The sequence below is a fragment of the Cebidichthys violaceus genome, unplaced genomic scaffold (genome assembly GCF_023349555.1).
Source record: "Cebidichthys violaceus isolate CVI_PGR_0920_01 unplaced genomic scaffold, fCebVio1.0.p SCAF_8, whole genome shotgun sequence".
NCBI classification, from domain to species: Eukaryota; Metazoa; Chordata; class Actinopteri; order Perciformes; family Stichaeidae; genus Cebidichthys; species Cebidichthys violaceus.
Genome location: NW_027176964.1, coordinates 3,926,653 through 4,070,831, shown reverse-complemented (window position 1 = coordinate 4,070,831; position 144,179 = coordinate 3,926,653). Strand labels below are relative to the sequence as shown.

General features: G+C 39.5%; 1 protein-coding gene across 1 annotated transcript; it reads right to left on the bottom strand.

Moving 5' to 3' along the window:
• Positions 1–46,520: 46,520 nt before the first annotated feature.
• LOC137865996 (cadherin-12-like) lies at positions 46,521–116,610 on the bottom strand. Its single transcript, XM_068701613.1, has 12 exons — positions 116,263–116,610; positions 106,428–106,552; positions 104,040–104,209; positions 97,151–97,270; positions 91,175–91,342; positions 90,491–90,678; positions 81,246–81,499; positions 78,886–79,022; positions 67,480–67,601; positions 66,956–67,070; positions 57,374–57,625; positions 46,521–47,924 (listed from the first exon to the last, which is right to left on the bottom strand). The coding sequence occupies exons 1-12, from the start codon at positions 116,569–116,571 to the stop codon at positions 47,338–47,340; spliced, it is 2,547 nt and encodes an 848-aa protein (XP_068557714.1). The 5' UTR covers positions 116,572–116,610; the 3' UTR covers positions 46,521–47,337.
• Positions 116,611–144,179: the final 27,569 nt, after the last annotated feature.

The following is a 144,179-nucleotide window of genomic DNA, read 5'->3' as shown; positions in this document are numbered from 1 at the left end:
TGGGATGAAAATACCTCAAAGTTTCCCAGTAGGAGCAAGATCATTTGAGTAAACAATTTGTGCCAAGTTCGCTCTCAAAATGGCAGGAAAAAAATGCACAGCAAAACGAAAATATGAAGATGAACACAGGACGTTTTTAACAGAGTGGGAGAGTTTATATTTTTTTGTTGAACGTAATGGCAAGCCATTCTGCCTTATATGTCAGGCGTCATTAGCGCATTTCAAAGCTTCAAATCTTCAGATTCTTTGAATCTTTATTGTTGGAATGCTGATTCAGCATTCCAAGTATTGTTCTTCAAATCTTTATTGTTGGAATGCTGATTCAGCATTCCAAGTATTGTTATTCAAATCTTTATTGTAGGAATGCTGATTCAGCATTCCAAGTATTGTTCTTTGAATCTTTATTGTTGGAATGCTGATTCAGCGTTCCAAGTATTGTTCTTCGAATATTTATTCAGTGTGGCTTTGTGGCACAAGGCAGTAATACTGCCTGTGCCAAAGCACACTGATTGTAATCCTGCGGGCTTATTGTTGGAATGCTGATTCAGCATCTTTATTCTTCAACTATTTCTTCCGTACGTATTTTGGCACTTAATAACTTCCACATTTCTTAAGCTACAGAAACCGTTCAACTATGTAAATGTTCAGCTTTTTTAGGAGAGGGGTGCTATTTATCATAATATTTCTAATCTTTCAACTTTTTGAATTAAGCTTTTTGCAATTTTTTTTTGAATGGGATGTCTATGGAGAAACTTTTCAAATCCTCTTAAACTTTTTCAACTTTCAGATCCTTCTACTTCCTCATACTTTCAGCTACAGACACCATTTGAACTTTCAAATGTTGAGAAAACCCTGATCAATGATTGTATGTTATAATCATTTTGATATCTGTGTTCGTGCTTGAGCTAATTACTGATGTTTATAAACACACAGACTCACAGACACAAGCCTCACTCTATCTCTCTGTGTGTGTCTCTCTCTCTCTGTGTGTGTATCTATTATACAGTCATTCAGGTATTAGAGACTTTTAGAGGACCCCCCCACACACACACACGCACACACTATTTTAAAGTACAAGCCCCACCGAATGAATTCCAACTGAAATGCTTTTGATGAAGCCTGTCATTTAATAACCTGTTTGTGTTTATCTAACATTATGATTCAGTCTCCTCTCCTCCTGTCTAACCCACCCAGCCCCACCCTTTCAAAATAAAAGCCCCATGGATTAACTGTATTTAAACATTAAGCTCAAAATGAGGCTTTTTTGTTGAAATAATTAATGCTCTTACTAATACTACGACAACTACTACTACTGCTGCTAATATTTCTAGTACTACTACTACTGCTACTAATACTACTACTACTACTTCTACTACAACTTTTGCTGTTGCGACTATTACCACTACTACTACTGCTATTATTACTACCACTACTGCTATTATTACTACCACTACTGCTAATACGACCAGTACTACTATCACTTATACTACAACTGCTACTACTACTGCTGCTATTCATGCTACTACCAGTACTAATACTACTAAAGCTATTAGTATGAATGCTACTAGTATTTCTACTACTGCTATTACTGCTACTTCAAATACTGCCATTACTATTACTAATACTGCTACTTCTTCTACTACTACTACTGTTATATTAAATACAACAACCACTGCTACAGCTATTACTACGACTACTTCTACTACTTCTTCTAATTACTAATACTTCTACTACTAATAATACTTCTACTACAGCTACAACTTCTACTACTACTATAAATATCTCTAATGCTACTAATACTTCTACTTCAAACAATACTTCTACTACAACTTCTACTACTACTACTACAAATATCACTACTGCTGACATTTTTTAAGCCACAGAAACTATTCGAATATCAAAATGTTCAGCTCTTTCAGGAGAGGATGATATGACTTTTCATATTTATAATCTTTACATTTTTAAATTATTAAGCTTTTTGCAATTTGTTTTGAATAAGATATCTATGGAGAAAATCTTCAAATCCTGTTTAACTTCTTCAATTTTCAAAGCCTTCTTCTTTCTCATACTTTCAGCTACAGACACCATAGTTAGACGTTTCAACTAGAAGGGTTTTCAGCAGTGCAGTTTAAATGCTTTCGGGCTTCAACATTTTTCAGACAGGTAGTCTCTCATTTCTGTATTTTCAGCAATGTTTTTGCAATTCATTTCAGCTTTCAGCATTCCAACGCATTTTCAGCAGGAAATGCATTTTCTAGTTGTTGGAATGCTGATTCAGCAAGTATTGTTCTTCGAATCTTTATTCAACTATTTCTTCCGTACGTATTTTAACACTTAATAACTTCCACATTTTTTCAGCTACAGAAACCGTTTGAATATGAAAATGTTCAGCTTTTTCAGGAGAAGGGTGTTATTTCTCATATTTCTAATCTTTCAACTTTTTGAATTAAGCTTTTTGCAACTTATTTTTTGAATGGGATGTCTATGGAGAATATTTTTAAATCCTCTTAAACTTGTTAAACTTTCAAATCCTTCTACTTCCTCATACTTTCAGCTACAGACACCATTTAAACTTTCAAATTTTCTAGTTATGACTTACTGACTGAGGGCAGGGCGTAGCAAAGCCATGGTGGAGAGACAGTGAATCAGGCGAAGTAGATAATGTATGAGTTAACGACAACTACGCTCGTCACTCTAACTAAAATACAACCGTTTTCAAGTAAACGCCTATGAGAGGAGGCAAACAGCCGTTCAACAACATGTAGAAAAGCAATATTTTCCACTATTTTGACTGCAGTCTCACGACATATTTTACTCAACTAGTGCGCTGCTTAAGCTAGCAGAAAATCGTTGTAAAATACCATAAAGCTGATTGTATTTAGCCTACCTGTTCAGCATAGAGTTTGTAACATAGTTTATATTAAAACTAGTGCTGGGCAACGATAACAATTTTTAATCGCAAGATTTTCTGTGAATAATCGCATTGTTACGCTCAAAATTCAATAATGAATTCAAAAGTAGTGTATTGCGCACTTTTATTTTAAAAGTACTGCTATATGAACAAAAGTGCAATAACATTTGGTTTGCAAACACTTTAAACAAATAAGGTGCTTTTTAACAGCAGTATTCCCTTTACACAGTAACAGTAATATTTCTTGCACTATCTGTGCTAAGTGTGCTGACTTTATTTGAAACGTTTCACTGCTGTGCAGCAGGAATACAATTTTCCATGTACGTTTCAACAAAATGTCTGTCTTCTGTTTTCATTACAGTCAGAGCATGTGAAATCAGCTCCCACTGTTCATCCATATAATGCACTGTAACTCCAAGGTGATTATGGTTACCCAGCGATGTCCATTAGTCTCCAGTGAGAGCAACAGTTGATGCACGTTGTAATGCCGTCGCTTTTGTAGTCCTCTCCTTTCCATACTATAAAGGTGGTTAACCTCACCTCTCAGGAGGCCGCGGACCTCACGCTCTATCGTTGTTTGTTTACTTTCAAAAGTCCATTATCAGCTTTGTGATTGGCTGAAATCCGATTGTCTCCTACTGTCCTCTGACAATGCTCTCCATTGGTCTAAGTGATCCGGATAATGTCTGAATAGTGTCCGCTGGTCCGACCTGTCCTCCTGGTAAAACTGCATGTACCCGATCCCCACGCTTTCGTAGGGCTTTATTCATCAACATCTCTGCTTGATCAATACATTTCCTTCCCCCACTGTTAACGCCTCACATTCCTAAAGTCGGCTCACCCAACTCATCTCATTACCATACAGTTGTTTTCGGATCTGAAAAGCCTGTCTCAAAGGTCTCTCTCTTTCCCTCAAAACATTCAGTAACTGTATTTTATAGTTTGATACATAGAATGATTATACTTTTATGATTTAACACTTCTTCAAATAAACATGTTATAACATTTTATCCACCACTAGGTGTGCTTATTTAACACACTAACATTGCTTTTTAACTTTAAATTCTTCACAGCACTCACAAGCATCTCAGAAAAGAAATGCTCTGAAGACAATGAGAAAAATAGAAATAGGATGGATGAATTATGATGATGAAAAAGAGACTTTCAAGCAAGTGAGAGCCAGACGAGCCAGTTTCAAAGGATGCTCAGAAAAGGGATTTGATTCAGGAAGCAATTGGCCTGTTATTTCCAGACAGGAGAAATAGTTTGGGGCCCTTAACAGATTTTGAGTTAGATCTCAAAGATTATCAAGAGCTGACAGTTGACAATGTAATTACAGTTGGACAATTGTACACTGACACAAAACTCCCTCTTCTTTGGTTTTATTTGACCACACAGAACAAAACTATGGACACTCCACTCAGTCCTCCACTTCTTTTGTCAGTGTTGCTACAGCCCCACCATCTGCTACATTTGAAACAGTCAACCCTGATGTAATATTTCTTAAAAGTACTACAAGCAATGACAATTTTGACTTTGCACTATATTCCACACAGGGTGGGAGTGAGTATGTTTTTGAGAGTAGCAATATTGATTTTGTAGAAGACCTTTCTGAAAATTAGCAACAGAATTTGGATGATACACTCCCTGTTTCATCACAAACCATGCCATCCAGTGAGAGTGAAGATAATATTGGTTGTTCACAGAGGGCAGGTACTGCCAGAGCTCATGGCATGTAAAAAAAGTGCCTTTTCTAAGACTTGCTTTTGGGCAGCAGTGGGAGAGTTTAGGTTGAATAATTGTTTTTGGCTGGGCGAGGGAGAAATAAATTCCTGTGAAGATCGCGCCTGGCATATTAGAGCAAGCTGCCTTTGGATATGTGAAGAGCAATGTAGTAATACATGCCTGAGTCTGAGCGTACAGTGTTTGAATCATGGATATCAGATTTTAACAGTGTTGACCAAAAATAATGAATTAAGATCCTAGATAATCTCAGCTGCAGAAGGATACCACCAGCCAGGAGCTTGCCCACTAAAGGCTTGTCCAAGAGCCTGCCTGCCTGTGTGCGTTTGCCCTGAAGGTGATTGGTGCCTGTTGAATCCTCCATAACATATGTGTGGCAGCAGGTGACATCCTGGAGGAGGATGAGGAAGGCCCAGGCCCAGATGACATCAAGGATGACACGGACAATACTGATGACAGGGACCTGTCTGGGAACGGGATCCGAGGAAGGCTTGCTGCTCAGATTTCTGCTCCTGAAGGACTGCCTACATTTCTGGGTGAACATGACTACATGTAGACAGAAAACCTTTTTGCAATGTTCTGGCTAATTCAAATATAACTGCATGACTGTAAATAACTGTAACTGTGATAATCAGGACTTTGTAATTGTTTTTTGTTGTAAATATACACAATTGCTTTCAGAAAAGAATATCCTGGGTAGAATTTCAAACATAACATTTATTTACAATTTATCTACTCATTTTTCAGACGGGTAACATTCAGCTCTTTCTGTGGCAGCCCTGTCTCTCCCCTTCTCTCGCCATTGCCGCTCTTTTCCTCTCCTCGTCCCTCTCTGCCTGCTCTTTCAAAAAGTCCAGGAGACCCTCTCTGTCCCTGGTCCTCTTCCTGTTTGGCTGGCTGGCACCCCTTGCTTCTTCAGCAGAAGGGGCAGAGGCCGGAGCACTGACTGTGCCACCTGTAGCGGCAGTCAAGTTCGCTGCAACGACCAGGGGCGGACTAATTGAATGCTGCCCCTGGAGTGCAGCATCCATGACTGGGTACCACCCAGAGGAAAATTTTACTGCTCAAAGCTTGCTCTTCTATAGCTCAGGAGACAAATTTGAGATTCTCATCTCAGCCTCATTTTAGTTTCTATTTTGTCTAAAATGTTTCTCATATGTTTCTCCTAAAATTCACTCGGAGCAATAGGTGAGACAGAGTAATTAGAGGGAGTCATACTTGAGACTTAAGGGAGATACCTTGCTAATCTCAATTCAGTGTTTTTAATGGCTCCTTTATTTCTCCTTGGAGAAGAAAATGAGCCATACTGGAGCTAATATGGAGCTAATATGGAGCAATATGGCGCACGCACACGCACGCACACACACACACCTTACAAATACTGCAGCAATTAAACATTTTGAGCCACTTATAATAATATCATATATATATATGTTCCTGACACCACCTACACACACACACACACACACACACACTGTATATATACATATCAACAGCCATCAGGCTTTATAATTCTATAACAAATGAGCTGACAGACAAATTGATTTCCCTTTTGGAATGAATAAAGTAATCTGAATCTTTATTCAAATTTAAAACAGCAGGACTCAATTGTTAAGTACAATGACTGAGTATTTTGAGTATTTCAAGTAGCTGTTATAACGTTAACAACAACAATAATGTTTACAATTAAGTTAACATTGAAAGACAGCAAAAGCTATTCTCACATTGTCATTATAAAACATGAACTATAAATGTGTCTCTTTTCAGTAAAACTATGTTTTTAAAACAGTAACAAGGTCTCCAACAGTGTTTTGAGCAGCATCAGCACAACTTTACAACAGTGCACATTGCACAACATTTAACAACTTTAGAGTCTTTGAACATGGTCATTTCAACAAATGTCTATCAGTATGCCACATGCAATACTTTACAGCGTGGCCCTGATGCGGCATTTGTTTATGAAGGCTTTTTTGACCTTACTCTTCTCCGCCGGTATCCATCCATGTACTACAGCGCATGATGTAAGCTGCAAGAAGAAAAAAACAGAGAAAAGAAAGCACAAATTACAAATTTCATAATGTAACAGCAGTTACAATGACAGTATTGAGAGCTTTTTTTATCCCGATGTCACAAAATTCACATTGAAATATCTCTATGTTTCACACGAGGAAATTCAGTAAAACTGTGAGGTCACTGAAACAATCAAAACATTAAATGTAGCAATGTGATGATACTGGCAGGACTTTGGTTGACGCGGCCATGCATTTCTGTTACCATCATACACTGCGTGCACAAGTTAGATGATATTTCTGCGTCGACCAACAGCGTAGCAAGATCATGTTGCCAGGCATTATGCCTCAAATGTTTTGAGTTTACTCCAATACAATCATAAATGTAAGCCTGTTAAGATCATTAAGAAAATTAAAGCTGCAAGCAGCATTGATCGGGCCCTCGCAACGTCACACACGTCGAGGGTACTGGCAGGACTCTGGTTGATGCGGCAATGCATTTCTGTGACCATCATACACTGCATGCACAAGTTAGATGATATTTCCTGCGTCGACCAGCAGCATAGCAAGACCATGTTGCCAGGTCTTAAGCCTCAAATGTTTTGAGTGTACCTCCGATACAATCATAAATGTAAGCCTGTTAAGATCATTAAGAAAATGAACGTTTGAATGTGCTTCAGTATTTGTAACGTCAGGTTACTGGGATGGAGTTCAACTCCCTGCAGTGTCCTACTGATTGTATTTGGACTTACATGAAAGTTAACAGAACAGCAGTGTCATTTGTTTTTACTTGAACACTTTAATTTGACACTGTTTTCATTTTAAGCTCTTCTGTAACTTTAGATTGTAGTGTGAAGCATTCATTGTAACATTTAACCTGATTCTCATGTAGAAGCTCTAGACAGATCATTTATACTAATGCCCACTGACATGGTTTGAAAAACACTGTTGATTAACTTTTGTTCTCCAAGCATCTTAGTTTGCACATATTTAGATCAGAGAAGTCTTTTTCTCATGGTGTGCCCACAAACCCTGTTTGGGCCGCTGTTATTATAGAATTCTGTTTACGTCCGTGGTTGCCAGTAGGTGGCGCTATGACTATGAGTTAATATTGGCATGCAGAAGTCCTAAAATCACGACAGCAATCAAGCATGTCAAGTTTGGGGCAGTTTTGACAAAGTAAGGTTGAGTTACAAAAGCTTGATGGATGATGGCGAATCATGTAAAATTGCCGCGACACCAAGTCCATGTTATCCGATGAAACATCAAGCTTTTAGTAACTTTTAATCGTTAAGGTCTTTAGGTTGTTCTGACCAAATTCTAAGATGATCGGATTATTTCCCTAGGAGGAGTTCGTAGTGCAGCACCTGGAAAAGGAAATAAAACCACAAGAAATTCATACAAAATTCAAATTGGCTGACTTCCGGTTGGGTTTAGAGCATGGACCCTTAAGACTTTTTTTTAAGTCTACATGTGATACACCTGCTTACTTAATTTCATACATCTAGGTGAAACGTACTGCGAGGGCTGCATCGTCGAAATATTGTAGGGGGCGCTATCGAGCCGAGTTGCCACTCTGAAGCATTAAAATCACATCAGATAACTACATTCAGGATTTTAAATGTGTGTGACAAGTTTGATTTTGTTTTGAGTATTTTTAGCCCCTCAAAAACACCTTTGTTTTTCATGGCGAGGAATGCATCGCCACGGCAACGGCATTTCACGAAACAACAAGCTTTGAGTAACTTTTAATCACAAAGGTCTTTAGATTGTTCTGACCAAATTCTAAGTTGATCTGATTAGTTCCCTGGGAGGAGTTCGTTAAAGTAGAGCGCCTGGAAATTGAAAAAACGACACTAGAAATTCAGACTAAATTCAAAATGGCTGACTTCCGGTTGGGTTTAGGACATGGCCCCAAGAGACTTTTATTTAAGTTCACATGTGATACATGTGCCTACCAAATTTTGTTAATCTATGTGAAACGTACTGCGAGGGCTGCTTCGTCGAAATTTTGTAGGGGGCGCTATTGAGCCGATTTAACACTCTGATTGAATAAAATCATATTATAGAACTGCATTTTGGCCTTGTGATCTGTGTGTCAAGTTTGCTTGTGTTTCGAGCTTTTTTAACCTCTCCAAATGACCATCGTTTTTCACGGCGAAGACTGCGTTACCACGGCATCGGCGTTCGACGAAACATCAAAAGCTTAGAGAACTGGCATTATGAACTTCTTACATTTGTGTGGAACAAATTTGATGTTGATCTGATTTTCCAACTAAGAGAAACAAGCCAAAGTATAAAGACTTTAACTTACTGTTGCCAGTAGGTGGCGCTATGACTATGATTCAAAATTGGCTTGCAGATGTCTTCAGGCCTGGAGTTTAATCAAACATGTGAAATCTGGTAAAGATCTGATGATGCGGAGTCGAGTTACATCAGTTTATTCGTTCATGGCGAAGGATCGAAATTCGCAGAGCCGCCACGTCGCCACGCTTCTACAACTTCCTACAATTTTCACAATGAAGCATTATCAAGGTGTTAAGGCTTTTGTGACAAAATTTGAGAGGGATCCGATTAATCTGTGAGCAGTAGGGTGTCAAAGTACACAACCTATGACTTCCTGTTGCCACTAGGTGGCGCTATTACTATGATTCAAAATTGTCATATACATGTGTTCAGGGTCAGGATGTTATGACATCGGAGAAATTTGGAGCAGATTAGGCAATGTACAGCCGAGTTACAACAACTTCCTGTTTCATGGCGAATGGTGTTTTTTTGCCGCCACGCCACGGACACATAGTTCGATAACTTTTTGATCTTTGAGTATCGTTTCACTGCCAAGGTCTCAAGAGCATACTGACCAAATCTGAAGGCAATCGGGTTTAGTCTTTAGGAGGAGTTTGTTAAAGTACGGCGCCTTGAAACGGTCCAAAAACGTCATAAAATTCAAAATGGCCGCCTTCCTGTTTGGTTTAGGATATACCTCCTTTTGACTTTTTTGTGCGTCCCATCACGTTCCACATACCTACCAAATTTCATACAGCTAGGTGAAACCCAAAGTTGGGGCTACTCTGTAGGGGGCGCTATCGAGCCAAAATGTCATGCCGCAGCTGGACACCCCAATAATACTGGAATTTTCACCACGATTGAATTTTGTGCCAAATTTCAAAAGATTCCCAGTATCCCAAGCACCTCCTTTTTGCGATGAAACTGGTACAATAATAATAATAATAAAAAACATTAGAATAACAATAGGTCCTCCGCTCCGACTACGTCGGTGCTCGGGCCCTAATAATAATAATAATAATAATAAAAAACATTAGAATAACAATAGGTCCTCCGCTCCGACTACGTCGGTGCTCGGGCCCTAATAATAATAATAATAATAATAATAATAATAATTAAAGCTGCAAGCAGCATTGATCGGGCCCTCGCAACTTCACGCACGTCGAGGGTATTGGCAGGACTCTGGTTGACGCGGCCATGCATTTCTGTGACCGTCATACACTGTGTGCACGAGTTAGATGATTTTTCCTGCGTCGACAAGCAGCGTAGCAAGATCATGTGGCCAGGTCTTAAGCCTCAAATGTTTTTAAGTGTACCCCCAATACAATCATAGATGTAAGCCTGTTAAGATCATTAAGAAAATGAATGTGCGTGAATGCGCTTCAATGTTTGAAACAAAACAAACTGTCAGTTTACTGGGATGGGGTTCAACTCCCTGCAGTGTCCTGCTGATTGTATTTGGACTTACATGAAAGTTAACAGATAAGTAGTGTCATTTGCTTTTACTTGAACACTTCAATTTAACACTGTTTTCATTTTAAGCTCTTCTGTAACTTTAGATTGTAGTGTGAAGCATTCATTATAACATTTAACCTGATTCTCATGTAGAAGCTCTGGACTGATCATTTATACTAATGCCCACTGACATGGTTTGAGAACCACTGTTGTCTAGCTTTTGCTCTCCAAGCATCTTCGTTTGCACATATTTAGATCAGAGAAGTCTTTTTCTCATGGTGTGACCACAAACCCTTTTATTAAGTTCAATGTTTGGGCCGCTGTAATTATAGAATCCTGCTTACGTCTGTGGTTGCCAGTAGGTGGCGCTATGGCTATGAGTTAATATTGGCATGCAGATGTCCTAAAATCATGACAGTAATCAAGCATGTCAACTTTGGGACAGTTTTGACAAAGTACAGTTGAGTTACAACAGCTTGATGGATGATGGCGAACCATGTAAAATGGCAGCTACACCAAGTCCATGTTTGATGAATTCTAAACTTTTAATCACAAAGGTCTTTAGATTGTTCTGACCAAATTCTAAGCTGATCTGATTAATTACCTAGGACTAGTTCGTAGTACAGCACCTGGAAATGGAAAAAAACAGGAGAAATTCATACAAAATTCAAAATGGCTGACTTCCGGTTGGGTTTAGAGCATGAACCCTTAAGACTTTTTGTTAAGTCTACATGTGATACATCTGCTTACCAAATTTTATACAGCTAGGTGAAACGTACTGCGAGGGCTGCATCGTCGAAAAATTGTAGGGGGCGCTATCGAGCCAACTTGCCGCTCAGAAGCATTAAAATCACATCAGATAACTCCATTCAGGATTTTAAATGTGTTTGACAAGTTTGGTTACGTTTTGAGCATTTTTAGCCCCTCAAAAACACTTTTGTTTTTCGTGGCGAAGAATGCGTCGCCACGGCAACGGCCTTTCACGAAACAACAACCTTTGAGTAACTTTTCATCACAAAGATCTTTAGATTGTACTGACCAAATTTGAAGTCGATCTGATTAATTCCCTAGGAGGAGTTCGTTAAAGTAGAGCCCCTGGAAATGTCTAAAACGACACTAGAAATTCATACAAATTTCAAAATGGCTGACTTCCGGTTGGGTTTAGGGCATGGCCCCAAGAGACTTTTATTTAAGTCCACATGTGATACATGTGCCTACCAAATTTTGTTAATCTATGTGAAACGTACTGCGAGGGCTGCTTCGTCGAAATTTTGTAGGGGGTGCTATTGAGCCGATTTAACACTCTGATTGAATAAAATCATATTATAGAACTGCATTTTGGCCTTGTGATCTGTGTGTCAAGTTTGCTTGTGTTTCGAGCTTTTTTAACCTCTCCAAATGACCATCGTTTTTCACGGCGAAGACTGCGTTACCACGGCATCGGCGTTCGACGAAACATCAAAAGCTTAGAGAACTGGCATTATGAACTTCTTACATTTGTGTGGAATAAATTTGATGTTGATCTGATTTTCCAACTAAGAGAAACAAGCCAAAGTATAAAGACTTTAACTTACTGTTGCCAGTAGGTGGCGCTATGACTATGATTCAAAATTGGCTTGCAGATGTCTTCAGGCCTGGAGTTTAATCAAACATGTGAAATCTGGTAAAGATCTGATGATGCGGAGTCGAGTTACATCAGTTTATTCGTTCATGGCGAAGGATCGAAATTCGCAGAGCCGCCACGTCGCCATGCTTCGACAACTTCCTACAATTTTCACAATGAAGCATTATCAACATCTTAAGGCTTTTGTGACAAAATTTGAGAGGGATCCGATTAATCTGTGAGCAGTAGGGTGTCAAAGTACACAACCTATGACTTCCTGTTGCCACTAGGTGGCGCTATTACTATGATTCTAAATTGTCATATACATGTGTTCAGGGTCAGGATGTTATGACAGCTGAGAAATTTGGAGCAGATTAGGCAATGTACAGCCGAGTTACAACAACTTCCTGTTTCATGGCGAATGGTGTTTATTTGCCGCCACGCCACGGACACATAGTTCAATAACTTTTTGATCTTTGAGTATCGTTTCACTGCCAAGGTCTCAAGAGCATACTGACCAAATCTGAAGGCAATCGGGTTTAATCTTTAGGAGGAGTTTGTTAAAGTACGGCGCCTTGAAACGGTCCAAAAACGTCATAAAATTCAAAATGGCCGCCTTCCTGTTTGGTTTAGGATATACCTCCTTTTGACTTTTTTGTGCGTCCCATCACGTTCCACATACCTACCAAATTTCATACAGCTAGGTGAAACCCAAAGTTGGGGCTACTCTGTAGGGGGCGCTATCGAGCCAAAATGTCATGCCGCAGCTGGACACCCCAATAATACTGGAATTTTCACCACGATTGAATTTTGTGCCAAATTTCAAAAGATTCCCAGTATCCCAAGCACCTCCTTTTTGCGATGAAACTGGTACGATAATAATAATAATAATAATAATAATAATAATAAAAAACATTAGAATAACAATAGGTCCTCCGCTCCGACTACGTTGGTGCTCGGGCCCTAATAATAATAATAATAATAATAAAAAACATTAGAATAACAATAGGTCCTCCGCTCCGACTACGTCGGTGCTCGGGCCCTAATAATACCCCATAGAATTTCAATAGGGCCTTCGCTGGCCCGACGTTGTCAGTGGCTCGGGCCCTAATAATACCCCATAGAATTTCAATAGGGCCTTCGCTGGCCCGATGTTGTCGGTGGCTCGGGCCCTAATAATAACCAATACAATTTCAATAGGGCCTTCGCTGGCCCGACGTTGTCGGTGGCTCGGGCCCTAATAAAACCCCTTAGAAACTCAATAAGGCCTTCGCTGGCCCGACGTTGTCGGTGGCTCGGGCCCTAATAATAAACATTAGAATCTCAATAGGGCCTTCGCTGGCCCGACGTTGTCGGTGGCTCGGGCCCTAATAAAACCCCTTAGAAACTCAATAGGGCCTTCGCTGGCCCGACGTTGTCGGTGGCTCGGGCCCTAATAATAATAATTCTTTGAATTACAATAGGGCCTTCGCCCGACTTCGTCTGTGCTTGGGCCCTAATAATAATTCTTTGAATTACAATAGGGCCTTCGCCCGACTTCGTCGGTGCTCGGGCCCTAATAATAATAATTCTTTGAATTACAATAGGGCCTTCGCCCGACTTCGTCGGTGCTCGGGCCCTAATAATAATAATTCTTTGAATTACAATAGAGCCTTCGCCCGACTTCGTCGGTGCTCGGGCCCTAATAATAATTCCTACAGTTTCAATAGGGACATGGATGCGTATGTGGCGATGACTGGGAAACTGGAACCTGGTACTGTGGCATGGCAGTTACAGGGTGGTGCTGTGGCTGGATAGGTAAAGATGACTCGGTAGGTGGAGGTTGGTACACTGGCCAGGTAGTTGGAGGCTGGATGACACTGTGGTCCACAGTATTTGGATGATCCTGTACAGAGGTGGACTGACCTGCTTGAGGTAGTGATGGAAGGTTGTAGAATCTTTGAGCAGCTGCATCTCTTTTTTTCATGTCTTTCTTTGTGGCCTTCTTGGCATCCACTGTCTTGTTAACTGTTCCAACGAAGTCCACTGTGGCGCTGTAAAACTTGTTGTCGGACCATCTTGCAAGTACTTCTTCCCCTGGCTTCAGATCTCTAAGGCAGGCGGTGGGTTTATCATCTTTGCTTAGTATATCACAGACATTAAAAATCTTTGCCGTGTATCCATCTTCAAAGATCAAAAATACAAAAAGTCCTGAAAAAGAACAGAGAGTAAATAAAGGAGATGTTGAGTAAACCAGTACAGGCTAAAAATCAATCTTACTTAAACATGCTACTATATCTTATTGGTCTCAATTCTAATCCTCTTAGACCTTGGCAAAGATAAAAATTCTCTAATCTCTTCACTTTAGCCTTTAACTAGCATTAACTTTATTAGGGCCCGAGCACCGACGTAGTCGGAGCGGAGGACCTATTGTTATTCTGTTTTTTATTATTATTATTATTATTATTATTATCGTACCAGTTTCATCGCAAAAAGGAGGTGCTTGGGATAATGGGAATCTTTTGAAATTTGGCACAAAATTCAATCGTGGTGTCCAGCTGCGGCATGACATTTTGGCTCGATAGCGCCCCCTACAGAGTAGCCCCAACTTTGGGTTTCACCTAGCTGTATGAAATTTGGTAGGTATGTGGAACGTGATGGGACGTACAAAAAAGTCAAAAGGAGGTATATCTTAAACCAAACAGGAAGTCGGCCATTTTGAATTTTATGACGTTTTTGGACCGTTTCAAGGCGCCGTACTTTAACAAACTCCTCCTAGAGATTAAACCCGATTGCCTTCAGATTTGGTCAGTATGCTCTTGAGACCTTGGCAGTGAAACGATAGTCAAAGATCAAAAAGTTATCGAACTATGTGTCCGTGGCGTGGCGGCAAAAAAACACCATTCGCCATGAAACAGGAAGTTGTTGTAACTCGGCTGTACATTGCCTAATCTGCTCCAAATTTCTCATATGTCATAACATCCTGACCCTGAACACATGTATATGACAATTTAGAATCATAGTAATAGCGCCACCTAGTGGCAACAGGAAGTCATAGGTTGTGTACTTTGACACCCTGCTGCTCACAGATTAATCGGATCCCTCTCAAATTTTGTCACAACAGCCTTAAGACCTTGATAATGCTTCATTGTGAAAATTGTAGGAAGTTGTCGAAGCGTGGCGATGTGGCGGCTCTGCGAATTTCGATCCTTCGCCATGAACGAATAAACTGATGTAACTCGACTCCGCATCATCAGATCTTTACCAGATTTCACATGTTTGATTAAACTCCAGGCCTGAAGACATCTGCAAGCCAATTTTGAATCATAGTCATAGCGCCACCTACTGGCAACAGTAAGTTAAAGTCTTTATACTTTGGCTTGTTTCTCTTAGTTGGAAAATCAGATCAACATCAAATTTATTCCACACAAATGTAAGAAGTTCATAATGCCAGTTCTCTAAGCTTTTGATGTTTCGTCGAACGCCGTTGCCGTGGTAACGCAGTCTTCGCCGTGAAAAACGATGGTCATTTGGAGAGGTTAAAAAAGCTCGAAACACAAGCAAACTTGACACACAGATCACAAGGCCAAAATGCAGTTCTATAATATGATTTTATTCAATCAGAGTGTTAAATCGGCTCAATAGCGCCCCCTACAAAATTTCGACGAAGCAGCCCTCGCAGTACGTTTCACATAGATTAACAAAATTTGGTAGGCACATGTATCACATGTGGACTTAAATAAAAGTCTCTTGGGGCCATGTCCTAAACCCAACCGGAAGTCAGCCATTTTGAATTTAGTCTGAATTTCTAGTGTTGTTTTTTCAATTTCCAGGCGCTCTACTTTAACGAACTCCTCCTAGGGAATTAATCAGATCAACTTAGAATTTGGTCAGAACAATCTAAAGACCTTTGTGATTAAAAGTTACTCAAAGCTTGTTGTTTCGTGAAATGCCGTTGCCGTGGCGACGCATTCCTCGCCATGAAAGACAAAGGTGTTTTTGAGGGGCTAAAAATACTCAAAACAAAATCAAACTTGTCACACACATTTAAAATCCTGAATGTAGTTATCTGATGTGATTTTAATGCTTCAGAGTGGCAACTCGGCTCGATAGCGCCCCCTACAATATTTCAACGATGCAGCCCTCGCAGTACGTTTCACCTAGATGTATAACATTTGGTAAGCAGATGTATCACATGTGGATTTAAAAAAAAGTCGTAAGGGTCCATGCTCTAAACCCAACCGGAAGTCAGCCATTTCTAATTTTGTATGAATTTCTTGTGTATTTTTCCCATTTCCAGGTGCTGTACTACGAACTAGTCCTAGGTAATTAATCAGATCAGCTTAGAATTTGGTCAGAACAATCTAAAGACCTTTGTGATTAAAAGTTTAGAATTCATCAAACATGGACTTGGTGTAGCGGCCATTTTACATGGTTCGCCATCATCCATCAATCTGTTGTAACTCAACTGTTCTTTGTCAAAACTGTCCCAAAGTTGACATGCTTGATTACTGTCATGATTTTAGGACATCTGCATGCCAATATTAACTCATAGTCATAGCGCCACCTACTGGCAACCACGGACGTAAGCAGGATTCTATAATTACAGCGGCCAGAACACTGAACTTAATAAAAGGGTTTGTGGACACACCATGAGAAAAAGACTTCTCTGATCTAAATATGTGCAAACTAAGATGCTTGGAGAGCAAAAGTAGACAACAGTGGTTCTCAAACCATGTCAGTGGGCATTAGTATAAATGATCAGTCCAGAGCTTCTACTCGAGAATCAGAGTAAATGTTGCAATGAATGCTTCACACTACAATCTAAAGTTACAGAAGAGCTTAAAATGAAAACAGTGTTAAATTGAAGTGTTCAAGTAAAAGCAAATGACACTGCTGTTCTGTTAACTTTCATGTAAGTCCAAATACAATCAGCAGGACACTGCAAGGAGTTGAACCCCATCCCAGTAAACTGACAGTTTGTTATGTTACAAACACTGAAGCGCATTCACGCACATTCATTTTCTTAATGATCTTAACAGGCTTACATTTATGATTGCATCGGAGTAAACTCAAAACATTTGAGGCATAATGCCTGGCAACATGATCTTGCTACGCTGCTGGTCGACGCAGAAATATCATCTAACTCGTGCACGCAGTGTATGATGGTCACAGAAATGCATGACCGCGTCAACCAGAGTCCTGCCGGTATCCTCGACGTGCGCGTAGTTGCGAGGGCCCGATCAATGCTGCTTGCAGCTTTAATTCTTTTTGCATTTGCTTCACACTTCTTCACTCATGCGACACTTTCCAATAACAATGTATTTGATTTGAATCATGCACTCTGTATTCTATCTTTTCACTTTATTTTTATTCTATTTCATTATTTAATGATTACTGTATGCGTTTTATTATCAACAAGATCAACAACATTCCCGCAAGTCTATGCATGCGGTTATTTATACAAATTTTCTCCAAGATGTCCGCCTCCTCCAGGTAAACAAACACCTGGTTGCATGTTTGAATAACTATTTGCTGTTGTCTGTGGAATAGAAATGGTGGTGTGTGAGCTGTAAATAGCTTAAACGGTGGTAGAACGCACTACCTCCATTTTCTGCTGCTGCTCGGAGGTGGGGACAGAGAGATCTGCTACATAACAGGAGACATGAGAGAAAAATCTGCACATTCATTATTCTAGAGGTAAAATATTAGGAAAATATGGCCCATGGTTGTTTTTGCCTGGAATTGTCCTTTAAGCTATATTGTCTTTCATGCAGACACCGTGATACCGCAATAAGTTACCAGTCAACGTTAGCTAATCATAACAAGTTAATGGCCACATGTGGTCCGGTCCTATAGCCTCACTAGCTAGCGTCACTATTTGCCACATATGCCGACCAGTTTCTTCAAAAAAAGTATCTGAAACAACATAAACACTCGCCATCTGAATTTTAACAAAGTTTTACCCAAATTACGCTTGACAAAGATGTCGCTTACCTTCTTTTACTTCCCGTAACGGTTCCTTCTGCCTCCATCTCTCCTGCCCGCACTCCAACCGTTGATTGACCAATCATGATGCAGCATTTGTGACTGATGGCGCTCTCTCCCAATGAAATGTTGACGTTAGGGCTGCATCATCTACTACTGGGTTCAAACTTGTTTGCGCCAAATGCAACTCGTTGAAGAAAACAAAGATGCAGCTCCTGGGTGTGGTGAGTGTATAAAGCTACACTTTTTCTAAAGAATAAGTTTACTTATTTTCTTTATGAGTTTAGCATGTTTTAGTTAGTTTTGCATGTACAATATATTTCAGTTATTTCTTGAGTTTTGTAAAGCCTCGTTTTAGTTTTTACTTTAATTTCAGTTAACTGAAATTATTTTTTACTAGGGCCAGGACTTTAACGCGTTAATTAAGATTTATTAACCACACAAAAATTAATGCGTTAAAAAAATTAACGCATTTAATAGGAAAGGTCGCACATGTGTCAAGTGTCGTTAAAAATCTGGGAGTGAAATTTGACTCCAGTCTTAAATTTGACCCACAAATTAACACAGTAGTGAAGGCAAGCTTCTTTCAGCTTCGCCTCCTTGCAAAAGTTAAGCCGTTTCTGAGCCGCTGTGAGCTGGAAACAGCCATCCATGCCTTTATTAGCTCAAGGTTAGATTACTGCAATACACTGTACATCGGACTTAGCCGAACATCTCTCCACCGCCTACAACTGGTACAAAATGCTGCTGCCAGGCTCCTAACTAACACCCGTAAACACGACCACATCACACCTGTACTTTACTCCCTCCACTGGCTACCTGTAAAATTTAGGATCCAGTTTAAAACCTCATTATTTGTTTTCAACGCAGTTAATGGCCTTGCGCCTCCCTACATAAGTGAAACCCTGAGGTTTCACCAATCTGGCAGAGCTCTCCGCTTTGCTGGTCAACATCTGCTGGAGGTCCCCGGTCCAGGTGTAAACAGTGGGGTGACCGATCTTTCGCAGTGGCAGGTCCGAAATTTTGGAATACACTGCCCTCCGATCTACGTACCACCACTGACCTACCTCAGTTCAAAGCCAAATTAAAAACATATTTATTTAAACTGGCTTTTCACTGAAGCTGTGGCTCATCTTTTTGTTGTCTTGTGTTACATGTAATCTACTTTTAAATCTAATATTGGAAATGTGAAGCACTTTGGTCAATCTCTGGTTGTTGTAAGGTGCTATATAAATAAATGTTGATTGATTGATGTGTATAATTATTCCATTTCTGTAAACCTTTTTAGTCAGAATAAATTGCATATCATATTTTGTGCACCACTATATGCAAACTCATAAATGTATAAACCTGTGCATTTTTTTCTGTCATTTTTTGTCATCCCTAGGTTCATTGTCCCTGCAGCTCCATTTTTGACACCAGTCAAGCATTAATATTGCTCTTCAATAGAAGTTACAGATGATAGTGAGGTGAGTCTTTATTACACCACCTAGTAAAACACAAGCTTCAAACTCTAACACCAACACTCACTCCACCCAAATTGACCACCTATGAGAAATTTGGGACCAATGTATTAGACAGCACTCCACCATTATCAAATAAGAGAAACTTCTAGATATCTTAGAATTTTAAATTATTATTTTAATCTTAATTGTTTTTATATATATATATATATATATATATATATATATTGTACTATGAATATATGTAATTTGTATAATTTATGTATAATTTTCAAGTGCGTATCTCTGTTGATATTATTTCAGGCAAACAGTTGGGCACATTTGAAAATGGCACAGAGGCACAACTCACGCTGGAGGAGAAAAGTCAAGAGCCAACAAAATACTTGCAAAAGATACAGAAGAAAGGTAAGGAAATGTACAGTTGTGGTCAAAAGTTTACATACACTTGTAAAGAACATAATGTCATGGCTCTCTTGAGTTTCCAGTTATTTCTACAACTCTGATTTTTCTCTGATAGAGTGATTGGAACAGATACTTCTTTGTCACAAAAAACATTCATGAAGTTTGGTTCTTTCATGACTATTATGGGTTAACAGAAAAGTGACAAAATCTGCTGGGTCAAAAATATACATACAGCAACATGAATTAGCAATTTTAGTGACTTAGAAAGTTGTGTCAATGAAATGAGCTTCATAGCATGGCCTCTTAACTTCTTGTGAGTGATTATGAGTGACTACAGCTGGTGACTTCTCTGAGGCCATTTAAATAGGGCTCATTGGATACAAACGCCCACAAATGCTACACTGGGAAAGTCAAAGGAGCTCAGCATGGATCTGAAAAAGCAAATCATTGACTTGAACAAGTCAGGAAAGTCACTTGGAGCCATTTCAAAGCAGCTGCAGGTCCCAAGAGCAACAGTGCAAACAATTGTTTGTAAGTATAAAGTGCATGGCACTGTTTTGTCACTGCCACGATCAGGAAGAAAACGCAAGCTATCACCTGCTGCTGAGAGAAAACTGGTCAGGAGGGTGAAGAGTCAACCGAGAACCACCAAAAAGCAGATCTGCCAAGAATTAGAAGCTGCTGGAACACAGGTGTCAGTGTCCACAGTCAAGCGTGTTTTGCATCTCCATGGACTGAGAGGCTGCCGTGCAAGAAGGAAGCCCTTGCTCCAAAAGCGGCACCTTAAGGCTCGACTGAAGTTTGCTGCTGATCACATGGACAAAGATAAGACCTTCTGGAGGAAAGTTCTGTGGTCAGACGAAACAAAAATCAAGCCGTTTGGCCACAATGCCCAGCAATATGTTTGGAGGAGAAAAGGTGAGGCTAGAATTAGGGTTTTAGAATGGCCTTCCCAAAGTCCTGACTTAAATCCCATTGAGAACATGTGGACAATGCTGAAGAAACAAGTCCATGTCAGAAAGCCATCAAATTTAACTGAACTGCACCAATTCTGTCAAGAGGAGTGGTCAAAGATTCAACGAGAAGCTTGCCAGAAGCTTGTGGATGGCTACCAAAAGCGCCTAATTGAAGTGAAAATGACCAAGGGACATGTAACCAAATATTAGCACTGCTGTATGTATATTTTTGACCCAGCAGATTTGATCACTTTTTCTGTTAACACATAATAAAGTCATGAAAGAACCAAACTTCATGAATGTTTTTTGTGACAAAGAAGTATCTGTTCCAATCACTCTATCAGAGAAAAATCAGTTGTAGAAATAACTGGAAACTCAAGAGAGCCATGACATTATGTTCTTTACAAGTGTATGTAAACTTTTGACCACAACTGTACATGTTATTTGTTTGTCACTTGCAGTGATTGAATATAAGTACATTTACTCAAGTGTTGGTACTTAACTTGCCACTTAATATTTCCACTCCACTACATTTTGGAGACAAATATTTTGTTTACTCCACTACATTTATCTGATTACTATAGTTTTTATTTACCTTACAGATTGCATGAAGCATCAGAGTCAAAGCACCACATTTTTTAATGAATTTATCTAAATGATTTAACTGATGCAGATAGTCAGATAAATGGTTAATATCAGATCTGGTAATCGACCACGTCAATAATCAGCCCACGGTACACAGTACATGTAAATATATATGTAATTTACTTATAGTTTTGACACTGAAGTATCACCTCTCAAACAGATTCAATCAAATATTAACATTTTAATCCACATGAAAGGGGGATTTATAGCAGGATTTGTCATATACTGCATTGGTTTCACCCAGGTATGCCTAATAAAATTGCATGAGAGTATTAAATATGTTAAATGTAGTATTCTCTGTTCTCAGCAGGACACACAAGGACTGGAGAACACAGGTAACTAATGTGCAAAAATGTAAACAACTGTTAGACATTTAAGAAATTTGCAAGTTGTAAAGCTTTAAATTTTGATCGACTTATTTCAAAGAAAAGTTAATGTATCCAATAAATCACTGTTATGTGAGACTTGTGAACCTCACTTGGTTTGTCAAGGTTTTACTGGCAGCTCAGGTGACTAACATTTTAATAATCTAACAATTAGTAATGTGTTTAGCAGAAGTATAGTGAAAAATAAACATGTCTAGTCTAGTAAACTGCTTTTCAACAATTGGTGTAAATGAGTTATTGCTATAAGAAAACAAATTTGCAAAATACATTGGGACTTTTTTTTTTTTCTAGAATCAACAAACTCGAGGTCAGATGACTGCCGCACCGAGCAAGAGACCTGTTCCGCTAATCTGGAAGCTGATGACGTTACGGATCTGGAAGACTCTTCGATCACAGAATGTTCTTTAAAGCATCTGAGTATCGGTCCATTTTGCTGTTTTTTGGGCCAGTTGTATTCCGGGGAATTCTTGCAGGCCTGTACTACAACCATTTCCTGCTCCTGAGTGAAGTGATCTTCATTCTTATGATGGAGTCAATAACCCCTGTGCAAATAGATCATGCTGAAAAACTACTTTGGAATTTCTGTTCTCAAATGAGTGGACTTTATGGTGAACGATACATGACAGCCAATATCCATTTACTTGTCCATTTAGCAGATAGTGTAAGAGCTCTTGGACCTCTGTGGACACACTCTTGCCTTCACTTTGAAGACAAAAATGGGTACTTACTTCGTCTTATACATGGGACCCAGAATATACCTGTCCAAATGGTTAATGCTGTAAAGACTATACAATCTCTCCCTAGCATCACACAAAGCATAAAGTTGAACACAGTAGCTACCGAGTTTTTGGCCAGAATGACAAATGGCATTAGTTATCAAGCTAGTAATGTTGTCAATAGTGTGGCCATGATAGGGGCATCATTCAACAGATGTCTTGAAACTGATGATATGTCTCTTCTGGAACAGTTTCTTGGTCAGGGTTTATATACTAATGTTGTCAAGGCATATAACAGAGCTCAAATAGGGAAAACGGTTTACACTTCCAAGCAGTATGTCAAAGCCAAAAGACGGAACAATTCCACAGTGTTATTTTGTGATGGTATGCAGATCAAATACGGCCAGATTGAATTATTGTGTTCCTACAAAGAAACCAGTGAAGGTCAAAATGAGATGAACCTTGTATTTGTGAATGAATTTGCAGTTGCAGGCATAAATCTTCTAAGGGACACTTTGACAGGTGGGACATGTTTCCATATTGTGAGCCTCTTGGAAGTTCCTGTAAAAAAGACAGTAGTTGGACTTGAAAGTATTTTGGGAAAGTTGATGTTCATTGATTTGTCCTCAATGCCTGGTATTGTGTTTGCTGCACATTTCCCTAACAAACTTGAAAGGGACTAAACATATTATGAACTCAAAGACATGATCTTATTGTGAACAGAAGAGCCCATGATTTTTCCAACTAGTAGAAATTCCTTACTGAAAATGTAAAGTCTCAAGTTGATGGGCAGATAGTATTGTGATGCCATACCAAGACAAACGTCAGTGATCTCAACAGTTTTTTATTAATCTATTGCCACACAAATATGTCACTTTGGGCCTTAACATGAGAAGATACAGACATATAGAATATACTACATTGACACCACTAATGGTCTGAGTTTTTGGCAGTTAAACTTTGATACAGCTGAAACGTATTTTCTTGGTCTTAAAAGCTACATTGTTGGATGCTAATATAGTTTTATGATCTTGAAAGACTGTGATAAGTGCAATGTTCCATGTACTAATATTGTTAGATTATTGATTTTGAGATGTCCAGTGAAACATATTGTTATACTGGTTTTTGTTGACATTTTGTAAACTTTTTCTAACTATTTTCACAAATGTGTTCGCTATTGGAGGCAATGGTAGTGGTAGTAGTATTTTTAAGTGATAAAAAGTGCTATATTCTGATATTGGACTTTGTTGAAATAGTAACTTTATTACTCTCAAATTACCAATAAATTACTGTTTTTATTTTACGTTTCATGTGGTTCATGAAAAAAACCTGAATTGCGTGCATTGGAATACTTAAAATTATTCATAGAAAATATAATTAATATAAAAGCAGAAGTTTGTTGCAGCCTACAATCATAAATTTTCAATCAATTAATTCTGAGTACAGTAATACATAATTTTAAAAAATCATATGGATTACAATAAAGTCAACATGATTAAAAACAACCAAAACATTGATCTAAGTCTGAGAAATTAATGAGTGCTTGTGGAGAGCTCTTCATTTGTTCTGTTTGAGCTTAGAATGAGATGGATAACTGAAGCTGGGATGAGAATAGATTGAGTTTATAGAGAGAGCTCTCTGATTTCTCTGCATGAGATCACAGAGAGACACAAAAGTTGAGAAACTCTGAGAATTATATTAGAGCTTGTTGAGATCTCCTCTGAAACTTAAAAGGAGACTAAATTGAGATTTAGTGCATCTTATTGCTCTGGAGAAAAAGATGAGACACAGGAGAAATAACCCTTAGTCTCAGTTTGGTGTCACACAGATCTCATAGTTGTCTAGGAGAAGTAAATGAAACATTTTTGAGATCTCTTTTTGAATTTTCTTTTCCTCTGGGCACTGCCAGGTGGCAGCAGTCACACTACCAGCCTCCACCCGTTTGCCTGTTGGGGGGTCCCGAAGGTCCTGAAAGTAGGGTATACTACACTGTGAAGCTGACTGTTTGAATGTATTCACAGTCCCAAAGAACACCCACTGCAACCGTGTTATCTGTGTTAGGTTTCACAATTGGCCTGGCAAATTATTCTTTTCAGGGAATCATATTAAGGCTATCTCAGTATTTAATACAAAGCAGAGATTACCTTGTATTTGTCCTTCAAGTTGTTAAATTTTGTTCTGGCCTGTTTGACAGTTACCGTCAGGCCTGACGCAATAACAAAGTCCCTGGGCAAAACATAAAAGCACAGTGACACGTTGCCATTAACATATTCATTATTTCAGATGGAGACTGCACAAGGCTCCAACCATTTCCTAGACATACACGCAATGATAAAAGCACTCAAAATCAATACTCACTCCCATCCAGTCTTGCTGGAGTAACGCCAGCCTGTAAACTGGCTCTCGTTGGCCGCCCACCAGTCAATAAGGGCCCGGGTTTCCTCCGTTGTCCCTTAATTAAAATATTGCTTAAATGTTCGTCATAATGCACAATGATAGACAGTATAACAAGCCTGCACAATATGGATAGAGACGAGCAAACAAGTCGGTCGACAGTAAAAAGACAACGCTCTAGTTCAACGTTAACGTTAAATTAAAATATTAAGTTAAGAATCTTAACTTTGCCCTCAATCAAACTGATTTAACGTTACCTGTAAACAAACAATAGACTCTTGAGACCGAAAGATTGTTTGTTAGATTCAACCTAATCGAATTATAACTCATGTTAAACCGCTATGGAGAAGTCAATACCGCCGGCAAATTACAAAAAGACGCGCCAAGATAAGGCTGTTCTTGGTGGGTACTGTGAGCGCTGACCCAAGTACACACAAGTCACCTCCAATGCGTCCCCGGTAAAATGGGTGGAGCAAGTCACATCCGGGCATTTGGACCGTGCTTGGCTCGATGCAAACTTTTGAATTCGAACAGTGCAAGCGTTAATTTTACCTTAAACTGTACACCAATGCATGTAGGAATTGGTTAGAGACTGTCATTTTTTAAATGGTCTCCTCCACAACCAGTAATCATTGGAGAGTTTACGAAGCTGCAGTGGGGTAGTGTTTTGGAAAAACTTCTAATTATAAATCGGGAGAAGAGTTTTGTTCACAGATTCAAAGAAAATAATAAAGTCTTCAAATGATTCAAAGTTGTCCCCTTCTATTTCATTTTGCTTGCAAGGGAAAGATGCACCACAGCCACCTCAGTCAGTGTCTGTGGTGAAAAGTTCAACATTGTACAAGATACCAAACCATTTTATGCACACATGAGTTCACGCCCTGGGCTAAATCATTGACAAGGAGTAGATGTTCTCGTACCCTGGCTATCGTTCTTATCCAAACACATGCCAAGTGTGTTTACTGGGAATCAGTGATGGTTTTATGGTCTGTCTCAAACTTGTCAGACACTGTGTCTTCACTTCCTCTGTCCGAAGTGGGAGTGTGTGACCAGCCGTGAGAAACAAGACACTGTGTTCAATAAAACTGATTAACTACTTATTTAGGACTGCTATGTTATATCAGTATTTGTGTTCTTCACCTTACCTTTCAGTTTTACATCTTTTAAAACATTTCATGATATAAGAATATATTTTTTCCCCATTACAGTAGACACAAATCACGAAAGGTAAGCCAAGTCTGACATACATTTTTTTTTTGTTTGTTTTTTTTTTAAAGTCCAATTCGGCCATTTAGATTTTTGTGTCATTTTTTAATAGATTTTTGCACATTTGTAGTCGCTATACTTTAGTGAACTCCTCCTAGGGACTTTGTCAGATCCACTTCAAATTTGGTCAGTACAATCTCCACACCGTTGTGATTAAAGGTTATCAAAAGCTTTGGTAACACTTTATAATAACTACACACTAAGAAGCATTAGTTAAGTATGAGTAAACACTTAATTCATAAAGCATTGTTCCTACATTAACACTCATTAGTATACAATTCATAACAGTTATAAATGTTTTATTCTTCATTAACAAGCTTGTCTATTATGTGTTTGGTGATTCTGTTTTCATACTTTATAAATAATGGATTCCCCATTAGTAAATTAAGTATTATATATATTACAAACCAATTATTAAGGAATTGTAGATGATTAATAACATCCTATATAAAGTGCTAGTAAATGATTAATAACTGATTTAGATGTACATTATTCATGCATACACACAAATACATATATATATATATATACACACATATATATATATATATATATATATATATAAAAATGTGTGTATATATACACACACACACACACACACACACACACACACACACACACACACACACACACACACACACACACACACACACACCTACTACTTCTGCTAGCTAGCTTTCTGCTTCACAACAGTGATGCTAGCCCACTGACCAATTACGGTGCATATTATTGCTGAGCTGCACGTTAATGCTGACGTACTTGTAGCAGTGTATATATAGTGTAGTATGCATGCATGCATGCATACACACACACACACACACACACACACACACACACACACACACACACACAGCTACAAGTACGTCAGCATTAACGCGCATCTCAGGAATAATGTGCACCGCGATTGGTCAGTGGGCTAGCATCACTGTTGTGAAGCAGAAAGCAAGCTAGCAGAACTACTACTACTACTACTACTACTACTACTACTACTACTACTACAAGTTGTAAGATATCTAAGAAGTTATGACATTTTTAGCGTTTTGCTTGGGTTTTTTTTTTTTTTTTTTTAAACTATCATTGTTTTTTTAACACGCAATGGCTGAAACGGATTTGGTGGCGGAGTTACTGGCAGCGCCTTTCTAAAGCTAGCAGCCCTGACCCAGCCAGGAAAAGGATTTGTACGATTTGCAACTGAGCATCTTGGTGTTTGAAGCTACGCTAACCTGAGTTGTCTAACCAACGCAGCAAAACGATACCATAGCACGGCAGGACACTTACAAGTTACGGTGCTTTTGAAAACTTTTGCTGAGACCTGAGTGACTAAGAGGCAGGGGTTTATATAGTAAGTGCAGCAGAGTGAGCAGGTGAGAGTGATAGAGCTGATGAGGTGGGTGACTAGCAGGTGCACTAAATGAGCTGATTAGGAGGCAGGTGAGGGGAGTTGTGCTGATGACGAGAGTGAGGAGAGTGTGGAGTGATGGGAGAGAATGGGCAGAGCTGTGACATATACACACATAAATACATTAAACTAAAACCTTTTCAGTATATATATTGTAAAGGTTTTAAATTAGTGTTTTTAATCATATATTCAATAATTCACCCATAGTTCTTTTTCATAATATTGTTTTTCTAAATCAATAATCAGTTAATTAAATCAGTTACTATGTTAAATAACACATTTTCAATCAGTTATAGTTCTTGTAATTAAAACAATGTATTTATCAATAACTTTCTTTTATTTCATTCACACATATTGCAATCCTAAGGCAGAGGAAATCAATCAAGACAGTTTACATTAACAACAGCAGCAAAACAAATGTCAGCAAACACGTTTATTAACTTGCAGTAACACATATGCACATACTATATATATTTTTATATAAGTCCCCCCCCCCCCCCCCCTCCTGCAGGCACATTTTCTCCAAAATTGTCCAAATCACATTGAGAAAATGATGAAAAGTTAAACAGTTATCAATAATGTTAACACAAGGATACAAACCTAGAAGATTGACACATATTACACAGCAGAATATACACAAATACACACAGAAATCATTTACATGGATGTCTTATTTCAATTTAAATAAATAAAAAAAAGGTGACATAACAACTGTCATCTCTGTGACAGCAACATTAACACATCAAAAGGATCTACTGGTTGTCTTATTAGTAAAGGCTTTATACAGGAGTAGAGCTAATGTAACTGTAACCTTAAGTACAGGATGGTCAAATGTAGATATTACAAAAGGACTTAATTCAAAGCCATGGTTGCTGAATGTCCGTCGTTCTCCCCCCTCAGCTCCTGGCTCCCTGTGACAAAACGAGAATAGAATTAACAAAATACTCAAATTCAGTTTATCCTTGTAGTTAATCTCAACGTTTGTAACGGTACCGGACTTAAAGTGATATTTCAGGTTGATAACCTGTCTACCTGAGTTTACGTTGGTCCGTTTATAGACATAATATGAAGTATAAATCATCTGTAAAATCGTCACAATCTCAGTAAGATATCAGTCAACCTCTGAGGTCTGAAAGTGAAGTTATTAAAAGTTACTTTACAAGTCTAACTACGGTCGGATGCAGGCAGACGAGCTGCCGCTAATAGCACAGCGGCTAACGCTAGTTAGCTTGTAAGTTACGAACGTCACAAAACATTTTAACACACGTGATGTTATAAGGTTGCTTATTTTGCTTTAACATTAGTATCGGTTACATTCTAGTGAGTACAATACTTACATTTAAAAGTGAATCCTACCATTTCTCCAGCTCCCGCATCACTCGCCACCATGTTGGTTCAAATAAAATTTTCATTGGCACGCAATGCATCTCAGGATATGCTGGGCCGCGAAGGATACATCAGATGTGCCCTCCAAATCTGGGACCAGAAGGCTGCATTCGTCGGCTGCATTCGAAGGAGTCTTCAACAAACATGCTAAATGGGACAGCTTAGTCGCAGCCGTGTGATGTTACCGGTCTACGAATGCAGCCTCGGAAGGATGCAGCCCCTGAATTGAGACACAGCTTTTGTCTTGAAGTGAACAGCATCTGTGGTAAGTGAAGTGATTTTCTTTTTTACAACTGCAGGTTAGATTGTCTATCGTGTCGTTTTTATGATATGGTTAATATTGTTCCCTTGATGTGGATAATATTTGAATGGCTCATGCTCTTCAGTGTGCGGCGGAATACGTGTTTTAGCGCCGCAGTGTTGCTGGATTGATTTGTCATGCTTTGTTGTAATACAAATATATGTGACTGGTTCTTGTGAGTTTTTTCTTGTCATTGTTTACATTGATTTTGACTATATGCATTGTCCGTTAATACTAAGCATCCCATCATGCGCGGGGTTAGGGTCGGACATTTGATTCTCTGTTTGGGGTTTTGTTTTCTTTAACAAAGCAAGAATTAAATACAATAGTATTATTCAAACGTATTGTTTGGTTCGTAAGCCTCGTACCAAACAGTTTAATACGAATACGTGTATTGTTACACCCCTAGAAACAAATAATAACCGTAGCTGTGGCTTCATAATGAGGTTATTAGGAGGTAGTTCAACTGTCGTAAGACAACACAGAAGGCCCAGGTATAAAATGCACGGCCCACCACTGCTGAATACTACTGATGCTCTGTTCTGCAATTCGTTAATGCTATTTGATGATATCTTGGATTTCTACAACTGATCCAGTATCCAGACAGTCCGGTTATAAACAATTATAAACCTGCTGATTTAACGTGAGGATGACATTGCATATTACCACACTATACAACACCATATGCACTGATAAACAATATACAAGCAACAAAAGCTGGAGTCAACCTGTCAGCAGTGATCAGGAATGCTGGTGGTTGCTGTGGCTCCAGCAAGCCCTGCAGATGCTGGATCTGGAAGGAACTGGATACACCAATTAGTCAGCTCAGGGATCGATCATTGTTCAATTGGATCATCCTCCAGTGCTGAAACCAAACACAGACATTGTCGTGTTTTGAAATAAACGTGAGAACAAACTGCTCTTAACTCAACTCTTTAATCGCATACCTGCCCATGTACGTTACACTCACGATACGGAACTCCCTCCCCGGTTGCCCTGCTTCCCCCACATTCTCCTGGGTCCTAAGTCCCTACTGTACGGTTTCCCAAAACATCCATGTATCAACATACATTTATAATAAATACCACAGACATGTTCCAAGATACACTACAGTTGTTAAGACCCTAACAGATATAATTAATTCCACTAACACTAACTGCTCTAGTGTTTGTGCTTTGGACTCCTTACACTCCATAGAGTCTCTGGGGGACGCTGTGACGTCACTGTGTCACTTTGACTGAAGTGCCTACTAAGTTCAATGGACCGAAACCACACCGCTAGAAGAGAAACAGCCTCTGGGTATTTTCACTTGCCCCACATAGCTGATATACATGTGTAAATTGCACACGCTATTTGATTCTCTTACACTGTTTTGAGTTATGTAACCATGTAAACAAACATGAAAGAATCCATATTTGGGCCAGTCTTATTTTTAGCTACACTTCACTGGATTGAACGCTATTAAATGCAGAGCAGCTGTCGGCTGTAACAGTTTAAATTGTCCTTCAGTCTCATTTACACATTTTGAGACCTGCTTTAGAGAGTGAGCCAAATACATCAACCAGAACTACATCCTTATTGTATGTATCTTGCTCAATACAGTAGTCAATATTTAATATTCAGCAATTACATTGCTTGGGAAAATCTCATGCAACTAACCTTGCAGACATGAAAGTAGGCTACACTTACAGAAGTGTTCTACCCAGAATCACTGTATTCTGAGAAAATCTTGTCTGATTGTCTTCATCAAGGGTCCTTAAAAAGACAAACAGCTTGGCTGAATTTGATTTTGCTGCATCACCATCTTTTCAGAGAATTCTTTCATCATCTTTTGGAATGTGGGTAAGGAATGAACAGTAAAACAACAGAAGAAAGTCAAGTCAAGAACTTTTGGAAGGGGGCACCCTTCAATACTAGACTGTCCTCACCAGAAAACAACAGCAATGGTTTTATGTACAAACACTTTTAACACCCTTTTGTGCTACTCTTCTCTTTCAGAAGCCATGGCATAGATACTGTGACATTGCTTTCATTGCAAAATGTCTCAAAGAGGACGCTAGGGTGAGTGGTTGGGAGCACAATTCTTCTAAATTTGACAGAGGACAACTAACAACCATGACCACAAACGCTATCTAGCCTTACATGATCCTTATTCAAGTATGAAAGCCATGGGCCACCATAGAGGGTACTTTGTCATATTCTATCTTTTATAGAGGCACCAAGACGGCACCTTTGCTGCACTTTCATGTAACATGGGGGCACCAGTGCACCTGTAATGTTATGATGCACATTACAACATATCTAAACAAGTTATTTCATTGTAACTTCATCTCGAAACTATGTTAGAAGTTTATTTTCAAAAGAGACTGTATTTAAACACAGAAGTTTATTTTGAAAAAACATTATGTATGAAACTAGAAGTCATACGTGAGCTGCAGAGTCAACATGCAAGCATCGGCGAGGCACAAGCCCGTGAAGGACACGACAGTCTTCAACATCCTCGTGTACTTGGAGAGAACATTGTTGGAAGAACGTAATCAGATTCTTTATTACTCCCCAAATTACAAACAAATGTCTGTCTATTGTTCAACCATGTTGGAGGAAATGTGGGGCAGTAAATGTAGACCACTCCCATGTAGTTATGTCCTCAAATTGTACAGTTTTGGGGAAATGTTCATATGGTTATAGTCAAAATTCTTGGCTATGATATACCTAAGTCAGGGGTCGGCCACCCACGACTCCCTGAGTCTACATCCACACTAATAAAAAAAAAAAAAAGTTTTAACAAACAAAAACAATCTCCGTCCACGCGGCGTTTCAGCATCGTTTTCGAGACAATCTCCGTCAGGACTACAACGCCTGAAAACGAATATCACGTGACTATTCATGTACAGTGGGCACGCGGGTGGGGCCGGTGTAAACAGGAAGTAGATTGGTTGCTCAAAGCCGCTAACCTGACTTCAGCCGCTCTGTAGGTCTGATAACGCCGCTGTACACGCCGCTCACTGATCGCTCCATTAACAGCTGTTTCCTCCGCAGAAATGCAGACTTTAACAGCTGCTAGTAAAGACAACAAGGTCATCAACGTCTGTAATAAGTTGGTCATGTTAAATTAACCTGGTAGTCGATAGATAATCAATGTTGTTGTTTGTAGTTTGATATTGTTATAACAGATAAAATAGCAATAAAATGTTAAGAATTGTCTTTTTTGTCTATTTTCATAAATACAACTAACTATAGTTTTTGTATATATAATATAACTATGTATAAAACTTTATAAGCTGTGATATCAAATAGCTTTTGCGGCTCCAGACGAAATTTATTTGGTGAAAAATAGGGCAAAATGGCTCTTTGGATAGTAAAGGTTGCCCACACCTGACCTAAGTAATGTATCTTACTCTACTTTAGTAATATGACAGCAGATATTGTGTTAAGAGAAGACAGAATTGCTGAAAATTTAGCTAACAGCTTGTAAGAAGGCTATTACGAAGAGATGGCACAAGATAGAACCACCATCACTATGAAGGTAGATTTGTGTCTTTATTACGCAAACAAAAAAATATGTTTTGAAAGCAAATTTCTCGCACTGCAATCAAAAATCAAGTTTGTAAGTGAAAATATATAAACTGAGAATAAATTATTTGTTAGTTTTGCTTATGAAACTATAATTTTTGGTTGCAAAACAAAAAGCTACGGTTTCAAAACGAAAAGCTACGGTTTCAAAACCAAAACCAAAACGTAAAGCTACGAGTTGAGTTTGGACGTAGTGGGCGGGGCATACGCTGCTGAATGAGACAGGAGTTTCTATTGGTGGGTTCGACTTGGATCCCGGCATCTACTTTCACTGTAGAGGTTACTGTGATGAGCGACATGGAGGTAAGTTGACATTATATTGCTCTGTTAGCACTTCACTTTGTTTTCATGTTGTTAGTGTCGTAGAGTCTCTTTTTTTAAAAGAACGACATGAGGTGTTGTTGACATGAAGCTTCACTTTCTGCGTGCATGTAACGTAAGTTACATGCACAGCAGCGTATGCCCCGCCCAATACGTCCAAACTCAACTCGTAGCTTTACGTTTTGGTTTTGGTTTTGAAACCGTAGCTTTTCGTTTTGAAACCGTAGCTTTTCGTTTTGAAAGCAAAGGTTTTTGTTTTGCAATCAAAAATTATAGTTTCATAAGCAAAACTAACAAATAATTTATTCTCAGTTTACATATTTTCACTTACAAATGATGATGAAAAGGCAAAAAAAGAAAGTGTGAAAAAAAGAAACGTCATAGTTTGAAGTGTAGGGCCGCTGACTAAGTTGCTATTTGACCAGTTGGGATTGAGAATGTTTTAGTTAGCAAAAGTTACAATGCTAACATGCTAAACTAATATAATATACATTGTAAACATACCTATCTGCTACATATCAGCATAATATTTTGGATGGGGAAAGGGAGGTTTGATGGGTCAAACAAACACAGGGCTTTCACCCAGGATATCTCTGTTCATGTCCAACCAAGTCAACATTGACTTAATTTTTAGTTCTGATCAAGCTGCTGTGTTTGATGAGTGGGGAGAGAGAATGTGTTGACATAGTAAGTAATACGGTTGTGAGAGTGTTGGAACCGAAAAGTGGCTGAAGCTCCCGAAAGCTATACAAGAATATCATAATTTTTCTACATTCTTAAAAACAGTTCAATACATCCATTAAGAATGAAAAGGGGGAAAATACATATATCCTTGCCTCCTCCCTCACAGCTTCCTTCTCTTTCTTCCTCAGGCACTATCATTTTTGTATGTGTGCCCTACATTTGTTATTCATCCATTGTTCATTAACCCAAATTCCTTCATAGTCTGCCTCTACCACTCATCTCTTAGCACACTCTCCCACTCCCTTCTGCAGAATAACATCCCCCTTCACTCACAATGGAGCCCTTCTTTACTGCATGTTTATAAATCCCTCCATGAATGGAAATGTAGTGCGGCAACAGCTGCTGCAGTCAGGCTTCTCCAGTGAAGAGTGTGTACCCAGAAAAGCAGCAGTGTTGTTCTCTTATAGATGGTAAATGGACTTGTACTTGTTCTTTTCTAGTCTTTTGACCACCGTCATCATTCATCCATTCACCCATTCACACTCATTCATACACTGACGGCAGGGGCTACCATGCAAGGTGCCACCTGCCCATCAGGAATATCTAACATTCATACCCATTCACTGATGGTACAGCCTTTGGTAGGAATTTGGGGTTAAGTCCCCAAGGATACATCAATATGGACTAGAGGAGCTGGGGATCGAACAGCAATAGGATATAGGCTGGATATTTATATTTGCCGAATGCATTGATACTTAAAAAATCATCAATAGGTGTTCATTTGTGAAGATTATCTTGCTAAAAAATTTTTTAAAGCATCATTAATGTTTGTTTGCCACAGAGATTATTTTCTGCAGTAATCCCAAATCCAATTAAAAAATCCCATTGGCTTTTTGTCAAGGGAACCAGTGCGACGCTAATTTCTGTGTTGCCCTACAAAAGTAAGTCATCCCTGCAGCCCTATATAATAAAATGAATGTTTAATAATAAGAAGAATTAACTTAAACTTAAATCCACCACGGACCAACACACTTGGAAAAGGTAAAAATGATAACAATTTGATGATTTATTAATTTAGTCTCAATTCTGAAGGAGTTTCTTGACTTGTTTACTTGTGTAAAGTGATCGTAATGTTTTATACATGCAAAACCACATAATCAAGTAGACTGCAGGAATGGATGCTGACCTACACCTATTATCTGTTGTGCAGTCTGCATGAGTCAGACTAGTTTTGACTTCAGTGAGACGTTACCGAACTAAGCTGTGATGCCGTATCTAATCAAAGACCGCCTGATAAACGATACCATGAACTCTGAATTTCCACATGGACTGCAGACGTTGTACTAGTCTGTTATAGAGAGCATCAACCAGAGCAATGCCACCAATGATGACAATGGAGAAGAAACAAGATAGCAGCACTCTTTTTTTTTTTGTACAGAAAAAAGGTGTGCATGCAACTACAGTCAGTCAAAGTTAAAGCAGGAAGGATAATTACAATGGACAGTGTGGGTCGTTGTAGTATTCTCAGTAATTACCTTAGGAATTAGAATGTTATCGAAACTAATACAAAACTACTCATCTTTAATGCTGAAACATATGGAGACTGGCTCAGCGGTAAACTTAGGTTGTCCCGTAAACAGAAGTTCGGCAGTTTGAACCCCTGCTCCTTCAGTCTCCATGTCTCCATGGGCAATACACTGAACCCCAGATTTCTCAGTGTATACATGTGCTTGTGAATGAGCATGTCGTGTACAGCTCTCTGAGTGATCAGTAGACTAGAAAGGTTCATGTACCCACTTTAAGTCAGCTCCGGGATGTCTGTGTGAATCCTCAGAGGGTTTGGTGCTTCTGTGAAGTGCTGCTTGTATTTTGGAGAATGGGGGGCTCTTTTTGTATTGTGAACCTCTGCAGCAGCATCTCACTTCATGAAAGAGATTGCTTAATAAGCAGAATACCAGGCTTAACTTTTTAAGATGTTTTTTTAGGAACAGAGAAATCAACATTTCTAAATTCTGTTAAGCTTTTCATCAAAGTGCAGCTAAGTGCCTCGTGTTTGATCTACTCCTCAATGAAGTAAGCTGGGAAATAGATTTTCCATTTTCACTATGAACCCAAAGGAATTTCACAACCCATTTATCAACCGTTTCCCCATCCTGGCATGTTCTGATTGGAACGATGGTTACCACGGCCGTAATTTACCTTCTAAATCAAAATGAACTCAGAAGTGAATTGACTCTGTCCTGTCAAACTGAGTGTATTGTCCCAGCTGAGATCAAGGCTTGATTAAATGAAGGTCATTCCACTGTCTGAGGCTATCTGTTACGCTGTAGCAATCAACTAAATCTATTTTCCATCTCAGCAGCCGCACAGGAGAAGATGGATTTGATGCACATAGACAGGTATTGAATTGCCAATTTCTGAAGGACAAACAAAATGGTCCCCCAACTGTTTGTATTTGCCTCACAGTAATGGCTGGGTCCTGGTGGGACTTTCACACACTCTTTAAGCACAAATAAATCCTCCTGACAGGCTTTTTCACAGTTTTGAGATAAATGACAGCATATAAAGACTGTAAGTTGGAGTATTAGTGCTAAAAGTAGAGGACATATTCGTCTAGAATTACCATTTAAATCATTTAAGTGACAACAATAAGCCAGCAGACTAATCAAAGCATTCAGTGCTGTTTCTCTTCCTCTTTAAGTGTCAATGTAATGCAGCTCTTCATTTTGTGTCCTGGATATAATAATGAGGGGAGAACAGTAGCAACATGTGGTTCTGTCAATTTTGATATGAATCATTTAGCATTTAAACCTGATTTAATAAAAATTACTTGAAAGAGCAAACCCATTTAATGATGCCACAATTTCCAATGTGGAACATTGGAAATAACTACAAAAGTGTTTACTATACACCATTTTAAGGTTATGTTTAGGTAATTCAAAGAACTTAACATCCAATGAAACATGGCTGTCTTGTGTCACAAAGACCAGCAAGCAAGTAAATCTATCTAGGTAAAGTATGAGAGCAGCTCTTTCTCCTGTCTTATTACCACCACTGAGGTGACCTTGAACAAGACCCAAACCCCAAGATGGCTTTAGTAGAGCTGCTCAGTGACCATCAGATAAGTGTGTGGTTGTACTGAGCCCCTTCCAGCTGAGAATGTGTGGAAAATAAATGAATGAAAATAACAACAAAAAACACATTACCCACTGGAACAGTGTGGCTGATTGTCATTTATTGACATCACAACATTGAACTAAGTGTAAGGGTAAGATAGTAGGAGAGGAGTAAAGGGATAAGGACAGTTTAGTGCTTGTCAGATGGTCCAACAAAGAATGACTAACCCTCACCCTATTGGGAGACTGTTTCCAACAATTTCAGAAACATTATAAAATCACGCCTAATTGAAGCTCTGTTTTTCGTTCTGCACACAGCTACCTGTGTCACACTCTGCATGTTCAACTGAGAGTACCTCTTCAAAAGTGTGCACCATTATCCCCATGTGAAGAATGATCAATTATCAGTTTGGCCCCTCTCCATGGTGATAGGCTTTATGCCAGTTATGACAAATATTGTCTAAACATAAAGAAATGTTTTTTTCTTTTCTTTTTTACAAATTTGAGAACTGAAAAGTAACACCAAGTAGAGTATGGTTGCTTCAATTTGACATTCCAGCAAACGCTGATCTCTGAGTCAGGAACAACCTGCAAAGACTTGGACACTACTGGACAAATAGATGGTACCAATCCCTTTTAGGGCCTTTATCCCACATTCCAAAGTCACATACAGCACTGTGGAGCAGAGGGACTGACCAGAATGCAAAATTAAATGAATCTTATCTTTAACTAACATTCACAGCGGCTGCTGAGGTGCCGCAGAACTCAGTCTCTGTAGCAATTTTTCTCCTTTGCTGAGCTGCTGCTGTGAGTGCTGTTGCGCTGTGAGTGTGTGTTGTGCAGAGTGCCCATGTATTGTGTTACACCAGCGGTTCCCAAACTTTTTAGGTCACGCACCCCCTTCTATATCCTGACCGGGTTCACGCACCCCCAATCCCCAACACCTTAAAAAAAAAAAAAAAGCAACAGAGCCCATTTATAGTCGCATAAAAATCGGACCAATGAGAGAACAGCTTGCTCGCGCGTGGCGTTTGTTTACAAGATTTAGTCTGCTGTTAAATGAGTTAACACAAACCGAACAAAGGGGCAACTGCAACGTATCATATTAACCCTGAATCGGAACAAAGCAAACAAACTACAGGTGTGAAAACGCCCTGAAACACTGCAACAAAGTTTCAATAAATTTCAGTTACACAAGGCGTCACTTTTAAAGAGCAATAAGGATGGTGAGGACACACGCACAGGCTCAGAGGCAGATTGCATCACATTTAATTTACAATTAACCATACATAGCGGTTACATTAATCTGAATCAAATTACAATAAAATTATACATCACGACTGATCATCAGAGGTAGGGGACTGAACTGGATACAGGAGTACAATTATGTAAGACAGCAAGAGGCAACACCATGCCACAGTTGCCACCAGGCAACACCATGCAAAGTACAGTATACATATTTACTGTGTAATTTGAAATTATTTAAACACAGTGAGCCACTTAAAGAACAAAGAGTGGCACATGCATAGGTTCAGAAACAGATATGGATAAAAAAGGAGGAGTCCATTTCAGGATTTTCACATGCAGTGCAGGTGCCTCAGCCTACAGCAAGAGAGAGGGGGAGAGATGTGAGTATTCCCAGTAACCTAGTAGCAATAACTAGAAAATTTCGCAAGAAATTTTGACAGTGTGGCTTCTACTGCCCGAAGACGTCACAATATATACATAAAACGCTGATGTTACTGGCAGTATCGTTGAGGTTCGATTGAGATAATGCTTCTCTCTTTTCTGCATTTTAAATTCATACTCTTGAAAAAGTTAAACCAAGTTAAAGCTGACGCTTTTATTTTGAAAACTTACCGGATGCTCTATCCCTTATCGGTGTCTGACTTCCTGCCTGGGTCGATCTGCTCTGTGTTAATTGACGCAATAAACCCGAGCCTTGGGCTCTCGCGCACCCTTCATTGAGGCAGAGTAGTGTTTGCCCCCCCTTAATGTCAGATCAGCAACACTAAATATGTTCGACACAGACGTGAAATACAGTACCTATTATATGGAAAGAAAGGACATATAATAAAAGTGTCTACAAATATTAGTGTGTGCAGGAATGAGACAGCAAAAGGCATGCGCTCAACCCAGTTAGTGAGGGATTCACAGTCTGAGGTGAGGAACAGCTGGTCACTGCCTCACCTCACTGTCTCCTCTCTGTTTGAACAGGACATGCACTAATTCAGAGATTTTGATTATAAAAATGTTTGGAATAATACAGAAATTACACTTATAGCGCAGATCAGTAGAGAAATATTAATATTTATTTTATTTTAGCATTATTTGTTTTTTACATTTCATCATCACACCCTGACCGCACGTCCCTGCGTAGAGCTCTGGGTGAACACAGATGGCTACAGTTTGTACTTCCTGATTCAACAACAACAGGACGTCAGTGATGACAGGAGGAACATCGCGCCAACCGCGTCGCTTCAAACGCGTCGCCCCAAACGCGTCGCCCCAAACGCGTCGCTCCAAACGCGTCGCTTCAAACGCCCCGCCCCAAGCGCGTCGCTCCAAACGCCCCAAACGCGTCGCTCAAAACGCGCCGCGCAAAATTCGCATCACTGCAGTCTCATCGCGTCTGTGCAAAGATTTTGTATGTAATCTCATCACGCGAATAATTCGCCCTGCGTTCGGTGTGAACACAGCTGGCAGCCTCGTGGGGAGGGGAGGGGGGAGCTGCGCTCATGTGATTGCTTGAAAATGAGGCTGACATCTGATTGGCTACACATAGGTCCATGTTAAAAAAAACGTATTTGTGAATACGGCCAGGCAGGGGAGTCTCAAAAAACCCACCAACAAATGTGAAGAGATCCACAAACAAATACACACAAATCCACAAACAAATAGAAAACATCCACACACAAAGACATACAAATGCAGAAATATATTTGTTCTGCGTGCATTTGTGAGTCACATTTATTTGTAAATCCTTCTGTGTAGAGACAGACAGACAGACAGAGAGAGAGAGAGAGCGCGTGCGTGCGTGTCACTGGTTGCCATGGTGACGACGCAGGGCCTGGAGAGTCTGTGAGTCTGTTTGTTTATAAACATCAGTAATTAGCTGAATTAAGAACACCTGTGAGCTTGGCAGACTTTTCATGAGAAAACACTGGAAAACACCTGTCAAACAAATGCACTTTATACCAAAACCATGAGTCCAATCAATAAAATAAGTGCACCGTGAGAGAGATAAGACTCTGCCGAACGCCCTGGTATGTTTTTTATGTTCATAGTGTTATAAATGTGAGCGCCAGCGCAAGTTACAAAACTGGTACCGTCTGCTTTCTTTGACAAATTTCTTTTCTGATTTAACATGGGGTCTAATGGAGTAGTTGGTTGGAATTCATGTCGCTCCACGGCTGTTTGAGCCAAATGTGTAAGTCCGTTGGATTCCATAGACACTTTGTTGCGACCAGCACAAGATTTCCAAGCTTTTTGGCCAAAAATGGTGTATAAAGAGTAAAAATTGTGGGAATGGGAGCAATTTGTTTGGAAAAATCACAGAACATTTTCCTGCTCTGCTTCACTCTGACCGTGATGTCATCACTCTAGCACTTAACGAGCTGCGCAATACACACCCATTATAAAATCTCAAACAGACCCAAAGTTTTGCTGAAACTAAATCGGTGACTTCATGAAAACTATGCTAGCTAGCAAAATGTCCATTTGGCTCAATAACGTCCATCAATTTGTCTACGTTTTAAACTTTGAATCATGTTTCTACGTTAAAGTATGGCTGGTCAATATGGGTCCAAAGTTAAGTGTTTTTTTTGCTTTCTTCAGGCCGAAATCCCATTCAAGTCAATGGGCCGATTTTTCATCATAGATTGCGATTTTTGGGGAAACCGCTGGACGAATTTCTTATAAAAGTCATAGCTCACGATTCCCGATCAAGCCGCACGTGTTGAATTACTTTTTGAGCAGGTGTTGGCAACGCTGTGTGACTAGTTTCGCGGCAAACTCTGATGTGGAAGATGGAGAATAAGAATAATAACTAGAAAATGCATTTCCTGCTGAAAATGCGTTGGAATGCTGAAAGCTGAAATTAATTGCAAAAACATTGCTGAAAATACAGAAATGAGAGACTACCTGTCTGAAAAATGTTGAAGCCCGAAAGCATTTAAACTGCACTGCTGAAAACCCTTCTAGTTGAAACGTCTAACTATGGTGTCTGTAGCTGAAAGTATGAGAAAGAAGAAGGTTTTGAAAATTGAAGAAGTTTAACAGGATTTGAAGATTTTCTCCATAGATATCTTATTCAAAACAAATTGCAAAAAGCTTAATAATTCAAAAATGTAAAGATTATAAATATGAAAAGTCATATCACTCTCTCCTGAAAGAGCTGAACATTTTGATATTCGAATGGTTTCTGTGGCTTAAAAAATGTCAGCAGTAGTGATATTTGTAGAAGTTGTAGTAGAAGTATTGTTTGAAGTAGAAGTATTAGTAGCATTAGAGATATTTATAGTAGTAGTAGAAGTTGTAGTTGTAATAGAAGTATTATTAGTCGTAGAAGTATTAGTAATTCAAAGAAGTAGTAGAAGTAGTCGTAGTAATAGCTGTAGCAGTGGTTGTTGTATTTAATATAACAGTAGTAGTAGTAGAAGAAGTAGTAGTATTAGTAATAGTAATGGCAGTATTTGAAGTAGCAGTAATAGCAGTAGTAGAAATACTAGTAGCATTCATACTAATAGCTGTAGTAGTATTAGTACTGGTAGTAGTATGAATAGCAGCAGTAGTAGTAGTAGTAGTAGTAGTAGTAGTAGCAGTTGTAATATAAGTAATAGTAGTACTGGTCGTATTAGCAGTAGTGGTAGTAATAATAGCAGTAGTAGTAATGGTAATAGTTGCAACAGCAAAAGTTGTAAAAAGTTGTAGTAGAAGTAGTATTAGTAGCAGTAGTAGTAATAGTAGAATATTTGCAGCAGTAGTAGTAGTTGTCGTAGTATTAGTAAGAACATTAATTATTTCAACAAAAAAGCCTCATTTTGAGCTTAATGTTTAAATACAGTTAATCCATGGGGCTTTTATTTTGAAAGGGTGGGGCTGGGTGGGTTAGACAGGAGGAGAGGAGACTGAATCATAATGTTAGATAAATACAAACAGGTTATTAAATGACAGGCTTCATCAAAAGCATTTCAGTTGGAATTCATTCGGTGGGGCTTGTACTTTAAAATGGTGTGTGTGTGTGTGAGTGTGTGGGGGGGTCCTCTAAAAGTCTCTAATACCTGAATGACTGTATAAGAGATACACACGCAGAGAGAGAGAGACACACAGAGAGATAGAGAGACACACAGAGAGAGAGAGATACACACGCAGAGAGAGAGAGACACACAGAGAGATAGAGAGAGAGGCTTGTGTCTGTGAGTCTGTGTGTTTATAAACATCAGTAATTAGCTCAAGCACGAACACCTGTGAGCCTGCCGCCTTTTCATGAGAAAAAAACTGGAAAACACCTGTCAAACAAAACCCAAAAAACACCATAACCATAGCCCCTATTGCTCCAAAATGAATACTCGAGAGGGAGGATGACTTGAAGAACAGATCATGCGAAAACTGTGTCTGTAGTGTAAAAAAAAGTGGCTTCAATGGCGATTTAGAAATGGGGTACGGTTGTCTGTGCAAGACTTTTTTGAAGTACGTTTTAACATTGGGGTCTATGGAGGAGAAAGTTGGTTTTCCTCTCAAGTAAAGGCTTTTGTGCCAAATGTGTAAATCTGTGAGATTCCATAGTCATATGTCTACGACAAGGACAAGATTAGCTACGTTTCCATCTAAAAATTATGCATGTCGAGTGAAAATTGAGGAGTCAGTCGCAAAAGACAAATGTTTTTTTCACAGAAATCTCAGGCTTCTCTTCACTTTAGCGATGACATCACGCACTCTAAGCTGCGCAATACACACCCATTATAAAAGCAGAAAAGGACTGAAAAACACATAAAAGCAAAATTGCTACAGCTCAAAAAGTATAAAAGATATCAAAATGATTATAACATACAATTGTTGATCAGGGTTTTCTCAACATTTGAAAGTTTAAATGGTGTCTGTAGCTGAAAGTATGAGGAAGTAGAATGATCTGAAAGTTGAACAAGTTTAAGAGGATTTGAAAAGTTTCTCCATAGACATCCCATTCAAAAAAAATTGCAAAATGCTTAATAATTAAAAAAGTTGAAAGATTAGAAACATAAAAAGACATAGCACCCCTCTCCTGAAAAAGCTGAACATTTTCATATTTGAACGGTTTCTGTAGCTTAAGAAATGTGGACGTTATTAAGTGCCAAAATACGTACGGAAGAAATAGTTGAAGAATAAAGATTCGAAGAACAATACTTGGAATGCTGAATCAGCATTCCAACAATAAGCCCGCAGGATTACAGTCAGTGTGCTTTGGCACAGGCAGTATTACTGCCTTGTGCCACAAAGCCACACTGAATAATAAATTTGGCCACATACTTACATATATTAATGCGACGGATGGGCCTGCATCTTTGCACAAAGCTCTCCGATGTTTGGCGCAATTGAAGACAGTTTAAGCCTCAGATCTTTCTCAACAGCATCCAGTCTTTGCTGATATTAATCTTCACTGCTGTCAGAGCAGAGAAACCAGCCTCACACAGATACGTTGTGGCGAAGGGCATCAAAACCCTCAAGGCTTGCTGGGTATGCTGGGTATGCTGGCATTGCCTTGGTCCAAAAATCCACAAGTGGCTTTTGTTTGAACTGCAACTGCAGTGCTCCATCAGATGACAGCTCAATCAGCTGCTCCTGCTCCTGAAATGACAGCTGTGGGACAGGGAGGGAAGCTTCAAATGGGTTACGAATCCACGTCTGAGATGTGTCCATAGGTGGGAAGTATTTCCGTAGCTGCTCGGCAAGTTGTTTGAGGTGTTCAATTATGAGACTTTTCACACGTTCACCCATGATCACGTTGTTTGCCTCCAAGAACGTGTGAAGCGTAGGGAAACACAGGAGCGTATTCCCACTCACACAGCTTGTCCAGAACCATAGCTTCTTGATCATAGCTTCTATCTTGTCTTGTGTGTTGAACAAAGTAACACTGACTCCCTGCAGACTTAAATTCAGTTCATTCAGAACAGAAAAGATGTGGGCCAGATAGGTCAGCTTCTGCAGAAAGTCCTCGTCATGCAGATTGGAGGCCAAATGAAACAGGTTGTCCTCAAAAAACTGCTGAAGTTCGTGCCGCATTTCAAAAAGCCTTGTCAACACCTTGACAATCAATGCACTTCAGTATGCAGCAGCTGTGCTTTGTGTTCGCTGCCCACCTCATTGCATAACAGTGTGAACAGTCTTGAATTTAGCAGGCGCGCTTTAATGAAGTTCACCAGTTTCACAGCATCATTGAGGACTGAAAGTAGATCAGCTGGCATGTTTTTGACTGCGAGGGCCTCCCTGTGAACACTGCAATGTAACCAGAGAATAGATGGACAGACTTTCCTGATGTGAGCTATAAGCCCTGTGTGCTTCCCCGTCATCGATTTTGCCCCATCAGTGCAGATTCCCACGCAATGTGTACAGTCGATCCCGTTGGTCCTCATAAAGATGTCAATTAAATTTAAGATTTCTTGTCCTGTTGTTCAGGTAGCAAGGGACCGACAGTACAAAAAATCTTCCTGCACCGTGCCTTCGAAAAGGTAACGGACGTACACCAGAAGATTGGCCAGATTAGCCACATCTGTAGACTTGTCTACTTGCGGAGAGTAAAACTCACTCTTTTTCACGCTACCAACTAATGTAGCCAGGATGTCTTCGGACAAAGCATCGATGCGTGCAACACAGTGTTGTTGGACACCGGGATCATGTCCAACTTTTTTGCTTCTCTCTCTCCAATCATACATTCCACCATCTCTTTGGCAGCTGGCAAGCACACGTCTTCGGTGATTGCGTGAGGTAGCCCCTTTCTTTCTATTCTGTAACTGACCAGATATGAAGCCCCTGGTGCAGTTTTTGTAGACCCAACACATGAATGAGACTGCAGTTGTTTTTGGCTGTTTTGTAACTCCTCCAATTTCTATATAAAAAATATAAGGGGCTTTTGACTTGCACTGGCATGCTTGGTGTTCAGGTGGCGATGTAAATAAGAGGGCTTCAGACAGCTGTTAGCCAGAACCTCACTGCACACCACACACTGTGGCTTTGGGCAATCTGCATTGCCAATCCGTGAAGCCCAGACCCAGATAATTTTCATCATATTTCCTCTTTTTTCTCCAGTCTGATGCTCACTCTCGTTTCCTCTTTTTTCACCTTAACTCCGCGATGGGCCTATGTGCTCCCGATTTGTCTGTGCTATCCCTTCCTCCTTTTCGGTCTCCTCCGTCTCATCTTTCTCTGACTCCCGCTCGATTTCTACTCCCGGTCTCTCCCCAACGCACCTCTCCATCTCTCTCGCCTCCGATTCCTCACTCTCTCTCTGTCACTCTCCTCTTTTATGACTGATAGCTTCAGATGTCCCACCTGCCAATTTCCCCGATTTCAGCCAGTGTAGCATATTTGCATGAATTTTGCTGAATGAATGAAGTTAGATGTTAGCTGACGATAGCTGCACAAGCTAGGCTACCTAGTGTGTACGTAAAAGACAGTCTGGCAGCAGGAGCTGAAGTGCATTTATTTATTAAATTGTAAGTTTTAAATTTTACAAAGGGAATTTTTATAATTAGTACGCACACCTCCTCATCTCCATCCAGTCTTCACAGATTCATCAGCTTCATCATCATCTCATAAGCCCCATCATCCGCCACCACCAGTGTCTGGACTCTGGGGGTTTTTCTCGCTGCTGCTCAGGGCAGACGCCCCTCCATTACAGTCTCTACTGTAGAGTCTAAGCAACAAACTTCAATCACTTGTCTCTCCTGATTGAAATCCAGGACAGGATGGAAGAGATGGGGAAAAAAGAAGGAACAGAGGAAAAGTTAAAAAGTTTGTTTACTTTTGTAGTTTTTAACATTGAGCAGAGGGTACAACAAAAATCTAAAGTTAAAATGTTTTTCTTGAAATGTATGTAGATACAGCTACTACAGAGTGGGCTCAATAAAAATAAAACATTTCAAAACTGCCAATCAGATAACTAAATAAAAAATGTGATATAAAAAAACTATTTTTGCCATGTAGTTTAGCTTGCTACTTGTCTCTGGATTAGCTTTAGTGTAGCGAAGCATCATTTAATGTGGTGTACCTGGTTAGTCACTAAATTTGTCAAGAAAACAGCTGCCTGCTCCTGGAGGCAAGGTGGATCAGAGCGAGACCAAACCGAAACAATAACGCTGCAGAGCTGGTGTTGATTCTCTGTGGGTTCATCACTGTAAGACACCTATCCTGTTAGACATAGCAGCTTTACAACAGCACCATGACCAGTGTGCACAAACAGGAACAATTAGTGCACGGCCCACACATCAGTGTCGACATGTGACAATGTGCCCCCCTCCATACAGAATTAATTTGCCAGACTGATGACTCAGGGTTTATAAAACAAAATCAAGTCCATCTGTTTTTATTTCTGTTCCACTTATTCTGTTTTATTTAGCTTGGTTCACAGAAAAGGAGAGCAGGAGTGTTAAGATATCTGATATCAGATGTTTTCCAAGATAGTGAACCTAAATGTTTCTCTGAAGCCTAAACTGGTGTGAAATCAGAAACAAGACCGTGAGGCTGTCCTGTACAGCACTGAGCTGAATGCTGATATCAGCATGTTAACATTCTCACAATGACAGTGCTAATATGCTAATACATCGCCACCTTAGTATAGCATATTAATATGCTAACACTTGCTAATTCACACTAAAGACAAGAACAGCTGAGACTGATGGGAATGTCATTAGTTCTGCAAATATTAGGACAAAGTATTGCACACACTTGAATGTGGACCTGAAGGTGGCCCTTGAGGACTAGTTATCAATTCATCCTGAATGGACTTGTATGTCCGTACCAAATTGCATAGTAGAGTAGAGGAAAAGTCAAGTACCGGCTGACCACTGTTGGAAATGTTTTGATGAGACTTAAGGATCTGATATAGAAATCAGCACATCAGATGGAAATGTTTTTATTAACTATCATTAATTAAAATACATGTAAACATATAGTACCTCAGGCACTTTGAGGAACCATAAACTTTACCTGTTCACACATCTGTAGCTAGATTCTGTTTTCTCTAGCTAACCGGGCCACAACTCTACTTCACATGGACAGCTTCCTAAAAAGCGTCCTCACTGTGACAGCCAGTGCCTGTCACAGTAAACAAATCATGTCTAGAAAAGTTGGCCATAGTCTCTCTGCTGTCCAACTCCCTCTCAGCTCTCTTCAGTCAGAGGCGGTGGCTGTTTGTCCAGGATGCTAGCCAGTGTTTTAAACGGCTGTCCCCAGTCACCAAGGGAGCTAAAATCCCCGGAATTGTCAATAACCCATGATTCCTCTATGGAGCTGAGCGAGCCGGCCACTGAGCCATCACCCTCGTAGGCGTAGGTCGCCAGCGAATCATAGGGCGGGGCGGTGTAACCCTGCTGACTCTCCTCCAGCCGCTGTGCAATGAACTCCCTGATCATTTCAGCATCGCCCTCAGTCACTCGTTTGTTGTTCACGATTACACTGGCTGTTTGACGATGGATGTCAGGTGACCTGACGTCGTCACAGCGGCTGCTGAGGTGCAGCAGAACCCCGTCTCCATAGCCATTTTTCTCCTTCTTGGAGCTGCTGCTGTGAGTGCTGGTTCGCTGTGAGTGTGTTTTGCGCAGAGTGCCCATGTCAAACGCGCGCGTGTCTGCCTCGCCGCCGCCCTCATCGTCATAGTGAATGACGTTATCACGGATGTCCTCTTTTGATGTCATCAGAGTGTCCTTCTCTTTCTGGCGCCTCTGGCCCATGTATAATGCTGCCATGACTGCAAGACAAAAGGATGATAAATGATGAGTTATTTGAAAATTTGCGATCTTAGCATTATAAATCTCAGTATTTTCTGCCTGATTTTTCATTTAAAAATATGTATGTTGACAGTTTCTGTGATTATAGCATCTTTTATTAAATGATTCTGACTGCATAGGTTTGGATTTTGGTTTTGTATCTGTAATCTTAGAGGCAAGGAAAATACAGAAGAAACTACAATAATAATCTCAACCACAGACATGTATCCACATGTATCGAAGACAAACGTCATGGCACACCACTGCAACAGGATGTCTTCTTTTTTCCTATCGTAGAGCTTCCTGGCCAATTTCATCCAGATTTGTTTTAACTTGATATTGTTGTTCTTTTGACTCACATCACTGGCCTCACTGGCCTGCTACATCCCACAATGCAGGCAGCCAATATGGGTGAACTTCTCTTTGCGTCACAGTGCGTTCAGTTGGTGACTAACTAACAATTTCTGGTTAAAAATATTTAATAGGACCACTTGCATATCTCGCTGTACTATCAAGTCAGTAACAATTGGAAAAGCTGATGGATCCTCAGATGGCAGGCTCTAACATGTCAGATCCGGGCTAACATGCCCTGCTGTCTGTTGGAGTCTGTATGTGAGGGATACAAACTGCCAACGCTGAACGTGAGCAGCTTTGAAGATGGTGAGAAGAGGAAGCCCTACTGCTCACTCACGTCTACATTTCTCTCGGTACAAAGCATTGATTGCTCTTTTGTCCTGGACTGCTCTTTACAGTTCTGCTGTGTTTCGTATCTGAGCTGTGAACCCACACTCTCACATTTTGACATTAACACACAACCCTATGGACAAATTGAGGATATGTATTCCTAATATTTCTGATGCAATCCAAGTCATGCTGTCTCCCCAGGTACACCTATTACACAAAAACATGTTCTTGTAGACGATTATAGAGTTTTATATATATATACTGTATATGACTCATAATTGGTTAGATTTTAAAGCCCCCGTTTATCTAAAATAATCAACCACATCACATGGTTTTTCTCAGTGGATGGAGATCACTCAGTTGTCATGGAGATAGCTCAGTTGTCAAAAGAAAGCCATAAAGTTCCATACTTGGCTCACACAATGACAACAACTCCATCCACGAAGGAATCCCATGATAGGAGGCTGAAAGCTGTGGAATAAGACTAAGTGGAAGATTCTTTTATCAAATCTTTAGAAGCAACAACTATGGCAAGTACTTGAGTTCAGAGTAACAGCTCTGCAGAAGCTAGGAGACATTGACAAAAGACAGTTGAGTAACAACATTAATGGTAGTTAAACATTTGTGATTAAGATGAAATACAAGATAACCAATAGAACACCAGCTCTCTGCCAGTATTGTCAGCTTATTGGGTATTAGAACATTAAAGATGTTAAACTCATGTTAAACCAGACCCAAAAGAATCACCTAGAAGTGAAGAAGTTAGTAACAGAAGTGACCTGAGGAAAATGTGAGACAAGTTGAAGAATCTAATTAATAAATATCCTTCAATGTGTCTGCAGTGATTGCATATATCAGTAATTTGGATATAATTTGGTTTCTTTGCCTAAAATGACTGATAGCACTGTTTTTGTTTCCATGTGGGAATACTTCCTGTTTATTACCACGGGTTGTTGGTCGTGAATCTGAAGTTAGCTCTGGTGTCATCACATAAAAATGTTACAAATACATGTAGATTGTAGGGAATATATTTTTGCTCTCTGACTTGGTTGATTTCTCTATCTCTAATTTATTCTCTCATTCATCCTGTCTTCCAACTTCATCTGTCCTCATTGTGTCTTGTCTACTACTATATAATCAATGCAGAAGCAAGGAAACTAAGGCTGTTGCTCTAACCAGACAATTAATGAATCTAAAGTGCCCTGTGAGGCTGCCTCCACCTGGCTAATGCCACCACTGCTGCTGCTTACTGCAATACACAGCAGCCCTATTAGACAGCTGTCTTCCAAAAGACACAGAGTTTCAGATGTTTGAATGCTGTATTTCTGTTGGTCTCAGGTGATCTTTCTGTTTTATATTCAAATTATAGCACAAATTGTTGCACTTCCGTAAAGATGCCTTCGTTGGTAAAATGATGAGCATTTTGTTAATTTCAGTCACAATCTTGTTATTCTTCTCAGACGTTTGTACTTCCTGTCCTCTTGGCATAACAAACCTAGTTGTTGTCAGTGCTAAATCAATGTGAGGAATTCTCGATCTTGACCTCACAGCTTACAAACAAACATAGATAGGCAATAGACAGGTTACCTGACTATTTAAACAGCTCACCAATTTATGAAAAGCTAGAGGGTACATGTGCAGACTTAAGAAGATTCCCCCCGCCCCCCAGACACACACATACTTCCTTCCATTATCTATCTGTGAGGCAGATCTGTGAGGCAGATCAGTTCACAGAACGACATCCCTTGGGGTATGTGCTATAGAAACTAAACAAGGTCACGATGTAGACTAGGAGCTGGTTAATGGAGGCTGCTGGTATATGCCATAGCATGCTGTGTCTGCATGCTCAGCTCGTTTGGAGACTTAATAGAAAACCATGACATGTCTGCATCGGGGCTTTTGGGCTGCTTGCTGCTGGAGGAAAGAAGAACTTACAGTACGGTACACTCGAGGACTGTAAAAAGGAACCAACAACGCTTCCAGAAATAATAACAGGCACTACAGTCGGTCAGAGGGGAATTTAAAAGAGAACACACAGTCTGCGATCTGTCTGTGAAAAATGCTGTTTATTAGCTGCCTTTGTGATTCAAGTTAAAGCCAATATTCTGTTTGTTGTAGCATAATAAAATAGTTCTACATGCGGAAGACATTTACACAAAAGGGACAACATAAACAATCCAATATACTGTATAATAACAAATGGCAGAATAATGTGAAATCATTAGTTTCTGATTCAGCAGGATCAGCAACAATACTGTATTCTGCTGTGGGTGGGAGAATAACACTGTGTTAGCATTAGAGAAGGAGGATGGGGGGGGATCTCTGCAGGCTGTAATGAACACTACTTTCTATCATTACAAACAAACATACAGCCCTTCTGAGCCCTACTCACAGATCAGATCAGTTTTGCTTCAGATCAAAAAACCTTTACCTTGGAGATCACAAATACAGTCATTGAAGTTTAACTTTGTTCATTTCTACAAGGATAAAGCACAAATGTCTCATGTATCCAAAAACGCAGGTCCCTTCTTTTTAACACACATTTGTGGCATTTCTGCATTATTTTGAGAGTGGGAGAGAGGAAAGAGAGGGGTGAGAGGGGAAGACATGCAGCAAAGGACCCTTAGCCGGACTCCAAACCTGGCTGCTGCCTAAGGACTAAATGGGTAAATTGCTCCACCCGATGAGTTACCAGGGTTCTAAGATATAGAAGTTACCTAGGTAGAGAACCTAGGTAACTTCTATATCTTAATTATCCTTTTGACCATCATTAATCCTAGGCAAATTAAGATTGTAGGATTGATTGTAGTGAATTGCTGAGATCAGAGAACTAAATCGTACAAAGAAGTTAAACGAGACAGTAGACAACCAGACTGGTTGTTAACATGCAGCACAGTACTTACTGCAGTTCTCTTCTGCCATTGAGGGATTATTTTGAGATATTTCAGGTTTAAGTTTCACCTCTGAAAAAAGTGGCTCAGATAACCTAGGTAAACTTATGCTTTGATGGCTGCTTGTGTTTCTGACCTCAGTGTGCTGTTTTAGTGATGTCGCCAGTTGTCAAAAAAAAAAATGACTATAATGTCAGTAATTGGTGGGTATAATAACATAATTGCTGATAGACATGATGGCCATAGCTACAGAGTTAAGATACTGTAGCTCTGTAGCATGGTGACTTTCTACAATATGCTTGGATCTCAATAAGAAAAAATCAGTGAGGGACTTTGGGACAGCCTGAGGGAATTATACTACTGTTTCCATCAACGGGTCATCCGTCAAAACCATAGCCATAGAATAGGAGTAGAACTGACATTGAACTCTTTGAACCATTGATCCAGCCACCCTCCTCATAACCTGTTGTCTCTCCTTCCTTCTAACAAACCTGCAGAGCAGTCCCACTTGACGCTCCCACATGCACTGATCACTCTTTGTAAATAGTATGTATGCAATGTAACATGTAAGTGCACTGGGTTTACAATTATGTAGGCTGTGAGGGTTGTTGTGGGCTGTAAGTGTTATAGTGTGGATGGTCTGTATACTTATGTATTTAAAGGACGTGAGTCGGCCACTGTACTAGAGCCTTCAGGGATGGTCTGTTTGATCTTCAATACTAGCCCCTGTTGTGTTTGTTTCATATGGTGTTCCTGGTCCATTATAGCGGACTATAAATCCATAATGTTATAACCTTATGTTGTGTTAGATCTTTTAATAGAGGATTTTTTTAGGCTTGTAGGCCTCATTGACCTGAGCTCATACGACTCGTTTTGAGTCAAAAAGCAGTGTATGGATCACTGACTATAACAAATACTCAAAAGAAACATATTGTGCTATTTATCACAGATTACTTTGTGTCAAAGTTTAAACAAAGACATTTGTTTTAAAAAATGTGTATATAGTGGTACATAGAGTGGTATATAGAGTAAAGATCTGGATCTGCGTTGTCTTCATCATGACTTCCTCCCCTACAAATCTTCACTGTTAGTTTCCTGGCCTCTCCTCAATGATCAAGAGCCTCATGTACAGAAAACCGTTTGGTCATTGTGCTGCCACAGAATTAACTGTGATCTTTATATACTAGAGCTGCGAGAAAAAGTCTATGTTGTTTTTTGAAATGCCAATAGGTGTGGAAAGATTCTAACGAAGAAAAGTTCTATTGGGGAAAAGTTTCAGTGGGATTGTCAAGGAAGCCAAGAAGGGGAGTGAGGTTTGTGTGTGTGTGTGTGTGTGTGTGTGTGTGTGTGTGTGTGTGTTTGTGTGCTCAAACGTACATTCGAGTGGAGGTCTGGTAGAGGAAGTGTGTACATCTGCTAAATGGACTTTTTACTGAACTAAATTTTAAACACTAACTGTATTCTCGCCTATTCATTTCTAATGAGCGGGCATTTTTGACCAGGAACACCTCTGCTACACCAAAGTGAAATAACACACCCCAAATTTGATAAAAATTATCACAATTTTATGTGTATTTCAAATCCCTTTGTGGACAAGTCATGGAACCTTATGAAAATCACATTAAAGCTAAATTTTTCAACAAGAAAACTTGTAAATTGGTTGAAATTGGAGCTGGCACAACAGGGTAGCTAGATATTCGTCACTATAAGATTAGTTTAGCCTTTGATGTAGCATTTGATTCAGATGTTAGCTTTGAATTCAGGTAAGAGGGTTGTTCAGTCATGTTACCTTCAGCCTCTTTTCTGTTGATCTGTAAGAAGGTAATGTATGCCTCAGTTATTTGGGTTGTTGTTATCCAACAGCTGTTGCCAAAGAGCTGCAGCCCTTTTAAAAGACTAGGTGACAGAAACAGAGCATGACCTATAATGACCCCTGTTAACTTCTGGATCGGTTTTATTGTCATGCTACTAATTGAGGGTCAGCAAAGTTCTAAAACCCTTTGAGCCTAAAGCCTAAAGTAGCCTGCGACTTGGAGAACATCTTTCTGATGGTGTCAAAGTCCTTTCAGAAAAGGTGAATTAATAGGCTTTTACGCTCAGAGCTGCTGTGCTTTAACTGCCTGCCCTCGGGAGTCAGTCATATTTTGAAATGCTTGAAATATTCTTTTAAAATCATTTCTCTAATTTTTGTCCAGGTTTAATGTATTTTGTTCTAACTGCTGTGGCTTTTAGACTGTATATTTGTGTTATCTTTCTGTCTAATGCATGACTTTACTTAGTTGTGCACAAGAAGCATCAGCACTTCACTAGTGCAAGGCTTGTCCACAATGTGCTGTTGTGGAAAACCAAATGCTCAATGCTCATTTGACTCCAGGGAAGTGAAGAAGAGTTCAGTTGTAATGTTAGCTTATCCAGAATCATCAGCGAATGTGAACTGCAGTCAATGAGTCAATGCCCACTGCAGACAACATGCTGAGGCTGCTGCTGAACAGAGCGCTGTTTGCCTGGTTATTCAGAGTTTATTCCTAATTCCACACTGCACATTCTTGGGTCTTGTAAAGTTGATCGGATGAACGGTTCTCGGGATATGTGAAGGTCGTACCACAGACAGAGAGACAGAGAGATCTTGGTTTATACATTAGTTAGATACATTCTAGCCTCCGTCCTCCCTACTTGAGTCTAATACCAGCACAATTAGTTGATTATTAGATTAATAACACTTGTGTTAATTGATCAATCTTTTTCAGTCATTGATCAAGCAAAAATGCCAAACATTTACATTTAGTTCTATGTTTCATATCACCGTATACTGTGATGTCCCTGAACACTATTTTCTTGCATGTAATTGACTAAACTATTAATCAATAACTCAATAAATAATCAACAGGTTGGTCTCAAATTAAACTAACTGCTTCAGTGCTTGAGTCTGATCTTGATGTCCTATTGTCTGGATTTTTTTCAAATGTTCTTCGTCAATGGACAGGTTCTTATCTTCTGGCCTAGTCCTCCCCAGCCCGCCTGCTGTACTTGTGTCTCTGCCTTGAAGGTACCAAGAGGATGTTATGAAAGCCATAGGACATGCCATTCTCCAGGAAGACAATCTCTCCCTTTGTTCTGGTATGTACCAGCAGTGTCAATTTTCTATTGTACCTTTTTCAGGAAACCTTCTTTGTAAAAATATACTCTTTTTAGATTTGCCATTTTAGGCACAAATATTGAGATAGTAACACTTCAGTAATCAACACCATACAATAATTTCTTCAGCCCTGCTTTTAAGCCTCTTCCTCTACAGCAAAGTGTTACATTGCCATCCTGGCATATGAGAGGAAAAGCCTCGAGAAAAAGGTGTTGTTAGCAGCTATTAGCCCAACCTCCCTTCTCCTCCTTTGTGTCCTCTTTCAGCTATCCTCCCTCTCTACAGAGGACACCAATAAAGAAGGCACAATGTCCTCGGGAGGCTGCGATTCTTCTCTGCCATGCTATCAGTCAGTCTACACACACACACACACACACACACACACACACACACACACACACACACACACACACACACACACACACACACACACACACACACACACACACAAACTCTCATGATTGGGGTGATTCAGTTGTGAGAGCAGGATAAAGAACTGCTTTCAAACTGCTTCCATTTCATAGTAGCTTTATCTGTAATTTAACACACATGTTTATGCACACACACACTGAGACACACCATGAGAGCATGTACACGTGGCCCTGCGTGTTAACACTGTTGGACAGGTGGTTATGTAACAGAGGCAGAAATAAAATGAGATGGTAGAAGAAAAAAAGACCTTCCTGTGATAATTAGAGGCTTGTTCTGGGTTGTTGATGCCCTCTAGTGTTACATCACATGCATTCATTCACCTCATCACCAGCTGCAAGCCAGAGACTTTACAAATTACACTCAATGAATGAAATGAAAATTAACTAGAAAGAAGTATAGTCGGGAAAAAAATATATATATTCTTTTCAAGGTCACAAAAGTTACATTAACAGAAACATTGTATGTCATGGTCCAGTTAGTCATCGCAAAATGCCCCCATAAAAAATGTCTAAAAACGTTTTTAGACTAAACCAGTCCTTTTCAACTTGTGGCCTTAAACTACGTTACGTTCCATTACATTACGTTTCATTACATTACGTTTCATTACATTACGTTTCATTACATTACGTTACGTTTCATTACGTTACGTTTCATTACATTACGTTACGTTTCATTACCTTATGCTTTGTTACATTACGTTACGCTATGCTACGCTACATTAGCTACACTACGCTACGTTACATTAACGTTACACAAATGGACCTCGTTGAATTTTAATTGAATACCGCTGCCTGAGACAATGTTAAATATTGCTGTGATAGGCTGTAACAGGATTACACCCACTCCTCACCTGCCAATCGCTCAGTCAAGCCTCTGTTGCACTTTGGGCTGGCCAGGCCACAGAGAAGCTTGCGTTAGCTAACTTAACAACAAGCTTTAAAATGTCTCTCTCAGAGCCAATGAGATGTTAAGTTGATGAAAAAATTCCAGAGCTTTTTTTACCAAGTGCATCATGTAATAAAGCGGTGTATTCATTGTCCAACAAATGCATTGATGTAAAGTTATCATCAAAGTGAAATAAAAGGGATGCACTTAGTTTAGCAGTAATTTATCTATTACCATTTTAGTCTTCAAGTTATTTATTGCATCTACAAAGTATTCTGTGTGGCGCACAAACCCACAGTGATTTTTCTATTTGGCCCACTTTTGAAATTGAATTGTCCTACTGTGAACCCTATTAATAATGTGGTATAGAAGGAGTTGGGGACATTGCAGGGTAAGTTAAAATAAAACACACTGCACCAAATATGTATGTGGTTTAAGTGCTGACTAGCAGCTTTCATTTGTGTGAAAATATTATGGGAAATGTGAATGGTCTACCAATTTTAGTGGACAGAAATTACTTAAAGATAACATACAACCCAAATGCAGACAAAACGTAAAAGGCAAGACCATGGTTAGACAGAGGAGGAACAAACCAGGACTGAAACTGAATGAGGTGAATGACTTTGCGAATATGCAAAACTTGTCTCACCATGTATTCACTCGAGCGAGAAATTTGAGTGACTCTGTTTCTTTAAAGCCTGTCAGCTTTTCCTCCTGTCATCACTGACATCCTGACTTCGTTGAATCAGAAATGGAGGGAAAAAAATATTGGAGCCTTAGGTGTTCACCCAGAGTTCTACGATAACTCATATTAGTACAGAGACCGGACAACTCTATGTGTATTGATGTATGTGTATAAATCAAATGGTACAAACAATAACGATGCTGCCGTATTTACGCCTATATGACAGTATTTTGAGTGTTGACTGAGTACAATATTAACAAACCCTAGCACTGATTGAATCAAACTCAGAAAACAAGCATTTTAAAAGTTGCTTGCTTGCTTGCGATAGATCTGACTAACATGAATTCAGACTTTTTACAAATCGGCATCATTATGTTGTTATTATTTCAGCATCCTTTTAATTTGTTTATTGCAATTAAATCACAGCAAAATTGTTTATTTTGTATACATATAGCTGTAGTAAACAAGCCATGAACAGACAATGTACTGGCACACGGCTGTAAGTAAACTACGATAGTATCTGATACTGCTTCTGTAAATGTAGGTCTTGTGCAACACAGCCTTTAGTTTTAGGTGCACGGGAGTCAGCGAACAACCCAAATATTTGTCAAAGACTGAACCTGGGCTGGCAGGTGAAATAATAAGCTGGTGTTCGGCCTATGAACAGTGTTTGGTGTTTCATCATATCATCATATTATAATAGAAAGATGAGCTTACCTATCAGCAGAGCTACACAGAGCAGGATAGCCATCACAGCTCCAGTGTTGAGGCCCACAGGCAGGAAGATGGCCTCAGCTGAGCAGCTCAGCAGCGAGCCTACTCCCCTGCAGGAACACACTCGGATCGTGAGGGTGGCTGTGCTGCTCTGGGCGGGGTAACCACTGTCTTCAACCACAACAGGAAGGACATACACATCCTGCAACCGCTGCTGGTAGATCGTACGCCGAGACACAATGCCAGCGGTGTTGTCTGAAAACCAACAGAGGGTTATGTTACATCGCTGACAAATCCCAGATGAAAACTATGTTCACTGTCATGCCCAAGCTCTGACATTTGTTTTTTTAATTTTATTTTTTCTTTCATTCGATAAATTTGGTGTATGTGGAATTAAGGATGTCTCAATACCAGAAAATGTGTAGTTGATACCAATACCAGTGAAATTCCATGATTCTCGATAGCCAATGTGATACCACGGTTAACAACTAAAACAAAACAATAAACGCTTCGAGCTAGTTTTTAAAAAGTTAAACAGGTCATAATTCCATCTCCAATATCTATCTTACATTGATGTGAAAAAATCTCCTTCAAACAAGCCTCTCATAAAAAAAACTAAATTTCCATAACCGTGATATTTTCAGAATTTTGTTCTGGTGACATCCCTATGTGGGACTGAGTCATGTGTTCATAGGAATGAAAAATTGTGGCTCTTTTATGTGTTTTCATAGTTTTTGAACAATGGAGCTCTATGGCACAGGCTTTGATACAAATAAAATACTTGTTATTAATTTGGGATTTATTGACGATAAGAAAAACATATCACCAGACCAAATACTAAAAACAAATGCTGCAGTAACAGACTCATAAGGAAGACCCAGGAGTTTGACACATATAGCATAACAGCTCTTCCTAACATACGGCGAGCGAGCAAACTCCAGCAAAGAGTGTGACAATGTGTTCTGACTCATTTCTTTCCCCCCAGCTATTACATTTAGAAAGACTTACGACTCATTTAAATATGTTTAGGAAACCGACGGAGGACGCACCTTATGTCTGCGCTGAATGTTGGACACTTCTAGTTTAGGTGGAATACCAGTTACTAGGTATTTCTTCACCACTAGGGAGGGCCCCTACAGTAAAGAGGGACTCTACCCTCCTCCCACCAACAGGGAATCCAAGGGATGGCAAGTTACATCCTTTTTTTTTGAAGTCACATTGTTCGATTAATGTTTTTTGGTTCATGTTCATGTTTTGTTTTTTGTTTGGGTACGGATTGCAACTTGACTTTATAAACAAAAATGATAGAGAATAATATTCAGATACTGTCGTTGAATGTGAACGGTTTGAATAACCCTGTTAAACGCCGAAAAATAATGACAAAATTAAGGAAGGATAAGGCACAGATTATATATCTACAGGAGACACACTTGTCTAGGCAGGAACATAAGAAGCTTAAGAGGTTTGGCTATACAAATACATTTTATAGTTAATTTCACCAGGGTTGTAGAAGGGGTGTGACTGTTCTCATATCTAACTCAGTGAAATTTTAATGTACTAAAGAAATCAGTGATAAAGAAGGCATTGTTAAAGGAAAGTTGGAAAATGAAAAAGTGACATTGGTAAATGTTTACGCCCCACCTAACAGTGAAAAGTCCGTCTTTAAAACTCTACTTGATAGCATTATTCTTGAAACGGAGGGAATACTAATATGTGGAGGTGACTTTAACATTGTCATGAATAGTAGTCTAGACACAACACATAATAAGAAAAATACCAATCATGTCACAAAAACGATCAACACCTTGTTCAAAGAATTTGGTATAGGGACTATATACCCTATTTGGCACCTAACAAAAGTTATGCTAGAATTGACTATTTTTTTATGAATAAAAAGGACATATACAGAGTTACGGAATGTGAAATTAGATGCATGCAGGCTTCATTGCACAATGCAAAGGTGACCCAGACTTCCCAACATTTTGTGATTAGTAATAATGTAATAGGATTCATTTAAAAATGTGAAAGAGTTACATAACTGATAATTTGTATAAACATGGGAAAGAGTTCATGATTTGTTCAAAAATTTTACAAAGGTAGTGGTTGGTACAAACGAGACATGATTTGAAGATATGACAGTTAATGATTTCCTAAAAAATGTTAGAAGTGATAATTTGTACAAAAAATATATTTTGAACAAAATACACAATCATTGTTAATAGTTATTGTGAGGTATTCCTCACAATAACTATTAACAATGATTGTGTATTTTGTATCAATTAACATTGACATGTGATCAGACAGTCTCTTCACATATAATATTATTATTATTATTAAAAGGTGATCTGTGCAACCTTGTTATTCAGGAAGTTTGTATCAAACAAGTAGCCCTTCATACTACTCAGTACCCTTAAAGTAGCTCTCCGTTTCAAAAAGGTTGGTGACCCCTGATATAGACTATAAATGATATAACTCGATTATTGCAAAAAGGTATGAGCACTTTATAAGTGATATTATAGATGAAGACCAGACAGGCTTCATCAAGGGGTGCCAAACTCAAGATAACATAAGGAGGACCCTACATATAATTGAACATATTATCCATAAAAATATGAATGCAGCCTTAATAAGTCTTGATGCAGAAAAGGCATTTGACAGCGTCAATTGGACATTTCTGTATCAGGTACTTGAGAAATTTGGACTAAATGAAAAAGCTATTCAATGTGATAAAACACTTTACCAAAATCCAACAGCAAGGATAAAAATAAATGGCAGTCTGACTGATAGTATAGCACTTGAACGGTCTACCGGGCAGGGATGCTGTCTTTCACCGACTTTATTTGTAATTTTTATAGAGCCTCTGGCACAAGCAATTAGGCAGAATAAAGACCTTAAAGGGATAAAGGTCGGAAAAGAAGAACACATCATTGGGCTTTTTGCAGATGATGTGATCTGTTAGTTAGAGGACCCTGACACACGCCTCCCTATATTAATTAACCAACTTGAGACGTTCGGCTCTTACGCTGGATATAAATTGAACTTGTCAAAAACAGAGACAAACACTTAACTTAAAATGGAGCTCGAAAAGAATGACATATCTCGGGGTAACTATAACAAAAAGTATTGATGATCTATATAAAGCCAACTATATTAAAGTGGATCAGGACATTAGGAATGATATGGAGAGCTGGGCTGTTCTTCCACTAGATCTCAGTTCACGGATAGACACTATAAAAATGAGCATACTTCCAAGACTCCTCTATTTCTTTCAATCACTACCAATCGAGATCCCTGAGAAACAATTCAGAGCCTGGGATAAAGTTATTTCAAGGTTTATATGGAATGGCCAAAGGCCAAGAGTCAAGTACGAAACATTACAGATTGAAAAACATAAAGGGGCATGTCATTACCAAACCGTAGGGCATATTTCCATGCAGCTCAAATTAGACCAGTAATTTATTGGTGTACCAATGACTATGAAGCAAAATGGAAAAACTTAGAACAATATGTAGAAGGAAGGGAAATTCAAAGCCTTATTGGAGATAGAAATATAGCAAAAGATTTACTTGAACAGATGGATGTTGTCACCAGATTTACGTTAGAGATGTGGTTTAAAGTGGTACGAAAATATGGATTAGAAGAAGAGCTCAGGCTTCTACGATGGATAGCCTATGATAGACATTTTATTCCGGGTACTCTCGATCCGAGGTTTAAACAATGGATTTCATATGGAATAACAGCAATATGCACAGTTATTAAAGATGGAAGTGTTGTGAGTTTCCAGGAGTTGAAAGACAAATACTCACTAAATAACCAGGACCACTTCAGATATTTGCAATTAAGGTACTTTTTCAACAGAGAGATAAAGCACAAAATTAACTTGGATGAAAATGGAATAATTAGAACCATAATAGGAGTTTACAACTCAAAGAAATATAGAATCATATCGACTTTATATCAACATCTGATGGAAAAATTAGGAAATACAACATTTTATGTAAAACTGAAATGGGAACAAGAACTTGGTGTGAATATTACAGAGGATGAATGGTTATATATCTGGAGGACACAACAGTCTTCAACATCCTTGCGTACTTGGAGAGAACATTGTTGGAAGAATATAATCAGATTCTTTATTACTCCTCAAATTACAAACAAATGTCTGTCTATTGTTCAACCATGCTGGAGGAAATGTGGGGCAGTAAATGTAAACCACTCCCATGTATTTTGGCTATGTCCGGAAATAGTACAGTTTTGGGGAAATGTTCTGGGCTATAATATACGTAAGTCATGTATGTTTCTTTACTTTGGCAATATGACAGAAGACATTGTGTTAAGAGAAGACAGGTATCTAGTGAAAATTCTGCTAGCAGCTAGTAAAAAAGCTATTACAAAGAGATGGCACAAGATAGAACCACCATCACAAGATGGATGGTTGAAAATTGTGACTGAAATATATGACATGGAACTGCTAACTCACAGAATAAGAGCTCAGGAGGAGTGATGTCATGAGAAGTGGGACAAATGGACGATGTTTACATAAGAACACCTGAATATTTGTCAGGATTTATCATGCCTTTGAGAGGACAGAGCAATCCAGATCCCTTTTTGTTTAGTTCTGTTTGTTTTCTTCTTGTATGTATGTGTTCTGTCTGTGGTGAAAAGGCAAAAAATAAAGTGTGAAAAAAAAAGAAGAGAGATTATTTTTTTTATTTCAAAACTGAAACAATCTGATGTTCACTCGTCTGCGTTGCATCCAGTTAGGAATAGGTGTGAGAGGGACATTTTACATAACTTTACATACAGAACCACTACCTGGTGAAAGTGACCACCAACAATTAATACAAATTCAACCCACAGTCTTTATGAAATTTCCTCCATTCTTGAGAATTGTTTCAAATGTTATTGCTCACACCCTTTTCCCTTACAATGATGCTGTCTTTTTTCTGTACCATTTCAGATATCAGTAAACTTTTACTAACCTTTACCCAGCCAGAAACGTCTGTCACCTGATACCTCAAACTACCAGTTTGATGAATGGACCTTGTTGGCCGCACTATGTGGCCCAGAAGAAAGGTCTGCCCAGTTCATGGCTCAAAAATAATCGACTTTCTTCTGAAGTAAAACTCATACTGGAACTAATTACATGTTTTAAGTGTTGCATTTTGCTCCGCTGACCTGCTCTAAAAATTACCACAATTTAATGCAAAATAACAAAAATAACATCACAAATTGCATCACATTTTTCAGTAAATGGCTATAAATTCATCTATTTGGATTCCAATAAACATAATCAACCTTAGAAGACTCAATTCGCCCAGAAGACATACAAATATAGCAGTGATTCAAATTTTATCAGATGAACACAAGTCTGGAAAGCATTAAGAACATTTAAATGTTAACTGTTCAAATGCTTGTGATTGGTGTGTGTTGGTTTCTGCCCATTCATCTCAGTGCTGCTGGTTCAGACCCATGATCCATGTGATCCTCCATATCTCAAAGTGGGGAAACTACTTTACTGGATATAGCAGGTTATACATCATGAGAAGACAAAAATACAAAAGACATGGACATCCTATTTATATACAACTCATTAGCAACACCATCAGGAAGTGTAATACCATCTGGATTACATTTTATATAATGAGGAAATGCTGTTAACGAACACTGGCAGGTCACAAAAATGTTGATATTGAACAGTAAAATGTTAAGTGACAACATATTTAATTTGTTTTCAGCCAAAAATATGTGACCTTGTGATACAATATCTATAGCATTATTAAACTCTAATTTTATAGTAAGAATTAGACACTGGCAGTTCAAATAAGGTCAAGGCTAAGATCTTTAATACAGAAATGTCTGCAGTTACTTGAGAGAGAGCTGAAGGTCACCTTTCACTTTGCTATCTCAATGTCAGAACTACTGTTCTGGATCTCCTCAAACTGATGCCTTCCCAGTAGGGCAACACACCCTCAGCGTGTGCATGAAGGTTATTACGGTTTCAAAACGTGCACTCGGAAAGTGCTGAATGACAGAAATATGGTCAGAAAGTTAGGAGCATTAGATTAGCTGAAATTAGGGGTGCAACGGATCACAAACCTCACGGTTCGGATCGTACCGCGTTTTTTGAGTCACAGATCGGATAATTTTTCTGATCAGCAAAGAAAACGGAGGAGACAAATACAACTTTGCTTTCCATTTCTTAATTAAAGAACTTCAAGAACACTTAAAGCAAATAACTTTGGGCTATAGTCTTACATTAAAACCACAATATTTAAGATATTTATTTTCAAAAAGTTGAGAATATATCTACATTATCTGGGGAAAGGGTAGCGCCAGATGTGTGTCTGTGTGACTCTCACAGAGGGGGCATGTCTGCAGCACCGGACTTTGAATCTGAAGTGATGAAGTGAGCTGTCACAGTCTTTTCATTTTCATAGAGGAACAATTTTCATACTGAATGGGGTGCGTGAGGGGATTCCGTAGCGTGGCCAAGCACTTTAACCAGATTTTAAAATCCTTTGTTTTCCACAACGGCGAATGGCCTTATGTCTGCAACAATAAAGACCCCAATAGATGCTGTAATAGCTTTAGCCCGGTCTGATTCTGCCACAAACAGTTTCTTAAATGCAGCGGTGATACCTTGTTGTTGTTTTTGTTGTGGTGGCTTGGCCCCCGTCGCTGACAGACCAAGGTGGTGGCGCTTCATATGTGTGGACATGCCCGATGTATTGGCATTGTTGTATGTCTTTCTCGTTGAACGCCTACATACCGCAACGGTTTTGTCCACCACCCTTATCCCGTCATCCGTCATTATTAGTGACAGGGAAGCCAAACATGTGACTGAAATGACGCCGGGGGCTTGTGAATTCCATCCGCTCCTCCGCTCGCCATGACTTTCACCGTCAAATGCTTTTAACCTACTCCGTTCACGTGAACACACTACTGCTTTATATCTTTTCACTGCAACTCTGCATAGATATTTAGAGACGTATTACCTGAAAACATATGAGCGGCAGTAAAACTTGATTTCACACTATGATGATTAAACTGTAAAAATGCAATTAATCCGCAGTTCACATGTGTGCCGAACCGTGAGGGGTGATCCGTTACACCACTAGCTGAAATGCAGCTGTTGTCATGGTGGAAGATGAACACATGTAATGTGTTTACACCACTTGTGTTCCAATAGGTTCAGGGAATCCAATGTCCGAGAAAAACGTTGTACTTTGTACGGTTGGCAATCATCTGAACTGAATATAATGAAATAACACTCTTTCCAAGCTAATAGCTAAGATGTGGAAACATAATGACATTAAGACAAAATAGGCCTGATTCGAGACCTTATAACTGCTGCCCACATCACTGATTTGTTTCAGTGACTCAAATCTGGTGTCAATGGTTTTTTTTCATTTTGAAAAAGAGATGTCAAGTACTGTGCTGCATTCTCTTCTATGGGGCAAAGGTGGCCAACAAGAACAAGAATAGTATTCATTTATTATTGGAACAATGAGTGAGTTTTGGAAGGTTTGAAACCCGTTTTTGCTTTAATGCAAAGATTCAACACTAACAGTTTCACAGTAGACAATTACAAATCAGTCATGAGTTCATTAAAAGCATTCTGTGAGGAATCTCTCATAGCAGGAATCATGTGGCACACTTCTTAATATGCAACACACAGGAGCCTGTATGAAGCCAATATTTCACAATGGAGGACAAAGAGATGTGCAGCTTTTAAATGGTGTGTCTGTGTGTGCGTCCTATTAACACTGTGGTTGTATGTTGTGTGTTTGATGCACATATTTGCACATATTTTTCCTTCCTTGTTTCTTGTTTTTGTTTACTTGTATTCTCTGCATATATTGTGTTATATATTTCACACTTTCACATAGTCTTTTATTTCTATTTATCTCATATTTCTTTATGCTTGTATATAAGAGATACTGTAACGTACCAATTTCCCCCAGGGGATCAACAAAGTAATTCTGAGTCGACTCACCAGTACACTGTTGGTGAATGTGTAACATCACAGCGGTCCACTGTTAGATAGGTATGCAGACACACACAAACACACACGCTCCAGTTCTCCTTGGTTGCTGCAGGCCTATGTGTCTGAGTCTATCAGATGTGATGCTGACTGTATATATACAAACATACAAAAACATAACAATGCTTGTTGATGAGGTGTTGTAGGGGAAAACAGGAAATGTCAGGGGGGATTTGTAAAAGCTGAACATCCCAGAGCAACATTCAGAGACAACAGACACACTCTTCATTCAGAGGGGAAGGATTTGTTGAAGCTCCCAGGGAGTGGGTATAAGAGAAAATGTTAAATAGCAGCAAATGTTTCCTTTTTCTTTCAGTAGTAAATAGTAACCAAATGATAAAACCATAGAAAGAACTGGACACTGTGGCCAAGAGCTGTAAGCTCACAAGATGTCTCATTTTTGTTGCTGCATGTGTAACTCCCACTGGTTAGCGATGATGACTGTTCGGTAGTGTGTGCAACAGTCCAGCATTGACCATATAAAGCAACGATGAAGCTCATCACTGGTAGGTGAACAGAAGCGTCTGGAGGCAACCTGTGTCATGAAGATAGCACATGCCGTTCTGCGGCGCTATAGCATTGTCAAGGACTGCAGTGCAGAGCGAATTAATTGTGCATTCAAAATTCATACAAAAGTCAATCAAATAATTCCTCTGTATTAGAGGATTCTACTCTTCACAATTTACCTCACCTGCACATTCAGGGACGATTTCACAAAGAAAGGACTTCAGGCGCTGACAGCACCATGAATTACGCATCACTTGTGACTTGTTCATTAAATGTGTGAACTGCAGCATTAAAGCAGACGAGATCTTAAATTTTATTTTTTTAGCAAGCGGGGGAACAAACAGTATTTTGACCTCAGTTGAAATATTGTATTTGAAAGGCTAAACCCCCAAAAATATGGATTGAAGTATACTATGTCCTTAGATAAAAACATGTTGTGAATTAATACATAATTATATAAATCTTTTCTTTTTAAATAAAATATTCAAGGATAATCACGAAGTCACGACTTTTAACTTTTTTTGGCTCTTTGGGGGCAGAAACTAATTGAAAACACATTGACATACCATAACCTATTAAGTTGATTTGAAAAGCAAATAAACAGTTGTTTATCTACACATCAAGCATTTATGGAGCAACATTATCATTCATTTGTAATTGCGTTCAGGTGAACTTTGCAAATGTATGTCCAATATTCTCTCTCTCTGACCACCAGCTAGTCTCTGACTTTGTGTGTCTGCTGGTTGCTGTTAGTGCACAGTGGACTTTTAGAGCTTTCACTGGAAACAGTTGCTTGCTGCAGCTGAAAACAATGTTGTGACGATGAGTGAACCAAAGCCTCTGTGAGAAGAGAAAGCCAAAAAAGGAGCTCTAGGTTCATCACTAAGAGCAACTCCTTCTAAATTGTTTTCACATTTTCAATTGATACATTGTAATTATAAAGATATAGATTTTAAAGTACTTTGCTAATTAAAGAAAATAGTCATCATACAACATCTTCTTCCTCCCCTTTAATCCCCTTTCTTGCTTACTTCCAAAATCTCGAACAGTGAAGTTCCTGTTGCGAAGCTCTTTGGGGGACTTGAAGAAGAACCTCTGGCCAATAGGAGGAAGGTCCTTGTCCACAGCGCTGATTGTCTGGATCACCTGGTTAGGAAGCGAACAGAGAAAGGATCTTCTTAGCACACTGAATAAGGGAACCCTAAGGAGAAATTGTGGCTAGTGAATTCAAAAAGACTGGTTCCAGTCTGTTGGCTGGAAGGAAAAATATCAGGGTGGAAAATTAAACAGTTACTTCCTCTCCTCCCTCTAATCTAGAGGTGCATGTTGTTACGTTTGCATATACAGTATAATTAAATTATATGCAACACCCAGTGTTTAGTCTGGATACAAAGTTGAATGATTTGAATTGATCATAGGATATTATATGACTATAGCATGAGGTAACCCAGATCTCAAAATAGTCTTTGTTACCCAGGGTAACCATTTCAATAATTCATGTATTTAGTATTTGCTAATATAGCACATCATTTCAAGCAGATACAGTTCAGTTTACCTGTCCCACTCTGGAGTTTTCACAGACAAAGGTATCTGAAGGAACCGCCAGCTCAGGAGGGAACTCGTTCACATCCAGGACGTTGACAGCCACTGGCACTTTAGTATACAGCAGAGGGTTGTCTGTAAGTGACATGAAGCCATATATGACTACACACTCAGTGATACAGCAACATACTGACAGTCTATCAGTGTGACCAGCAGAAATCAAACATCAAGAAAAATGGCTTAGTTTCAGGTCATTATAAACTAATGAAAAAAAAGTTATGAATAATCTATTCCATTTCTGCCAATTAATCCCCCTAAGTGTTCAACACTGTTCCTTTAATAAGCAACATTCAAAAAAAATGTTGTCCACAGATATATGTATGTATGTAAGTTTGTATGTTTGTATGCATGTCTGCATGTATGTATGTATGTATGTTTTTATGCAGGTATATATGTATGTATGTCTGTATTTCTGTATATATGTATTTATGAATGTATGGGTGACTGTGGCACAGTGGTAGAGCAGGGTCGTCCTTCAATCAGAGGATTGGTGGTTGGGCCCCTGCTCCGCTAGTCCATGTCAATGTGTCCCTGGGCAAGACACTCAACCAAGTTGCTCCCGTAGCTGCCTGCAGTGTGTGAATGTTGTATGAATGTTAGTTAGTCCTGATGTGCAGGTGGCACCTTGCATGGTAGCCCCTGCCATCACTGTATGAATGGGTGAGAATGGGTGCATGATGACATGTAGTGTTAAAGCGCTTTGAGTGGTCGGAAGACTAAAAAAGCGCTATACAAGTACAAGTATCTATGTATTGAAGATACTTATCGGAATTTTAGGAGCAGGACCACTCCTCAACCCTACCACTTCCTGCATATTTATAAATACCCGCCTAACTTGCTCCTCCTTTTCCACTCTCGTATTTGGTACCCTTCTCTCCCTCCCCATTTTTTCTCCTCCTCTCTCTTTCTCTCTCCTTCTCTCCTCTACGTAGGGTCCTGGGGGGGTTTGGACGAACTGGATTAGTTACACGAAGCTCAAGCCTTGCATCTCAATCACATTTACCTTCAATAAATCTGTTTAACGCTTCTATTTGATGGTGTGGTCCTTGCTAGCGAATGTAAGTATGTTTGTATGTATGTATGTATATATATTTGTATGTATGTATGTGTTTGTATATATGCATGTATTTATGTATGTATGTAGGAATGTAACAGAGGAGGCTGGTCCATAGACGCAGAGGAGGTTGCTTCTCCTCTATTGTTGAAGTGCAAGAGGAAGATCAAAATGTAATAAAAGAGTAACTGGTTGATTTTAAAATGTTTTCTTCTCTTCTTTGGAATTTAAATTAAAATACTGAAACAGGGACACCTTGAGGACATAAAAGAAAGTGGATCAGAGAGTGTCCTCCCTTAGTGAGAGACATCTTCTATCAATATAATGTATAATTGTTTCACTCTAACCTCTGATTGGCCAAAATATGTCAAATGATGTGGAGACAACCTTCCGACGTTAACGATCAACAACCACAATACAATATCAACATTGCATTGGTCCAAAGATGACATCATCTTCAGTTCTCTAACATTGTTTGTACATGACAAACTGAAAGCTTGGTTTAGCAGCCCTGACAGACCCGTGCAGCAGTACCATCTATACCAGCATCCAGGGATACATTGGCATACATTGGCGGCCTGATATGCTGCTGTATACTCCACTCACCCAGGACTAGGAATGGGTATCGTTTGGGTTTTTTCCAATACCGGTGCTAAAACAATACTTTTAAAACGATACCGGTGCCTAAACGGTGCCTGAACCGATACTTAAAAAAACAAAAACACACACACAAAACGACGATTGACAACATTAAAGAAAGGCTTTTTTTTTATTGCCAAGGCAATCTGTTTTCTTCAAATTGAACAATATATTAACTGTTTGAAGTATACTATGAATATAAATAAATACAAAACACTTGGCTTCAAAGTACAGCTTCAAACTTTTTAACTTCAAACTATGAACAATATATTAACTGTTAAAACAGTTTACAGTATACTTAAATAAATATAAATAAACTTCAGCAATTCTTTTGCAGAAATATGAGCATATTTGCCTTCTCTGGCAAAATACGACACCTCTCCTGACTAATTGCATGTCCTGCACAGGAGAACACACTCTCAGATGGTGTTCTCCTGAGACCTGTACACACAGGTATGAATTAGTGTAGTGGACAGATCATCCCTGGATGGGGGTCGGTAGCAAGGATTGAGGGCAGTGGTCATCTCTCTGTATAAAATAAATTTGAGGATATTTATTAGTCTTTTTGATGAATTGTCTTAATGGAACAGATTTGATGCAAATATTGTTTTCACATCACTTTTTTTCCCCTGAACCATGGAGATTCCACAGTGGAAAAAGAATGCAGTCCCTTGACCACACATTTGGTAACAGACCTGTGGAGTTCCTCCACCTTCTCTTTTGTTAAATGAGCCTTCTTTGCCAAGGTGAATCACTGTTGAAGCTGGAGAGCCAAAAATATAAACATAAATAATGTTAAATATTTTACAGGCAACAGAAGCATCACTGCACATGCCATCGCTAGTTTCATTAACATTACACTGACTTGCTATGATGTCGGCAGGTAGCCTACCGTTTGCTAGTAACTAGCTAGCTAACTTAAACATGGTTATAATGCCTAATTTATCATTTGTTATTAGGCCTACTTTTATAAATGCAAGATTTGCAATCAACGTTACATTACTAACCTGAGGTAAGGCTGCTGTTGTCATCATCGGTCTCCACTTGTTCAGCGTTGGGACCAGTCTCCCCATCGCCGGGGCCAGGGAGGCCCACACTGCCCGCTGATGTGCTTGGCATGAGCTCACGCTCACGCAGGCAGTCGAACACGGTGCACGCCTTTTAGTGCGAAATACAGCCACACTTTTGACCGTTTACCTTTCGGCATTTTCTCTGTTAAAAGGTTGATGGCTAGCTAGCTACTGTAGCTCTACAACGGTAGGCTATCGTTACCTGCTGCCAGGACGGAGTCATCAGAGTAGTGTAACGTTAACTAGCGCAAGTGAGGTGATGCTTATGTTGGCTGTAATGTCCGTTTTAGGCCACCAGTGGCAGTATTTCAATCGGCTCAGGCACCGAAAGGAAGCACCGAAAGTATTTCAATCGGCTCAGGCACCGAAAGGAAGCACCAAAATCTGCGTTGCGTTTCGGTCCGCTAGGCACCGGTCGTATAGGAACCGAAAAAGGCACCGGTTTTCGCTACCCAACCCTACCCAGGACTGCATCCCAGTACAGGTGACATTTACTGACAGCTCCTAGAGACACATTACACACACTGTTCATTCGCATTCAGAGCCTGTAGTGATTGTTTTAGGAAATCTAAGTCATTGTTTTATTGATTCACCTTTAATTGAACATAAGAAAGTAGAGATAAGTAGCCAAATAGTGTAATATAATAAGTAGTTAGATAATAATTACATTCACATAGCACTTGTCAAGCTTAAGCACGAAGTGTTTTCCACATGAAAAGAGTTAAAGAATGAATATATCAAGCAGAACTGAGTCCATACATACAATACAGGTGTACAATTATCATATGACGTTGTGGGTTGGTTTTCCTTCTGTCCTGTAGCAGCTAACGGGGCTAACACAGCTTAGAGCTACCAGAACTAAACACACAGCAGGACTGACAGTTTGCGTTCACAGGAAGCGCGAGGGAGACATCTGACCCCATGCCTGCCACAGTCAAAACATGTCAAAACACAGCACAGTAAATTACCATTTCACTGAGTAAAACAACATATTTTAGTTCTTGATTATTTCCTGTTGTCATTTCCTGTAGTTTATATTTATATTAGATGACCCCATTCATCATCCTCCCTACCACCCTGCCAAAACCTCTCCTCTCACCATGCAAATTGTTGCAGATCCACCAGTGAGTGTGTTTTGTCATTTAGATAGCATTTATGTGGGTTTTCTGGAAACAAATAAAAAATATGTAATGGTGCAACCAGTCTTCCTGCCTAACCAGAGTAATGTGGATGATATATTTAGCCTCTTTAAGGCACTAGTGACCAACTACATTCCTAAATTCAGACTCTGAACCCCTCAAAGTTCACTATGAATTTGGATTTAGAGAGAATCAGTTTTCTCCCCTTGATTATCCACTGAGACTCTATTTTATAAACAGACTTGTATTCCAAACCCACTGACCACAACAGCCTTGAGCGGGCAGTTTTGTAAGTTAAAACGGATCTTCAAATCTTTATCCAGTGTGGCTTTGTGGCACAAGGCAGTAATACTGCCTGTGCCAAAGCACACTGACTGTAATCCTGCGGGCTTATTATTCAGTGTGGCTTTGTGGCACAAGGCAGTAATACTGCCTGTGCCAAAGCACACTGACTGTAATCCTGCGGGCTTATTATTATTCAGTGTGGCTTTGTGGCACAAGGCAGTAATACTGCCTGTGCCAAAGCACAAAGCACAAAGTGTCTATGGAATCCAACGGACTTACACATTTGGCTCAAACAGCCGTGGAGCGACATGAACTCCAACCGACTGCTCCATTAGGCCCCATGTTAAATCAGAAAAGAAATTTGTCAAAGAAAGCAGACAGTACCAGTTTTGTAACTTGCGCTGGCGCTCACATTTATAACACTATGAACATAAAAAACATACCAGGGCGTTCGGCAGACTCTTATCTCTCTCACGGTGCACTTATTTTATTGATTGGACTCATGGTTTTGGTATAAAGTGCATTTGTTTGACAGGTGTTTTCCAGTGTTTTCTCATGAAAAGTCTGCCAAGCTCACAGGTGTTCTTAATTCAGCTAATTACTGATGTTTATAAACAAACAGACTCACAGACTCTCCAGGCCCTGCGTCGTCACCATGGCAACCAGTGACACGCACGCACGCGCTCTCTCTCTCTCTCTGTCTGTCTGTCTGTCTCTACACAGAAGGATTTACAAATAAATGTGACTCACAAATGCACGCAGAACAAATATATTTCTGCATTTGTATGTATTTGTGTGTGGATGTTTTCTATTTGTTTGTGGATTTGTGTGTATTTGTTTGTGGATCTCTTCACATTTGTTGGTGGGTTTTTTGAGACTCCCCTGCCTGGCCGGATTCACAAATACGTTTTTTTTAACATGGACCTATCTGTAGCCAATCAGATGTCAGCCTCATTTTCAAGCAATCACATGAGCGCAGCTCCCCCCTCCCCTCCCCACGAGGCTGCCAGCTGTGTTCACACCGAACGCAGGGCGAATTATTCGCGTGATGAGATTACATACAAAGTCTTTGCACAGACACGATGAGACTGCAGTGACGCGAATTTTGCGCGGCGCGTTTGGGGCGGCGCGTTTGGGGCGACGCGTTTGAGGCGACGCATATGGAGCGGGGCGTTTGGAGCGACGCGTTTGGGGCGTTTGAAGGGACGCGTTTGGAGCGGGGCGTTTGGAGCGGGGCGTTTGGGGCGTCGCGTTTGGGGCGTTTGGGGCGACGCGTTTGGAGCGACGCGTTTGAAGCGATGCGGTTGGCGCGATGTTCCTCCTGTCATCACCGACGTCCTGTTGTTGTTGAATCAGTAAGTACAAACTGTAGCCGTCTGTGTTCACCCAGAGCTCTACGCAGGGACGTGCGGTCAGGGTGTGATGATGAAATGTAAAAAACAAATAATGCTAAAATAAAATAAATATTAATATTTCTCTACTGATCTGCGCTATAAATGTAATTTCTGTATTATTCCAAACATTTTTATAATCAAAATCTCTGAATTAGCGCATGTCCTGTTCAAACAGAGAGGAGACAGTGAGGTGAGGCAGTGACCAGCTGTTCCTCACCTCAGACTGTGAATCCCTCACTAACTGGGTTGAGCGCGTGCCTTTTGCTGTCTCATTCCTGCACACACTGTAATATTTGTAGACACTTTTATTATATGTCCTTTCTTTCCATATAATAGGTACTGTATTTCACGTCTGTGTAGAACATATTTAGTGTTGCTGATCTGACATTAAGGGGAGGCAAACACTACTCTGCCTCAATGAAGGGTGCGCGAGAGCCCAAGGCTCGGGTTTATTGCGTCAATTAACACAGAGCAGATCGACCCAGGCAGGAAGTCAGACACCGATAAGGGATAGAGCATCCGGTAAGTTTTCAAAATAAAAGTGTCAGCTTTAACTTGGTTTAACTTTTTCAAGAGTATGAATCTAAAATGCAGAAAAGAGAGAAGCATTATCTCAATCGAACCTCAACGATACTGCCGGTAACATCAGCGTTTATGTATATATTGCGACGTCTTCGGGCAGTAGAAGCCACACTGTCAAAATTTCTTGCGAAATTTTCTAGTTCTAAATATACTTGAAATATTTTGTCTACTTTTTGAAGTCTCCTCCTTGAGAACTCTTTTGCTTTTTCCTTAAAGAGTAACCACACTTAAACATGTTTTTTAAGCTACAGACTAAACGATGATGACTGTACTGTGATGAAACACATCAATGCTGCTGTTAATATTGACCTTTCCTACCAACTTTATAAAAATCTGCATTTCATGGTTGGAAATGGCTCAAAACAGAGTCTACTGTTTTAAATCAGTAGAAATAAAAGAATGTTAACTCCCTCCTCCCTCTTCCCCTTTGCCCACATTGTCTGTGGTTTTTACTTTTCTTTAACCACTTTGTAGCATTACAATCACAGCACAGTTCAATATAGCAGCAGTTAGCTAGCTAACATTAGCTTGCGACTGTGTGACTATTTTTCTTCACAATTGTGTCTTTTATTTTTTTTTATAAGTAAGAGAGGGTCTCTGAAACAGCTACTGAATTTTATTATTACAATTTATGAAAATATAATTAAATAACTCAAGGTCTCTGAAACAGCTACTGAACTTTATTATTACAATTTATGAAAATATAATTAAATAACTCAAGGTCCACTTAGTAGCTTTTCCTGACCTTCAGGTCAGGGTTTACATGTGTAGAGTATTTATATATTACTTGATTATTAAGGAAGATGTGTGATTTTCTGAAGTTTTTTTTTTCATTTTACTTTTAGAACTATCCATTATCTGTTGCTATATTATATAAGCAGCTCACTGAACATAATGTAAGCATTTCACTAGTGCTAGTTTTATTAGTGTCTAAATCATGTTTCATTTGCATTCATCACAAGCCCCAAATGCTGCCGCTGTGTTCTGATTGATGACATTTGTAATATCAGCTTTGGCCACGAGATAGAGCCAGATAGTAGTCAGAGCTGAAATGATCCCCAGCTGTGTGTGTGTGTGTATGTGTGTGTGTGTGTGTGTGTGTGTGTGTGTGTGTGTGTGTGTGTGTGTGTGTTTATCCTAATCTCAAACACCTGTCAGTTAATCCATTCTGCATAATCTTACTATGTAACCACACAGTCTTGTTTTCTGCTCTATAACAGAGTAAGAGGATTTATAGTGTTGCTCTAATAAGGAAAATTGGAAGATTTGTGACTGCAGCCCTTTGCCTCCTCAAGAAGCTTAAGGGGGAAATCATATGGTGCACACAGAGTCAGGATGAGTTAAGCTGCTTGCTCAAATTTAATATATTTAGTCTTCATTAGAGCTGCACTGAGAGAGGGACAGCAAACTGCAGCTGAAGTTAGAATATAAGATACAGCTTCCCCTCGAGCTTAAATAGTCACAATGATTTTTCTTTATGCATTTTAACTATTAATGTCATAACTTTCTGTCTTTCCTCCATTAAATGTACTGAATACATGGCCGATGATAGAGAACAAAGTTTCAATCGTAGCTTTTAAGTCAAAGTGCTCAGGAAAAATGAAAATTTTAATATTGACCATGACAACGGGACAAACTCCATCTGCTCATGAAGATCATGTGATATGATGTAATAAGAGCAGCAAGAAAATGTAGTTGTTAGTTAATCAGTAGTTATGTGACTCGTTCTTCACTCACTGTTCCTGTGAGTCGTTAGTTAATCAGTAGTTATGTGACTCGTTCTTCACTCACTGTTCCTGTGAGTCGTTAGTTAATTAGTAGTTATGTGACTCGTTCTTCACTCACTGTTCATGTGAGTCATTTGTTAACTTAATGTCTAACACACTCTTTTCCTAAACATAACTAAGAGTTTTTGTTGCCCAAGCCTAGGTTCCTGTGAAGACTGAAGTTAATTTTGAAAAGACACTGTGTATGTAAAGAACATCTATTGACATGCCGTCCATGATACGTCCAAAACTGATACCAGAGGGAAACCTGGAGCATCATAGTTTGAAGCTTAGGGAACTGACCAAGTGTCGGTAGACGGGAGTGAGAACGTGTTGGTGAAGTTTGTTTAGAGCCTAATGTTAGCTTTTTACCTGTAGTGATTGCATCCATGCTTAAAAAATCATAAAAGTGGTGTTCATTTGTGAGGATTATCTTGCCGAACAAAACGTGTAGGTATCACAAATGTTGTTTGCCAGAGAGATTATTTTCTGCAATAATCCAAAATCCATTGAAGAATCCCATTGGCTTTTTATCGAGGGAACCAGTGTGATGCTAACTTTCTGGTGGACTACAAAAATAAATATTGCAGCAAGCAAGGAACTGGGCAAACCTTTGGGATCCAATGCCTTGCTCAGTGACACGTAACATGTGGAGGAAGGGCCGGTGATCAAATCATTCAATTTGTGGACGACCCTGTGTACCTAATGAGTTAACTGTTAGTTAAGGAACTAGACTTACAAACACATTGTTGTGGACCTTTTGAACATTTACAAACTAAAATCCCATTATGAAGTTAGTTAAAGAAGGTGACGTGTCGCTGCAGGTTAAAAATCCTTTAATACATGAGAAAGACTGTCTCTGTGAATTATGAAGTAGAGAGCACAGGACACACACAGCAAATCCCTGAACTTAATACACTAATACACACCAAATTAGTGAATTTTGAGTTGTCTTAATAGGGAGGAAGAACCACAGTAACTAACTGATAGTGTTCATAATCATATTACTGTGACAGGACTCTAAGTCAAAACTTTGAATGTACAATTTTGAGTTTATCCCCTTAACAAGCCTGACGTTGACGTTTTTGTTCTTAAATCCCTCTGATAACTGTCAAAACCTTGGTTTCTGGGAATTAGGCCTCATTTGGACTGGATTTATTTATCTATGGGAGGTAGGCTGACTTTACAATTACAGCACCTGGGCTGGTAAATAATATCAATGCAGTCCACAGCGAGTATTCATCACTTCTTCCAGTAATATAGTCATTTTGAACCTGTCCACAGCGAGTATTTATCACTTCTTCCCCAGTAATATAATTTTTCACCCGTCCACAGCCAGTATTTATCACTTCTTCCCCAGTAATATAGTAATTTTAACCCGTCCAAAGCGAGTATTTATCACCCCATCTCCAGTAAAATATTGATTTTAATCCTCTTCACAGCGATCACCCAGATATATAGTATTTTAGAGTTTTTCCATGTGAAGACCTTCTTGCACTCTTTTCTTATTTTTATTAGCTCAGTGTTGACTTTTGTTGGAACATATAAGTCTGTGATATGACTGCAGAAAAAATTAAAGGCATCAAGAGAGCAGAACCCCATAGCTCATCAATATTTTGAATGTGAAAACACATTCAAGTTGCAGGTTATTATACACTAATAATGAATATTATATTCCATTTCTGTTGATGGATATCCCTAAAGCATACCTAAATCATACTAAACAAAGTTTACAGCTGTACAAACTGTCGCTTTAATACACAAAGTAGATTTACAGATTTACAGCCCCCATGCGGATCTGACATGTTTTAAGAGCCACAGCCACTTATCTTGGAGGTGAAAATCTGTGGAGCTGAATATTTATGTTGGTTTGTCAAAGTTAAAACCTCATCCAGTAAAACGAATGTGAGGATCTTTAGTTTACAACACAAACAGCTGTGACAGCATTCTTAGTTCTGCCTGCCTGGTTAGTGTGCCTTCTGTCTGTGTCTGGATTGAAACTGACAAGACTTGTTTCTCTCACCTGACTGTGTGTGCGTGTGTGGGTGTGTGTGTCTGTGTCTGTGTTTTGCAGTTTTTTGTATTGTTAATAGGAAGTAATCATTACAAATACCAAATGCTGTTTTGACATCATTAGGACTTTAATTCTCACATTATGAGAAAAACTTAATAAGTGATATGATGTGAACATGTTCTGATTTGTTACGGAGCGTATACAGTAAATCTCATGGTCAAACATTATCATGTATCACTTGATTCAGCAGCAGGTGCTTCTGTCTCTAAACATACCACTATATTTACTCAATTTTCTCAACCTTGGGATTGGTAATCCATTACTGGCCCCTTGACAGGAAAAACTGATAAATTGGAAATTTGACTGAATTACAGTTTTTTGTATGTATTAGCAAATGTTTTGCTGGCCTGTAGAGTTAATCACTGTATGGTATTCAGAGCAGTGAGATAAACCTGTACATATTCCAACATTTAAACTCACTGGTGTCATCCAGCAGTTCTATTAGTAGTATGTGTATATGACTGTCTTGCCTTTAATATGCTTAGCCAGCTTCTGAGTTTGTGTGTGTGTGGCCTTGTTTGTTGGTGCACCTTCTAATATGTTTGGTGAAATTTAATATTATATTTTTGTGGTGATTTGTACTGATTTGGATTGTTCGGTGGTACTTTGGTTATCGGTTTTTATAAGGTGATGAAAGTGATGAATCTTATAAGGTGCTTTCACACAGCTAACCAGTTTGGTTCAGTTAACTCAGGACGGTTTGCGTGGTTAGTACGGTTATTATTTGGGCTGCTGTGAAAGCTGTCAATGGAACCCTGCTGGGCACCAAACAATAGAACCGAGACTGCATGAAAAGGTGGATCTCGGTCCGCCTCCATGTGGACTCTGGTGCAGTTTGTTTGTGGTGTGAAAGCAAACAAACCAACCACAGGATTTAATGATAGCAGACATGTGATGTTAGCATTATTTCAAAATATAACTATAAATCCATCTGCTGATGGGGAAATCTGTTCAGGAAGCAACCTTATAATTGATCTGTATAACACCATGTATATAAAACAACATGTCTGCACAGCTATTGTCCATATTAAAAGATCGGAAGCTGTAAAAGCAGCTGTGCAAAGTTAATTATTATATTATATATATATATTATAATTATTAATCAAAGATATTAATCAAATAATTTAGATATACACATCAGAATAATTAAAGTGCTGCATAAACTACAGTCAGTCACAGAATTTGATTTCCCCATGTGAGTTATGATGATGCAGGATGACAAGCACTAAAAGAGTCCGATCTAGTTACCTGTCAGTCTGTAAAACTCCATGTTTACTGCTTCTGGCTCTTCGTAAGGAGTTTTCACGATCAGCTCTGAGCTGTGAACGCTTTGTTTCTGCACTGTGGAATACTTACTGACTTTAGTTGCCACTACAGTGATATTGTGCTGAACAGCTGTCTCTCTGTCCAGGTATTCATTAGTGGAAATGGTCCCTTCAACAATTTCAATGTCAAAACCGCTGTCGGACTCCGTCTGCCATTCCAAGGAATACCTGCAGAGATAAGACCAGTTCACGAGTGGGAAACAAGTTATAGTGATGGGCTGGAGCTCAGATATGAGAAATGATCCCACTCCCACAGAGGATCACAGTAAGAAACCTTTTTCCAAAGGAGAACACATTTAAAAATTTAGTTTTCGGCTTTTAAACCCGCAAATTTAACAGATCAGTTGGTGTTTTGCAGTTCGGTTTGAACTCCAATAACCTCAACCAACTCAAATGTAGAGCTGTATTTGATTTTAAACCCGGACATGTTGAACATTGATGAAGCTTCAACATTGATGCACATTTGTTTTTGCCAAATGTTAGAGACCATCCACAACTGCTCCTATATTAAAGAATTGGTTGTTTGTCAGTGCTTTCCAAAATAAAAAATATATAATTTCTGATACTAGATCGACACACTGTACCTTTAAAATAGAGAAAAATACATGTTCATATTTTCATATTTAATAGTTGTTCTTTGCACCAGTTTCCTTTTAGTTTATTTGTGCTTTGGATGGAGCACTAAAGGAACACAATATTGTTCCCCTTTCACTGTGTACATGTAATGCATCACAGGGACAGGAAAACTTTGCAGTCATAGTTCAGATAAATCAACGTTGATTGTTGGTACTAGATTGACATCAACTTTATTCTCCTCAACCCTGTCTCCTAGAAATTATGTTCATTTACAACTAATTTCAATACAAAATCTTTAAACTGCAGCTTGATTAAAATTCTTCATGGTTATGATGAGGCTCACAACAGTTTCGTTTTGGTTAAATACTGACAAAGTCAAAAGAGACTTGGAAAACAAGACAGGACGTCAGGGCCTTACCGGTCATCTGGCAGACCAGTCACTTTCCTGTAGAGAGCATGAGTTGTCTTCAGTGTAAATATTATCAAAATAATTGATGACAAAACACATTGCATCATTGCATTGATTGTACAGAAAGGGGACTTCCTCATTAGACGGGCTACTTCAGAAGAAACTGGTGGCAGCAGCTTGACAATTGCGCAGTAAGCATTAATGAATGAATGAGCATGAATCGGTGTGTAAGTGAACCCATGCTCCATTACATAAGGCCATATCTTGAATTCCCAGCCTTCCAGCTATTCATAAATCCATCAGTTAGTTTGTGACCTTCCTCAGTGTTTTTATATGCGTTAGTAGTAAACTATTCATACCAGCAGAGATGCAAATTTGTGACAGTTGCAAAACTTTTTTAATTAAAGGTTTGAATAGATTCACACAGACAGAGGATCAACTACTCGGATCCTACTGACTTTTATTGAGTTTCCTTTTAGTGAAATGAGTTTCTTCTGGTAAACAGTTACAGTGTATATGTCTAGGGCTTTTATTGTGAAAGGTAAGAATGAAAGAAGTGGATTTGATACACACTGCTCTTGTTGTTGTTCACTGTAGCTTACATTTAGAATATACATTGTTTAACAAAATGTGATTGATTAATGCTTTTATTGGCAATGTGAAAAATTGGCTTCACGCATAATATTAGCATTCTGTGTGAAAATACTAAATAAATCATTAAAAAAAAAATGTATTAGAAAATTAATAAAGTAATTTGTGAAATACAATTTAAACTTGAAAAGAAAGCGGCATGTCGAATACATCGACCATTTTTTCATTCGACCTCTTTTACTCTTCACTCTGGGCGTATATATTAGCTTTGTACGGTTTAGTTAGCAAGGTACAGGGTATAAATATTTAGCTAGTAACACTTATTAAAGTGTGTTGGATTTAGTAGGATTTATTGGCAAACTATGTTTTCAATAGTAAAACTAAGCTTCATTGTGTTTTCATTAGTTTAGAATGAGCTCTTCATATCTACATCAGGAGCAGGTCCTCTTCACAGAGTCCACCATGTTGCACCGCCATGTTTCTACAGCAGCCCAGAACACACAAACGGAACATTGGCTCTAGAGAGAGGCTTTGGTGTTACCTGAAGACCTGAAGTTCTATGATACTTAAGGGAGGGGGAGCGGAGGGGTATTCAGTTGGATGCAATCTGCAACTTCAAAACTAGATGCCACTAAATCCTAAACACTGCTCCATTAAGAATCCACTAATAATACCAAAAGGCTCAAACTAAATCTAAATCATACATCTCACTGAAACAACAAACAGTTAGGTTTCCTTGTGTCCTTTGACAATGGCTGTATGTGGCACAGGGTGCTGGTAACAATGTTCGCACTGACTAATGCATTCATTGTTACCTGACAGCACTGCTGCTAGCATCCAGGTCTTGAGCCGTCACAGAGCCGATTATGGTTCCTGGAGGAGTGTCCTCGTACACATCCAAGGAGTAGGATGGCTTGGTGAAGACAGGAGGCTCGTCCGTGTCCAGGACATTCACCTTTACCGTCGCTGAGTCCTTGAAGGGCCCAAGGTGGAGGAAACGGCGGTCCAGCTGTGTGTTGGACGCCTCAACCTTGAATGTGTATGACTTCTTTGTCTCATAGTCAAGAGTCTGCAGAAACACAATAATAAAAGATGAAGACACATGGAGAGATTACAGTTATGAGAATAGAGCTTATATTATATTGCTATATTAGTATGTGTAAACTGTAGCACTGTGTCTACACAGGAGACATCGAGCCTTGCTTTTCAGCCGTTAGTGTCAAATGTCTGACGCTGTCTTTACTCCTGCTATACCTATATTTTTATGCTTTCAGTTTATTTTCTTCGGTGTTAAAGGCGTATGGTGATGTCGTGTTGGGATCTGAGAGCTGACAAACACAAGTGACCTACCCTCAATATTGTGCATGAATACATCCTGTGTACAGGACTGAAGCTGCTGCTGTTCTGCCAATGTGCTGCTCCATGAGGTCCATTAATCTGTAGTGTGTAAATAGTTACTATGTCGTCACAACGTTTCACTCACTTTAAATAAAAACATGAGGATTTTGTGACAGTTCCCATGATCAGCACAGACATTTAGCTAAAACCACATATCTAAATTCACACAATGTGATTTGTGTGTGGACCAGAGTGAGCCTAAACCATCCTCACCAAACAAACACAGTTAGGCATGAAGCACCATAACAAATGGGGGAGAAACTGATCCTTGTGGGCTCATGGTACATAACTCTCTGTGACACAACTATCATTAATAGTGTAGGTCCACTGCCAAATGGAGAAACATTACCACATCACTGCTTCGCTGGTCTAACCACATGGTGGACTATATGTTTGGACCCATGCTGAGTGACAATGATAAATCTTCATGGAGAGTTGCTTTTTTTAGTCAGTTGCATCTATAGAGGTTGGGCGCAGCTAATCAATATAATACGGCAATAGTTTGACTCAATGAAATTGATTTTTTTCCATCATGGGCCGCTTGTTAAAGAGAACAACAGCGTGAGAGACATGTGAGAGAGGTTTAACAGGGATGTGAGAGAGATGTTAGAGATGTGAGAGAGGTTTAAGAGGGATGTGAGAGAGATGTTAGAGAGATGTGAGAGAGATGTGAGAAATGTGTGAGAAATGTGAGAGATGTTAGAGATGTGTGAGAAATGTGAGAGAGATGTTAGAAATGTCTGAGAAATGTGAAAGAGATGTTCAAGATGTTAGAGAGATGTGAGAGAAATGTGTGAGAAATGTGAGAGAGATGTTAGAGAGATGTTAGAGAGATGTGAGGGAGATGTTAGAGAGATGTGAGGGAGATGAGAGAGATGTGGCACTTACAATATCAAGCTTTACCATAAATAAAAGTAGTCTGAGCACAATGAATTTGAGGGGAGATGTGACAGAGAGATATTAGAGAGATGTGAGAGAGATGTGAAAGAGATGTGAGAGAGATGTGTGAGAGATGTATGAGAGATGTGAGAAAGTTGTGTGAAACACGTGAGAGATATTACAGCATGAAGCAACTGACCTGCTACTTTCAGGCTAAACTGCTATGAACATCACGAAAACCAAGTACCGTTCCAGTCTCACCAATGTCACCAACACATGTACATGGGTTCAGTAGTTTTGATGGGCCCCAGGGTATACGTTTATGACGGGCCCTTGATTGGACAACATCATCCATCATCATCATCATATTACCCAGCAATCATCATTGCATATCTGTACATGAAAAAACAGCAAATAAAATGATTAATTATTCATTTTCCAGTTTATTTAGTTTTTATAGTTCATGTAGGATATGAATATCAGTTTGTCATCGTTACTGACTATTTTACAAAAAAAACAAAAAGAAAACCATGACAGGGATAGGTATTCCTTTACAATGTGTAATAACGCAAAAAGCTAAATAATTTATTAAGTGTATTTTTTTTAACACAGGAGCATCCCTGAGGTGGTTGTTTGAATTATTTCCAAAACCCTGGGGTTGACCATCCTACACAATATTGCAGTCAGCTATTTTAGACCCCTCCCCATTCTGTGGGCCCCAGTGTAGCTGCACTGTCTTGTCCTGATATAAACTATTGGCAGTACAGTCACACGCTCCAAAGATGAGGATTGTAAATCTTGTGATAGAATGGTCAAAAAGAAAAACCACTCGCAAGCAAGCAGGTGAAACTTGACTAATGACCAGAACAATGGTTTCCTCCAGTCTGCTCTGAGCCATCTCATGCCTTAATCACAGAGAAGTGAAGTTCAATGAGGGATAATCATAATCCAAACTAACCCAAATATGTATGATTCACATAACAATGTTTACATTTATTTCGAAATCCAACTTTTAGACTGAGAGTCACAAACCAGGCACGTCACCCCAAGCAGCGTCTGTCAACAGCAACTGTCCTTTTGAGTTCATCAGGTGTCAGTGTATATGAAAAAGCATCAAGTCATCTTTCTGGAACCCTGTTTTTCTTTTCTATGAAACAGCATGGTCGGGGATGCATCGGGTATCACCTCAGAGGTCTGTGTCCACCTGTATGATGTGGCTCATCTGTGTCTCAAATCTCCTAAAGTTTTCTGGTCAAAACTCTCCATCAATCCCATTCAAATACAGAGATCCACACAAACACAACAGACTTAGACTTCCTCCCAGACAGGTGGAAACACACCTGGGCCTGTAGTATGGAGTCTACATACCAAGTAGTGAGTGTAGTGTCTAGTGGGCATAAAGGATAAAGGACTCTTAGTAAGCTTGAAATTGTACTTGCATATTGACAGTAACCTGTCTGTTTCATAATAATCCCTCTACCCTTGCTCATCTCTGCACCTAGTCCAACCTGCATTCAAAGAAACACTATCTTATCCAACTCTAAACATGTCCTGGACTGATATTGAATGTGGAGGTGGCATCAGTTAACAGCCACTGAGTTCAACTCAAAGTTTCAGCTGACTGTTGTAATATACTGCTACCTCTGCTGTCTGATGGAGATGTTTAATTCAGTGTTTGTAATGGAAATGTTTCACGATGGAGAGTCAATTTATGCTTAACAACTGCCTCTTTGTTTTAGAGCAATGAGCAGGGACAGAATGGCCACACAGAGAGCCATGGCTTCTCTCATTGCAAACATAAGAGGCACAGCACACTCACAAAGTAGCTGTGGTGTCTGATCTGATTTAGAGGACAGTCTGAAATAAAAGCCTTCGCAGCCCTTCTGATGTTAGACTGCTTGATGTGATGTGACATGTGTGCTGTGTGTTCCAGTGTGTGTGTGAGTGGGGAGTTGGAAGTTTTCTCAAGTCCTCGGATGACTCTTTTTGGAAGAGCTTTACTCCAAGATCTGATTTCCTGCTGTGGTCCTCCAGGAGCAACTGTCATATACTTGAAGAAAAGAAAATCCGAAATGAATCATGGTCTTTGTCTTTCCCCTTTTCTCTTGAGTTCCCTCGGTTTCCTTCCACCATCCTTTAATTTTTTAGTTTCATCCCTGTTCTTCCGATATATACCAGTGATCTTAAATCATCAGGGGAATCCAATGGCTGACGCTGCAGAATAAAGACTGATTTGTGTGCATGAGAGTGTGTGTTTGCATGTGTGAGTGAGTATAAAGCATTATCTAGTGTATTTACTCGGTTCAGTGGAAGGTTAAAAGGAAGCATGATTAGGATCACAGTCAGATCAACACATTCCTCCCTCTCTTAGATCACTGGCAAAATGCTGGAGTTTGCGAAATCTGCCTTTGGTTCTAACTTTTTAACAATCTGATCACGGAATAATACAGTTTACATGTATGTGATCAGGGGAATTCAAATAATAGATTGTTGTACTATTTCTCAGTCAGAATAGCCCTTTAAGCCACAGCTCTGCAGGTATTTGGGGACATATTTAGAAAGGGAAAACAATGTCTTTATGCTGCAACACCGTCTACACTGATACCTTTATTCACCTCAACCTCAGAGAGGACCGGGCCTTTCTTTGGAGCAAGCATACATTAATTTATCATAATTCACAGTGGACGCAGAGGTGTCCCTATTTTCAGAGAGCGCTCCCTGTATCCTTGGTGCCCATGGAAACCATTCGTCCTGTTCACACAGGACGCACTGCACAGAGCTCAGGGTCTTCAGCAAGAGTTGCCTTGCTGAACTACTGGAGTTTCCATTTCCTCAATTTTTATCACCCAAATGATGAAATTTCCAAATCTCTCTATCCACTATATTAATGAACAACCTAACGTCACCGCTGTTTGTGACTGTGGTTATTAATTTGACAGTTGTGTCTAAACATAGACACAGACATATATGGGTTTGAGAGGTGGGATGTCTTGCTGATAGATAAAGAAGTGATGATACATGATTTGAATTCCTTAGATAAAGTTGTGCTGTGTTCGAAGCAGAACGGACGGTGTGCAGCAGATGATAGAACGCTCTTTACAACCAGAAGAGACTTGGACTTGCATGAAATTACTTGTGAGGCTCGCTAATACACAAACAAACAGCAGAGCAGCAGAATCGCTGACTGGAGGGGAGAATGTGCTTCTGATAACGACAGCCAGGGTACAGCTGCACAGTGTGAAATCGGCATATGCCTCCGTTTTCTAATTTGCTCTCGTTGACAGTTGTGTTTATTGTTAATTTAAACTCAACACCTTATCCATGTTGATACATGATGCATTCAGGATAATGTACATTTCTGCAGCATTATTACACAGTCACTCAACATCTCTTGCACATTTAAATCCTTCCAGAATTATGACTTTAAGTGAGATTTTTTTTAAATGACACCAAGGTTATTATAGTTTTGCATTTTTCACTAGTTTTTATTTTTATTTTGTTTTGACTTTTTGTTTTCAATTTCAGTTTAGTTTTAATTAGTTTTTAAAGCGGGTTTGCTAGTTTAGTTTTTATTTTTTGAAAATGCTTAGTTTGAGTTTAGTTTTTATTAGTTTCAGTATTAGTTTTAGTCTTTACCGCAGAATGCAACAGACCAAGTAAATCTGCGTTTTCTGACAAACAGCATCCGATTTACATGACTTTTACACTATGTGATTTGCACTGGATATAGAGCAACATAATGCATGTTTGGGCGTGTTCTGTAGCGCCACACAGAGGATACAGAAAGCGGTGGAGTACAGTGACGTGCGGTGAGTTTCGTGGCTGGTGAGGCACTGACACTACATAAGTCAGATTTACAAATATATGAACCCAATAGAGTAGCTTAAATCACCATTCAATTGGCAGCTTGCACATTGACTACTGGTTGTTTTTCATATTTCATATCAGCATTATTTACACACACAAAGGTAAAGTACATATTTGATTCCACCGGGAGCGTTTCAGAAGCGGAGCGCTCGCGATCGCCACCCGCGAAAATCGTGAGATTCCGCGATAATCTGTGTAACAACCACGGATGGATAAAGAGAACAACAAACACATAAAAGGTTACTTTACCTGTCCGACGTTGAATTGCTGGGGGGTTTTTTCAGACATTTTCAAGCTTAGATATAGAATCTTACATTTTTGTGGTCAAAGCAAAATATAAGAAGAAGAGAAGTGTAGAAGAAGAGCAACGACAGAACAAGCATGAACCCGACCCGTGGGCTCTCCCTCGCCCCCTTCAGTGAGGCAGAGGTACTGTTTCCCCCTCTGTGCTTTTTCACTGCGGTTTAATGTCAGATCAGCAACACTAAATATGCTCTACACATACGTGAAATACAGTACTTATTCTATGTAAAGAAAGGACATATAATAAAAGTGTCTACAAATATTACAGTGGTGACAAACAATGAGGCAGCAAAAGGCACGGGCTCAACAGTGAGGGATTCACAGTCTGAGGTGAGGCTCAGCTTGTCATAACCTCATGTGTCTCCTCTGTTTGAACAGGACATGCGCTAATTCAGCGATTTTGATTATAAAAATGCTTGAAATGATTGGAATCATACAGAAATTACGTTTATAGCACAGATCAGTTGAGAAATATTAATATTTATTTTATTTTAGCATTATTTGTTTTTTACTTTTTTACTACTGAGGCTCTGCCTAACCTACCTCCCCTTACCGCACGTCCCTGGTGGAGTATTTGCAAAGCGTAACTTCCAGCGGCAGGCGGTCCACATAGGAAAAAAATGTCAAACTTGCACGCGTTGTCCGACGGTCGCAGACGTTCCCGGCCGCAGATAGACTTAGGCTATGTATGAAATAAATTGACATCTATGAAATACATTGACAAAGACGAAATCTAAAGACATTTTCTCTATAATTCTATTTTATTTTAGTTAGTTTTGTAAAGACACAATACAGTTTCAGTTATCGTTTTTTTTTATAAAGCCTCGTTTTTATTTTTATTTCAGTTAACGAAAAAAAAATTCACACCTAGTTTTCGTTTTTTCTTTAGTTTTTGTTTACGATAATAACCTTGAATGACTCCCAGTTGTTTATAACATTTATGGTCTGCATTCCCTCAGCAAGAGCAATTCATTAAATTGTTTTGGAGTGATCTCTTTATAGAAGTTTTCATTGGTACTGTTTGCAGATTGCCTTCACTGGCATGATGAATTCACAGGAAATAAAGCATAGATGTACTCCAGCATTAATATTCCTAGTTTTTTTATCTCATTGATTTCAGTGTCATGGTTAAGTGAAGACTCGGTATTGTCAGGAAAGAAGCCCTGTAGTTACAAAGTAGTACTATTATAGCAATATAGTCAAAATCAATGTAATTAACACAATGACAAGAACAAACTCACAAGAACCAGTTACATAAATTTATATGACAACAAAAGCAGGTAGAATAACATAAAACCCAAATAACACGATTCAACAGGCCTCTGCACATTCCAGCAAAACTGCGCTAAAACACGCATTCCGCCACACACTCAAGGGCATGGGCCATTCAAATGTTATTCACATTAGAGGAACAATATTAACCATATCATAAAAACGACACGATAGAAAAATTAACACAGTACTGCAGATGTAAAAAATACAAAAGCAGTTCACTTACCAAAGCTGCTGTTCACTAATTTAAAGGCAAAGTCCATCCTCCTTTCTTTGATTACAAAGAGTTTAATGACACAGTCATACAGTACATCGGTGCAGTTCAGTTCCATTAAGAGGTCCTTCTCAATTGCCAGTGATGACAGTCGAGCCTCCCCAGTTGCACTTCTTGAATACGTGGTGGGCTGTGCATTTGATACCTGGGCCTTCAGTGCTGTCCTACTACAGTTGAACAACCTCCTAATAACCTCAATATAACGCCACAGCTACGTATTAAACCGTTCGGTACGAGGCTTACGAACCAAACAATACGTTTGAATAATACTAGTACATTTGGAAAATGCAGAAGCTTAAATTGTGGGAAGTATAATGTTCTTTCGGTGGAGCCACTGCGCTCAACCTGACAACCCACCCAACATGCTGTCTGACACGCCCACCAAGGAAGAAAAACATTGTACTCTGGTGATGCACATGTGTTCTGGGACGCACACTATGCTAAATTAGCTTAGCAGGAAAACAACAGCAGCACACACGCTGAAAACTCTCCTCGCAGCTTTTAGCTGTTCCCTACTGATTCAAACAGGGCTAAAGCAATCGCCACACAATCCCCATTTCTCCAGAGCATAATTCTTGCTTTGTAAAAGAAAACAGATACATGAATACACGCATGACGGGATGCTTCATCATTAACGGACAATGCAGTCAAAATCAATGTAACTAACACAATTGTCGTGCTATGGTCTCTTGTTGCTGCCTTGGTTAGCAAATCTAGCTTAGCTCCAATCACTACGCTCAGTCGCAAATAAAACGCATTAAAACTAAAATAAAAAAATAAAACTACACAAAGCTCAAGCCTCGCATCTCGATCACGTTTACCTTCAATAAATCTGTTAAACGCTTCTATTTGATGGTGTGGTCCTTGCTAGTGAATTGAAGATAAATTATCGTAATTTCGGGAGCAGGACCACTCCTCAACCCTACCACTTCCTGCATATCCATAAATACCCGCCTAACCCACTCCTCCTGTTCTGCTCTCATATTCGGTATCCCTCCCTCCCTCCCTGTTTTTTTTTGGGGGGGGTTTCTCTCTCCTCTCCTCTTCTTTCTCTCTCTCTCTCTCTCTCTCTCTCCTCTCTTCTCCTCTCCTTTACGTAGGGTCCTGTGGGGGTTCGCCATTCCCAGGTGCTATGGCGGATTCCCTATCGTAGCTCATTCGGCTACACGAAGCTCAAGCCTCGAATCTCGATCACGTTTACCTTCAATAACTCTGTTAAACACTTCTATTTGATGGTGTGGTCCTAGCTAGTGAATTGAGTGTTAAAAAATCAAAGCTACACCAAGCAAAACGCAAAAAATGTTATGTCAATGTCATAACTTCTTTCATATCTTTCAACTTGAATTCTTACTACTACTAACTTCTACTAGCTAGCTTCAGCTTCACAACAGTGATGCTAGCCCACTGACCAATCACACCGCACGTTAATGCTGAGCTGCACGTTAATGCTGACGTACTTGTAGGCCACCTAGACAGCTCTGACATCTCAAAGTATACGCCCAGCATTTCAAACTAAAAATCTGATTGGTTGAAGACTGTGACAATCAACAATATCGTCCCCATTTACTTACACTGCAACAGCTTCCTAGCGGGCCTCTGGCCTCTCTTCTTACCTAGAGAAATAGGGGCGAAATCTGATTGGATAAAAGCTCTACTTAAAACAAGCTGCACTGGAAGCAGAGCAACTGAGGAAGACAATAGCTGTGCAATGAAAAAATAAGCTAATGGGAAAATATTTAGAATACATGTAGTGTATTTATGAAAAATAATTAAATTATAAAATAGCTATAACTTTGGGACTCTGTCAGTGTCTAGGCCAGCAGAGAAAGCCTTGCTGGCCCTGACAGCCCACTACTGCTAAAACTAGACAAAAATGTCCTGAGTTTAAGTCAACTAAAACTAGACGAAAATGTCCAGAGCTTAAGTCAACTAAAACTCAATTAGTTCATACCTGCCACGCTGCCAGATATCACACACATAATCATCATGAATATCAAGTTGGTGCAGTACAATATTTGTCTTTGTGACAAAAACAGCTAATGTGCAGCTGATGACGTGTTAATGTACCTTTTTCAAGACTACAACTCCTTCTTGACTTTGGCTATTAGAGATGATGTCAAACATGTTGCCCTCATCTCCTGGAACAATGACATAATCCACATCTGCATTGCTGCCAGCATCCAGATCGAATGCTCGAATCTGACCTACTGCTGAGCCAACTGACGCCGACTCTGGAACCCGCAGATGGAAAATACCTGAGAGAAGGACAGAGGAGATGGGAAGAGAGCAAAAAACAATTAAGGGCAAATTTTAAACTGAAAAAGACAGATTTTATTCATTCATCTTAAAGGTAGGTATGGTAAAAAACTAAAACATTTTATATATTTTTGTTGAATTCATTACATCCTGACAGCAATGAATAAAAATGAAACATCTGTTAGTTGCAGGACTGTAATAAAACCGTCCAAATATTTAATCCATACAGTCTTCCACAAGCTTCTAGCTTGACAGCTGTGAATACAATCAGTAACCATGTTTGTGTTCACATTCTTATTGATCATTTTGTGACAGTGGCTTTGGAAGGAGGCCTGAAGGGCTGTCAGTGTTGCCAACTTGGCACCTTTCTTGCTTGATTTAGCAACATTTGAGAGCTAGTGCTGCTAGCTACTGGGAAAGAATTGGCAACACTGGGCTGGGTTCTTCAGTTAGAAGCAATCAACCAATCACGTATCATTGTTGAGACTTTCTTACTCTTAGCGAAACGTGGTGGGTTGTCATTGACGTCGCTGAGGGTGATGTTGATGGTGGTGGTGGAGGCCAGCCCCCCAAGCTGACCTCCCATGTCCTTGGCCTGGAGAAGAACCTGGTACTCCCCCTTCACCTCGCGGTCCATGTTGGCTAGAGCTGTCCTGATGACTCCTAGAGGAGGAGGGGTTGAAAAGGGTACTCATGAAGATGATAACAATGATTTGGCTTTCCATATAGGGTTCCTGATGGTCAGGTGGAACCTTGCTTGGCAGCCTCTGCCATCAGTGTATAAATGTGTGTGAATGGTTGTCTGATGAAACAGTGTTATGAGTGGTCGGAGGACTAGAAATGTGCTGTATAAATAGTTGAACAAAGAGCTGCATTGATTCAGGCAAGGACAGCCAAAGATACAGCACAGCAGGAGAGAGAGAGCTGAACAATGTCCTACAGGTTCTTAAGACCAGGTAAAAACAAGGTGAAGGACTCACTGTCAACTAAAGCAAAGATTCCCTGGTTTGATGAAATGGTGAGAGGTGTGCTGCTGTGCTCTAAGCAGCTATCCAGACAAAAAAGCATGTAAGACATTGAAGCCATTTGCCTTTAGTTACAATTTCTTTGAGTTATTTTCATGAGGACAACTCTAGTTAATATTCAAATATAATAGGATATATCATACAAACCATTTTAGCACAAATCTCATTCTTGACATTGGAAACAAACAAATAATAAAAAAATAATCAAACATGAATCAATCAACTGGTCAGGTAGTCGACTACTAAAGCCACTGGTCAGTGCTGTGGATGGTAGTTGATGTTTTAAACTTAAAACAATACCTGTAAATATATGCACGTGGTTTACACTCATTGTAGTGTGGTACCATGACAAACTCCTTAATTACGAACCTTAGTTATTGCCAGCACAATTCTTTTCTGCACCATTTATTTGCTGTGGTGAACTTAAAGGCAGAAAGGCTGAAACCCTTTTTTTTAATCAGGGTCTTGCTAAGAGGTTGTACATGAAGACACTCTTTCCCAAAGTTAGAACAGATTTTCTTTATTTCACATGGGAGATTTTCTCTATATTTGGTTTTGTCTGTGCTCTTCTAGGTAATTTGAAGTAGGCAAGACTAAGTTGGGATAAGGAGATGTCATTTATTTCTGTGCACCAGTTTGGATTTTACTAACATCTGAATCCCATCTGATGACAGTTGTGGGTTTGTTTACTTGTGTTGTCAACCAGGCCACTGTCAATCAAATCTGATTAAACCAAACCCACTGTCAAATGCGTAATGAATAATTAATAAAGATGTTTTTGTTTTTGATTGTTTCACATTCAGTAATGCATATCTAATATAATACCAAAATTAGTTTTAAAATTCAAGACAAAGGTCATTTCTACAGATACTAATCAAGCATTTCTTGCCTATAATGTATGTGTTTTAATGTGAGGTTAGGGGTAGACTTTTACCATACACCACCACAGGAAGTGGATGTTTACCAGAACTTGATGTTTTTAAAAAATGTATTCTCTTAAGTACTTTTTGACAGTTGTCTTAAACTGGTTTGTATTTATTGTGTATCAATGATATGCGATTCTAATAGACTTATGTCTTACTTGTGTGGACCTGAGAGTAATAAACTTGTGTATCAGAGATCTGTGGATGGCGTCCGGAGGATCCAGAAGAACCAACAAGCATGAAGCAGACATCCTCCGGTTGATGCTCATGGTGAACAAACTATGTAAAACAAATAATTAGTGGCCCAAATAGATAATACAAAGCAAAGGAGCGATGCTAGTGTGATATGTTGTCAGGATAATGTCATAGAAACAAAAGGGCTCAGAGCAGTTATTGGTTGAAACACATGGATGAAGAGCTACCCAGCACTCTGCAGACTTTTTTTCTGCCAGCAAAAGGGGCTATGTGGACACAGGCCCTTAGGATTACTTGATTACTATCAAAACGTTCCAAATTCACTTATATCTAACTGAATTCTCTACCTAAAAACACAATACCGGCTGTTGGATATGGTAGAAAGCACCCAAAAAAAGACAATGGAAGAAGTTTACCTTCATAGCTTTCGCCAGAAAACCCTTTCTGCCAAATATCTCTTTAGGTTTAGGAGTCACAACTACCTAGTGAACCTAGATGAACCTAGTGAGTTTGGTACATATCAGTACATATTGTACCATATTGGTACAAATGTTGAGTTTGATATAATGACTAAATCAGTTTTAGTGTTTTTTACTATTATGAGGGTTGACTTAAATATATCATTAACCTAATGCTAATGTATCACTTGTCTGGGCATGATCAGGGCTCGTCTGATGACAAAGACAAAAACATGTTCACATTGTTGGTGTGTATCTCAAAAAAGTCTTCAGTGAGGTTAAGGAGGCGACACTATTTTGTCCCTTCATCTTTTCATGATATTGTTACATATGGTAAGTTGGGGCTTAATTGACAAATTGTTTTATTCATTTTAATGTGACAAATGTGCATTCTACAATTAATTAAACTGCTGCTCTTTGAAATTTGACTTTTGGCTTTTTCTTTTGGAAATTATTTTTTTGATGTATATCTTTAAGAAGCAAGGTTATACTGGTTAACTGTTTTTTTTGTATTTGTTGTTGGGACTGACGTTATCATCAGTTAATGTGGCCTCCTTTTTGCTGAATGAGTGGTGCCTTTCAGATTACTTCGACAACAGAACTCTGCTTCCCGGTCTCATCGGGGTTTCCAGACAGTTTCGGGAAAGGTGCTTCTTCGAGAGCAGCTCTGCGCATAACATGTAATGCTGAACCATAACGTTCAGCATTACATGGAAGTGTATGTCTAGAATCAGCACGCTGTATACTCGGGTCTGTCACAGATCCTAGAATTGGAGAAATTCTGCCTAAAAGTCCAAAGAACATATCCCTGCTGTCATACGGAGAATGAGTTTGACACTTAACTGCTTGAGAGAGTGCAGTCACGATCACCGATCGTAGGAAATTAGAAATTCTGCTTAGAAGTTTGAAGAACTAACCAATTACCACTGAACGACCTTAAGTAAGAGGCTTTTGTCTGGGCATAGATAGGTCATAGTGTTTGTAACCTTGTTTTGTGTAACTGTACTATTTACCGTGCTATTGTGTATTTTACGGACCACTGATTCCCGTTCAGTGTTGTGTAAAATAACTGTTGTGCTTGCTGCTGCTGTGACACGCTGCTGTGCTTTGTTGTGTTTAAATCTGCCACTGCGAGTAAAGTCGGTAAACTGTACTTTATAAATTAAAGGTTCACTGCTACAGTTGCCAAAGCTGAGTTTGCCAGTCAGGCTTCTGTGTGATAAAGTTATAGTTACTATACTTTACTACTGCGGTGAGGATCTGCCTTGTTTTGAGAGCTTTCTTCTTCTTTTCTCCATCTTTCCAAACTAGTTCAAACACGTACACACACTCACACACATATTATTATTTCTTTCACACGTAATGTGTAAGTGCGGCCTCCATTGTGTATCTTATTCCCCGTGAAATAATTGTGGCCTCACCGCCATTGTGGAGTATTGCACGACGTGACTACTGTATGTGACTATGTCCGTCTTCTTGCTCCCCCCTCTGTTTTTCCTCTCTCCTCCGTCATTGTTAAGTCTTGCGTGGCGTAATCACTTACCAGACTACGTCCACCATCTTTATCTTTTTCTCTCTCCTCCCCCTCCTATACACACACACACACTGGACCCTAACCCTAGGGTAACCCCATACACACACAGACACACACACAAACACACACTCCCCTCACCACGTAATTGTGTGTTGCTTTTAGGTAGTATGCTCGTAATTGTATAATGGATGTTTGTTGATTCATATTAATGATTTTTGATCAGTAGAAAAGTGAAAAGCTATTGGTAGCAAGGGGCGTGGCTTAGGATGTGTGTGAGAGGTAACTGTTTGTTCAAAACAACAATGGCGGCTGCTACAGAGGTTAGCATAGACCAGGGGTGCCCACACTTTTCCAGCTTGCGAGTTAAAAAAAATGACCAAGTCAAAATGATCTACCTACATTAAAAATGCTAAATATCTATTAATTTATATAGTCCGACAGTAGCTGCTGGTAGCCAGCCTCAAGCAGACTTCAAATGATCATCAGTCATGGTGGAACAGTGTTTGGACTTAATATTCATTATGTGGGAAAAGGCTGACTCACATAAATAAGTAGAGCCGAATAATGCAGTTAAGAATGTAACACATTTCCTCATGTTTGGGTACTTTTCCTCTGTGAGTAAGTTCCAAAACTGTCCATGAGCCCTAGACTTAAGTTGAATGTCAGCCTGTAGTGTCAAAATCTCATCCTCCACTCCAGACAAGTTCAGGTGAAACAGCGTTGCAATTTTTGAATCACCTCAATATCTTCCCAAAATGTGCAGCATGGCTCAAGTAAAGCAAAGTCTTGAAAGCGTTTGTCAAACTCTGGCAGACACTTGTCAATCTGCTCTGTGTAGACTGTGCACACTGTCAAGTTGTGCACACGGCTTCCGTTGCGTCTCCAGCTCTGACGCAAGGTTTTGGAAGTTCCCCAAATCATGGCGCTGCAGCTTTAGCTTCTGTAGTAGAAATAAATTGGGAGGCTAACTAATTAGCTCGCCGGAGTTTTGCAGTTGACCGCACATACGTGGTGACCCGTGTGTCAGAAAAGACGTGATCTCAGACTGGCTGCCATGTACATCAATCAAGTGGCAAATGCCATGAGGACATCTAATTTTTTTTGATTGAATGGCATGCGATCTACCTGCACTACCTGGTCAATCGCGATCGACGTATTGGGCGCCCCTGGCATAGACGCTGCAATAGCATCAGTTCTATCAGAGCTGGAGATTATTTCTTCATTGAAAGAAAAGCAAAGAAAGACAATGAAGGCTTTTCTCCATGGAAAAGATCTTTAGATTTTCTCTCGACTGGCTTGGTAAGAGTTTGATAGACAGATGGCTCATCCAATCAGCTGCCATGTAAGTCTTGAAAGTGCCTGCCCTCCTCGAAACAGTTTACAATGATGGCTTCTAAGAAGTTTCTTTGTAACAAAGCATCAGGCGGTTTAGGTTAGCTGTCCTCAGATCAAAGTGAAGAAGTGCACATATCTATTTCTGACTGAAGCTACCTGGTAGAATTTTGGGAGGATTCAGAGATGTCGGGGTAATTCTCTCATATAGACCCCCACCCCTCTCCCATAGCTAACACTGCTGTGTGTCTTCACACAGATTGACAGCCCTTCATTCTACATAGTTTGCATAATCGCCAGAATGTTTCATTTAATTTCATTATAAATGTAATTTATACGTATTTCAGACTCACACAGGTGGTGTGGCAGCTCTAACCTGTTAACATAGGCTCTGAAATAAAAACCTAGAGCATCCACGACACACACATGCTGCTCAGGCATAAGTCTGACTATTATTTTCATCTCTTCAGTATTCACCATCACGTTTCTACACTACTTGACTGTGGTTTGTCAGATGTTGAATTGACAAACAGGAGCACTAAGGTTAAATATCTTTGTTGGCTTGTAAGTGGAAAAGTGAAAAATCACAGTCGCTGATTGCTTCCAACATTCTTCAACTGTTTTCACCAGTCACAGCCTCGTTGTTTTAAAGCCGTAATCTTTGATGCAGTCTGTACTTATGAAGAGGCAGGAGGGTGACCTATGCTGCTCCTCAGGGGGAAAATCAAACATGACACACTGTTCAGAGTCTTTACCGTTCAGCTGAGATGTCTAATAAAGGACTGAAAATCTTTAGTGCTTGTTTAAGCATTCAGCAGCAGGACTGAGGAGAAACTCACTCGCTGTGTTATGACCGGCTGAATTTCATGCTTTCTGAGCTGTGGGTTCACACAGCAGTCATAGAGCTGTTATACTGTGTGGATTGGTTTTTGTTATACTGTGTGGATTGGTCTTGGTTTTTTATGGCTGCAGTAATGGAATCGTGACGATGAACATTTTCTAACCTGTCTTGGCGTCCACAGAGAAGTACGGCTGGCCGTGAAGGATGCTGTAGACGATTCGTGCACTGTTGCCATATGTGGGATCATCTGCATCGGTGGCAGTCACCTGAGTCACATAGGTTCCTTAACAAACACACATACATACACAGGTTATTTAATTGTGTGTTTCTCTTCTAACAGAACAATATATCTCTGTCTGTGTATTGAATGTCGAGATCTCAAGTTAATTATCTTGGAAAACAATTTTATGAGATAACAAAATAAATATTTTGGTAAAAGGTTATTTTCTTCCATTTATGAATTAAACCAAAGATTGTTACTCTTTTAATATAATGACATATTTGATCATGTTGGCTGATGTAGTGTCAGATCTTGGAGATCCTTTAATGATCATCAGTGCATCAGAATGTGTAGTAACACAGTGTTTTACGTATGTCAGTTTCATTGATGGGCTTACATTGATTCAGTCTAGCACAATAAGAACAAGAGTAAAACAAGCTTTTCCAACGTTTCAGGCAGCAGTATCTGCCTTGTATACAGCCGATTAGCTAAAGTAAACTAAAGATTAAAAGATGACCAGTTTGGTTGACTTTTACATATTCTTGCCATGCTGTAAGGCTTTTTATTTTATAACTGGTGACTGTAAATGTAGATTGTTTGGACCCAGGGAGATGAAATGCTGCCCACTGTTTGTTTGCAGCATGTGGCCAGGTGTTACACACTTCACCATTAAGATATCTGTTAAGGGGCAGAACCTTGGTAGTCGGGTGATAACCTGAGGATAACCTCTTTCTCTGGGGGAGAAATGCCCCAAAAAAAATATTTAAAAAGAAACAAAGGTATCTGTTACATTGTAATTAGGTGTCAGCTTGGTTCAGATGACAGCTTGTGTTAATGCCAACACAGGGAGCTTTAGAGAAAATCTGATTATCCTCCAAATTTGTTGTTGATCAGACAGTCCCAGGATGAATGAACACAACATCCAAACAAATGAAACACAGTCAACATTAGATTTGGACTCTTGAAATGATCAAAGTCTCTGGAAAACCTGAACACACATACTACACATGGACACACACTAAAGGTGAGAATATCTGGGTTTTCAGTGGATTGGTGGTAAAGTGTCGCGGTTTGTCAGGACACTGAGTCCTGTGAGTGCACATAGTGTGTTAGCATCTTATTGTCAAGGCAACACGGCAAGCATCTAGGATGTGTCCTGGTGCATTTTTCAGATATTCAGGCTGAAGCTGTCAGTCATCTCTATGTCCTCTGGCACCACAGTGGTTTGAGTGAAATGTATCAACAACGATTAGACAAATCGGTCATCGGCCTCATTAGGGATGGTGATGAGTCTGCGTACAGATGGGAGGTTAAACAGCTGGTCCTCTGGTGTGGTCAGAACAACCTGGAGCTGAACAAGCTCAAAACTGTAGAGATGACAGTGGACTTCAGGAGGAGCCCCCCTCACCATACTCAACAGCACTGTGTCTGTGGTGGAGAACTTCAGGTTTCTGGGATCCACAATCTCCCAGAACCAGAAGTGTGCCTCCAACAGACACCATCAGGAAAAAGGCCCAGCAGAGGTTGTACTTCCTGCGCCAGCTCAGGAAGTTCAACCTGCCTCAGAAGCTGCTGATTCTGTTCTATTCTACTATGATCCCATCTGTTCTCTGCTCCTCTATCACTGCGTGGTTTGAATCGGCCACTAAACAGGACAGGAACAGACTACAACGGTCTGTCAGGTCTGCAGAGAGAATCTCTGCCCTCCATCCTGGACTTGTACACCTCCAGAGTCAGGAAACAAGCAGGAAAGATCACTGCAGACCCATCACACCCTGGCACAAGCTTTTCCAACTCCTCCCCTATGGTAGGCGCTACAAAGCACTGTACACCAAAACCACCAGACACCAGATCAGCTTCTTTCCACTGGCCGTCACTCTGATGAACACTTAACCAGACGTACTGCACTATTACCTCAATTTGCACTATCACCTCAATTCCACTGTCGTTGTTGTATAGGTTTATGTGCATGTATATATATATATGTATATATATATATATATATATATATATATGTATATATATATATATATACTTTTGGATATATATTTACATTTACTTGTACATAGTCGTTAAACATTAAATGTTTATACTTACATCTGTTCTACTTTTTTTGTTGTCCTTGTTTTATGTTTTTTATATTTCTCTTGTTTATTTGTAAACTCGTGTATGTACGTTGAGTGTGTAAACCGGAGTCATGCGTACTCATACATGGCCAATAAAGCTGATTCTGATTCTGAATTGTCATGCAATATAGTTCAAACATTCATATTCCCTACATGATACATATTCATTTTGTTGGTGATATTTATGACACTGCCATCTTCCTATCATTGTGAAGCAGAATTCACCAAGCGTTGGATTGTTCACCCACTAATAGGGAACGTGAGCTGGGTTTAGACCGTCGTGAGACAGGTCAATTTTTTTCTCAGCTAGTTCAAAGCACCACTTTGACTCTTGACACAGTAGACTTGTTTTAGCACATTGTCTTTGAAAACTATGAATTTAAGACAAAACTCTGGATGGACAGGGGAAAATACAGTCAGGGAGTGATCTTCAAAGTGTCTGTGTTTATCAAATTAATATTCATCTTGGCTCTGCCTCTACAGAATAATAATCATTGTATAGCATCTCAATAGCAAGTTCTTGTCTTTATTGAACATTGAGCAGGTTAATAAAGGTTTACACAGTTAATATATCAGTGTGTGTCAATCAAATTAAATCTGAACAGTAAACAATCAATATAAAAATAAGGTATTCAAACATACAAAACAGAAAAGTCAATATACCTTAATCAGGGACGAGAGAAAATAATTCTCTAAAATATGAAATGGTGAGTTTCCCTTTTTGCTTGTCATAAGGGTATCTATGTACATGCATTATGTATGTTTGTCATATAACTCAATGGATTATTACATCCACCAACTTTGAAACAAGGCACTCAAACATTAACATCATGGTGACATTTCATTAATTGATTTCTTAGAAAGAGTATTATTTTAAAAAAGAACGTGAGAAGTCACAGCTCCACAGGAAACGGTCCTCCAGAAGCTTTGAAAAAAGAAAAAGAAACATGGCTGCATCTATTCTTAGCAGTCCATTCCTCATAGATAGGATTATGCTTTCATCATATGGATACTTGCTGTTCCCTACCATAGCTAATCCGCTATACAGTTTGTTGCTGTATTTCTCTGCAACAGAAACATACTGGGCTCACACTTGTTCTCTTAGAGCACTTTGGGCCTCAGCTGAAGTATTAACAACTTAAAGCCTAAAGACCTTGACTGTTAAATTACCTCTCAGTAATGGCATTTAGCTGACAGATGGGCCACTAAATCTGGCTTAGTGTGTGTGTATGTGTGTGTGTGTGTGTGTGTGTGTGTGTGTGTGTGTGTGTGTGTGCACAGTAGATACAATTTAATAAATCCAAGTTGAACCAAGAACTGAGGTGAATCAAAAACCTTAGGAATTAAAATCCTGTATCTGATCAGGCATGTCCCTGTGAAGTGTGTGGATGTATGAGAACACACTGGTGCAGAGTTGCAAGACAAGTGTAACCACCGCCAGTGTTGTACTCATTTGTTCATGAAAAGTGAGAGAGCTAGTTGCGAGAAGAATGCGAAAGAGAGCTAGAGCGACAGGTTCAAACCGTTTCTCCTGTTTCACCTCTGCAAACCTGCCGGTCACTCCTGGGGTGGGGGGGCGGATTATCGGTTTCAGAAAGTTACAGAAAATGTACAGAGCTCCCTCTAATCTGATAACCGAGAGGTGTGGAGGGGAGGGAGTTCTGAAGCGGTTTAACCCTTCGACTAGAAGCATACTGGCAGCTTAAGGCTTTTTTAATCAACAAACATGTGACCTGTTAGAAAAAAACGGCTTGTTCATGGTTAAAATCTTAATTTAGAAATATCAGTCCATGTATGGTTTAGATTATAAAGGTTAGCAAGAGGTTAAAATGCTTTGAATTAGTTTCTAGTTTAATGTCTATTTCCTGTCTAAAATCACACCAGTCAACGACTAAAGGATTATAACAGTGAAATGAGCCCCAGTCAAATGGCTTGTGACCTCTGTCTTCCCTTTGGACTGCTTGTAATGGACCTCATTCTACTGATGACATCCAAGGAAATCAAACAAGAGCATAGTGCACTATGGATGCTTCTTATTCACTCTCATTGTGAACGGCCTCATCCAATGGTAACTCCTCTCTCTGGCCCCTCACTGTTCTCCTGTCTGGAAATGGACTTAGGTCACTCAATGTTCACTCAATGCAGAATGCTGAATGTTATCCTCATTCAGCACCTGAATTTGGGCTCTTTTTGGATGTGAGTGGGTACGTTTGCTCAAAAGATTTGTGCATTGTTTCATAGTGGCGCTTCACATTGCTGCTTTTTATAATAATATTATAATTTGAGACATACTAGTTTTGAACTGCCCGTGGGAAGAATTAACATTTCAGATTCTGTCCATTCTTGGTTAAAGGCTCTGGTCTCTTTGACCACATTTTTTTTTTTGGAGAACGCCATGTGAAATAACTTCTCTGACTCTGACCGGTTTCTCGCCCTGTCTCTCGTGTGCGTAAATCTCACTCAAGTCGGGAGGCTTATCGGAATACACATATTTGATTGGCTGAGTAGCATCACGTGACGTGATTTCCAACGCATGTAATTGGTCGGTGTGTTTCCTGGACCGCTGAATGAGTACCGTAAAGGCTAGAAAAGCTGCGCCGGTTAAAATAGAAGCGCTCCGTCAAAATGTAATAGTTCTTAATTATGTATCGGTTTTAGGTCCAGGTCCGGATACAACGGTGTCTGTGTCCGGACACGGACCGTGGTCCACCTATTAGTGACCCATGACCCAGACACAAACACACGTTTGTTGAAATGCATTTGTATCACTATGTACGTATATCATCATTATGAAACAATCTTAAAAGTGATGGCCACTGCAGCTGCTTGAGTACTTGGTGGTAACTCTTTTTATCTGTTTCATTTACTTAAAAACACACAGATATAAACAAATTATTAACTGGACACAGAGATTTGGGGAGATTTTTTAATAACATTTATTAACATTTTTTGACAGCAGTAATCTATTTAGAGTGCAAACATTTAGTTAACTTTCTTATACATTTTGCTATAATAGTTTTCATTAACTTTAAACTTAACTTAAGTTATTTCCTTTTCTTTAAGTTACTTGGTCCTGGGGGTTGCTGCTGGAGTTGACTGGCTGGCCAACTTAAGGAGTTCCAGCTGTATCAGACCTGTTTTAGAGAGTGCTGATGGTCAATTGGACCATGCTATGTTCCTCCTGCATCATGGAAAGGGGCAGTATTTTCTACTGTGATTTTTTTATATTAATTCTTTGAAGAAATTATCCTAACGTTAGGTAGCACTATAGGTTCATGTTTTGTGGTGATTATAGTTGGTGTAAATGGCAGCTCCCTTCCTCAGAGATCCCATTGATGAAGGAGCGATATTAGTTAGATTAGCGTTTTATAGGGAGAGAGTTCTTCGAGATCTCCAAGATCTGTTATCACATCATGATGACTTCCTATACGAGCGCTATTGATTCTGCCGAAAAGGAATAATTTATTTACAAGACTTTCTCGAGCCATACATTGCGAACACCACATGCCGCAGCCAAGCATTGACTGTCTCACAGACTGTATGCATAGCCTTGCGCTTTTTTGCGAGTGGTACATTTTTGTACAGCGTCGGCGATGTGGAGAACATCGGGAAAGCCGCTGTATGCCGTGCTGTTCGTAAAGTTTATTTGGCGCTTAAGAAACTTATGGATGTGTTCAATACATTACCATGGCACAAATTGTATTGACTCACCATTCTGAATAATGTTTTTGTGCTTAGTTTTTACTTGCTCCCATGTCCTCTTGATGGCTGGGTTGCAACTACATGGGGGTTGAAAGCACTCATAATTATATGACAGTGTTATTAGTACACCATAGCATATCATTATTGTAGAACATGATTAAGGTGGACTCATGATAAGAATAGAGAGAATCACACACACACTTTCTTTTCACTGCTTCAATTGATTGAATTTCGGATTATGAATAATACATACATACATACTGATCCGCCCATACACAGATTCGCACACACATATTCAAACTCCTACTTCTATATGGTAATCTACACATACATGTATATACACATATATAGCACATGATACATAAGCACAGAGATAATTATTTTCGCTAGCAAGATCTCATTTGATGATGCATTCCATTAAGCCTACTGCCAGCAGGCACATTTAAAGAAATATAATCTGATTGATTGGGGTGATGAGGCACTTAAAATTAGCCTATACATTTTCCCAACACTTACGCATTTAACTTGTCTGCGATATTTTACCATGCTTCTTGTCTAGCCAATCAATCATTGGGTTAATTTAAGCTGGCTAATAGGACATTTGATCGACTTAGTTGAACCACGTACGAGGAACGGGGCCCTGATCAGCCACCATACATGTTTCCCCCTTGTCTCAGTTGAAAAGGTCTGTTTGTGCTACTCACCTCTCTTCTGTTAGTGCCTCAGTTTAGTTCTGTTATGTTGATCTCTTTATTGACCCAAAAGTATTTTTGTTACCTTCTTTTTGCCTTTCTAAAATAAAATAAAAAAAATCCCCCAAAACACTGTCTCTTTGGTCTATTCACTCGGCCACTTAATGTTGAGTTAATATTCATATTAATATTATTGTGTACTTTTGTATTTTGATGGTCTGGCAAAATTATTTTCTCTAAGCTTTCATGCCAATAAAGTAAATTAAATAAATAGAATAAATGCCCTCTTAACTCAACTTCTAGTAGTACTACCTGTTGGGGACATCTCAGGGACACTGGCGCTGTAGGGACCATCCGGAAATCGTGGCTCGTTGTCGTTGATGTCCTGCACCTTGATGATGAACTCAGACTGTGGCTCCACAGGGAGGCCTGTGTAGCTGTCAACAGCCTGAGCCTTCAGAGTGTAGTAGGACTTCTCCTCCCTGTAAAATATCACATGTTATGTTAATGTACTAGTATTAATATGTCTAATCAACAAAGACTACATGAGGATTATGTAGTGAGTCTCTAAGTTATCTGTTTCATGGTATTTATGTTTGTGTGTGTGGGTTGGATGTCAGCTTGAGCTAATTCCAACAATGTGGGTTTTACAGATATTCTTATTATTTTGAATGAATGAGTGATAAATACCAAGAAACAAATATGGATAATTGAAATAATGAAAGTCCTTCTCTTTGTCCACTGAAAAACTACCAATACAGACATACTACCCTCAAGTGAACATAATCCACAGATAAGAATGTATGGGATTAGGTTTAAAGGTTAAGTGGGGATACTGTGGGCCTGATCAGCTTGATTTTACAGAAATACATGAAATGATCACAAACTCTTAACAGCGTATTACATGGTGGTAGTACTTAATGTGTTAAAATGACTTGTCAGCACCACTGAAACAATACTAATGGTAAATCAGTAATGTCCTTTGCTGTGATGGACACATGCATTTTGAAGCATCCATGTTGATGTATCCAATGAGCTAGTGACGTAGTATAAACAGCAAGTGAGTTGATTCACAATTTTCAAGGATTCAAATGTGAAATCACTGTGCATGCATCTAGATCTATTAGCTGCATCTGCTATTTGCCCTGACGCTATTTGCCCTGACGCTGTATTCTTACAACATTATGGCAGAGGTCTAAATGGCTCCATAGGATACTCAGATGGCATTTTTAGAATTTAATGTACATAATTGTAAAAAAACTTTTATTCATAGACTAATCCTCAACTAGGGAATGCTCATTTACTTGCCCTGCTATACATGTACATCCACTTCCTGATATTTCCGTATGTGTACTGGATTCCAGTCATAGAATGGGACAAGCCTGGACCTTTGGTGATTGAAAGAGCCTTGGCCAAACACTTGAGATGGGTGTGCTCAAAGGTATAAGAGATGAACAGCCTTAGTTTGGTACCATGCTCTGAGCATTAATGTGACGATACTGTTAGAGATTTTTGTCTCGCTCCTCTTTTGTCAAAGCAGAATTGCAAACACCTTACACACCTGTTTCCCATTAGCTCATTGCTTTAGATAATCTGTAAATTATACAACAGCTGTCAACAGGAATAACACTCCAAAACTATCTCATGTTAGCTTTATTATAGCAGCTGGCAAATGACTTCAATTTGCAAGATTGGCAAGGTTAGCCGTACATTCTACACATGGTCATTATTTAAATGTAGCTTGTATTACCTTTGATAAAAAAGACACAAAGTGCGCAAATATGAGCAGGTACTATAATACTATATGTTGTTGGCATATTTAACGAAGAAACATTCAGAAAAAAAATGCATAACACTGATGATGGTCTCCTCTATCACTACGTTGATTTTAGATGTGATTTAAACTTTCCTCAGTGGTGTCTTAACATTTTCAGGTGGAAAATAAAAGGCAAGTGGCTGTGATGTAAGCGCTGCCTCTTGTCTGTATGATTCTAATAGGCCAAGTTTGAGTACCGGATCAAGGAATTTAATAGCCTTTCGTTTTCCAAAACATGGCACACTTTTACATAATACTATGAGACAGGATTTCACAACTTGGGATGGAGCAGCGACAATGGCAAGGTAAACTGTACAAGTATGCCCTTACATGATTGCATAACGTATTACACAAGGAAAGTGCGCTTGGTCATATTTGATTGACCAATGCAGCACCTTGCTGGTTGACGCTGCAGTGTGTTGAAGCAAAAGTTGAGCCACACGATGCAGAGGGATACATTAGCACGAGTGAGGGGGCTGTGTAATGTGTCTGAACACGCTCTCCCATCCAGCTGGACCTAACAAACGACATTTCAAACCTTTATTGATTCCCATTACATCAACACTTAAGTAGAAAAATACTTGAAAGGGTTTGTTTTTCCTTGCTCATCGTTGTAGCAGTTGTTAGCACTTTGCGCTAAGCTAGTGTCTTTACTGCTCTACTGTTTGAAGCAGATTCCAAGACGGAGAGACTCATTTGCTATTATAGATATCCTTTACTCACTGATTACAATGTAATAAACAGAGACACATTGTTCATATGAATTATTCTATGCAATGTAAATCAATCTATTTATTAGATGCCAATAATTTCCCTACTAGAAGTTTTGCATTACATTTATGACATTTATTTCTGAATTGTTATTAATATTGATGAGTACTGACCTGTCAAGCCCCACCAGTGCATGTATATCTCCAGTAATTTGATCAATGATGAAGATGGACCCAGCTCCTTCTCCTGACAGTGTGTACTTGACTACATTGTCTCCATTGTCCATGTCTGTGTGGAGCTGCAGAGGGAAGAAAATACACAGACAGGCACAGAACATGAAATCCTATAGCTCTGAATGCTCCAACTACAGCTGCACAGTCAGTCACAATGAAACATGATTTATCGTCTAATTCAATGTCCTTAGTAATATATGTGAAACGTGTTGTACCTTAAGAGTTTTCAACAGCCATCTTGCGCTCTGTGAATAGTACTTTAACTATTGACATTTTGAGTGAACACTAATTTTGAGAATAATCTACAATTTTGGTTATTGATCCCATTATTAATATATGTTAATAATCCTTTTCATATTAATTCATAATATAAATAATTTGATTTTCTTACTTGTTAATGAACAAAATCCCAACAACATGTTGCTAAAAAAACATGAGCTTTAAAATGAATAGAGATTAATTTCAGTATTTGACCCTGAATGGAATGCCTCAATGCATTTAGAATCATAACCAACATATTATTATGATGAACTTCACACATCAGCAGCTCTCATGCTCATCTCTCAAACCAGCATCATGCTTAAACCAACTACATCACTTATGGCACTCTAATCACTCTGCTTTTTGTTGATTCTTCATTACAGTCAATTATAACAGGAGGAGATGCTGCTGATTTAGGTGGAGTGGAAAGATTTCAGAAATGAGGCCTGATATTCTGACCAAATGTTTAATTCAGCTGAAACTAAGAAATGTATTTGTAGCTAACCTGGTTCTGATGGATGCATCCCTTTGTTTCATGAGTCCTGGTTGGGTATAATGCAATAGGATGAGTACCTTCTCTGGAATATTTAACAAACACTTTTTGTGTTTTACATAATGTATTTCTCACTTGATGTTGCTGTTGTTAGTTCTGAATGCAAATATCGCAAACAATGACTTTAAGTCTCATGTGAAGAATGCTAATGATCTCACAATGTGCTTTTCTTTGCCATGCCTCACAGCGACAGATGGAAGTGCCACTGCAAAGGTCAGGCAGACATATGTAATGGGGACAATGAGGTGATAGATAACCACCACAAAAGGCCACAAAGGGCTGCTCATACATCCTGCTGAGAGACCAACAAACATGAGAGTTCTACATAGCAACTGCAGCAACATAACCAACTCTGAAGTGTTATGAAGGTATAGGTTCAATATGAATATGAAGTCATGGTGTAATGTTTATTGTGATTTGTCACAAGTTTTATTATTTCCCATTGCATTTCTGTTTTATGATATATGTTTAAACATACAGTCCATTCAAAATATTCAAATGCAAGGTAAAGGAGGGATTGATAGAGGAGGAATTAAAATCAATCAAAGCACTAATGTTTTATATGAAACAGACTTTAGGATCACTGCAGTCTTATTTGATTTCATCAAAGGTAGACACACAGGCTAGCCACAACAGCTAGTGTTAACATCACAATTGTGGTTAGTTAATGTATTGTGAATTTACCGTTAGCCCCTTAGACATCCTCTGCCTGGATAGTTTTTTGTTGTGTGGGGTGAACATGGACACTATGATATACAATACATGAATAAATAACTAAAAATAATTAATTTTTTTGTGGATTAGGATTAGGGAAAGGTCATGCTCTGGGTTTTAATGACTAATTTGACTAAGTATACATTACATTACATTACAGTCATTTAGCAGATGCTTTTATCCAAAGCGACTTACAATAAGTGCATTCAACATTGGTAATCAAGATAGGGACCTTCAATCGTCATATAATTCCAACCACTTGGTCAAGGACAAATAAACCGATCTGACTGATTTTAGCTCTATATTTGCTTTTATATGTGTGTTTGTGGGCTGTAGCTGCTCTGGGATGTATATTATTTATGCATCTCTGTATTGCCTCCGTAATCCCTGTATTTACTTATAAATATATTAGTGCTGGGCAAGTTAACGTGTTATTATCGCGTTAACGCATTAGTTAATTAACGCCGACAATTATTTTATTGCACATTAACGCAGGTTTTTTAAATGCAATACACACCGTTGATGCCAGCAAATCACCCACCCAAACAAACGGTGGAGGGAGGATTCGGCAGACTACGTTGGATGCAGCGTGTGGGAGAAGTATAGATAAACAAAAGCAAGACAAGCTAACATGCCACAGCGAAGTGGATAGATACAAACTGCAGGCCGATTAGTATTGTGAAAGATGTCGGTCTGAGGAATGTTCTTAGGATCGCAACGAATGACGGCACGTATGAGCCTCACTCAAGACACACCATCACAAGAAGAATACACAAGTTGTATGAAAAGGAGAGGACTACAAAAGCGACGGCGTTACAACGTGCACCAACTGTTGCTCTCACTGGAGACTACTGGACATCGCTGGGTAACCATAGTGACGTCAGAGTTACAGTGCATTGTATTGATGAACAGTGGGAGCTGCATTCACAGCTGACTGTCATGAAAACAGAAGACAGACATTTTGCTGAAACGTGCGTGGAACATTTTATTCATGTTGCACATCAGTGGAACGTTTCAAATAAAGTCAGCACACTTAGCACAGATAGTGCAAGAAATATAACTGCTACTGTGTAAAGGGATTACTGATGTTAAAAAGCACCTTAGTTGTTTAAAGTGTTTGCAAACCAAATGTTATTGCAGTTTTGTTCATATAGCAGTACTTTTCAAATAAAAGTGTGCAATACACTACTTTTTAATTCATTATTGAATTTTGCGCATAACAATCACTGAATCATTTTTCATTTTTAATCGCGATTAAAAATTGTAATTGTTGCCCAGCACTAATATGTATATATATACAGTTGTGGTCAAAAGTTTACATACACTTGTAAAGAACATAATGTCATGGCTCTCTTGAGTTTCCAGTTATTTCTACAACTCTGATTTTTCTCTGATAGAGTGATTGGAACAGATACTTCTTTGTCACAAAAAACATTCATGAAGTTTGGTTCTTTCATGACTTTATTATGGGTTAACAGAAAAAGTGACAAAATCTGCTGGGTCAAAAATATACATACAGCAACATGAATTAGCAATTTTGGTGACTTAGAAAGTTGTGTCAATGAAATGAGCTTCATAGCATGGCCTCTTAACTTCTTGTGAGTGATTATGAGTGACTACAGCTGGTGACTTCTCTGAGGCCATTTAAATAGGGCTCATTGGATACAAACGGCCACAAACGCTACAATGGGAAAGTCAAAGGAGCTCAGCATGGATCTGAAAAAGCGAATCATTGACTTGAACAAGTCAGGAAAGTCACTTGGAGCCATTTCAAAGCAGCTGCAGGTCCCAAGAGCAACAGTGCAAACAATTGTTTGTAAGTATAAAGTGCATGGCACTGTTTTGTCACTGCCACGATCAGGAAGAAAACGCAAGCTATCACCTGCTGCTGAGAGAAAATTGGTCAGGAGGGTGAAGAGTCAACCGAGAACCACCAAAAAGCAGATCTGCCAAGAATTAGAAGCTGCTGGAACACAGGTGTCAGTGTCCACAGTCAAGCGTGTTTTGCATCTCCATGGACTGAGAGGCTGCCGTGCAAGAAGGAAGCCCTTGCTCCAAAAGCGGCACCTTAAGGCTCGACTGAAGTTTGCTGCTGATCACATGGACAAAGATAAGACCTTCTGGAGGAAAGTTCTGTGGTCAGACGAAACAAAAATCGAGCTGTTTGGCCACAATGCCCAGCAATATGTTTGGAGGAGAAAAGGTGAGGCCTTTAACCCCAAGAACACCATGCCTACCGTCAAGCACGGTGGTGGTAGTATTATGCTGTGGGGCTGTTTTGCTGCCAATGGAACTGGTGCTTTACAGAGAGTAAATGGGATAATGAAGAAGGAGGATTACCTTCAAATTCTTCAAGATAACCTAAAATCATCAGCCCGAAGGTTGGGTCTTGGGCGCAGTTGGGTGTTCCAACAGGACAATGACCCCAAACACACATCAAAAGTGGTAATGGAATGGCTAAATCAGGCTAGAATTAGGGTTTTAGAATGGCCTTCCCAAAGTCCTGACTTAAAATCCCATTGAGAACATGTGGACAATGCTGAAGAAACAAGTCCATGTCAGAAAGCCATCAAATTTAACTGAACTGCACCAATTCTGTCAAGAGGAGTGGTCAAAGATTCAACGAGAAGCTTGCCAGAAGCTTGTGGATGGCTACCAAAAGCGCCTAATTGAAGTGAAAATGGCCAAGGGACATGTAACCAAATATTAGCACTGCTGTATGTATATTTTTGACCCAGCAGATTTGATCACTTTTTCTGTTAACCCATAATAAAGTCATGAAAGAACCAAACTTCATGAATGTTTTTTGTGACAAAGAAGTATCTGTTCCAATCACTCGTGTATGTAAACTTTTGACCACAACTGTATGTATATATATATATATATATATATGTATGTATGTATGTATGTATGTATGTATGTATGTATGTATGTGTATGTATATATATATGTATGTATGTATATATATATGTATATATGTATATATATATATATATATATATGTATATATATATATATACTGAAAGATCTGAGAAACTGGATGTTTTAATTACTGTTCCTGCATGATGTATATCAACCACAGCACAAGACCAACAGGGGGAGTGACATTCAACGAATGTTGAGTTTAATCCTATCCATTCATTTATTATGTATAAAGGTACAAATGGATATCTATGTCTATATTACCAAAATATACATATATGTCTGTGTCATGATAATGAGGTCTATCTATGTTGTCTAATTGTTTAATTCATTAATTAATTAAATCTTTAATTGATCAGGTTTTATTCAGTGATTCTTATAAAACTATTTGGTATCATTTTTGGTATCACGACTCTGTCAGTAACTCTGACTGAGATGAAAGACTTTTTAAACTGGCAAACATGCCACAATGACCCCTGCTGCAACAAAAGGGGGTGATAAGATTATTCAGCATCCTGCTGAGAGAGATGAAGATTAGGAAGAACAGTTCAAGCTGAACCTCAAGGAAGAAAACAACCAGTTTCGAAGATATCAGAGAAAGCCGAATCTAGCGAGAGATGGAAGAGTGCAATTCAACAAACTACAATCATCCAACAAGATTCAGATGTGGAAAGAGAAACAGCCGCCATTGCATGCAACTCAACCTCCCATCTGTCCATCAGAGCCGTCAGGTGAAATAATACCATTTCCAGATGTAAATGAGTTTGATATTCCTAGGCCAATTAAATTTAAGTCACATAATATAATAATCTTAGATAGAAATATCTTAGACGCTTCACAAGCTTCACAATCTTCCCTGGAGCTTCTTAAACGCTCAGCTGCTGAACGGTGCATAAATGTGTTTGTCAATCGATGAATTTAATCAATCAGTCAATGATGTGAGTCACTCAATCTGGTCACATGTGGTACTTTGTTATTCATTGTACTCTTCATCCTTGTCTTTATTCATTATTTCATTTTGTTTCTTTTATCGTTTATTAATTTATTTTCTGTTTAGTAGTTTAGCCCGTTAAGCCCTAAGCCTTTTTGTAGGCCTCTCCTCGATTTTTGCAACCCATAGTAAAGAGAGTGATTTTCGTCTAAATATAAGGTGTATTTTAATAGTTTTTATAGTGTAGAAAGCTGACCCTTGTGAAATTTGTTTTGATTTGTAAATATCAGTATATATGTTACTGGTTAAGAGAACATTAAGATGGAACACAGCACAAATTGAAATTCTTTATCTCTGATTATAAATTAATCCAATTTTGATAAGATATATTTTTTTAATGTTGTAGTTCAAAGCTTTAAACCTCTCCAGATCATAGCCCAATGGGTTGGAAGTCTCTCTGCACAATGTTTTCTTTGATAAAGTGAAGCATTCAAGAGCTAGAGAGATTAGAGTGCAGAGATTTCAGCCGAGGTCAACCAAAATGTTCCAGCTGTTCCATTGTAATTTTATATAGTATATAATTATATATTTCACTTATTTTATGACTAATAGTGTTCAATCTATCATATGCAGCAGTTTGGCATCATTTAGAGAGCCTGGATCCTCTCTGAGCCTGTCTATGTCTGTCATCCATGGGATTTTCTCATCTGGCTTCCACTCCAGGTCTCATAGCTCAGCCTATGGTTGGTCGATTTCAGTCATTGGACCCTCCTTAGAAGCGTCTGAGTCCTGGCTATCTAACAAACACCTCGTGATTTTGATAGACAGAAGCGTTAGCCAGTAGGGAGTAAATCCGTGGCGCATCACCTGAAACGTGCGCAAAAGATCGCCGTGGGGGGATGGGTTCCTTTGTTAGACGGACCCTTGTTTCTGCCTTGTTTCTGCACGGGGGACATTTCAGAGACGCACCAGAAATACGTAGAAATATTGTTGATGGAAATAAGCAGAGATATACAGCAGAACAACGAAAAGGTAAGGAGCTTTGGATGATTTTGAAGGATATTACGCATTGTGTTTCTGGTGTTTGTTTGCTCACAGCCTTGTGAGGGTTTACCGGAGAGAGGATCTGATAGTAGTTCTGGAATCTGTGTCGAATGCTCGTGCTTTTTGCTATTTCGGTTGCCTATGCTAACCGTTAGCTTTGTTATGCTAACTCGGAGAAGAGCGAGTTATGGCTAGAAATACGTGATTTTGTGATAAATCTTTTATTTGCGTACACTATTTGTGTAGAATGGTGTTTGGAGTGTGTAAGAATGTCTTAGATTGTTTGTTTTAAGCAGATTTTGATTTTTTTTTTTCATATTCATAAATACATGCATAAATGGACATTTTTGGACGGTAAATGCTACAGCGGACCCGAATTCGGGTCCGTCGGGCTTAAAGGTAGTAAGTCAAATAAATATTTAATTTATAAAGGACTTGATCATTTGATTTGTGTGTATATGAAATAATAGGTCCCTTTACACCTTGAGAATAACTCCATAGCAACCCTGAGATTAAGATTTAATTGATTAATATCACATTTTTTAAGTTTTCCCAATTTGTCCAAAATTGAATCTTTCCATCATTCTTTTATGCTCATTTATGGGTTTAGGAATCATAATTGAATCACTAATAGTTACATATAATTATTCATAATTATTTGCAGCAACAACACTACATGGCTCTAACTTCTTAGCCCGTTTTGGTTTAATTGTTTGAGTTTGCCCATCTTTCCGTTTCATTCTAGTCAGACTATTTTGAGGAAGGTGGTTGTATATTTAAAATTGATAATCTTAACTTTTTCTATGGATGAGAGTGCCCGTCTATAGAAAAGGAATTTACGGTTTGTTTGGACATAAGGGTTATTTGGTGTATTCTGTTGCACTGGAATACATATTGAAATGTGAATGCACTATATTTTGAAGCCTACGGTGTTCTTTACTTTCATAGTTCTATCTTCTATCTATAACATTCTAATCATATAAAATGTTTTCCTATTCTCCCCCCTTTTAAAAATGTACAAAAGGCACAAATATAACTCCATAGAGCTTGGTCAGGTTTTTGAGGAAGTTTGAAGAACCTTCCAACCAACTCTGAACACGCAAGACTTCATAGAACCTCATTATCCACTAATTTAGTTGGACATGTGGCCTGTCCACAGTCTGTGCTTGGTGCAGCTCAGTGTGAAGTGTTTTCAGGACAATCAGTGCAAACATGCTCTTTCATTTGTGTGGCTTGTTTTCCTGCTGGAGTAAATTAGTAATTGATAAGATGTGCATGTGTTTGTTTGGTTGTAACTCCTTTGGTCCAAGCAGGACTCCAGCTCTGTCGTCATAATCTTCTAAACCTGTCCTTCTCCACAGATCAAGCCAAAGGTTTTAGTGGCATAAGGTCATGTGATTGCCTCTGCCACCCTCCTATCTGGCAGCCCTTTCTCCTCCAGTGATAATCAAGCTGTGACCCTGCTATTAGCACTAACAGCAGATTAATCAGGGACCCGGATGGAGCCTGGCTGATTGAAACTGACGGCCTCTTCAGGCCTTACACGTGTTTCCTCCCTGTTTGTAGGACCATAGAGCTTAGAGAAGCTTGCTTAAGTACTCTATATATTCCCAATTGACACTAATGTATTCATAAGCAAATACACAGTAAAGCGGCTTTAGCCGACCCACTTTAGTCAGCTGTAGTTCAAAAAGTAGTATACGGGTCTGTGCTCCCCAATTGGCAAGAAAACTGCCAATCTTCCAGACCACGACGTGACCTCCACCTCGGGCCTGTCAAACACGCAGTCCCAATATAAATACAATCCACAGGTTCAGAGTTCAAATGGATGCATTCCATATTCCGTTGCCAGGTTTCAGTCAGAAATAAGAAAACCAAATTACGATTTAAGTCATTTTTTAAGTCATTTAAAAAGTGAGCCTTGTTCGCTGCAGAAAGTGCATTAATCAGACACATTTTAATGTGGAAAGACATTGTGTCGTCATCAACACAGGAAGCTTTTGGGTTATGTGGAATAGGACGGATCACTCACACAACATAAGTCCCATAAGTAGGACGCGAGCGTGAGTCGGTGATTCTGACAGGAATGTTCGTAAAAAAAATCAGTAGCTGTAACTGGACAAATTAGGAACCCTCACTGTTGGCACTGAGCAACACTGCTACAGTGGTGGGCCGTCAGGGCCTTCAAGGTCTTCTCTGCTGGCCTAAACAGAATCACACTGTTATATCACACTGTAGCTATTTTATAATTTAATATTTTTTCATACATTACATTACAGTCATTTAGCAGACGCTTTTCTCCAAAGCGACTTACAATTTAGAATCTATCTACACACCGTATGCAGCTACGGGAGCACTTTGGGGTTGCTCTGCTTCCAGCCTGCAGTGCTGCTTCCAGCACAGCGTGTTTTAAGTAGAGCTTTTATCCAATCAGATTTCACCCCTATGCTGTCTCTAGGTAAGAAGAGAGGCCCGAGGCCTTCAGACTCACAATTTTTTTTTTTTTTGACATGTTGGGCATATTCTTTGACGTGCCAGAGCCTTCTAGCTGGCCTACAAGTATGTCAGCATTAACGTGCAGCTCAGTATTAAGGTGCAGCTCTGCAGTAAGGTGCAGCGTGCAACACTTACAAGCTACGGTGCTTTTGAAAACCTTTGGAGAGACCCGAGTGGATCTACAGATCAACGAACACGTTCGCAGGGAAACGGAGCTCCACAACCGCGGCTTACCCACGGACCGTCTGTGACCAGCGGGCGCCCTGGCGGAGGTGGGATCCCGGCCCTGCTGCGAACCAGCCGCCGCAGACCGGCGAAATACAACTGGGGAGACGCGACTGTCATCACTGGCGTCTATGAATCAAGAAGGACTTCTTACTGGAACTGAAACGATGTACTGTAATGGGATTAAACTCTTTGTCAACAAAGAAAGGAGGATGAACTTTGTCTTTAAGTGAACAGCATTTGGTAAGTGAACTGTGTTTGTTTGTTTACATCTGCAGTAACGTTACTAATCGTATCATAATGAGGTTATTAGGAGGGGGTTCAAGTGTAGTAGGACAGTACAGAAGGCCCAGGTAAAAAATGCACGGCCCACCACTGCACTGCTATAATATATATTTATATTAATATATCAATAATATCTTTGATTATAAATATTAATGTTGTTTTTAAAGTATGTTATTTGTGCTTTATGTGTGAAACTTTTATACTGCCGTCATAGCCAGTTAGTTAAATAAAATAAAATCAAAATAAACAAATTGGCCCTTCTGTTTTACAGTTGCACCAAAATAGAAGCTGGTAAAAGACTGATTCATTTATAACTTTAAAGGTCAGATGGAAATAATGTTTACCTTTCCAACATACTGTGGTTCAGATCCCATGTACTCCTCCAGGACAAAGAACTGGTTCCACACCCATCCTCTTTTAATACGCCCCACCCTTGACCTCCCATGTCTTAGCCTTAGCCTCGTCCTGCTCACTAATGATGTAACTTCCCCCAAAGATGCTGTCACATTCTTGGCTCCAGTCCCTCCCCTGGCTGACATCACCCCAGCCTTAGTTCTGCTCTGGAGGCGGGCCTGCGGGGGGTTTTGGGAGCTGTAGTCCAACAGGAAACAGAAGCCCACCAAAAACAGAGTGGCATATTCCCTTGTGATCATCAGGGAGTATTGCTGTTGAAAAAGTTAGTGGAAAATTGAAAAGCGGGTTATTTCCAGGTTGGAAAAGGACTTGCATCCAAAAGTGTATTTTCCCTGAAGGTAAGCATTGGACAAAGTGCTTACATTCCAAGATGATCCAAGATGATGAGAGGAATCTGTCAATGCACTGTCCTTGTTGAAGTGTGAGAATTACTGGAAATCATTATGTTGGCTAAAGGAGACAGTGAACACTTTGGTTTGATGTTTACTCAGAGAGCTTGTGTTTAGAGTGGAATGTTTTGGTGATATCCAGAGGATGGATTGGAGAGATTCCGAGTTGACGGCAGACGAACCAGGATGACCAGCTTCTCTTCTCTTCACTTCATTCAGTCCCCAGTTTAGACATCTGGAGGAAAAGGTGAACACAACAATATTGAGAGTTGTTCTTGACCTTGGAAACAGTAGAAATGTTATTTCTAGCAGATGGTTTATTTATAAGTTGCCATATCACGTGATCAAAGTTTCATAGTTAGCTGTGCTATCTCTATGACAAGGAAGCAATTTATCACATATTATATATAATAACATTCATTAATGTGTGAGGCAATAATGAATATTTATAATTGTATGCGTGTTTAACAGCAGAATAGCCACAACCTTGTTTCCTATAATATGTTGCAGAGTGGGCAGTATGGCACTAAATGATTATCTCCCTGTGGCCAGCACGTCTCTTGTCATGAAAACATTTGCACACAGTGAATAAAAACCATGCATGTTTGCTTTTTATCGACTCTTCTTCTGCTCTTAACTGTATTCAGCCATGTGCTTATCATGTTCTTATCAGATTTTAATATAGATTTTAGTACAATATGTTTGCTCGCTGACTTTTTAACAGACAGGTCTCAGAGGGTCCAGGTTTTTAATCCCATCAAGTAAACCTCTCATCTTCTGCTAAATGCTGTGTGCTTTTACCACTGTTGTTTTATATCCAGATGAATGCTAGAGCAATTATGTATCAAGATTTGTCCTTCAGTCTGCCAATGACTCTGGGATGGTGTCTTATGCAGGGTGTGGAGCCAGACCATGCCCAGTCATTGATGAATTTGTTAACTGGTGTGACCAATCTTTCCTCTATATAAATGTGTCTTAGGCTAAAGAAATGTTCATTGATTTTTACAGTGTGTTTCTCTGAATATTTTCAGATAGACCGTAAATATTACATGACGAAAAAGCCAGGTAATTCTTCAAGGTGTATTTTTTTGTTTAGCTTTTACACCCCAAATAAAGCCATCAACCAGTCACAAACTATATTCATAAAGATTATGAAATAACAACACAGAGGCTTCGTGGTCCATACCAAGCCGGCAAACGATATTACTCCTTTCAACCTTGACAAAGTCAGCGCAGACAAGATCCACTCCTTTTGTTACTTTTCACAATAAATGCCCTTGACATTAATTATTTGCAGGTGAGTATTTTGCATTTTCCTGTAATTTATCCATCACATCCACGTGTGTAGGCTTTTAGTCTTAAAAGTAGGAACAAACAGAAAACAAAATGTCAAGCAGTGCTACAATCTTACTGGAACTACCCATAATGAGCTTCAGACTATTGTTTGGACCCTCAATATCCTTTAACGCTTATTCGTACAGGTTGTCCTTCCATCTGCTATCGTTCGTTTAAAAGCAACCACCAGGCTTCATAACCAATACCTATTCATCAAACGTAATCAATATTAATCCTTGTCTCAATCCTGTGATGTTAGAGTGTGATGCCAAAAGTAGGATCAAAATTTTCCCATTTGTGCCCAAAGCTTGATTTTGTACCGTAAACATATATAGATGATCACTTTAACCTCATAATAGTTATAAGTAGGAAACATGCACCTGCTTTATGGAAAACTGGAGGAGAAAACTTACACATCTACTCTTTCACATTATTGTAATTTATACACAACATCTGAGAGGTGATGTGAAGTGCTTACATCAGGCCAACCACCAAATCAGATCAGAGGCTCTAATTAGAAAAGACTTTAGCATCAAGGTTGAGCCCTGGTGAATTAGTCAGATGATTCATGGTACTTGGACATGCAGATGTTGATGAAGGGGTGTTTGCTCATGCAGGGCACTTTTTGAAAGCCTCAATATTTGTATAATCTGTAACTGTTTGAGATTCCCTTGTACTATATTGCATTATACCAGAGCTTTACCAGTCATGGACTATATTTGTTTTGGCAAATCGGCAACGTAAAAATAAGATAAAATAAGATATACTTTATTTTCCACTTTGGAAAACTTTGGTCTGATCATCACTGCAATAAAATTTAAACTATTGCACAAAAGTGTTACATATTCCACCAGAATACTTGATAATCAAGAGACATGTAGAGTGTTGGAGTGTCACCATTAATTGCAGCTTCGAGCAGATGCTTCCTGCTTTCTTACAGACAATGATGCTTGGTCAGTGCTCATCTGTGTCTAGGCACGCTTTAGTGTCTGAGAAGAAGAAATAAAAAATCTGGACATTTAAGCCCTAAGCCTATTTGTAGGCCTCTGCTCGAAAATTGCATACCCATAGTAAAGAGAGTGTATTTCATCTAAATATAAGGTGTATTTTAATAGTTTGGGTATTTTAATAAAGCTAATACTTGTGAGATTTGTTCAGATTTGTAAATATCAGTATATATGTTACTGGTTAAGAGTAAATTAAGATGGCACACAGCACAAACTTACATTTTTTATCTCCGATTATAAAATAATCCAATTTTGATAAGATATTTTTTTTTTTAATGTTGTAGTTGAAAGCTCAAACCTCTCCCAGATCATAGCCCAATAGGTTGAGAGTCTCTCTGCACAATTTTTTCTTTGATAAAGTAAAGCATTCAAGAGCTAGAGAGGTTTGAGTACAGAAAGTTCAGACGAGGTCAGACAAAATTTAATTTTGTTCCAGCTGTTCCATTGTAATTTTATATAGTGTATATATATGTGTATATATATATATATATATATTTCACTGCTTTTATGACTAATAGTATTCAATTTATCCAAATACAGCAGTTTGGCATCATTTAGAGAGCCTGGATCCTCTCTGAGCCTGTTTATGTCTGTCATCCATGGGATTTTCTCGTCTGACTTCCAGCTCATGTCTCCTAGCTATGGTTGGTCGATTTCAGTCAATGAACCCTCCTTAGAAGCGTCTGAGTCCATTCTATTGAACAGAACCCTCGAGATTTTGATTGACAGAATCGTTAGCCAGTGAGAATTAAAAATGTGGCACTCCTCCTGAAACATGCGAAAAGCTTCGTCGAAAATCAAATCCCTTCCCCCATGTCCCCTAGTAAGACAGACCCTTGTTTCTACACGGGAACATTTCAGAGACGGACCGGATACACGTAGAAATATGTTTGATGGAATTAAGCGGAGATTTACAGGAGAACAACAAAAAAGTAAGGAGCTTTGTATGATTTTGAAGGATATTGCGGTTTGTGCTTCTGGGTTGTTTGCTCACAGCTTTGTGATGGTTTACCGTGTCGAATTCTCTTGCTTTTTGCTATCTCGGTTGTCTATGCCAACCGTTAGCTTTGTGATGCTAACTCGGAGAAGAGTGAGTTATGGCTAGAAATACGTGATATTATGATAAATCTTTTAGTTGCTTATAATAGTTGTGTAGAATGGTGTTTGGAGTTTGTAAAAATGTCTTAGATTGTTTGTTTTACCCAGATTTTTAATTTTTTTTGGTATATAACATGTACATATTCATAAATTGTACACATGCATAAATGGACTTTTTTCGACGGTAAATGCTACAGCAGACCCGAATTTGGGTCCGTCGGGCTTAAAGGAAAACTATGTAGAGAGTAGAGCTGGCAGCAGCAGCAGCAGTAAAGCTGTCTATGTGGACAACACGCACAGGAAATCTGCAAGTAGTCATCCTCTGTGGACCTCTGTTGGTGTAAAGCCTAAGAACAAATCATTTCCCTTGGAAAGGGGAGGGCAAGTGATTGACAGAACCCAGCAACCTCACATTCACGATGCTATTGGCTGGAATGCAATTCCCACCGAGGCAGTGTTTATACTTGGTTCATAAATACGCTACATGTATTGTAATTATTTTTCCCATTAGCTTATTTTCTCATTGCACAGCTACTGTCTTCCTCTGTTGCTCTGCTTCCAGTCTGCAGTGCTGCTTCCAGCACAGCTTGTTTTAAGTAGAGCTTTTATCCAATCAGATTTAACCCCTATGCTGTCTCTAGGTAAGAAGTGAGGCCCGAGGCCTTCAGATTCACAAGTGAATGCCTCTGCAGTTTAAGTAAATGGAGATGATATTGTTGATTGTCATAGTCTTCAACCAATCAGATCTTTATTTTGACAAGTTGGGCGTATTCTTTGACATGCCAGAGCCTTCTAACTGGCCTACAAGTATGTCAGCATTAACGTGCAGCTCAGTATTAATAAGGTGCAGCTCTGCAGTAAGGTGCAGCATGCATGCAGGTGCAGCATGATTGGTCAGTGGGTGAGCGCGTGACAAATGTGAAACTTAAGGAAGCTGGCAGAAGTTAGATGGAGTAGTAAGAGTTCAAATTGAACGATTTGGAAGAAATTATGACATTTTTAGGGTTTTGCTTTGTGTAGTTTATTTATTGTTTTACCTAGCTTTGTTGTTTTAACACTAACTGGCTGAAGGAGGAGGAGAAACGGATTTCGTGGCGGAGTTACTGACAATGCCTTTCTGGAGAAGGACATTTCAGGAAAAGCTGGGACATTGTATCAAAGGGTCGGCCAACCCCACAGCTAGCAGCCCTGACCCAGCATGGAAAAGGATTTGTACTAACGGTATTTCTGGCTGACAGCGTCGGAGAAGTGTTGCACATGTTATGGCTGGGAATGACTTTTATTTGCAACTGAGCGTCTTGGTGTTTGGAGCTGTTTGGAGCTATGCTAACCTGAGGTGGCTAAGCAAGGCAGCAAAACGACACCATAGCACGGCAGGACACTTACAAGCTACGGTGCTTTTGAAAACCTTTGGAGAGACCCGAGTGGATCTACAACTCAACGAACACGTTCGCAGGAGGACCTCTGGCTAGAACTGAACCGCACAGATGTTCTGTACAACCGAGTCATTCAACTCTTTGTTAACAAAGAAAGGAGGATATACTTTGCCTTTAAGTAAACAGCAGCTGTAGTAAGTGAAGTACTTTTGTGTTTTTACATCTGCAGTAGCGTTACTATTGTATTCATTTGTCTATGGTGTCGTTTTTATGATATGTTCCCTCTGATGTGAATAATCTTTGAATGGCTCGTGCTCTTCAGTGTGCGGCGGAATACGTGTTTTGGATTGATTTGCTGGATTGATTTGTCATGCTTTGTTGTAATACAAATATATGTGACTTTGTTCTTGTCATTGTGTTCATTACATTGATTTTGACTATATGCATTGTTCATTAATGACGCAGCATCCCAGCATGCGCGGGGTTAGGGTCGGACATTTGATTCTCTGTTTGGGGTTTTGTTTAACAAAGCAGTAATTATGGTCTGGAGAAATGGGGATTGTGTGGCGATTGCTTTAGCCCTGTTAGAATCAGTAGGGAACAGCTGCCTAAACGCTGCGGGGAGAGTGTAGCATGTTTGCTGCTGTTGGATTTCCTGCTAAGCTAGTTTAGCAGAACACACGCGCCGTACCATGTTGTGGTTCCGGGGTGGGTGTGTCAGACAGCATGTTGCCAGTTTGAGCCCAGTCCACCAAAAACAGTATATTTCCCACAATTTAAGCTTTTGCATTTTCCAAATGCACTAGTATTATTCAAACGTATTGTTCGGTTCGTAAGCCTCATACCGAACGGTTTAATACAAATACGTTAGACCCCTAGAAACAAATAATAATTAGGAGGTGGTTCAACTGTAGTAGGACAGCACAGAAGGCCCAGGTATGAAATGCACGGCCGCCACTGCTATTCACGTACACTGGGCATGCGGGTGCCGGTGTAAACAGGAAGTAGAAAAAATATAGTAGTCTTTAATAATGAAAGGTAGTGCTTTATACTTAAGATATTACCCTAAAATCTTCCTCTATAAACTCAAACAGACAAATTTCGTGGAAAGTTTTACAAGTTTTATTTTTCAGACTTAGTTACAGCGCTGCGGGTCTCTCTCTCTCTCTCTCTCTCTCTCTCTCTCTCTTTCACGTTAAATTTACTTTAAAATGAACACTTACACATAATGGTTTCCTAGATTATAGGTCAATAAAACACGTCTCTCACTCCTCTCGGTTTCGTTGTTGTCTGTTCTCACTCATAGCTGCTGGTGGCTGAAGTCTCTGTCTTACTGGAGAGCAATTCATGTTCAATTCATCTCCCGTCTGGACTACTGCAACTCTCTACTCGCCGGAGCCCCGCCGTCGGCCAGGGAGCTTGTCCAGAAAGCCGCAGCTCGCCTGGTGTTCAATCGCCCCAAGTTCTCCCACACAACTTCCTTTCTCCGTTCTCTACACTGGCTACCTGTAAGAGCTCGCATCCAGTTTAAGACCCTGGTGCTAGCCTACAGGGCAGTGAAAGGAACAGCTCCTTCGTATCTCCAGGCCATGGTCAAGCCTTACACCCCCGCCCGACCACTTCGCTCTGCTGCCTCGGGGCGATTGGCTGCCCAGTCGCCCAGAGGTCCTTGCGGCCAATCGACCCGGTCACGGCTGTTTTCTGTCCTGGCCCCACAGTGGTGGAATGAACTTCCCACTGATGTCAGGACAGCAGAGTCGCTGCCCATCTTTCGGCGCAGGCTGAAAACCCACCTCTTCAGGAAGTGCTACCCTGAGCCTTCCACTTAGCACTTATTGTATTCATACTAGCTTGTTGCACTTATTGTACTCGTATTACTTATAGCACTAACTGTTTTTCTTGTTTCTGCACTGTACTTTGGCTCTGAGTTATGCTCTGCTTAATGCTCTTAGATGCTTGTTTGGAAAAGGAAATGTACTTATGACTTCTGGTGACTAGTAGTTCTTTTGATTACCAATGTTGAATGCACTTATTGTAAGTCGCTTTGGATAAAAGCGTCTGCTAAATGACTGTAATGTAATGTAATGTAAATTTCCTTTATAGGTTCTGTGTGTGGACTTCACAATAGTTGTGCAGAACAAAATAAGCATTAATAAGAAAAGGAAAATCCTCTGTTTTGTGTCTGTCCTCCTCAAAGCCGCTAACCATGATTTCAGACGTAGGTCTGATAACGCCACTCACTGATCGCTCCATTAACAGCTGCTTCCTCCGCTAAAATGCAGACTTTAACTGGACAACAGCTGCTAGTACAGAGAATAAAGTCAGCAACACCTGTAATCAGTTACCCATGTTGAATTAACCTGTAGTCGATCGATAATCAAGACTGTTGTTGTTTGTGATTTTCCGGGAAAGGGTCACGTGATAGGTGCGTGACGAATCAGGGAAGGACACGTCGTGACTGCTAAGAACCAATCAAGTAGCGAACACGTGATTGTTTCCAAAGTTATGTGTTTACGCCATCCACACGAAGAGGCAACTCCAGAGTTTTCAAACTAATCCGTCCTCGGGAGCATTTCCAAACGTATACGTTTTCGGTGCTCGAAAACTCCGGCTTTGTGTGGACGCTCAGTGTAAATGTAGCAAAAGATATGCGTTTTCAAATGGAAACAGAGTAGTGTGGACATGGCCTTAGTCTCCCCTAACTCCCCCACCTCTGCCATTGGCTTTACATCCCCGCTCAGCATTGAGACATGTCTCAATGCTGTTTGCTCCAGGTCTCATTAAGTCAGCCCCTCCAGACCCTTTTATTATTGACGCTTCTCCACCTGAAACAGCTGCTGGTGTTGCTGCTATATTTAAAACTATGTGGTAATTTTTCTTTGTATATCTTTGCACTGTTTTGAATTGCACATCAAAAATCGACTGTGAAATCTGAAAGGTAAAAAAAAATGTCTCTGGCAAGCAGGAAGTACCGTGGCGAAACACCCTGCTGTCACAAGTCACAATGCTCTGACGGAGGAAATAATGTCTTCAGATTCATTACGACTTTTATATAGAGAGACTTCAGACAATAACAAGGATATCAGCAAAAGACAACAATTTCTCACTCCCAACTGGTCAAATACTGACGATTTGTATGTGGCCTTAAGCTTCAAGCTATAACACTTTAGATACCCCTCTAATGTCCATTTTAGACGCGTCAGGGACGTCAATATACACTTGTTACATGCATTGTGTCTTTTCAAAATAAATTTCTGTCTTCACAGGAACTCAGGTTTAGGAGACAAAACTTCCTAGTTAGGTTTAGGAAAAGAGCGTGGTTGATGTTGACTTGACTGACTACCACTCACCTGACTAGTGACTCGCATCACAAAATAAGTGTACTTTGACTTTTAGTTTCACACAGAGGTCCCCTGGGTGAAAGTCCCCTCCCATCCGCTCTGAGCTGACTCACTCACTCTTTAAACTACATCAGTTTCTCTTAGCGTCTAGTAATGACATGGATGTGTTTACATTGGAGTTATTGAAAGCCTGGTGCGTCTCATAACTGCCTCGGTTTGTTGGTACCAGACACAGAGGGACACTAACTAAGCCTTGGTATCTGACAAGTTGAGAGTGATCATACCATATCTTTATCGTTATCTGATGACATCTTGAAGGCAGAGGATACACATTCAAACCAGCAGTGTTGAGCCAAAACTATCCATAAGAACCTTTCAATTGTAAAAGATATACCTAGTGAATCTAATTTCTAGTCTCATACAATCATTATAGCAGAGGTAAAGCTTTCATGAAGTAATACACATTGTTGCTTTGTAATGATGATTGTTACTTATCCTCCTCAGGTGAAAACAAACCTGTAAACAGGGTTCTGGTTGTGTTCCACAACACCCCGCAGTTTGTTCTGCAGAACCTGTTTATTATTTATCCAAACTCATCCAGGCTAATTATCTTCTTACATCTGCATATGGTCAACTATAAAATTCAGATGAGTCTTATTAAATTAATTTATAAGAGGATAGAACCCACGGTTTGCCCAATGCATTTTTGTTTGGTGGTTTGCTTCATGCATTTGATTACTTTAACTATTGTAAATGAGTTCAGAAAAGGTCCTATTTGTTTGTTTTTGTCAATGTTAGCCTATTGACTATAAAGGCAAAATAGGAGACTGACGATCAACAGTTATGTGTATTCATGTAGCCCATTCATTTATATTTTAGTCTATTACTGGTCAAATATGAATGCATACTTTTTTTTGCACAATAACATCCGTAGTGGCCACCTCTAGATATCCCTTTGCAAGTGAAAAATTCCTAGAACCAACGCTGGATTAGAAAAGTCAGGTGAACACAAGGTTTATATATCCAAACACTTTTGGGCCTGCTTACATTTCCTTGTAACTGCTGCTGCTTGACTCTATTTGTAGTTTTGGTCTCTATTATTCACATATTCTAAACCAGTATCAGTATTGTTGGTATACTTCACAGGTGATGCACATGCAAAATGAAGTTGTCTTGACAAAAAAAACAACAAGGTGAATACAGAAAACCAGTTAGAGCTGCCATTAAGATTGATGCCATGTTTGACAGAAAGGCACATTCTCTTTAGGTCATGAAGGACATTTCTGTGCCCTGCTGCCCCTTCACACGATCACACATCACACGACCAGGCTGTCATGGATCAGTGCTCTCCACATAGTCTCTATAGTGGCCTGTAAAAATGCCTCTTAGGAAAGGTGTGTGTGTGTGTGTGTGTGTGTGTGTGTGTGTGTGTGTGTGTGTGTGTGCGTGCGTGCGTGTGCGTTCTCCAGAGAGCCTTTAGCCTAGTCAGGCACATAACCTAACAGAGTATTAAAATCATTTTGAAAGGAAAATGCAAGTGGTGCAGAACTTCAGAGAGCATAACCCACTTGCAGATCTCTATCTCGATGCTCTAGAATTTTCAAGTATGGTGTACTACTGGCTACACCACCAAATATGTTGTATCACTCAAAATATCAAGTGCCTCTTGTATTGATGTCTTCATATGGTACATTGTTGCATCTTAATATGTAACACTCTAAAGACATCCACAGTGTGTTGATGAGTTTAAATTTGCTATGTTTTGCTTGTTTTGACTGAGGCCTCCTTGTCATTGGCTGGCTCCGCTAGCATCACCCTCTGTGGAAATACGGGCCCCAATCCGATATTGTTATATGTGCCTGTAGCCTCTTACATGGCCCACGTTGAGGTGGTACATTCCATGACGTGTTCATCACTAAGGGCTGATGAATCTGCTACAGTGTTACCAAACAATCATAGAAATACTTATTATTTCATGCTTTGTATATTCTACACACTCGTCCAGACTGATGGAATCAGAACTGAGTCTGCAAATGTACAGTTGACTGAAGTCAACTGTACATTTGCAGACTCAGTCTATCTATGTAGTAACAGGTTTATGTCAGTTCAAGTTCCAAGCTGGACCCAAACCAAAACATGGGGCAGGCAGATGGAATTTAACAAAAGGCAAGTTTTTAATAACACAAAGCAAAACCAACATGTAACATTACAACATCACAATTTATTCAACAGAGATGTTGATAGTCATATAGTATTAATATACACTATGTCTGAAGAGAGACTATATTTCATGATAAGGCTTTTCCATTTCACTGTCCACTCTATAAAGAGTGATCATCCAATCACAGCTCTGTAAAAGCTGTGATTGGCGTTGCTCTGTCATACCAAGCAACGGGGTCAACCACACCTCCTCACTTAGATAAAAGGTTCTGTCCCTTTTATTGCTCAGAGTTGCTCTGAGAAGTTTCCTAAATCAATGAATGAAGATGAAAAAACAACTGGACGTCTTTGACTTTTTTACCTTACTGTCTTATGTAAATTGTAAATCTGTGTTATTAAAAAGCAATATGTTTTCTTATCATTGTGCATAACTTAATTGCAGTCCAGCTGTCGCTGAGTGTGACTCATCAGTCAATCCGTTTTCTGCAGTGCTCATGCTGTTCATGTTTAGTCTATTCAGCTGTCCATACTCCCTAGTGCATTGTGGGAGGATTGATTTATAAGATCAGTGCAGTCTTCACAGGCTGCATAATCATCAAATCAAATCAAGTTTATTCATAAAGCACATTCAGAAACAACCAGAATTGACCAAAGTGCTGTAAAATGAAATAACGTACATAAAATGAAGCAACATAAGATGATAAAAAAAAAAGAGAGATTGTCCCATACACAACTAAGTTCAGAGGAAACTAAGCATGCCTTCAGGACATAAAAACCTGGATGACCTGCTACTTCCTGATGTTAAAGTCAGACATGAAGTTATTGTACTGAACACCTCTGATATATATTTTCTGATGATATAGTTACCGATATAGGCACTGTCCTGGCATCCAACACCACCGTAAATAATCTCGAAGTTATCTTTGATCAGGAGATGTCCTTTAATTTCCAGATAAAACCATTTTCAAGCAAAGACTTTCTTCACATACGTAACATTTCAAAAATCAGGCACATCGTGTTTAAAAAAAATGGAGACTGCTATTACTACACTCATATGTGTGATCTTCTATCATATGGATCAACTATGTTTTAACTCTGTTATGTTGTTCATTCTGTACACATGACATCTATTGCACTTCTGTCCATCCTGGGAGAGGGATCCTCCTCTGTGGCTCTCCCTAAGGTCTCTTCTTCTTTTCATCCCCGTTAAAGTTTTTTGGGGGTTTTTAGTTTTTCCTGTACCGATGTGAGGGTCCCAGGACAAAGGACATCACATGTTGTAAAGACTGTAAAGCCCTCTGAGGCAAATTTGTGATTTTCATCTATACAAAATAAATTGAATTGAATTAAGTACAGTAAGTAAACAGATGGAAGGTATAAAACAGAAAAGAGTAAAAAGTCAAACATAAAAGTCTAAGGTCACTCAAAGTGACGCTGGCTTTTATGTGGATGTCTGATCACTCCTGATGGTAAAAGTAGTCTACTAAAGAAATGAATTCCCCAAATACAACTGTACAACTTCTGAAGTTTCTTTTTTACAATGAAACAAGACAGGCGTATTTGCCTTGATCGCTCATCATAAAACACACTTCATTCAAACTGGACAGAAACTAAATGAAACTCACCAAAACAAACAAGACTACTATTTGTTAGTCTTTCCACTTTTCCAACAATCAACAACTAAATAAATCCTTAATTCCCCTTGTAAACTGTGAAAATATGTCTGCCACTCTGCTGCCAACTGATCAGCTGCCTCACTGCAGCGGCTGGTTGGTGGCTCTCACTATTTCTTGAGAGTCCGCCCATTGAAGTAGAAAAATGAAGCTTAAGCGCAAGTTCAGTCAGGAAGACAAACATTCGTATCTCTGTCTCTCCTTGTAATTACTCTATCAGCTGATTGGGGGCGTGCACTGTTAAGTAACCAACCAGATTCTACACACGGTTTCCTTAAGCCAATCACATCGTTGCGGTCAAACTTTAAAAAGTCTTCTCCTCTCTGCTGTCAGTTGTCATTTCAGCGTTAAGCAGATGCGAGGAGCACGCGCCCAGCGTGGCGTAACGGCTCCCCTCAGACGAGCAAGAAGCCCTCTTGGCTCAGCTAGTAGTTCGCGGTGGTATCCTAGTAAGTCTAGCAGTTACTCGCGATCAGTCGATCCATCGCCGGTGGTCGCGCCTGAAGAATCCGTGTTCCACAGGCGGAGTCGCGTCCCGTACTCTTTCTCCACCAGCAACTCCTGGCCTCCAATGCAGACAACGCCGTCATCTCCACCGGGTAGCTCCATCGATACTGGTCTTCAATCTCTGGTAAACGATGCTGCTTCTAATATATTGTTAACATCGGCGCTACCAGGACTCCATGCGGCACCCAGCCGCCATGTTAAATCAGCTCCACATGACAGTTCAGGTTCCTCGCTGCTTAAACGGAAACTTTGTTTCCGCTCCTAGTCATATGAGGAAATCATGGGTCTGACACACGTCTGGAGTTCCGGAGCATCACTCTCAATCTATAGAATGAAAGTGTCCTTTCCAGTAGTGGAATTGGGGCGCATTCACAAGACTACAAATCATTATGAGCGGAAATAAACATAACTAAACAGCAGTTAAACTTAGTGTATCCTCTCCGTAGTGATGGGTACGCGCGGCATATGTAATCACGGCAGGCGAGTGATGCGTTTGCCCGCAAGTGGTCACGGTTTGGTCATGCACCTCCGAATGCAATCTGGCATGGTGCTCGTGATCAAATTAATATTACGAATAGTTCACTGATAAAACGCTAACATAGTTGGGGTTTATAGGAGATGGGCCAATTCATATGAGATGCTTCAGAACAGGGTTTTAATTTTGAGTAAAATGTTTGTCAGCCAAACCCAATAGTTTACAGGATATTTAGCCTTTTTGTTTCTTTATGTTACATTTAATACCTGACTTCTTTCCTAACAGGGCTTGGCTAAGGTGATAAAGTAGTTTATGAATATGAGGGTACAGATGACTACAATCCCTACTCGGCATTGTGGAGGTTGGTTTATGGCTTTTGTCAGTTATACCAACATGCTATGGTTATATCTATGAGTCTATCTCGTCTTTTATTCTTCACAGCTCACGTTGTTGGTATGCCTCTGGTGTTTCAGAGAATAACAACACATAACGCAGGGTACTCAAATGAAATTCAACAAAGTCCAGTTTGAGAGAATTTCCTCATGCAAAGGTCCGGAACATCAGTCTGTCTAACGTGCGTGATGATTTAGTCCCATATAAATTGAAGTTTCTTTCCGTAGTCAACAGCTAATTATCAAATCAAGAAGTCAAATGATTATGTGATGTAAAGTATGGGATGCATTTATAGATTAATTACATAACGGAGCTTTTAAGGAATTTGCAAGTACCTAATTTTAGTAAATTAATGGAACTGTCTCGTCGTGCAGCTTTAAAATTCAGTGCAATCGGGGTGAAGAGATGTAAATGGAAGTATGACATTGCATCGTATCTTATAAAAGAAGGTTGTGTACAGCAACGTTATTTGTGGTTATTAAACCACTTGGTTCAGCTCTATTCCTCTCTTTTACATCATAGTTGGGCAATGAAATCATGTGATAGGAGTCGGATTTGGGCTCGTAGGTCATATCTGCCTGTGTTATTTTTACTTTGAGTGGGCGCGTTTGCTTAATCGCGTAGTGGCGCTCCACCTGGCTGCTTCAATATGGTCTCTGAACATATAACCACACTGGGTTAAACTGCATGGGAGGAATGAACATTTAAGAGTTTGTCCATATTGGTTAAAGGCTGGTTAAACTGTCCACATTCTGTGTTTGGAGAACGCCATGTGTAATGTCGTAACCGGCTCCCAAGCTATGACAAATATGGAAGGACATAACGGCGGATTAAAGGTATTTATGATAACAAAGTAAAGAACGGCTACGAAATTGTGACGTGTGTCAGTCAGTAACGTCAGTAATGTAAATGGGAAAGCGTGTATGGGGCATGGTCAGCGGAAGTGAAGACCAAAACCAAAGTTTAACCGGCAGCACTGGCAGAAAGGAGTTCATGTGCGCAGAAGAGCAACACTGGAGTAGGTCTGTTATTCCTCAGAGCTCCAGGAACAGGTGCTCTGCATCCAGTAATCTGCCACAGCTGCGTTCTTGTGACTACTTGCGGGGACAGATGAGTGGCAAAACCATAGTTGTACATTTATACATAAAGTATAAATGGCTTAATTCAGGCTCATCCACTAGGGACGCGCTTTTCCTCTCCTGCTCGTTGGTCATGGCATCTTCCTTGTCCTAAAATGCACAATCTACCTTGTTGACGGGGTGCCGTGCTGACCTGCGGGTCAGGTCGCTGTGTGATCAATTGCTTGGTGTCACATTCTACATAAAGTGGTGATTTTTCACTAAACTGTCGACACGGATGCAGGCCATCCGTGGGTTTTGGGGGGTTCTGTCAAGGCAGTGGTTTGTTAAACATGAAGGGTAACTCAAGCTCATTAAAGCCTTAAAAAATGTGTACGGTAAGTCATGCATATAACTGGTGGTGGTGTCATTTCATTTGGCTAATAGCATGGGATAGCATTATCTCATTCATGCAAATGTTCTGTGTATTATCTCTAAATACCTCTCTTGTTTAAGGAGATCTTCGCTCATCACGGTATAATGCCATTGCACTCAAGTCTGTTGGACTCACCCTATTTGGGTCTAATTTGATCCTGTTCTCCAGCGTTTGGTCTAACAGATCGTTTCTCATTTCTCCTGGTCTGACTTGACCGGTTGCTCAATTCCCAGGTGAATGTGATCTGGCTTAACGTGAAGTTTTCTTAATTCCTAGGTGAACAGGACCTGGCTGGTAACTTATGGTTTAAACACTCCAAATGCGGAGGTGCTTGCGCAGTAATTGTGGCTTGTAGAGACTCTGGGTTTTGCCCGTTCAAATCCATGCTTAAAGTCCTCTGGTTAAGACCTATTACTTGCTCCACTTCTCCACTATTTCTCACCCCAGGTAACGTTCCTTTATCTAAAACATGGTTTCACTATCATCGTTATCCTCAGAAATCTAATTATCACCTCAGCTATACTCGGGGCACTCTTTAGAATAAGGGCTGCTACGTCTGCTGCTAACAAAGGCATCCCTGCTACTACCATATATAATGGGACGTTGGTCATCCTCGGCCTTCACGTCCTACATCCACCCCGACTTCAACACCATACACGAAAATCAAAGATCATTGAAGCCTTAAAATCCGGTAAGGAATGCATATAACTGGTGGTGGTGGCATGTTCACGTCTGTTCTGGTATTATTGGTAGGTCACATTATTTTCATCTCATAGCAGGGGATAGCGTTATATCATTCTTGAAATGTTCCTTCTGAAGATCTTTATCACATTTCTAGTTTGTAAATGTATATTCTCTAATCACTGTAAAATACCGTGCCCTCCCGGCTCTGCGTTTACCTTACTCTATTTCTCTTGTGTAACCTGACCATGTTCTCCACCTTACTGGTCCAACACACCGTTTCTCCATCTCCTGGTCTCACGTTACCTGGCTTAACGTGACTGTTTTTCCTAGGTGAACGTGACCTGGTTTAATGTGACTATTTTTCCTAGGTTAAACGTGACCTGGTTTAACGTGTCTGTTTCCTGGTCTTACGGAACCATTTCCTAAAAGAAAGATGGGTCTGAGGTTCCCTATTTCTAATTTCGCGGGCCGAGTGCTGTAAGACCCAGTCAAAGATGACACAATTTCTAATTTCGTCGGGCCGTGTGAATGTAAGACCCGGTCAAAGATGACACTTTCTATTTCGCGGGCCGAATGTAAGACCCGGTCTAGTTGTGTTGAGGCAGAAGACCCCCAACTATGCTGTTCTGCGTTCTCACTTGAACCTCACTATCCTGTTCTGCGGTCTAAACGTGACCCCCGACTATTCTGTTCTGCGGTCTAACATGACCCAACCTATCCTTGTCTGCGGTCTAGCTTGACCATAACCTATCCGGTCCTGCGGTCAGTCGCGACCCATCTATATATTTCGGGATCTGTTGAAATCCTACCATACTTACTATGGGCTACCTAGACCCGCACTATCCTGTGTCTGCGGTCTATCGAGACCCCCGTATCCTAGTCTGTGGTCAATCTAGACATTCCTCTATCCTGTGCTTTGACTAACTTGACCTCTTACCTCTGGTTTAACATCAACTCATGCTAGTTATACCCTTACATTTTCCCTCTTGACTAATTTTCTCTTTTGCTTAGGAATTCATTACGGCAGTAGGTAAGGTATTTATTTGTTTATTTTATTCATATAGAATAAAACTTCTTTTGGGGGATTAGGCCTATTGGACCTCAGTATCCCTACCCTCGGTGATATTACTTCAGGATGGAGTCCAATCGCCAAAGACTTTGCACAATTCATATTTGTTGCTTGTATAATAAATCATTGTTAAATTATAAAACAAGTCTCTCCTGATTGAAATGAAGCTTAAGCGCAAGTTCAGTCAGGAAGACAAACATTTGTATCTCTGTCTCTCCTTGTAATTAGGACATCACATGTTGTAAAGACTGTAAAGCCCTCTGAGGCAAATTTGTGATTTTCATCTATACAAAATAAATTGAATTGAATTAAGTACAGTAAGTAAACAGATGGAAGGTATAAAACAGAAAAGAGTAAAAAGTCAAACATAAAAGTCTAAGGTCACTCAAAGTGACGCTGGCTTTTATGTGGATGTCTGATCACTCCTGATGGTAAAAGTAGTCTACTAAAGAAATGAATTCCCCAAATACAACTGTACAACTTCTGAAGTTTCTTTTTTACAATGAAACAAGACAGGCGTATTTGCCTTGATCGCTCATCATAAAACACACTTCATTCAAACTGGACAGAAACTAAATGAAACTCACCAAAACAAACAAGACTACTATTTGTTAGTCTTTCCACTTTTCCAACAATCAACAACTAAATAAATCCTTAATTCCCCTTGTAAACTGTGAAAATATGTCTGCCACTCTGCTGCCAACTGATCAGCTGCCTCACTGCAGCGGCTGGTTGGTGGCTCTCACTATTTCTTGAGAGTCCGCCCATTGAAGTAGAAAAATGAAGCTTAAGCGCAAGTTCAGTCAGGAAGACAAACATTCGTATCTCTGTCTCTCCTTGTAATTACTCTATCAGCTGATTGGGGGCGTGCACTGTTAAGTAACCAACCAGATTCTACACACGGTTTCCTTAAGCCAATCACATCGTTGCGGTCAAACTTTAAAAAGTCTTCTCCTCTCTGCTGTCAGTTGTCATTTCAGCGTTAAGCAGATGCGACCCTCCTCCACCCCAATCACCTCCAGTCAGCATCACAGTCATGCTCCTGATTCATCATCAGGTTGCAGCAACGCCTTTCACCACCACCACCACCACCACCAGTGTCTGGACTCCAGGGGGGATTAGGCCTATTAGACCTCAGTATCCCTACCCTCGGTGATATTACTTCAGGATGGAGTCCAATCGCCAAAGACTTTGCACAATTAATATTTGTTGCTTGTATAATAAATCATTGTTAAATTATAAAACAAGACTCTCCTGATTGAAATACAATGACCAAAATCACCCCAAATCTCCCTGCCGGTCTTGGTTGTCTTTTCCAGTTTAGCTTCACACCTCTGTCCCAGTGACAAAGAAAACTTTCAGGCATAGTAACACACTCATGGCTCGCTCTCAGGAACCACAGCCAACCAAAACTGCCCACATTCATTACAGCAGAATGATTCAGTTTCTGTCAGCATCAGAGGGCAAGTCAGTGTTTGCTCTCAGCAGCTCAGACTCTGCTGGCCACATCCTCCTCTATGCAGCTGCAGCCTGGAGCGGCCTCCACCAGCTGTAAACGCTTAATATTTGAGTCGGCAAAAACGCTGTCAAATGTAACGTTACACTGTGAAGAATCTCATCCATAACATCCTCTGCACTCATATTTTGGGATGTCATTTTTGCTGGTGGAAACGTAACAAAGCAACGAGAACGAGAACGTTTTTGAGCAGCATTGCTCCCCACAGCTTCAAAGCTGAAGAAGCTCTCTGTAGTTCTTCCTCATCCCAAATTCGTCACTGGGATAAAGGAAGAACAACAGATGTTGCAGCTGCCCCCAACTGCGCTTTAGAAAACATTGCAGACATGCAATAAAGTTGTGATGTCCCATTAAACAGAGAATGCTTCAAAAAATTAGCCAAAGTGTGAGATTAACGCTGTAAACGACCTTGTAAATATTGCTCTATATATGACACAAAGATGAACCCCCTGAACAGTCATTCAGAGGGTGATGAAGATCTACTGCAGAGCAGCCTGATGGATCGTTTGTCTTCTCAAGTTTGCTGATGAAGCATGAATGTATGTGAAATGCCACTTGAAATAAGCTGCTTGAAATTTTGATGGTGAAATCTGTAAGTCAAATGGACAGGTGTCTCCTGTAATACTCCATGCACCACTTAACACTAATGCTAATTAATGACCCTGTCAATCACAGACCAGTATTCCATATTTGGAAACGTTTCCTTTACCGAGTGTTTGAAACAGGAAATGTTGATGGAAATCTCACAGGAAAGGCAGGGTGGCCATTTGTTGTTGGTGTACTTACACTAAATTGTCATTTTGTTAAACTTACAGTATATTATTCAGTTTAGGAAAGGAGTATTGTTTAGGATAGATTATTTTAATTAGTCTAACCCTTAACCAAAGATATATTCATTTTGTTGATGTCATTTTCATTATAATTTTTATTGATCAAAGAAATAAGTTGATTTTAAGGTCTGTTTTCTAGAATTTCAGGGGATCTATTAGCAGAAAAGGAATATAATATTCATAACTATGTTTTCATGAATGTGTAATCACCTGAACCAAAAATCATTGTGTTTTCATTGGTGTAGAATGATATCTACCATTACTTATCATATCTATACAGGGAGCAGGTCCTCTTCATGGAGTCTACCATGGTGCACCATGTTTCTACAGCAGCCCTGAATGGACAAACTGAACACTGGCTCTAGATAGACTTTGGTGTTTTTACGTTACCTGAAACCGTAGTTCTCTCTGACACACTTGTGAAACTGTGACAACGTGGTATGCAGAATGCAAAACCGTGGCACCACCAGCTCTCTCAGCAATATTTACAAGTCCTTAAACTGATGATAGAAAATGTTGATGTATTTGTTTTAAATTTTATTTTTCCAGAACATTTACTTGCTAAAAGGGGCATTCTTGCATGTTTATTGAGCAGCCGGCAAGAGTTTAATTAGCCAAGTGCAAAGTGGTCCATGATAACGTACCATCCCACAACCCTTCACACATCCATGAACTGCACACACAACTTAGATGTATTACATACAATTAAAATTACATGTAAATTATTTGAAGGTGAAGGGCGAGGATAGTTTGAATATTATGTGTGAAAACCACATGTGTTTGTCACAAAAGTTTGTTTGACACATGTTAGTGTGTGTCATTCTAAGAGCCTTTACTGTAACCATGTAAAGTTTGTCCTAACAAAAAGCTATGGGTCATTCAAATGGAAAGATTTTATTCTGTTTGAACCAAGCCTCCAGGAAGAGTGCCAGGCTCTGGAGCAAATTATAGAAATAAAAGTAGGCTGGACCAAGTGCTGGGAGGCGGGGCTAAAAGAAACACTGATGTGTTTGCTCTATGGGCCCTGTGATGAGGAAGGTCCAGGTATTTTAAACTTGGAAGTCAAACTTTGTTTGCTTCATGCTCCACTGAGCACCTTTCATAGTAATGAACGGGGCACTGCCAACTTCAGGGGCTATAACTAATGAATACATTGCAAGTACCATAAAACTATCTCATAATATATATTAAGAAGGAAAAAAGGAAACCTATTACTTGAGTACCTGAGAGTAATCTTACTGTCCATTTTATTGCTTTTTATTCTGATCTATTAGATATCATTTACTTTCAAGATAGTACATTTTGTACTACACAAGATATGTGTATGTATGATATGACAATTCAAATACCTGTTGTGTGTGTGTGTGTGTGTGTGTGTGTGTGTGTGTGTCAGGGGGACCCAGGCCCAGCTTCACTGCATTGATATCTAAAGACCCAGACAGCGTCACAGTGATTCAGACTCAGCAGCAATTTACAACTTCTTAGTTAGGACATAGTACTGTGTGTGTGCGTGCATGAGAGAGTATAAGTAAAGAGACATACTGTACATTCTTCCCACATCTTGCAGACGGTTTGTGTTGCATATTTCATTCCCGTCTATATATACCAACAAAAATAGATCTCATCACATATAGAGTAGCTACCACTGTTGCTATGGTATGTCAGAATACCTCTAGCTAGCACATGAGTGAGAGCACATGAGTGAGTGCCATGGTGTATGGTAGTATGGCCAAATACCTGCTTTAATGTGACTGGCTGCGTCAGTATGGGTGGTGGAATTTTAGTTGTTTTAGAAGGTTATACCCCTGATGTAAATTCGTATTTCAAAGTTTTCTTCTAATGGTATGCTCAATGTTCCTCAACGTAGAAACACAAGCGTCTCTTCCGGATTATTTAACAATACTAGGTTTGTCTTATGCCCATCATATTTAATTAATTATTATTTTATGTTTCGGTTTGGCTGATAGCTCACAATTACAATACCCATGCACCCCAGCATCTATTTTTTGTAAAACAAAGTCAGAGGTGTAAATGAATGCTGTAGTGAGTTGAAAAGACCTGCAACTGTAGTATAGTACAGGCAACAGGAAACATGGCTACAAAGCCTGTTTAAGTTTTGCTGACAAGAGAAAGTAAAAGGTCATATCAGATCTTTATCAGAATGATATCTTAAACACGCCAGCAATCACATATGGTCCAGTTCAAACATTGATTGACAGAATAGATCATGACATTTACAGCTGCTCTGTGAACTCTTTGCAGTGAAGCTTGGTGGCTGTGGCCTTTTGATAAGGAATATTGTGATGTTTGTTGGGGCCAAAGGGATCCATTTAAAATTCGAACAGTAAAAACCACAACCGATCAGGGTAGCTTGAGAGAAGTTTATGTCTAAGAAGCCACTACGTTCTACTACAATGTCCAGCCCAGCAGAATAGCTCAATAGGGAGACATGACGGATGAAAAGGGATTCCTGGAAATAAAGATTAAAACAAAGACAGACAAAAGGCCAAGGCGTAGACCAAGACACCAGTGCAGAAATCTGTGCCACTGTACTTTCAGTGCTGCGAACAGCGGCCGGGTAACTCCTGAGATTCCTTCCCTGCGACTATAATTGTGCCCTCCACCATAGCATACAATTGCTCTCAAAAGGCAAAACAAAGTTTTGGTAATATTGTCCAGGCCAGCAAACATGAACAAACCTATACTGTTGCTTATTTATGTATGGCGACTTTTCTAAATATTACATTCAAATTGTTAGACTCTCCTTTCCAATTCTGAATTCAGAAATGACCACAGAAGGGAAACCTGTTATATTTAGGTTAATGGATTTGGAAATATCTGATTAGTAGAGGTTAATTCCTTTTGAAACCCAATGATTTATTTATACATATGCTGCACGATACAGCCACAACATGAATGTATCGTGGCTACAAGCGGTCAAAATGTGCTTCCCTCGTAGGGTGTCTGGGCTCAGCCTTAGAGATAGGGTGAGGAGCTCAGACATGGTTTTCCAGCACATCCAACTGGTAAGAGGCCCTGGGTACACTCAGAACACGCTGGAGGAATTATTTATATCTTGTCTGGTCTAGAAACACTTCGAGGTTAGTCAGAAAGAGCTAGAAAATGCTGCTGGGGAGAGGGACATCTAGAATATCCAGCTAAACCTGCTGCTCCTGCGACCCGGCCCCAGTAAGAGGTAGATAATGGTTATAATGGACCTTAATATGAGAAAGACCTTGGAAAGTATCTCTGTCGTACCATTAACTGAGCAAACTTCATTATTTCCAAAATAACTAACTACAACTTCACAAATCGTATTAAAACAGTTACGGGTAACACAGACAGAAGTCTGCTTTCTAGAATTACAATAGAATTACTGCTAATTACAGTAGCAGTAATTCTACTGCTACTGTACGAGCAGTTAATTCCACTAGTCATCCAATTCGTGGGATCTACATTAAATACAGACATACTCTTAGTATGTGTTTTCATACTTTCCCACGTACACTACATATTGCTTTGTGAGAGAGGGGCTAGCCCCACAGGCCCGCGGCCGCTGTATGCCACACAGGCTACCGTACTGCGGACACCACAAATCAGGAGAACGCAATCTGAAGCAAGACACTGGATACTTAACATGATGACAACATTAAATCCTAACACAAATTATATGCAATGTATGATGATGCTATATGCATAGATGTTAAGTTATAGCAGATAGTAAGCTTTGAGAATTAATAATGACATCATTTGTATGCTCTCCGATGACGACAGGTGACCCACCTGCCCCTAATGAACAGTAGCCATTGGCTACAAAGCCTAATATGGACCAGACATTTTGACTGGACATTAGACACACTCAAGACTGAATGATGAGTGAGTGAGTGAGTGAGTGAGTGAGTGAGGTGTTTTCCTTGCCATAGCATTCAGACAGTAACGCGCTCTACTTTGGTATTAGCTTGAGCCACAAGGGAATGGAAGTAAATCATTAAAGTGTGCATGATGTTTTCATATTCACTATTCTCATCAGTGACTGATAAAAGCTTCTGCATTTCTACCTGTCAACAAAAGTTTTGCTTGTTTTTTTTTCTCTTTTTTTTATAGACAACCACAGAAAGCTCTTCAATAAACATGAAACAAACCTGAAATTAATTCTCATTGGAACTCTGGGGATGTAACTGTTTTTGCTCTGCATGCTCCTGCTTTAAAAAGGGGTTATGACACAAGATGTTCTTGTAAAATAATAGAGCCAATATTAATAAGATGCATGTCACCATGCCTGATTATGTAAATATAAGGAAATGGGAAAAGAAATACTTTGCATAACCAGGTACTATGTATGGGCAAGACATGCTGATCTCTGCACGTGCAAGAACACACACACATGCGTAACTACAGCGTAAGTGTGTAATAAAACATTTAACGATGATACCGTAAGAGTAGTCAACTACTGAAAAATAACTAAACTCATTTAAGCCACACCGCATCATGAACTTCTCTTTTTACATTGTAATGCGTCTTGGCATTTTCCTAAAATTCTGAAATTAAAACCACTGAAATAGTTTTAATGAGGGTCAATAGTCAGCATCAACAAATTACAGTGGATACTTATTAGGGCTTAATGAAAAAGATCAGAGTGGGCTGGAATTTGGCTAAAGCACTAGTTCACTGTCTTTGTAGTACCACATTAGCTTTTTTGTGTTTCTCTGGACAGTGTGAAATGTGACGCAGGGAAAGTAACACAAAGAGGGAATTTTGTACAAAAAAAAGTAAATTTTTAGCCTCATATCAGATTCAGCTAATGTTTAGAATGTATTTTTGCTACAAACACTTCACTGACATTGGAAGTGCATTCAGAAGGAACCTTGTAATGGCCAGTATGAATAGATGGAATAGTTATAGTGAGCAATTCCTTTTCAGTGTTCATGTGTGCTCCTGACTTTTGCTTTAAGACCGACGGCAAAACAATGTGACCCTATCCTTTTACATCCCAATACATCCCACAGTGTTCAGTCTGTGTGCATTAGGCCTGCTGTTGAAACTGCTATGTTTAAACTTGAAAATTAATTTGATACATTTCAATATTAACTATCAACATTAAAGCAAGAGAACAGACAGAGAGAGAGAGCAGATCATGCAGAGGGAAGGACAGGAGGGGAGAGAGGGAGGGAGCCGGGGGGGGGTAAACGGGTGCAAATCCCAGAACCCAGAAGTCATCAATCTTCCACTGAGGTGGAACAAGACGAGCTGCCCTAGTAGCAGCCAAACAGAAACTCTCCACGCTGCCAATGTATTACTCTCATTAATTTCCAAGTATCACTAGCATTTCCTTCATAATGGATTTAGTCCAGCTTCAAGTAATTTGTTTGTGTCCAGTAAGCCAGAGCACGAATCAATCAGCATCCATGTGAGTGTTTGGCTTATGTGTGTGTGTCAACACACACATAAGCCTGTTTATTCTAAACAACAATGGTGGCTACAGAGGTTCTAATATATGCTGCAATAGCATAACTTCTGTTAGAGCTGGAGATTTTTTCTTCATTGAAAGAAGAGCAAAGAAAGACACTGAAGGCTTTTCTCCAGAGTTCTTCTCCTGACTGATTTGGTAGGAGTTTGATTGACAGATGGCTCATCCAATTAGAGTCCCCCCTTTTCCAAAAAGTTCATAATGACAGCAGCTACTCAGATAGTTCTGTGTAACAAACCATCTGTTGGGTCGGTATATATATATTAGTACTTTTACTTGAGGGTACTTTTACATTGTTGTACTGGTACTTTTACTGTACTTATCCGAATACTTCTACCACCACTCGGGACATGGAACCTGCCGATACCACATTACAAGGTCAAAATGTAGTTCCTTAATTTCCTTAAAGGTTTTTACCATGAATTACTGTGTTTTGAAATAAACATGCTGTGTGTAATAGCAGGAATTATACAATTATTTTTTTTCACATGACCAATTTCTGTAATTTGTACTTCAATTTTCCCTGGTGTGTATAATAATCGTGATTTGATGTGTGCTTGGAGGTGTTGTTTAGGATGCAAACCATCTCTCTATGTTCCAGTTGTGTTGCCTAGTCAACGAGCTGAGCTTTCGGAGATAACTAAGATTTGACTTTGAAACAGGAACAAAATGAATTCCATTATAACTGACCACATCTGTGTCCCCTGTTGCTGAGAGCAAACACTGCTGAATTAGAAGCAACATTACTGCTGTTCACATTTGCCTGGTCCACTGGGGCATAAAGTCAACAGTGAGTAGGATCTTCAAATTAAAAGTGTGTAAAGTAGAGGCTACAATAAACAGTTCATGTACATTATGGGACCAGTATCATCTTTTCTCCCACTATTTATTTCTTTGTCTCATTGTCCCCCAGCATTCAAGTTATATTTTCACCTCCTTATATAACTGAGCACAATTTTTTGCACAAATCTTATACCTATGTATGTGATGATGATCTTGGAAATTGGGAATGTCTTTCCCAGACCAGTTTAGAGCCACAGATTAGATGTTTCTGGTCATTGCACAAAGATAGGTCCGATTGCACTAAATAATAACATGTTTAACAATCACACATGGCTGTAATGTTTGGGGCACACATACTTTATGCACCTACTGCATATAAGCTACAGTAGTTCCAAATAATTGTAGACCTCCATGCATCTGTGAACACTAACATTTATACTAAAACCAAAATCTTTTCTCATAGCAGGTTAAAGAACAGTGTGTAAGATTTTGAGACATCTAGTGGTGAGTTTCAGATTGAAACCAACTAAACACCCCTCCTCTCCCCCCTCCCTTGCCAAGCATGTCAGAGAATTACAGCGGCCTTCAGGTAGAGAGGGGTATCTTTAGGATTTTATTTCGACTAGGAGCTTCTCTTATCAATACTCCTCTTCATGACTAAATGATTTGTATTTGAAACACACATAGAATTTAAAAAATATATAAAAAATTCAGAACAGGATAACAATCTTTTTGTATTTTAAATATAACTAAATATTGTTCGACATTAATCAGTATCAGTCCTTCCTCCTGTCTTCTGTCCTCAACAAACTAAGATAAACAGTCAGACTACAGACAAACAGCTTCTGTTTTAACTTGTTTGTAAAAATGTATTAGCAGAGCTAGCGTTCAGTGTAAACACAGTGGTTGTGGATGAGAGACTGAGGACAGAGCAGAGTGAAATAGGTTTCTCTTTTGTTTACATGTTCATGCTTGTTGAACAGATGTATTGAAAAAATATTATAAGAATGTTTTATTGCACTAACAGTAACAAGCGTAGTTGTTGTCAACTCGAGTATTCTTCACTTCACCTGGTTCACTTCAGTTTCTCTACCGCAGCCTCTCTGACTTCAGTCTGTGTGTTTATGTCTATGTGTGTGTGTTTGTGTCTATGTGTGTGTGTGTGTGTGTGTGTGTGTGTGTTTGTGTAGTTGGAGGAGCTCAGTCTGACACAGAGCAGAGGAGATGCTGCAGCGTGATAATAAATGACACCAGAAAATTCAAAAGTACTAATAAAAAACACCAGTAACATCAGGGATTGACAATACTTTGGTCTTTAATAATTTAGCACTTGTGCCCGTTTAATACTGAGTGCCAGTACTCATCCCTAACCTTTAAGCAATGTAAAAACGTGAAAGCCTCTCTCTAGAGCCAGTGTTCAGTTTGTCCCTTCTGGGCTGCTGTAGAAACATGGCGGTGCAACATGGAAGACTCTGTGGAAGACGACCTGCTCACCATGTAGATATAAATGGCTTTTCCTAAGCTAACACAAATCATAATGATTCAGGTCATTATACACAAATGACTAACTGTGAAAACTCCAAAGTACTCTATTAAGAATGCTATGAATTATAGAAAAACAAAGAATCCTCACATTTGAGAATGAACTGGTGCAATTTTTCATCATGATTGCTAATCTAACATTTATGTTAGCTCATCAGAGTTCTTAACTACCACCTAAATACAGTGTGTTACAGGTTTATTTCCCACTGATTCAAACATAAGCTCCAATCTTTGGATAACTAAAACACCTCCTTCTCATCACGTTTTGACACTGAATACGGTCTAGAAAAGGGAAACTGACATTTCATAAGGAGGTAAGTTGGTTATTTAGAAAATTTAACTTCACTAAGTAGTTTTTAAACCATCAGGTGTCAAAAGTTATCATTCAACTGCTGTATCTTTGCTTATCATTGGGTGCTGGTCCCACACTATTGTGAACTCTAGTGTTCTAGAGGCCTTTCCACAGCGGAGGCGTGACAAATATACAACACCCAAATGTGAAATACTCGCCTGCAAATATTTCCCATGAAAGCTATTCATATCGACAGCGATGCAAATTTGAGACAGTTGCAAAAATTTTTATAAAAGGTTTGAATAGATTCCTGCAGGCAGAAGACCAACTACCAGGGTCCTGTTGACCAGAACAGCCTGTCAGTCTGTCCGAGGTAAACTGTTGCATAACCTCATCTACTGTAAGATATTTTATCA

Bases quoted from the DNA above. Each gene is read 5' to 3' on its own strand.
- LOC137865996 (XM_068701613.1), bottom strand. From the start codon at position 116,571: ATGATCACAAGGGAATATGCCACTCTGTTTTTGGTGGGCTTCTGTTTC. The intron at 79,023-81,245 runs GTAACAATGAAT...TTATCTCTGCAG, and splicing joins GCTAGCAGCAGTGCTGTCAG to GTATTCCTTGGAATGGCAGA. The intron at 67,071-67,479 runs GTAAACTGAACT...CTTCCTAACCAG, and splicing joins AAAACTCCAGAGTGGGACAG to GTGATCCAGACAATCAGCGC.